The following is a 134,918-nucleotide window of genomic DNA, read 5'->3' as shown; positions in this document are numbered from 1 at the left end:
CACTCCTGGGTGCTTGCTTCCCTGTCTTGGACACAGCCATATTCCGTGGACTCCTGGGCAGTTTGGTGGCCCCATGGCTGGCCCCGGACAGAGGACCGGGAGCAGCAGTGAAGGACCCCCTTTCCAGCTGCCATAAGCCGGCCCCACGGTCCTGCGTGCATCCCCCGTGTCACCAGGACGTGGAGGAGCTCCGCCGGTTTGAGGGCTCCCGGTTATCACCGGACAAGCCCTAAGAGGGAACGGGCCCAGGAGAGGGGCCATCTCATCTGCAGGTGAGCGAGTGTGAGAGGAGAGGGCAAGGTCAGGAAACGAACAGAGGAGAAGGTGCCGCCTCTGCAGGGCCCCGAGCCCAGACGGCCAGCCCAGCGCTGTTTCCCAGGGGCCCAGGGAGTCGGGGTGAGGAGTTGGCAAGTCTGTGAGGAAGACAAGCAAACAGCAAGGGGCAGGGAGACGTCGGGGTTATCCCGGCACCCAGCGAGGGTGCGCTCACCTGCAGGCAGGGCACCGGGAGCTGGGCCCTTGCTTTGAGTTCCTCTGGGGGTAGCCTGGTAAGTTGTCTCTGCGGAAGAGCCCCCACACCAGACCAGCGTAGCTCCTGCCTGCAAGCCCCTTGATTTCCTGAGGTGCTCTGAGCACGCAGCGCCTTGTTCTTTTGATATCGGGTCTCTGTTTAGGGACAAACAGGCTCCTTCTTCCCTGCCTCTGAACTTCTCTATCCAGTTGAGCCACCGGACCAGTGGCCACGGCCGCTGACTGCCCAGCCTCCCACCAGCCCTGCGGCACGTTCTCCCGGCTCTACCACAGGCCAGCAGGGTGGCAGCGACGCCGAGCCTTGGCTTCCTCAGGCCTGCGACACGGACCACAGTGTGCCCTGCTCTCCGGGCTGACGCGAGGCTTGTGCGGGCCAGCACCTGCAAAGCCTTTCCAGCCCTTAGCCCAGGCCTGGCCCACTGGAGTCGCAGGGCATGTGTGAGCATGTGGCCTGTCTGATTTATCATTGAGTCTTGGATGGTGCCAAGCACTAGTGTCAGGCACCATGTGGGTGCTGCCCTCAGCGTGTCTCAGAGGAGCAGAAGGAGACAGGCCCAAAGAATCACCTACCGGGTGCTAAGTCTGTTGTTATTTATTATTGTTAGTCATTCAGTCATGTTCAACTCTTTGCAGTCCCCCGGACTGTAGCTCACCAGGTTCCTCTGTCTCTGGGATTCTCCAGGCAAGAATACTGGAGCAGGTAGCCATTCCCTTCTCCAGAGGATCTTCCCAATCCAGGGATCAAACTTGGGTCTCCTGCATTGCAGGCAGATTCTTTACCTTCTGAGTTAGAAGGTCACATTCAGAAACAGTACATTTTCCCCAGGGTGTTGGAAAGATTTCCCAGAGAAGGAGCATTTGGACTGGGTGCTGAAGGATAAGTAGGAGTTTGCCAGGCAGGACTGGTTTGAATCTACCGTGGCTGCTGAAGAGGGTTACCTTGTCCACCTCCTGGGTGGAATTCTGTCTGAGCTCCTCTAACCCGTGGGGATTTGTCTGGACTCCCCCGTCTCCCCTCCTCTCCTCCCTGCACACACTGGCACAAACACAGTCACACACACTCTGACACTCAGAGTCAAGAACTGATTTCAGTGCACTGTCCCCCACCCCCACCAGTGCGTGCAGGGAACTGCGGTAACAAGATGCTAATGAGCAAAGGTAAACCTCAATGAGAAGAACATTTTACAAAATCACAACACTGTGTGCTTCCAGGGCTCCCTCCCTGCAACCCAGAGAGCTGCTGAACCTCACGACAGTGCTGTGTGTGGGCGGAAAGCCCGCCAGCCCCACCTCCTGGGATGATGCAAGGGGTCTGTGAGGGGGCTGAGTGGGAGCACCCTCCCCAGGACCGGCTCCACAGTGCCCCTGTTCTGCCAGCTCATGCACCTGGTCTGATTTGGGGGTGTGAACCCCCACTCAAGGCCCTTCCTGGGCCACCATCACCCAGCATCACATCCAAGTGCCTTGGTGCCCAAGCCCACGGCACCAACTCTCCAGGCGCGCCCTCTCACCCGTGCCCGGTCGGTCCCCACCCTTCAAGCCTGGCCCTCCCACGGAGTTGCCCCTCCAAGCTGCCCAGCCCAGGGCTTGCCCTTTCACAGCGCTGGAGCCTGAGCTCCTGGCTACCGGTCCAGTGCTCGTCTCTCTCTCTCTCTCAGCTGCTGCCCAGGTCCCCAAGGCTGGGGTCTCTGCTGTCTGTCCCTTTCCCTGGGGTCCCCACGACTCCTCAAGCTCTAAAATTCTCTCTGTTAGCCCAGATCCCTGACTGTCCTTTCTCCCTCTCGTATACCTGCCCCCTGGCCAAGCTGTGGGCTCTGAAAACAGGTGGACAAGGGGGCTTGAGGGTATGGCTTCTCCCTGCAGCCAGCAGGCCCTGTGCACCTTTACCCTTGGGAGTGTCTGGCACGAGAACGGACGGCATCTCTGGCCCCTCAGAGGTGAAGGAGGCCGAGAGAAAGGGAATCCAGGCTGGACCACAGTGGGCTGCTTCCTCAGCCTGACTGCAGGGAGTGCCCAGGGCTATGAGGCGGTGGGATGAGGGTCTTGGAGCCCCGCAGGCAGTACAGGGTTACTGGGTGGCGTTACCCTGGTGTTGATGTGGAGCAGACCACCCAGGCATCTCCCTCGTTTCCATCAAGGGGGGTGGTTAGCAAGGCAGGCTTACCAGCTGAGTAAGGGTCCAGCATGGGGACACGCGCCCAGGCCTCTGCAGGGCCGGCCGGGCCCAGGAACGGTGGTCCCTGCGGTGAGATCAGGGAGGACCAAGGCCCAGCCCCAACATGACCCCCCGTGTCCCTGTGTCCTAAGCCACGACGGCCTTTCCACACATTCTCGCCTGGGGGCACCACCACCGTGGGGGGCAGAGCAGAGTCTCCCGGCTGGGGAGCACATCCACGTTGGCTTTCTGGTTTCGTGAGCCCCCCTCCCCCTGCCCCTGCCTGGGACTCCCTCACCAGTCCTCCAGGTGAGTTCCTAAGCCCCTCCTCCCTCCATGTCTTGACAGATCCAGGGAGGACTTGTCATCTGAGAGCAGTGGCTGCCTGGAGGTGAAGGGGGCGTGCCCTGATAAAGCACAATGGTGTGGCTCCCGCACTGCCCCGAGCCCCTCATATTTAGCACATTCCAGCCATTATCATGTCATTCATCCGTCCACCCTCTCAACTTTCCATCCATCTGCCCACGCACCTACCCATTTATCCTTTCATCCATCATCCGTCCATCCATCCACTCACCCAACAAATATTCACAAAGGGTCTTGACCCAAGCACAGGGGCAGCAGAGACTGAAGCCAGAGAATCCCCTGTCCCCTCCAGGAGTGGGCATCTGGAGAGGGGAGACAACCACATACAGCCTCCACCCGGGTTGTCACCCCTATTTCTCTGACGGGAAAGTTGAGATCCAGGGACTCCAGAAAAAGAAAACATCTTGTTTGCTTGGCACCATAACCAGAAAGCAAGAAGGGCGGTGCCAACATGCCCCAAGCAGAGGGGAGCTGGGGTCCGACCCAGGCCTGCCCCACCTCCCCAGAGCCTCGGCTCTCGGCCCCTTGGCCTTGGGTGCCCGCCGAGTGGGTGGGCAGCGCTGGCGGCGGGAGGCCTTGGGCATGCTGACTGTACTTGGCGATCACTGCAGTATTTATAGGGCTCGACAGGGATAAAAATAAAGTGAGGGGGCGCCGCGGGAGTCACCGCGGCACTGTGGGCTCTGCCTCTTCTGCCAGGAGTCCAGTCGGGCTGGGCACAGAGGGGAGGGGGCAGCAGCGTGTGGGCCCCGGATGGAGCGTGGACTTGCTGGCGGACGTCATGCAGCCGGTGTCCAGCTCAGAGTGGGATCCCCACAACCGCTGCCCCTCTGCTTCTCTTACCCAGGCCTCTCCGCGGCCAAGGATGGGATCCCTGGTCTGTCCAGCAAGGTGGGGCTCAGACCAGGTTCAGCGCTGCACCTGTGCCCCAAGGCTGGGTCTCCGCCTGGCCCAGAGGCAGGAGGTCCTCCCTGGGGCTGGAGCCCCGTGTGGAAGCGGTGCTCAGGTCCCGCCTGGGAACCTTGGGGCCTGGGAATGTGTCCTCATCCAGCATCCGGGTCTGGACCCGCTCCGGGTCACTCCCCCGTGAGTCCCCCACAGGCAGCAGGGCGGTTCTGTGTGGAGGAGGCACCTGCGGCCCAGCCCCGTCTAAGGCCCCCACCCCCGGCCCCCAGCCATGAAGCGTCCCCTCCAGCTCCATCCCACCATCTATTGTTTTAATTAATGTATTTATTTTAATTGGAAACTAACGACTTTACAATATTGAAGTGTTTTTTGCCATCCATTGACATGAATCAGCCATGGGTGTACATGTGTCCCCCATCCTGACCCCCCCTCCCACCTTCCTCCCTATCATCTACTTTTGCTTTGAGCTCTGCTGCTGAAATCCAACTCCATGAAGTCACCGCATTGGGAGGAGCCGGGGAGGAGCGGGGTCAGCGGTGAACAGGCCTGGCCCCTTCTCCGGGCCCTGGGGCTCGTGGTGGCTTCCGGGGTGGAGCCACCCCTTTCTCCTTCAGACCAGGCTCGAGCTCCCCAGCACTGCTGCCAGCCGCTGCCCGCCCACTCTGTGCCACCAGCCTGGCTGGCAGGAGCCTCCTTGTGTCCACCGCAGGGCAGCCCATTGCCCAGGCCTGATGGGTGGACGCAGCGGGGGCCGAGCCCTCACCCCAGGCTGGGGCAGCTCTGCAGGGCCGGCGGGCGCCCCTGGGACGCAGGCGCCCAGCACAGCCTCTCCCCCACCTGCCCGCTCGGGTCCACTCTCCACAGTGAACTGCCAGCAGGCCAGTCTCTCAGGACCCAGGCACGGGACCCGGGCTGTGGGCGGCCACCTCCCTGCCCCCACCCCGCAATGGGTCGGGGTCTCACTGGTGACAGCTCACCCGACTCCTGAGTCGCACAGGGCTGGGGGCAGCAGAGGAGGGAGATCCCGGGCAGAAGACTGTTTCTTCAACCAACAGCCCAGCGGCTTCAGCCAAACTCCTGTCCAGACCCCACGGGCCAGACGTGGCCAGCGTCCAGCCCCCGCCCGCTGAGGTGAAGTTGGGCTCACACCCCGAGGGGCGGCAGTCGTGGCAGTGACAGAGGGGGTCCCCGCAGCACCACCGTCCGCAGCGGCCGTGGCCTGCGCTCCACCACCCTCCCCGGTGGGAGCACGGCCACCTCCCAGCCCCCCGTCACTGCTGTGCATGGTGGCCACGTCCCCTCCGCAGGGCAGGCGTCAACACAGCCCCACGGTGGCCCCATCCGCCCTCACCGCTCCCCCACCCTGGGGAGGCCCACCAGCTCTCAGTCCTGAGAACGCCGTTCGCCTAACGGAGGCTGGCTCTTCCATCCGTTTAGTGACAGAAGAAGGTGAGAACTTTGGAACAAATGTGTCCGGGCAGCTTCCCTGGTGGTCCAGTGGTTAAGAATCTGCCTGCCAGTGCAGGGGACACAGGTTCGATCCCTGGTCCAGGAAGATCCCATGGGCCATGGGGCAACGAAGCCGATGTGCCACAGCTACTGAGCCCATGCTCTAGAGCCTGAGAGCTGCAACTACAGAGCGTGCACGCCAAGAGCCTGTGCCCCGCAGCAAGAGAAACCAGTGCTGTGAGGAAACTGTGAGCCTCAGTGAGGAGTGTATACCCCGCTCGCTGCAGCTAGAGAAAGCCCACGTGCAGCAACAAACACCAGCACAGCCAAAAATAAATAAGCCTCTAAAAAGCAGCCTAATGGCTCAGAGGACCAGCATCTCATAGGAAGATAAAGGCTTTTCTCGAGGGTTGAAGAGGGAAGGTTACTGTTAGGCAGTGTGGGGAGAGTCCACAGATCAAGAAGGTCAGAGGACAACGCTCCTGCCCACCTGCCCTTCCTGAATTCTGGGTGACTCAAGAGATGGGGAGCCGTGCTCGGCCGACTGGTCAGTGATGGCTTTGGACCTTGCCTGCCCCATCCCGTGGCCCGGTTAGCTTCACCCCGGCCTTCTCCCCGTGGGGTGATGCTTGGCTTGGCAGGTCAATCTAGACCCTCGCTTGTGTCCCAGATGGAGGGTCTGTGACGTCCCCATGCTGGAAACATAGATAATTAAATGGGGGGACCCATCCCTTCTTAACCTTCTCCCATTTGAAGATAGGTGGGTGCCACAGTGAGCTTCCCAGGTGGCGCCAGTGCAGGAGACATAAGAGACGTGGGTTCGATCCCTGGGTCAGGAAGATCCCCTGGAGATGGGCCTGGCAACTGACTCCAGTATTCTCGCCTGGAGAATCCTGTGGACAGAGGAGCCTGGCGAGCCACAGGGTCACAAAGGATCAGACACCACTGACGCGACGGAGCACACGAGCGCAGACGCCCTGGTGGTTGAGGCTGTAGGCAGGGGAGATTGGTGTCAAAGTCTCCAGGGTTTGGTTCTAGGTGGGACGGTGCGGGCACGCACATCCCCTCACTGAACGTGGCTGTCAAACCTGGACAGAGCCCATGGAGCAGCTGTGTGAGGACTCTGGCAAGTGAAGGCGAGCAGGAGCCTGGAAGAAAACTGGACTTTGAAGCACCCTCAACTCACTGGCAACTTCCCCGCTTTGTCCCTCATGTCCTGCCGCTTAGACTCAAGGCAGGCTGAGGTCTAGAATAGGCATCAGAACCACCAGATGAGCTCAGAGAAAATCCCTCCCGTTACGGCTCAAGGAAGAGGGTGGAGAGATGCCCAGCTTATTTTTCTGTTCTCTGTCATCCAACACCCAGCCCCCAGGCAGCCCTCAGAGTGGCCAGCTTGGCTTTGGTGACAGCAGTGGGCCCGCAGGTGTTCAGCGTACCAGTGGAGGAGAGATGTCCTCTCCAACTAGGAGCTGCATGCTCAAGAATGCCAGTTCTTTCTCACGTTTTTTTTTCTGTCACCCCCTCCTCACTCCGCTTGGTCCTGGGTATGGACACAGCCCAAGGAAGTACACAGTGGAGCATTCTGATGAAAACCTCTCCCTTTGGCCAAAGACCAAAGGAAGGCATCCCAGGAAATGAAGGGTGTGGGAAAGTGACCCTTACTTGTGTGTGATTGCCAAGGGTCAAACTAAGTGGGTGTGGATGATAAACGGTGTGCCAAAAATCTGAGAAATGAGCTACAGGGTAGACACTGCTCAAGCCCAGAACAACCACACAGGATGGATCTGAAGAGCAACAAAAGGCTCTAAACTCTGACCTGACGCAGGAATCCCAGCCCCTGAAGACTGGTCGGAGCCTGCAGCCTGAACGCGACTGGTTTGATTATCTGCTCCAGCCTAAGTATCTACATCTCCATGGGACTCAGACAACATCCAGAGCCTATAGAGTAGTATTCAAGATTTCTAGGATGCAATCCAAAACAAGTTGGCATACAAAAGAACAGGAAAATCACAACTTGTGTTTTGCATGGCACAAAACAATAAACAGGAGCCAACTTGAGATAACACAGATGTTAGGAAGATCAAACGAAAATTCAAAGGCAGTCATTATAAAAATGCTCCAGTAAGTATGGGCAAACACTCTTGAAATAAAAAATATAGAAACCTCAGCAAATAGAGACATGAAGAAACAAACGGAAACATGACAACTGAAAAATACATAAACAAGTAAAAAGTACCCAGGGGTGGAGTCCCATAGAAGAATGGCGATAACAGAAGAAATTACTAGTGAACATGAACACAGGTCAATTGAAAGTCTCTGCTACTAGCAGGAGGAGAGCTGAGATTAAGAGAAGAAAAACATAGCCTCTGGGACCAGAGGGGTACTATCAGAAGGTCTAATCTTCACAGACTTGGGATCTCAGAGGGAGACAAGAAAGTGAGATGCAGAAAAAATATTTGAAGAAAAAATGGCTGAAGATTAGTTAAAATACATAATCCTACAGGTTCAAGATCAGTGAACCAAAGAAACTCATTGTCAGATACGTCAAGATCAAACTGCTAAAAACTAAAGACAAAGAATTAACTCATGAAAGCAGAAAGAAAAGTAACGAATTATTTGTAAGGGGAAAATTATCCAAATGACTTTGGCTGTCTCATCAGCAACCATGGAGGCAGATAGAAGGAGCACACTTGTTTTCCAAGTGCGGTTCAGACTTCTATGTCCAGGAAAATACCTTTCAGGAATGAAGATAAAATGATGACATTCCCAGATGAAGGACCTCTCTCTTTGTGCCAATTTTGCAACTTCCTGTGACTCTATCGGGCTTCCCTGGTGGCTCAGTAGTAAAAAGAACCTGCCTGCAATGCAGGGGATGTGGGTTTGATCCCTGGATTGGGAAGATCCCCTGGGGGAGGGCATGGTAGCTCACTCCAGTACTCTTGCCTGGAAGAATCCCATGGACAGAGGAGCCTGGCGGGCTACAGTCCATGGGGTTGCAAAGAGTCAGACACAACCAATAACAACAAATGTCTGGGGCGAGGGCCTCAAAGCTGGGACAGCCGGGCCTCGGGGGCACTCGGTGGGACAGCAGCTCGCGGCCGGCCGTCACTGCCGTGACGCTGAGGCAGACCGCCCCCGGGCAGCGTAGCCCCGCCCTCCACACTCAGCTGTGGCTCCCCAGCTCCCCCGTTCTGCCTCCTCCCTCCGGGTGTCCCGTCTTCCCTGCCTTGGCACTCTGAGTGCAGCAGCGCCGGCCCCATTACAGTGGAAATAAGAGATGGAGGTGCACCTATAGGGCACCTACTGTGTACTGGTCCCTGCTGGGCGTTAACACGCCACACCCATGAGGGGGACACCTTCGCCCCTTCACGGATGAGGCATCTGAGGCCCAGCTGGAGGTGGCAGTGGGCATAGGAAGGGCTGGGATTTGAACCCAGGGCGGCCTGAAGCCAAGGGGCCCCCTCCCAACGCACAACTGGTCTTGCCTCTGCTTCTGCTTTGCCCGCGGTTGCTCTGCGCCCACTGTCCGCCACCACAGGGGAGGGGCGGGGGCAGCGGCGATGCTGGGCGGGCCTGGAGACCACACAGGGGCTACTGCGGGCTGAGGGTGACTGGGGCCGGGGCACCCACAGAACTCCGAGTGGGAGCCCGGCCCGGGCGCCTGGCTGCCAACGACTCTGCTCGCAGCCGTCAAACTGGGTTGTGCTAAAAACTGCCTCCCGCTGCAGGAGAGGACTTGTTAATTAATTAAATGACACTTTGGCTCCCTGCATGGCCAGTGAGTGAGAACGGCCCCCGTGGTTCGAGGATCTGGGGCGAGGCAGGAGGGCAGGAGGCGGGCGGCTCGGGTGGCGGGTCAGGCCGCCGGGGGCTCGCTGGGCAGAGGCCAGGCCCTTCTGCAGGCCTTGTGGCCACATGCAGCCCTTGGACGCCAGGCGGACACAGGCACGGGGCGGGGCAGGGCAGCGCCATCCTGCACACCATGCCCGCCCCCTCCTCCGAGGCAGGCCAGCCCGTCTCCTCATCTGGATGCTCCACCTCTGAGTGGCTGCTCCTGGTGGGTGGTCTGCCCCATGCCTGGCCATGGGGGTCTTTCCCGTCTTGGCCCACACTGCCTCTTCCCTGCCCAGAGTGGGCATATGTCTGACCATCTCTAGTGTTCCCGTCACCCTTGACCTGGATCTGAGGCTTATCCCCCCCACTTGGTCTGTGGATGACCAAGGTGGGGTCACCCCTGAGCCGAGGCTCCCACGGCGGGTACGGCTCTGCTTGCTGATGGGTGTCAAGTTCTGGCCGAGGGCTCAGCCCAGGCGTGAGGGCAGGCCCTGTCCCGGGATCACCTCAGCACTCCTGTAGCCACCGGGCCCAGGCCCTCATCACCCACTGCCCCTCCTTCCTGGGAACAGAGCCCTGGGTCTGCAGTGGGGTGAGTAGCTGCCAGAATAAAGACTTCACTGCGGGGCAGCCCAAGTCTACTTTCTGACCAACAGGATTCATAGGAAGTGATGTGAGCAACTTCTGGGAAGCACCCGTAAAGAGCAGAGCAGACCTCTTCTCTCCGCTTTGCCTTCCTGCTAGCCAGAAGACAGACGCAACAGCTGGAGCTCAAGCAGTCGCCTTGTACCATGAGGTACAAGATGTGTAACGAGGAAGACTGTGGGCTGCAGGTGAGGATACGGATGCTGATTCATCCTGCTCTGTGAAGGGGGCCATCATGAAGATAAAGTCAAGGCGTGAGGACAAGACAAAACAAGCAGAGTTGCAGAGAAGCAGAGCCAGAACCTTGATCACAGTTTGCCTGAAACCCATGTTGTCTCCATTTACAGGGGTCAATCCATTCCCTTTATGGTTTAAGCCAGCTGAGATGGATTTCTGTTACAGTCCACTGAACCCCAAAAGATACTGTGGAGGAGACCATTGCTGTGAGAGAGACGTGCGGCTCAGCTGTCCTGCATGCGCAGGGTCCTGGGGAGGGAAAAGAGCCTGGGGCACTCAGGGCAGGCTTCCTGGAGGAGGAGGAGCACTTCCAGGGAGCGGATAAGGGCACTCCTTGGTTGGCGAGGGCGTCGGGGCTGGGCATGGGGTGGGCAGCCCTTCAGACGGGGGCAGAACTGGTGTCTCCTGGTTGCCAAGCCCACGACGCTGCCAGTCTCCATTCTGCCCAATTTAAATTTCGCAGATAGCATCTCACACCTTCCCTGGAGCTGTGAAAAGCACAGCATGACCTTTATACAATCCAATCAGCTTTACTCCTCAGCCCTCCAGATTCTCCAGGGCAGACGGGCTTGCCACTCCTGCCTCCTCCGGCCACACGCACATGCCAGGCGGCACACACGCACATGACAAACCCATGTGCCTGTGCTCTCATATCCGTGAGGTCTGCACACACATCCTGTGTTTGCGTTTACGTTCACACACACAAGTGCCCTCATGTGTGACCTGTGTGTGCACGCCGGCACACCATACCCATGGCCATGCCCCCATGTTCATATTTGTGGGTGTACACACTGACACAGGTGTGGTGCATGTGTGCATGCACGGGCTCTTTGCACACACACACACACACACACCAGCATACACACATGCATCTCAGCGCCTGCGGGGGTCCCAGGAGCTCAGCACCTCCCCTCACTGCTGGCCAGGTGGGTCCAGACCCTGCTGGCTGTGCCAAGAGGTGGGGGTGCCACACTTTAGGGGGCCACGGTGGGGTGAAGGTGAGGAAACCGTCTCCTACCCTCAGATCGGCGCTTGGGCTCCAAGGGCAGGGAGAAGTCCTGGGTCTTTTCTCCTTGTATTGGTTGGGAAATAGCCTTTCCCACCTTCTCAGGGCCTGGAGAGCTGATGATCTTCACGCATCTAAATCTGGGGCCGGCAGGTCGCGGGCGCCGTGGGCACAAAGGAGGTCAGCCCAGGAGGGACAAGTTCCACAGCCCTGGCCCCATTTGTGACCCACATCGCCTGCCAGGGCACTCGGGGCATCGCCAGAGTGCACGCTGCGTGAGCTTCCGGGAGTGGGGGTGGGTGGGGTGTGCTGAGACCGGACTCCCTACACAAACACACACACATGCACACACACACACACCCCCTGGCCCAGTGTCCTTGTAGACACCCCCGGGCAGGCCCCCAGCCCCACTCCCTTCCTTCACCTGATCTGAGAAGCTGGGCTCCAGGCCCGTCCTGGGCAGGAGCCAGACCCCACAGCGCCTCATGGCGGCCCCGGGTGACCCCAGCACGGAACCTCCGCTTCATCTCCCACACCGCACTCTGACCACCAGGAGCACCAGCGCCCTGCCCCTCCTGCCCCACTGTTCTGTCCCACCCCCAGCTTTGGGGAAGACTGCAGAAATGGGAGGTCAAGGAATGCGGACGGCAGCGAAATGAAGTGACTGGCCCCAGGCCTCAGGAGTTCAAGGGGTCAAAGCCGGCGTTTGAGCCCGTCTGCCCACAGACACGCATGCACCTGGGACACCGCCCACCCGTGTCACCATGCACATCCCAGGACACCGGCGTCCCCGGCCCCGAGCCCACTGGTCCTCACCACCAGCCAGCTTCGCCGTCCGTCGCCTTGATGCTATGCCCTCCCCCTGGTAACTAGCGGACCACTCTGCCAGCCCAGCACCCGGCTGTCTGTGGGGTCACACGCCTCCCGGGACCGGAGCTCTCCCAGGGGCTCAGGTCCTCCAGCACATGGCCTCTGATCGGAGCCGTGGGGCCCTGCTCCGGCGGTACGTGCGCCTCGCCAGGACCTCTGGGGTCCCGCTCGTCCCGCCTGGTGCCCAGCCTCATTCAGGCCCCGCTGACCCAACCCAGGCCCGCTCAGCTGGCCGCCTGTCCCCTCTCCAGGCGAAGCAGTACCCAGCCCTCTTGGCTGGCTGATTGGGTTTGGGCTGCCTGTTTGTTTATTTCTTCCCTCTTTGCATCTCACTCCTTTTTCTCCCTCTGAATTGGCGCGGAGTGGGGAATTCACCCTGCCGGTTCCCAACCCAGCACACGCGCCTCTCTGCGGCCTTAATTATCTAATTTGTAATATTTCATCTCCCCTCCCTTTCATCTCCCTCCGAACACCCCGACCGGTTAAAATAAATATGTATTTTTAATTCTGAGGCGCCTCATTTAATCTGGCAGGCGACGTTCCGCCACTCGCTGGTATGCGTCTCCAGCTGAGTCACACTCCAGCCCCCCAGGCACAGCGGCCCCCCAACCTGTCCCCCAGGGGGCTGCAGGGAGAGAGGGCTCGGGGCCCTTGTGCCCAGGAGGCAGGCCCGAGATGGGCCGGCAGCGTGCTGGCCCCGGGTGGCCCTTCCCGGGGAGGCCACAGGACACCACGAGGAATCCCAAGGCGGCTCCTGGCCGTGAGCACGGGCCCCAGAAAGCCAGTCTGGGGCGTCCAGAGTCACTCCCCTGCCTCCTCCCGGGGCCTGGCCAGGTGCACGGGGAGGGCCTGCCCACCGGTGGGGAGAAGAGCCCCGGCCAGAAGCGGCTGTGCCTTCCCTTCCGTGGGCGTCTCCAGCTGCTCCACCCTTTCACTTGTCCTGCTCAGCAGGTGGACCTCACCTGAGGTGGCTGCTCTCAGACCACGTGGAGGTCACTGCCACCCCCCTCAAGACCCCCATCCCTGCCCCGGCCTGATCTGATGCTCTCCCCTCCCCACCCACCGAGCTCCATGCATCAAGCTTGACAGGGGAGGGGTGGCACCTGGCCTGCCTACAGCAAGGGTGCCCGGGAGGACAGGAAGCCAGAGCCCCAGCCCTGCACCCCCTGGCCAGGCCCGGCTCTGAAGGGGTTGGAGGGCTCATCCAGGGGCACCCAGAGCCCCTCTCTCCCAAAGGCCTGTTGGCACATGTTGCCTCTAAGCTGTTGGCTGAAGGTAATTTAATGTCCTTAAGTCAATGGACATCTTGGCTCCTAAGTGAAGTCTTCCTGGCTGGTTGGTTTGTTCGTTCACTCACTCACTCACTGGGTCATTGGTCCACAGGGATTCAGGAATGAGCTGTGTTGGAAGACGGGGTTCTGAACCAGCAAGGCTAGGAGCTCAGGGCTGAGGCAGTGGGTGTGAAACAAGCCCCCGCCCAGGTCTCTCTCAGCCCCGCAGCTGCTGCTCCCACCGGTGCTCCGAGCAGGAGCCAAATCCAGGTGACACTCAGACCCGGGCCCGGCCCCGCGCCCCCCACCTTCCTACCACTCCCAGGAGCCGGCGGGCAGCAGGTCTGAATCTCTCCAGGTCTACTCCACTGACCCGCTCCAGCTGACCTTTTCTTTGTCCCTTTCCACTCAGCTTCCAAGGCCAATGGGGTCACCTGAAGGACCGGGAAAGATGAATGTAAACCACAGGAGATGCCCATCTGTGCCCCCAGACAGGACCTGCTCCAAGGACAGGAGAGGGGACAGCCAGCTCCCCTCCAGGGCATGCGCCCCAGGGCACATCCATGCTGGACAGGTCAAGCTTCAAGTGCCCTTTGACCCAGACCTTGTCTTCCTGGATACACGTCCTGGAGAAAGCCTACCCCATGGCCCCCAGGGGTCACCAGCAGGACAGGCCTCACAGCTTGATGCGGAGAAAGCGGCCAAGCACTGCCGGAAGCCCATCCCCGTGGCCACATCTGGGCAAAGAGAAGCTCTGGGAATGCGGTTGGGACAGAGGACAGGTGAAAAGCCCGAGGCCTGGTCCAGGGTGGAGCACCTCACAGCTGGGAGGACGGGGAACCGTCACGTGTACTCACCCACAGACGGAGTCGAGCTGATCGCTGAAAGGAATTAGCCTGGGACACCGCCCACCCGTGTCACCATGCACATGACCGGCACAGCGTGGATCAGTGCATGTGGCCTGGAGACGTAAGGGAAGATGCAGAGGCGTGATTCAGTCCAACACGGGCAGAAGAGGGTCCTGTGTGCTAGGAGAGTCACAGAGAACTCACCCATGTTGGCGAGGTTTTCTCCCCCTAAAGCCAGAAAGATCTCAGGGAAAACACTGAGCTCTGCTGAAGCTGGGTCCTGGGCCGGGGTCCGCCATCCGTGTGGCCCCCATGCTTATCAGCATACTTACATAACATTACGTAAGATATATATGTTTTAAAAGAGAAACGGCATCTGTCCTCTGCAGCATGAAGATGTGGAATGCTGACGACTCAGCAACCCTGAAGGCTCAGGTGGGCGTAGCGTTCACCAAAGGGAGCAAGGGTGCAGGGGACCCATGGGGCGCCTTGACCATCAGGGGTGGCCACCTCAGAGTGGGGCTCCTCCTGGACCCCCTGCAAATGACTTGGCTGGCTGGTTCCCAAGGACACCATTGTACATCTGAGCCCCTCTTTAGCATTCAGGGAGCCTCCCCAACCTGCCCAGTGGCCGCGGGTCACCCTTTCTCTCTCCCTGAAGCACTGAGCCCACCAGCTCCCAGGGGCACTCAAGTTGGTTGATTCTCAAAGGCTCCTTTGCAGCCCCAGCTCCCTCCCTGGGAAAGTATGAGCCCAGCTGGTGACACCCGTCAGGAGGGGCAGTACCCTGTGCGGGGGGGTGGGGGGGGGTGTGCATTGAAGACTTCCACACCAGCAGACCCATTCTGTAAACCATCAGGATCACCACTGTCTTCACCACAGCATCACCACCACCACCATCTCCCCCACTGTCTCCACCACCACCACTGTCTCTACCATCACCATCACCATCATCACCACCACTATCATCACCACCACTAGCAGAACCATCACCACCACCATCTCCACCACTGTCTCCATCACCACCACCATCGTCTCTACCATCACCACCACCATGTCTATCATCATCACCACCACCATCGTCTCTACCATCACCACCACCATCTCCACCATCACCACCACCACCACCGTCTCTACCATCACCACCACCACCATCATCACCACCACTCTCTCCATCACCACCACCATCTCTACCACCACCACCACCATCTCCCCCACTGTCTCCATCACCACCACCATCGTCTCTACCATCAGCACCACCACCATCATCACCACCACTGTCTCCATCACCACCACCACCGTCTCTACCACCACCAGCACCACCACCATCTCCCCCACTGTCTCCATCACCACCACCATCGTCTCTAACACCACCACCACCACCACCATCATCACCACCACTGTCTCCATCACCACCACCACCATCTCTACCACCACCACCATCTCTACCATCTCCCCCACCACCACCATCTCCACCATGACCAGCAGAACCATCTCTGCCACTATCACCATGACAACCACCAGCACCATCTCCACCACCAGCACCATCTCCACCACCTCCACCACCAGCACCATCACTACCACCAGCACCATCTCCACCATCTCCACCACCAGCACCATCTCCACCATCTCCACCACCAGCATCATCTCCACCACCAGCACCATCACCATCATCTCCACCACCAGCACCATCACCACCATCTCCACCACCAGCACCATATCCACCATCTCCACCACCAGCACAATCTCCACCATCTCCACCACCAGCACCATCTCTGCCACCAGCACCATATCCACCATCTCCACCGCCAGCACCATCTCCACCATCTCCACCACCAGCACCATCTCCACCACCAGCACCATCTCCACCATCTCCACCACCAGCACAATCTCCACCACCAGCACAATCACCACCATCTCCACCACCAGCACAATCTCCACCACCAGCACCATCACCACCATCTCCACCACCAGCACCATCACCACCATCTCCACCACCAGCAAAATCTCCACCATCTCCACCACCAGCACCATCTCTGCCACCAGCACCATATCCACCATCTCCACCGCCAGCACCATCTCCACCACCAGCACCATCTCCACCACCAGCACCATCTCCACCATCTCCACCACCAGCACCATCTCCACCACCAGCACCATCACCACCATCTCCACCACCAGCACCATCTCCACCATCTCCACCACCAGCACCATCTCTGCCACCAGCATCATATCCACCATCTCCACCACCAGCACCATCTCCACCATCTCCACCACCAGCACCATCTCCACCGCCAGCACCATCACCACCATCTCCACCACCAGCACCATCACCACCATCTCCACCACCAGCACCATCTCCACCACCAGCACCATCACCACCATCTCCACCACCAGCACCATCTCTGCCACCAGCACCATCACCACCATCTCCACCACCAGCACCATCTCTGCCACCAGCACCATCTCCACCATCTCCACCATCAGCACCATCTCCACCACCAGCACCATCACCACCATCTCCACCACCAGAACCATCTCCACCAATTCCACCACCAGCACCATCTCTGCCACCAGCACCATATCCACCATCTCCACCGCCAGCACCATCTCCACCATCTCCACCACCAGCACCATCTCCACCACCAGCACCATCTCCACCATCTCCACCACCAGCACCATCTCCACCGCCAGCACCATCACCACCATCTCCACCACCAACACCATCTCCACCACCAGCACCATCACCACCATCTCCACCACCAGCACCATCTCTGCCACCAGCACCATATCCACCATCTCCACTGCCAGCACCATCTCCACCATCTCCACCACCAGCACCATCTCCACCACCTCCACCACCAGCACCATCTCCACCATCTCCACCGCCAACACCATCTCTGCCACCAGCACGATCTCCACCACCAGCACCATCTCCACCATCTCCACCATCTCCACCACCAGCACCATCTCCACCATCTCCACCGCCAGCACCATCTCCACCACCAGCACCATCTCCAACACCAGCACCATCTCTGCCACCACAACCATCTCCACCACCAGCACCATCTCTGCCACCAGCACCATCTCCACCACCAGCACCATCTCCACCACCTCCACCACCAGCACCATATCCACCATCAGCACCATCTCCACCATCTCCACCACCAGCACCATCTCCGCCACCAGCACCATCTCCACCGCCAGCACCATCTCCACCATCTCCACCACCAGCACCATCTCCACCACCAGCAGCATCACCACCATCTCCACCACCAGCACCATCTCCACCACCAGCACCATCACAACCATCTCCACCACCAGCACCATTTCCGCCACCAGCACCATCTGCACCGCCAGCACCATCTCCACCTTCTCACCACCAGCACCATCTCCACCACCAGCAGCATCACCACCATCTCCACCACCAGCACCATCACCACCATCTCCACCACCAGCACCATCTCCGCCACCAGCACCATCTTCACCGCCAGCACCATCTCCACCACCTCCACCACCAGCACCATATCCACCATCTCCACCGCCAGCACCATCAACACCATCTCCACCACCAGCACCATCTCCACCACCAGCACCATCACCACCATCTCCACCACCAGCAACATCTCCGCCACCAGCACCATCTCCACCGCCAGCACCATCTCCACCATCTCTACCACCAGCACCATCTCCACCACCAGCAGCATCACCACCATCTCCACCATCAGCACCATCTCCACCATCTCCACCGCCAGCACCATCTCTGCCACCAGCACCATCTCCACCACCAGCACCATCTCCACCATCTCCACCATCTCTGCCACCAGCACCATCTCCACCGCCAGCACCATCTCTGCCACCAGCACCATCTCTGCCACCAGCACCATCTCCACCACCAGCAGCATCTCCACCACCAGCACCATCTCCACCACCTCCACCACCAGCACCATATCCACCATCTCCACCGCCAGCACCATCACCACCATCTCCACCACCAGCACCATCTCCACCACCAGCACCATCACCACCATCTCCACCACCAGCACCATCTCCGCCACCAGCACCATCTCCACCGCCAGCACCATCTCCACCATCTCCACCACCAGCACCATCTCCACCACCAGCAGCATCACCACCATCTCCACCACCAGCACCATCTCCACCATCTCCACCGCCAGCACCATCTCTGCCACCAGCACCATCTCCACCACCAGCACCATCTCCACCATCTCCACCGCCAGCACCATCTCTGCCACCAGCACCATCTCCAGCACCAGCACCATCACCACCATCTCCACTACCAGCACCATCTCCACCATCTCCACCACCAGCACCATCACCACCATCTCCACCGCCAGCACCATCTCTGCCACCAGCACCATCTCCACCACCAGCACCATCTCCACCATCTCCACCGCCAGCACCATCTCTGCCACCAGCACCATCTCCAGCACCAGCACCATCACCACCATCTCCACCACCAGCACCATCTCCACCATCTCCACCACCAGCACCATCTCCACCATCTCCACCGCCAGCACCATCTCTGCCACCAGCACCATCTCCATCACCAGCACCATCTCCACCATCTCCACCACCAGCACCATCACCACCATCTCCACCGCCAGCACCATCTCTGCCACCAGCACCATCTCCACCACCAGCGCCATCTCCACCATCTCCACCACCAGCACCATCACAACCATCTCCACCGCCAGCACCATCTCCACCACCAGCACCATCACCACCATCTCCACCGCCAGCACCATCTCCACCATCTCCACCACCAGCACCATCTCCACCATCTCCACCGCCAGCACCATCTCCACCATCTCCACCACCAGCACCATCTCCACCATCTCCACCGCCAGCACCATCTCTGCCACCAGCACCATCTCCACCGCCAGCACCATCTCCACCACTTCCACCACCAGCACCATCTCCACCATCTCCACTGCCAGCACCATCTCCACCATCTCCACCACCAGCACCATCTCCACGATCTCCACCACCAGCACCATCTCCACCACCAGCACCATCTCCACCATCTCCACCGCCAGCACCATCTCCACCATCTCCACCACCAGCACCATCTCCACCATCTCCACCACCAGCACCATCTCCACCATCTCCACCACCAGCACCATCTCCACCATCTCCACCACCAGCACCATCTCCACCGCCAGCACCATCACCACCATCTCCAACACCAGCACCATCTCCACCACCAGCACCATCACCACCATCTCCACCACCAGCACCATCTCCACCGCCAGCACCATCTCCACCATCTCCACCACCAGCACCATCTCCACCACCAGGACCATCACCACCATCTCCACCACCAGCACCATCTCTGCCACCAGCACCATCTCCACCGCCAGCACCATCTCCACCACCAGCACCATCTCCACCACCTCCACCACCAGCACCATCTCCACCATCTCCGCCGCCAGCATCATCTCCACCATCTCCACCACCAGCACCATCTCCACCATCTCCACCACCAGCACCATCTCCACCACCAGCACCATCTCCACCATCTCCACCACCAGCACCATCTCCACCACCAGCACCATCACCACCATCTCCACCACCAGCACCATCTCTGCCACCAGCACCATCTCCACCACCAGCAGCATCCCCACCATCTCCACCACCAGCACCATCTCCACCACCAGCACCATCTCCACCATCTCCACCACCAGCACCATCTCTGCCACCAGCACCATCTCCACCACCAGCACCATCTCCACCATCTCCACCACCAGCACCATCTCCACCACCAGCACCATCTCCACCATCTCCACCGCCAGCACCATCTCCACCATCTCCACCACCAGCACCATCCCCACCACCAGCACCATCTCCACCATCTTCACCACCAGCACCATCTCCACCACCAGCACCATCTCCACCATCTCCACCGCCAGCACCATCTCCACCATCTCCACCGCCAGCACCATCTCCACCATCTCCACCACCATCACCATCTCCACCACCAGCACCATCTCCACCATCTCCACCACCAGCACCATCTCCACCACCAGCACCATCACCACCATCTCCACCACCAGCAACATATCCACCATCTCCACCACCAGCACCATCTCCACCGCCAGCACCATCTCCACCATCTTCACCACCAGCACCATCTCCACCACCAGCACCATCACCACCATCACCACCGCCAGCACCATCTCCACCATCTCCACCACCAGCACCATCTCCACCACCATCACAATCTCCACCATCTCCACCACCAGCACCATCTCTGCCACCAGCACCATCACCACCATCTCCACTGCCCGCACCATCTCCACCATGTCCACCACCAGCACCATCTCCACCGCCAGCACCATCTCCACCATCTCCACCACCAGCATCATCTCCACCACCAGCACCATCTCCACCATCTCCACCACCAGCACCATCTCCACCACCAGCACCAGCACCACCATCTCCACCACCAGCACCATATCCACCATCTCCACCACCAGCACCATCTCCACCACCATCACCATCTCCACCATCTCCACCACCAGCACCATCTCCACCACCAGCACCGTCTCCACCATCTCCACCACCAGCACCATCTCTGCCACCAGCACCATCTCCACCATCTCCACCGCCAGCACCATCTCCACCATCTCCACCACCAGCACCATCTCCACCACCAGCACCATCACCACCATCTCCACCACCAGCATCATCTCCACCGCCAGCACCATCTCCACCATCTCCACCACCAGCATCATCTCCACCACCAGCACCATCACCACCATCTCCACCACCAGCACCATCGCTGCCACCAGCACCATATCCACCATCTCCACTGCCAGCACCATCTCCACCATCTCCACCACCAGCACCATCTCCACCGCCAGCACCATCTCCACCATCTCCACCACCAGCACCATCTCCACCGCCAGCACCATCACCACCATCTCCACCACCAGCACCATCTCCACCACCAGCACCATCATCACCATCTCCACCACCAGCACCATCTCTGCCACCAGCACCATCTCCACCGCCAGCACCATCTCTACCATCTCCACCACCAGCACTATATCCACCGCCAACACCATCTCCACCACCAGCACCATCTCTACCACCAGCACCATCTCCACCATCTCCACCACCAGCACCATCACCACCATCTCCACCACCAGCACCATCTCCGCCACCAGCACCATCTCCACCATCTCCACCACCAGCACCATCTCCACCACCAGCACCATCTCCACCATCTCCACCACCAGCACCATCTCTACCACCAGCACCATCTCCACCATCTCCACCACCAGCACCATCTCTACCACCAGCACCATCATCACCATCTCCACCACCAGCACCATCTCCGCCACCAGCACCATCTCCACCATCTCCACCACCAGCACCATCTCCACCATCTCCACCACCAGCACCATCACCACCATCTCCACCGCCAGCACCATCTCTGCCACCAGCACCATCTCCACCACCAGCACCATCACCACCATCTCCACCGCCAGCACCATCTCTGCCACCAGCACCATCTCCAGCACCAGCACCATCACCACCATCTCCACCACCAGCACCATCTCCACCATCTCCACCACCAGCACCATCTCCACCATCTCCACCGCCAGCACCATCTGTGCCACCAGCACCATCTCCAGCACCAGCACCATCACCACCATCTCCACCACCAGCACCATCTCCACCATCTCCACCACCAGCACCATCTCCACCATCTCCACCGCCAGCACCATCTCTGCCACCAGCACCATCTCCATCACCAGCACCATCTCCACCATCTCCACCACCAGCACCATCACCACCATCTCCACCGCCAGCACCATCTCTGCCACCAGCACCATCTCCACCACCAGCGCCATCTCCACCATCTCCACCACCAGCACCATCACAACCATCTCCACCGCCAGCACCATCTCCACCACCAGCACCATCACCACCATCTCCACCGCCAGCACCATCTCCACCATCTCCACTACCAGCACCATCTCCACCATCTCCACCGCCAGCACCATCTCCACCATCTCCACCACCAGCACCATCTCCACCATCTCCACCGCCAGCACCATCTCTGCCACCAGCACCATCTCCACCGCCAGCACCATCTCCACCACTTCCACCACCAGCACCATCTCCACCATCTCCACCGCCAGCACCATCTCCACCATCTCCACCACCAGCACCATCTCCACGATCTCCACCACCAGCACCATCTCCACCATCTCCACCGCCAGCACCATCTCCACCATCTCCACCACCAGCACCATCTCCACCATCTCCACCACCAGCACCATCTCCACCATCTCCACCACCAGCACCATCTCCACCATCTCCACCACCAGCACCATCTCCACCGCCAGCACCATCACCACCATCTCCAACACCAGCACCATCTCCACCACCAGCACCATCACCACCATCTCCACCACCAGCACCATCTCCACCGCCAGCACCATCTCCACCATCTCCACCACCAGCACCATCTCCACCACCAGCACCATCACCACCATCTCCAACACCAGCACCATCTCCACCACCAGCACCATCACCACCATCTCCACCACCAGCACCATCTCCACCGCCAGCACCATCTCCACCATCTCCACCACCAGCACCATCTCCACCACCAGCACCATCACCACCATCTTCACCACCATCACCATCTCCACCACCAGCACTATCACCACCATCACCACCGCCAGCACCATCTCCACCATCTCCACCACCAGCACCATCTCCACCACCATCACCATCTCCACCATCTCCACCACCAGCACCATCTCCACCACCAGCACCATCATCACCATCTCCACCACCAGCACCATCTCTGCCACCAGCACCATATCCACCATCTCCACTGCCCGCACCATCTCCACCATCTCCACCACCAGCACCATCTCCACCGCCAGCACCATCTCCACCATCTCCACCACCAGCACCATCTCCACTGCCAGCATCGTCACCACCATCTCCAACACCAGCACCATCTCCACCACCAGCACCATCACCACCATCTCCACCACCAGCACCATCTCCACCACCAGCACCATCTCCACCATCTCCACTACCAGCACCATCTCCACCACCAGCACCATCACCACCATCTCCACCACCAGCACCATCTCCACCACCAGCACCATCTCCACCATCTCCACCACCAGCACCATCTCCACCGCCAGCACCGTCACCACCATCTCCACCACCAGCACCATCTCCACCACCAGCACCATCACCACCATCTCCACCACCAGCACCATCTCTACCACCAGCACCATTACCACCATCTCCACCACCAGCACCATCTCCACCACCAGCACCATCACCACCACCAGCACCATCACCACCATCTCCACCACCAGCACCATCTCCACCACCAGCACCATCTCCACCACCAGCACCATCACCACCATCTCCACCACCAGCACCATCTCCACCACCAGCACCATCTCCACCATCTCCACCACCAGCACCATCTCCACCACCAGCACCATCACCACCATCTCCACCACCAGCACCATATCCACCATCTCCACCACCAGCACCATCTCCACCGCCAGCACCATCTCCACCATCTCCACCACCAGCACCATCTCCACCACCAGCACCGTCTCCACCATCTCCACCACCAGCATCATCTCCACCACCAGCACCATCACCACCATCTCCACCACCAGCACCATCTCTGCCACCAGCACCATATCCACCATCTCCACTGCCAGCACCATCTCCACCATCTCCACCACCAGCACCATCTCCACCACAGGCACCATCTCCACCACCAGCACCATCACCACCATCTCCCCCACCAGCACCATCTCCACCACCAGCACCATCACCACCATCTCCACCACCAGCACCATCTCCACCACCAGCACCATCACCACCATCTCCACCACCAGCACCATCTCCACCACCAGCACCATCTCCACCATCTCCACCACCAGCACCATCTCCACCACCAGCACCATCACCACCATCTCCACCACCAGCATCATCTCCACCACCGGCACCATCTCCACCATCTCCACCACCAGCACCATCTCCACCACCAGCACCAGCACCACCATCTCCACCACCAGCACCATATCCACCATCTCCACCACCAGCACCATCTCCACCACCATCACCATCTCCACCATCTCCACCACCAGCACCATCTCCACCACCAGCACCGTCTCCACCATCTCCACCACCAGCACCATCTCTGCCACCAGCACCATCTCCACCATCTCCACCGCCAGCACCATCTCCACCATCTCCACCACCATCACCATCTCCACCACCAGCACCATCACCACCATCTCCACCACCAGCATCATCTCCACCGCCCGCACCATCTCCACCATCTCCACCACCAGCATCATCTCCACCACCAGCACCATCACCACCATCTCCACCACCAGCACCATCTCTGCCACCAGCACCATATCCACCATCTCCACTGCCAGCACCATCTCCACCATCTCCACCACCAGCACCATCTCCACCGCCAGTACCATCTCCACCATCTCCACCACCAGCACCATCTCCACCGCCAGCACCATCACCACCATCTCCACCACCAGCACCATCTCCACCACCAGCACCATCACCACCATCTCCACCACCAGCACCATCTCTGCCACCAGCACCATCTCCACCGCCAGCACCATCTCTACCATCTCCACCACCAGCACTATATCCACCGCCAGCACCATCTCCACCACCAGCACCATCTCTACCACCAGCACCATCTCCACCATCTCCACCACCAGCACCATCACCACCATCTCCACCACCAGCACCATCTCCGCCACCAGCACCATCTCCACCATCTCCACCACCAGCACCATCTCCACCACCAGCACCATCTCCACCATCTCCACCACCAGCACCATCTCTACCACCAGCACCATCTCCACCATCTCCCCCACCAGCACCATCTCTACCACCAGCACCATCATCACCATCTCCACCACCAGCACCATCTCCGCCACCAGCACCATCACCACCATCTCCACCACCAGCACCATCACCACCATCTCCACCACCAGCACCATCTCTGCCACCAGCACCATCTCCACCGCCAGCACCATCTCCATCACCAGCACCATCTCCACCACCTCTACCATAGCACCATCTCCACCATCTCCGCCGCCAGCATCATCTCCACCATCTCCACCACCAGCACCATCTCCACCATCTCCACCACCAGCACCATCTCCACCACCAGCACCATCTCTACCATATCCACCACCAGCACCATCTCCACCACCAGCACCATCACCACCATCTCCACCACCAGCACCATCTCTGCCACCAGCACCATCTCCACCACCAGCACCATCTCCACCATCTCCACCACCAGCACCATCTCCACCACCAGCACCATCACCACCATCTCCACCACCAGCACCATCTCCACCACCTCCACCTCCAGCACCATCTCCACCATCTCCACCGCCAGCACCATCTCCACCATCTCCACCACCAGCACCATCTCCACCATCTCCACCACCAGCACCATCTCCACCGCCAGCACCATCTCCACCATCTCCACCACCAGCACCATCTCCACCGCCAGCACCATCTCCACCACCAGCACCATCTCTACCACCAGCACCATCTCAACCATCTCCACCACCAGTACCATCACCACCATCTCCACCACCAGCACCATCTCCGCCACCAGCACCATCTCCACCATCTCCACCACCAGCACCATCTCCACCACCAGCACCATCTCTACCACCAGCACCATCTCCACCATCTCCACCACCAGCACCATCTCTACCACCAGCACCATCATCACCATCTCCACCACCAGCACCATCTCCGCCACCAGCACCATCACCACCATCTCCACCACCAGCACCATCTCCACCACAAACACCACCACTCCCCTCTTTTGCTAGGTTCTGGGTAGAGGACCATGCCAGTCAGGGCAGGCGGTTGAACAGCCAAGCCTGCTGAGCACTCAGCTGGGAAGAGTAGGGAGGAGGTGCAGGACTGAGATCCTTGCCATGGTCCTTGTGTGTCATGTGACTTTGCACAACTGACTTGCCATCTCTGAGCCTCAGTTTCTCCACCTGTAAGAATAGAATTATGCTCCCTGACCTGTCTATTTATCAGTGTTGTTTTGAGAGTGAAATAAATTGAACTATCTGAAGGTGTTCTGTAAATGTTAAAGTCCTGAGCAACTGTTATTCTTTCTTCTCAGCATATAAAGTCCATTTCCCTCTCTTGGCCCCCCTCCCAGCAACCACATACTTGCCCAGTCTTGGGAGTGCTGTGGTTCCAGGAACCAACTCCAGGAGCTGGAAGATGGATGCCACCTTTGACTGGAATGCAAACATGTGAGTGCACACGCACATCCCCCGAGATCCTCTGGGAGAGCCCTACCCAGCCCTGGCTGGGCTGCCCTGCCCTGGTCTGGTTCAGGACAGGCAGTGGGGGCACAGGGCTGGGGGGTCTGGGCAGAAGGAGAGGCTTGGAAACCTCTGCCCATGACAGAGAACCCAGCAGGTCAGTGTGCTCACCACATCTCTGCTCCACATGGTATCCACATGTCTTCCGGAGGTGCCAGCCTCCCTCTGTCATCTCAGATGTGGCATCCTTCCCACTCTAGGACCCGCTTCTCGCTCTTCCCTTCCGCCTTCCCAGCACTTTCCACAGGAGCTCTTGTGGGCCCTGGGCTCCAAGAGAGAGACCGACAAGAGCCCGTGCCCCCAGTCCCACCTCACAGTCCCAGGGAGCCGCCCGATGGACTGGGGGTCGGAGGCACTCCCTGAGAGACGCGGTGTGGAGCTGTGCATCTCCATCCTCCGCACGCCTGTCCGTCTGGCCATGCAGCACCCAGGCTGGAGTGTCCTGCGGAGCCCAGGCCAGGCCTCCATCCAGCGGCAGCTGGAGCTCGTGAGGCCACCTGGTGGAGCCACGGCGATGGGACTTCAGGGCCCTGGGGGGGGGACCCACGTGGAAACCTAGGTGGTGTCCACGTTCTCTGTGGGCACCAGGGCCTCCTTGGCCCTCAGAGGCCATGAGAGCTGCAGAGTGTGCCTGTCTCGGGGACCTGGGCAGGGTACTGGGACATGGGGGAGAACTCGGCCTGTGACCCAGAGGGGCAAGGGGGCTGATTCATCACCTATGCTGCTAGGAGCCCGCTGGGCACCACGTGTGGCAGGCGAGCGTGCAGAGCCGGCCCGACCACCTCAAGCCTTGGCTCTGTTGGCTCTGTGATCTCTACTATTGTCTGTATTGATTTTCACTGCACTGTTTATTCAACGCTTAATCTCCGTCCACTGAAAGCTCCCAGAGCAGCGCCGTGTCCGCCCTCCCGAGGGCTCGCTCAGCCCAGGGGGGGGGCCTGACAGAAGCTGGGCGCTGCTGGCGGGTCTGCTCTGAGATCCAGCACTGCAGGGCTGGGGCACACAGGTGCAGCCCGCAAGAGGGGTCCAAGAAAACCCGTCAAGTGGCTGCAGTGGATAGTCATCCTCAGGGGTGACCAGAGAGGGTCGGGGCTCAGTCAGGATGGTGAGGACTGGAAATGGCGCTTTGGAAGTGTCCAGGGTTTGAGCCAGGAGCTACACATAAGGATCCCGCCTTCCCTGTCTGCGCTGTCAATTTGAAGACCCTCCATCTCTTTGAAGAACAAGTCCATGACCCGAGGTCCCACCTGGTTAGAGGAAAGACTTTGGTGTCAATCCTGGCTGTGTGAGCTCAGGCCAGTCACACCCCTTCTCTGAGCCACAAGATTTCCTGCTTCCGAGCGGCACCACGCCTTGTAGCCCCTGGAGGTTGCAGAAGGAGACAAAGAGTGGAGTGGCCTTGGCCAGCATGGCTGCTGTGGACATGTGGGGAGCATGGCCACCAGGCTGCCCACTTGCCGGGTCTCGGAGACCCTGACGGCTCCCCAGTGGGCCCCAGCCCGGACCCTCGCAGCAGCAGCAGCCCCAATGCCCGTTATGGGCTGGAGCCTCCTCGCCTCTCCCTGACCTGCATTTCCTCGGCCCTGCCTCCCACGGGGGTGTTAGGAAAACCCGCCAATTGCACCCGGTTCTCACCCGAGAGTTGTGAGAACGAGTGGTTGAAAATAGCCTGAAACTACCCCGGCCTCCTCCTCCCCAGGGAGGGCAGGGCGGGCGAGGGGTGCCAGGGAGCAGGCAGGGCACTCCGGTTACATAAGCTCAGTGTCCCGGGCTCCCCAGGAGAAGGCCGAGGACTCAGCAGCATGGCCAGGAAACCAGCATCCAGAGCCCAGGCTGTGGGCCCCTCAGGCCTGCGGGCGGAAGCTGGCCGCACAGACTGAGGGCTGGGGCCTGAGGGCTGGGTAGAAAAACTCTTCAAGCACTTGGTCCCAAGTCCCCCAAACAGAAGACCCACTCCCCCCAAAAGTCTGCCTGGGTCCTGCCTGATGGGTTCAGCCGGCGCTTTCACCTCTCCGCACCTTCCCTGCAGAAGGGCGGTCCCGGCCCCGAGCTGGGCTCAGCAGAGTCCAAAGTGGGACTGGCTGCTCCCCGGCTCTGCCCCTGCCCATCTGCTCCCCACTCAGGAGGTGTGGCCCCCTCCTGGGTACCCACACCCCAGCACCACCTGGGCTTTGACACCAGCCAGGCAAGAAAGTGTCTTGCCTGGCTGAAAGCGCCCTGCCAGGGGGCCTCCAGCTTTCTAGCCTGGTGTCCCCCACCCCAATTGCCAAGTGGACCCCTCCATCTGAGATTTCCACATTGGGCATGCCTGGCATTAGGCAGAGGTGGGGAGCAGAGGTTGGATGGAGGGCCAGGGTCGAGGCTGCAGCAGGAGGGCTTGAGGTCAAGTGCGGGAGGAGCTTCCAAAGGGCGAGGGTTGTAACTGCTGGCGTCGCGGGCAGCTTTCCCCCCCACCTCCTGCCCTGCCAGCCCCAGGCCCAACACTCAGCCCAGGTGTGGGTGGTGGCCAGGGGCCCACGGGGCGGGGCCACACTAAGGGCGTGGCCACACTAAGGGTGTGCACAGTGGCCCATAGGACACTGGTTCCATGGCACCGAGGCAGGTGGCAGGAGCTGAAGGCCCTGAGGCCAGAGGGGGACGAAGCCGTGGGCAGCCTACCGCCATCTGCCACCATCACGCCTGCTGACCCTGAGGGGCTGGAGGCAGGGGTCCCACCCAGAGGCTGCGCTGAGTCAGTGCGGAGAAGCAGGTGGGAGGGGGCAGGAGCTGGGCCCTGGCCAGGAGGTTTGGCACCAGAGAGCAGGCAAACTGGGGCTCTGACGTGGAGCCCGCACCTCCATCGGATTTGGCCATCTGTGCCAGGCCCGCCTTGATTTACTCACTCGATCCTGACAAAGACCACACAGGGGGTGCCTTTATTGTCCCCAGCACACAGATAAAGCAGGCACAGAGGAGGCAAGTAGCCTGAGGTCACACAGCTAGAAGGTGGGGCCGTCAGGATACAAGCCAGCCCCGGTCTGGCTGCAGCCACTGCGTCGATCTGCCCTGAGGACTCCCCACTCTCACCTGGAGCCCAACGTGGGGAAGGGGCGGTGCCAGGTGGCTCACCAGCTCTGCAGTGGAGCCTATAGCCACAGCTCACGTGCTCATTGGAGTCCAGTTAATGACAAATCTCAGGTCCCCTCCAGCCCGGAGCCCTCCCCGGGAGGAGCCTCAGGACTCCCCTGAGGCAGGGACGACAGGCCACCATGCAATAGGGCAGTCACCAGCCACACGTGGTTATTTAAAGTGAAACTAGTGAAAAGTAAGTAAAATTAAAGCTTCAGTTCCTCGGGCACACGAGCCTCATTCCACGCTCAGCAGCCACACGTGGCCAGGGGCAGATGCTCTGGTCAGCCCGCACAGAATACGGCCATCACTCATCCTGTTGGCCAGCTCTGTAGGGCCATCTGGAAACCAGCCTTCTCTGCCCTTTGCGCCCACCCCCACCCTGGTGCCCCTGGCCCAGGAGTGAGCAGCCTGAGCAGGGTGGGTGTGGAAGTCGGTCCCCCGGGTCCTCTCACTGCTGGACTCCGGCTACTCACGCTGATTCTGGCCCTGAACTTGGTCTCCAGGACACAGATCCCAGCTGGGTGGCTGCTGTGTGTGCAGACCTGGCTGGGGCTGGGGCAGGATGATGGCCTGCGGAGGACTGTGGACGTCTCGGAATGGGAGCTGACTGCCCACCTGCCCAGGCCCACCTATGCTGGCCCCGCCACCCCGTCACCCAGCTCTGGGCTGGCCAGGGGTGCAGGAGGGTTGGTCACTGTCACTGGGCCCGGGGAGCACCTTGGCCTGTCTGCTTGCAGGTGGGCTGAGATGTCTGGGGTGTCTCGGGGGCCATGGCTGCCAAGGGGGAGATCACCGGAGGGTGATCCATGGCTCCATGGATCCAGGCTCCACGGAAGCCTGTGGCCAGCCAGAGGAGCTGGGAGCCCTGGCCTCGCTTCCTTCCTCCTCAGGCATCCCTCTTCTTTCCCATCTCCTCACAGTCACATAGCCTGGAGAGTCCAGGGCCGAGCGGGTGGGCAGCCAGAAGGTGGACCGGCCACAGGGCGGGGCCTCATTCTGCTGAGTGGCAGCGCAGGCCCTGCGTGTCCTGGCTGGGAGGCTGACGCTGGCATGTTGCATCCACAACTAATTACATGCATGTGAATCAGCTGATTACTCACTCTGCTCTCCCCCACCCCACACCTACCCTCTGGCTTACAAAGTCCACCAAGTGGCTGGACAGGGCCACGATGTCCCCAGGCTGGGACCCCTGCCCTGGCCCCTCCAGCCAGCCCCCAGGCGCCTCTGAAGGCCGGGGAAGGGGTGCCAGGTGCTGCAGGCCCTCGCTCTGCCTTGGTGCCAGGAGGCTGGGTGGGGAGACCAGGACTTAGGGGGCTCTGCTCTAGACCATCCCAGGTCTCCCTGTGACCACAGGTAAACCCTCATGTCTTCCCCAGAGAGGGGCCGGTCCTGTGTGAGAATGGCTGGAAACAGATATGACCCCGAGGTAGGCTTCCTGCTGCTCCACTGGGGGTCCTCCTAGCCCCCGCACACACAAAGTTTCTATTTCTCATTCCTCGGGGATGCCTTAGCGTGTACACTCAGGCTTGGGGATAAAGAGCTGAATGGGTAAAGTGCCATGAGGACAAGGCTCAGTAGGACCAGGCTGGGGCTTCAACATGTGACCGGGGTCAGGACCCAGAGTGTGACCAGGGTCAGGGCCCACAGCGGGACCGGGGTCAGGGCCCAGAGCGGGACCGGGGTCAGGGCCCAGAGAGGGACCGGGGTCAGGGCTCAGAGCGGGACTGGGGTCAGGGCTCAGAGCGTGTCCGGGGTCAGGGCTCAGAGCGTGACCGGGGTCAGGGCTCAGAGAGGGACCGGGGTCAGGACCCAGAGCGGGACCGGGGTCAGGGCTCAGGGCGGGACCGGGGTCAGGGCTCAGAGAGGGACCGGGGTCAGGACCCAGAGCGGGACCAGGGTCAGGGGTCGGAGCGTGACCAGGATCAGGGCTCAGAGTGGGACCGGGGTCAGGGCTCAGAGTGGGACCGGGATCAGGGCTTAGAGTGGGATCAGGGTCAGGGGTCGGAGTGGGACCGGGGTCAGGGCTCAGAGTGGGACTGGGGTCAGGACCCAGAGTGTGACCGGGGTCAGGGCTCAGAGTGCACCCGGGGTCAGGGCTTGGAGTGTGACCAGGGTCAGGGGTCACACTGGGACTGGGGTCAGGGGTCACACTGGGACCAGTTACAGGGCTCAGTGTTGCATAGGGTCAGTGGTCAGTGAGTCGATGGCTGTGGTCAGTGTGTGGTTTATGGCCATGAAATTTAATATGCTCCTTCTGGGGCTGAGTGAAGAGGTACCAGGACTTGGTGCCCGGCTAGATAAGGCTGACCTGGCATGGGTCCTTCAGTTTCAACCTCCTGTGCTGAGGCCACTTTGGACTACTACAGGCTGTGTCCCGCCCCCATGTGTGTGTGGCCATGGGGATTGTACACGCTTTGGTGGAGAATGCTGGCGGTCAACTGGGAGCAAATGTCAGGAACAGTGGCCCTTGGCTCAGAAGTGTAGAATCCTGAGATGTCTGGGCCGCAAGAAAACCCCACCCCCTTCTGTCAAGGTCTCCATGCACCCCCAGGGCTGCTGAAGCCGCAGAGGGCCGGTGCAACTCTGTTTCAGGACCTCAGCTGGGTGCAGGCCTGGGGAGTGGGTAGGATTCCCTGTGCCGCAATCCCAGGGCCCTGCTGACCCTGCTCCCTCCTTGAGGAGCAGGGGGCAGACGGCCTCTCTCCTCCAGGAGAGGAACTGTCTGGGGTCTGGTCAGGAACTGGGGTGAGGAGACCCTTTTCTAGAAAGGACCAAGAGTGGAGGGAGGCGAGGAGGGGCAGACAGGGCCCGCTGAGAAGTCCCGTCTCAGGGGACACCGCTTTGCACCAGGTGGCCTGAGTGGAGGGGACCCCAGCCTTGCCCTGGGAACCCCCGGCGGGAGTCCCAGAGCAGAGGAGCGCGGGATGGCTGCTACCCTCCGCCACGGGCGCGAGGAGGGCTGGTGGCAAAGCGGCAGCTGAAATCCTGACTCAGAGCTGCGGGCACCCTTGGCGCGGTCCATGGCCTAATAGCAAAGGCCCCCTGGTGGCCACGGGCTGCTAGTGCAGGAAGGAGAGCAAAGAAAAGGCTGAGGCCCTGAGGGCCTGGGTGGGGAGAGGTGGGAGCTACAGCCCCCAGGGGCACGGCCTCTGCCTCCTCCCTCAGTTCAAAGACTCTGGGGAGCAGGTCCTCTCCCCCGGATGGAGAGGGATACGTCTGCCCTGGGGGTGGACTGGGAAAGGGGCCTCCTCTGCCCTCCGATTGCCTTGGGGACCGTGTCTCCCTAGCTCTTCTGAGGAGCCATTCAGGATGCCCCCTATAGAGGCTCAGTCCACAGGCTGTCCTTTCCAGAGGGACTGGTCTGCACGGAGCTGCCCCTGATGAGGTGAGCCACGTGCTGTTGCCGGTGATAGTGCTGTAGAGGCCCTGCTTGGGGGTTACGGTGATGGCCATGGGGAGAACTGTGCGGGGCTGCATGCTAACGTTCAGGCTGAGAATGGTGACAGCGACTGTGAATTAATGGTTGATGGTGACAGTGATGACACCCTGATGGAGCCTTCTGGGAAGAAGCTAAAAAAAGCCGACAGTTGGACCAGATGTTGGGCTTGGGCCGCAAAGGCATTGGTGGCCTGCTAAGACAAGAAATGTGTATATGATTGCATATTCAGGAAGACTCAATGAGGATTTTGCATTCAGAGTGGACCTCAAGTTATGAAAAAGAAGCAAGGGGCTGGAAGGCATAAACGTCCTAGTAGAGAAGGACCCTGAAGTAATCTCCCTGAGGTCCTTTCTCCAAGATGCTGTGTTTCATTTTAGGGAGGCCCCCTATGGGTATCTGGCCAAAGGTCTCAAAAGAAGGGGGGACTATGGTCACTTTAAGATGAGAGATGAAGCAGCTAAAGGGGCGTCTCTCCCAGTTTATGGAAAAACAAAACCTGCATATGGGACTGGGATGTTCCCACTGTCACCAAGTCAAAGGAGGATGCATGGAGGATATGAATGCGGACGAAACCACTGAGGACAGCCCCTCAGGGTAAGCGGTGCTTCTAACCCTGGGGGCTCTTTTCTCAAGCCCCTCCCTCAGCACCTCTCAGAACAGAGCCCCCTGAGGAAAGACTGGACAAACCCAACCTGAGCCGTTCAAGCTGGGCCTTCCCATGTCCGCCAACCTCTGAGGCTCACTGATGTGGTCCAGGGTCTGTGCTTCGGCTTCTGTCTTCTGCCCTCACCCCCATCTCCCGTCCAACCCGCCCACCCTGCTTCTGCACCTAGCCACCCACCGTCCTTGCAACTGCACGGCCCAGCCATCTCTTCAGCCCTCCACTCAGGTGCCATCCACCCAGTTATGCCCCCACCTAGTCTGCCCATCTTCTTCCACCTGGTTCCTGCACCCATACACCCACCCTCCATCCCTCCATCCACCACGCCGCCCATCTCTCTAGGCATCTGTCCTTCCACCCATCCCCTCCCGCACCTCCTCGACCGAAGCCCACTTACCTCATCCGCCCTTCCACCCAGCCTGTCCTCTCTGGCACCTCTGCGCCCTGTCGGGGCACAACCCCGTACAACTTCCTTCCCTCCATCCATCTGCCCTGCCTGTCCATCCACCCACCCGTCCACTCGCCCAGTCGGCCCGCGGCAGCCACTCCTCGGTTCCCGGGAGAGGCAGAGAGCTGAGACCCAACTCCTGGTGTTGCTGCTGCACGGGGCTGGCGCCGGGCTTCCCCCGGTGCGCGCGTGTGCGCGTTTATCCTCCCCCCCCCCGCCCCGCCCCCCTCTCCCCTCCCCCACACCCCGCCCCCCGCTCGCGCTCCCCTCTCGTGTGTGATCTGGAAGCTCTAGAAAGCCTGATGTAATCCGTAATGCAGTCTCTGGCTCCCGATTCGGGATCCAGTTTCAGAGCGAGAGATTGGGGAGCGCCGGCAGCCCGGTGGGGGAAGGAGCCCGCCTCTCTCCTCCTCCTTCTCGCCGTCCTCGGCCTCCTCCTCCCCCTCCCCGCGCCGCCCCGCCCCCGGCTCGGCTCGGCTCGCCCCCCCCTCAGGAAGGGGAAAAAAGGCGAGAGGAGCGGGCCAGGAGAGAGGAGCCGAGCGGCGGCGGCGGCGGCCGGAGAGGGAGCGGCGGGCGCGGCGTTGGCGGCGGCCCCGGCGGAACGAGCGTGGAGTCGGCGAGCCGGGAGCACAGGCGGCCGCGCCGCGTACTGGCCGGGCCCGGGCCCGCGCGCCCCGCATCCTCCGCAGCCCGGGCATCCGGACCTCCCGGGCGTCCGGGGGGCGCCGGCAGGCGGGGGGAGGGGAGGGGACCTGCGCGCGCCGGCGAGTGCGCTTCCCGGGGGCGTCCCGGCTAGGCCTGGAGCGGGCCGGGGGCGGCGGCGGCAGGAGGAGCCCCCGCTCCGGTCGGGCGCCCGTCTTCGCCGCCGGCGACGCGGGGCGCTCCTGGGGATTTGCAACTCGCCCGATCAAGTCTTCGCCAGCGGGGCCGCTGCTGCCGGGGAAGGTAAGGAAGGCTCTGGCGGGGGGCTGGGGACTGGGGGCGCGGCGAGAGGGGGTGCAGCGAGGGTGGGAGGGGGTCGGGGTCGGGGCGGACGCCCGGACTTCCTAACTTCGCCGTTTGGGGCTTCGTAGCTCCGAGGTTGGCCCTCCGAGCTCGGACCCCCCCCCCCCGCCCCCGCCCCCTGCCTCCTCCGGCCGCGGCGACGGAATCTGGCAGGTCTCCGCGCGCCCGCACCGGGCGGGTTGAGGAGGGGGCGACCTGGACGTAGGAGAGGCTCCTCGGCGCTGCTCGGCTCCCCCGAGTCCACACACCCGCAGCCTGGCCGGGGTGGCAGGCCGGGCTGAGGAAGACAGCCCTCCCCGTCACATGCACAGAGCCAGGGCCGGCTGGGGAAGGCGTTCCCCTTATGTCCGCGACCCACACGGGCGCTGGCAGGGGTCTCGGGAACCCCAGAGGTGCCCCGCAGCCACACACTGACCCAGGTGGGTTCAGGAGAGACACCCCGGTGTGTCCCCCTTCCCCTCATCACACCTAGAGTCCCTAAACCCCTGTAGGGGCCCGAGATGTCCTCCCCACACGCCCAGGCTCTCCCTCACAGCCTCCGGTAGACGCGGCACCGGCGGTGGACACTCCCTGGAGGTGCTCTTTCCCCCAGATGGTCAGAGGGCTACCCTAGCACTGTCCGGCCCCCTACACACACACACAGACACACACACGAATGCCTTGATTCGTTCCATTCTGATCTTTTCCACTCGCTCGGACAGGCCGCGCGGATAAGCGGATCCGAACTTTGGGTCGGCCCTGCGCCCTCTCCGCGGGAAGCGGCGAGGCCGGGCGCCGGGCACTCCTCGGTCCCCATTCCCAGCGGGCCGAGGCCGCCGGCCTTCGTCGGCCGCCGCGCAGCTGCCTCGAGGAACTAGCCTGGCCCCCGCTCCCTCCCGGGCAGGTTGGGGCTCTGGGCCCGGCCGGCCGCCCTCTCCCGCTAGTCCCCGCGGCCCCCTGGGCAGGGCACAGCGCGCCTCGGGCCTGCTTCGGGAGGGCACGGCGGAGCTGAAAGTCGCCGCGAAGCTTGGTGGCCGGGAAGGCTTGTCAGAGGATGCGGCTCTGAGCCCGGGGACCGCTGCCGGGTGCGGCGGCTCCCGCTGGGTCACTTCCTAGGCAGCTCAGAGGGAGCGCCCGTTCCGGCACCCCGACCCTGGCCCGCTGGGCACCTTACCCTCCCCACTTTTATTTTCGCCTTCCAAGTTTCTTGGCGTTCAGGGAGCCAGGATGGAGCCGGACGAGTCCTAACCCACCCCTGCTTCAGCGCCCTTTCCCTCCGCGCGCTCCCGTCACGTCCCTTTCATTCCCCGGGGTCAGGGCCGAGAATTCCTTAGCAGCAACTCCCGAGGAGTTGAAATGTGTGCAGGTGTGTGGGTGGGCAGGGGGCGCGCAACCCCCGCCCTAGGCAGCCAATTGGCAAACGTATTGGGAAGGGGGCTGGGAGATCTGCGCTCCCAACCCACCCTAGGGACCTAAGGGGACCCCCAGCGCCTTCCCCCACAGACACAAACACACGCCCCCTCCGAGCAGCGGCCGCGCGGGCGGGGTTGGGGGCGAACGGGAGGCCGGGGTCTCTTTTCATATCCGGAGGTGGAATACCGTGTATTTGGGGTCTGAGGAGGCGGCCATGGCATCTCCTAGAGCCTGCAGCTTTCTATTCCTTGGCGACCCCCGCCGCCGCCGAGGCAGCAAGGGAGGTCGAGGGAGGGAGTCTCCCTCGCCCCCGCAGGCGGCCGCGAAACTCTGCGTCCGGACGCCCGGGTGCCGCCGGGTCCGGCTTTGAGGACCCCAGCAAGGTCAAGAAGACGAAGGAGGGGGTGGGGGCTCCCGGGCGCGCCCCCGCTCGCGCAGTGTCAGGGCCGCTCAAGGGGTGGGGGCCGCCAGCCGATCAGCCCGGACCGCCCGCCGCCGGCGCCGCGTCCCCGGAGGCGGACGTTGCGCGCGTTCCGGGATCCCGGAGCGCTCAGCCCCGCGCCCTTCCTCCCGGCTCGCTCGCTCTTGTTCGGCGCTGCTTTCAGACTTGTTGCGCCTGGATCTGGGGGGCGGGGGGCCGGCCTGGGAGTTCCGGAACCCGGGCAGCGGGAGGCCGAGAGCGAGGCCGGCGGGAATGCGCCAAGGCGGCGCGCGGCTCCGCCGGCGGGCGCGGCGCGGAGGCTCGAGCGCGGAGTTTGCCGCCTCCGATCCCGGGGAAGGGCGCTTGTCCCCGCCGCGCTCCCGCGCGGGGGCGGGAAAGGGGATTCGCCCCCCTCGGCATCACGTCGCTCTGCTCCAGACCCAGGGCCGGGAGGGGACGCAGCCAAGTTGGGGGGCCCTGCCTCGCCCGCAGGCTCCGGCCCCTCTCCGGCCTCGGTGGCCGCGTCCGTGAAATGGGGGCGAGGGGGAGGCTCTGGGGGCCCTTCCGGCCCAGGCCCTCGGCGCTCTCCCGGACATCCGATGCTCTGGGCCCGCAGCGTGCTGGGCCCGCAGCGTCCCGGCCGGCCGGGTCCGGAGGCAGCTGAGCGCCTGCGGACGCGCGGCCTCGGGGCCGGGCAGGAGGCGGCCTCGGCGGGTCCGGACGAGCCGCAGGGCGCGGGCAACCTCCCTCGGCATTCTCGCCCCCTGGCCGGCCCACCTGGCCCGGGCCCGCCTCCGGAGCGGGTCCTGGGGGCGAGTCCGCCCCCCGGGGACGCCTCCAGCTCCGGCCAGGGCGGCGGGCGCGAGGCTGCGGTGGTGGCGGCGGCGACGGAGGGCGGCGCGCTGCCCCTAGCGGCCGAGAGAGGGCGCCCGCGCCACCGGCCGCCTGCCCGCCCCTTCCGTCTTGTCCGCGGCCCGGGCGCCCGCCCCATTCCCGCAGCCCGGCCGCCCCCGCCTCTCGGCTGGCCGTAGGCTCCCTCGTCAGGGCCCGAGCGCAGTCAGCCGCCTCCCCGCACTCGCCGTGCCCGCGTGCCCGGTACACGGGCGTGAGGAGCGCGTTTGGGTACCTGTGTGCCACGCTTGCACGTGCGTGTCCGGCCGGCAGGTTGGCGGCTTGTGTGGGCAGGCACGCAGACTGCCACACGTGTGTGCGTGCGCGGAGCAGATCTGTGTCAATGCGCGCCCGGGATGGCAGGATTGACTCTAACCACGTTTTACTTCTGATGGGTCCTTTGGTGGTGTGCAAGCGGTGGCCCCCTCAAGCCCTAAACCCGGAGCGCTGGTTAGCTTCGTGCATCCCGGCTGACCCACTCTGTCTTACTGTCCTCTGGAACTCTCTGGCCCCCAGCCTGCGTGGCTGTGGCCGTGCTACCGGTCAGAGCTGCGATTTCTGGGTAGACACATGGCCCGCATACCCTTGTGTATAGCCTGCACACACGTAGTGAAAGTACAGGTGCCCACGTGGACACATGTGCACTGGGAGTGCAGCCTGAGCAAGGGAGATGGCGTGCCCCACCATGTGAAGGCGAGTGGGAATAAGGGAGGAAAGAGACCCTGCTCAGCTCAGCGAATGGGCTCTGGGGTAGAAGGAGGCCAGAGGTGGGGGTCTCCGAGAGACCTCTATGGGGAATGGCAGCTAAACCAGGAGAAGAGGGGTGGGAGTGGTGAGGATGGTCTTGCACGGAAGCAGCCATGCAAAGGCCCTGTGGCAGGTGTGAGGCGTAGGCAGCTCGTGTGCAGGAGCTGGAGAGGAGATGAACAGCAGGACCGGGGCTCCAGAGGGAAGGAGGCCAGAACCCAGAGCCCTGTAGGCCTTGGACTGTGTCTTGGGAGTCGTGGGGACTACGGCGGGGGGGGGGGGGGGGGGGGTGGTCCTAGACCGAGGTGGTGACCTGCCCCAATGGCCAAAGAGATGTTAGGTGCTCCTGGGGACAGCCCCCGCCCACAAGCACGCTGGACTCCAGGCTCCTCTTGTCATCCCGACACCACCCAAGACCCCCGTCAGAGTGTACCACAAACAGACCCACAACACAGCACAGAGTATGAGTGTGCACTGCCCTGGAAGCTGGGCCCCGTGGTGGATATTCATGTCTGGGGCTGTGGCATTGCTCCAAGGATACCGTGCAGAGGGTGCTGGGGGAACCCTTCTCCCCGCCCTTCGTTGTTGGGAAAGCAAGGCCCAAGAGGGGAAGAGCTTCCCGCTGATTCCCAGCCTGGCCCTCAGAGGCAGAGCACTGAGGCACGAGCCCTCCTCTGCAGGGCGAGACGCAGCGGGAGACCCAGGACCCTTGGCTGTGGCTGCACGTAAACCCCTGGGTTCGGACCCCTTTCTGCCTGAGCATCTGGAGCCTTCCCTGCACCCAGTGTCCCCCTGGCTCACAGAGTCGCGGGAACCAGGGCTCCTTCCTGCCTGCAGCCACCATCCCCTCCCCTTTTTCTTATTAATTCATTTCTACTTGGGCTTCCCAGGGGACACTAGTGGTAAAGAACCTGCCTGCCAGTTCAGGAGACATCAGAGATGTGGGTTCGATCCCTGGGTTGGGGAGATCCCCTGGAGGAGGTCATGGCAACCCACTCCAGTATTCTTATCTGGAGCATCCCCTGGATAGAGGAGCCTGGAGCACTGCTACCCATGAGGTTGCAGTGAGACACGACTGAGTGACTTTGTATGCACGCACCTGAAAGGTGACAAGCAATGGGAGCACCCCCAAAGGGCTAGAGCACAGAGGGAGTCTCCTTACCTTGACCCCAGGTCCTCCTGTTAACATGTCCCTGCCATCCTTCCAGAATGTTCTGTGCCTTTACAAGCATAATCGTGTGTGTCCTGTAAGTGCTTTAGACAAATGGAATCCGTCTGCATGCGGCAGGGGACCCTGGCTCACCCCTCGACCATCTCATCCTCAACCCTCACTCCCACTGTTGCCCCCACACCTCCCCCCGCTCATCTCCCCATCCCCCGCAGCACTCCCACCCTTGCCTCTGACTCTTCAGTGTGTCCCTGCCTGTGGGGTCTGTGGGCATCCTCCAGGGCTCACTTGGGGGGGCGGGTACGGACTGGTCCCTGCTGAGTGACTGGGTGGCTGCGGGACCAGAGAGGCCTCCAGGGCAGGCGGTTTCCAGGGCCTCAGAGGCTGCGATGGATGGTGAGATGAGGGCCAGGTGGCCCCCATCCCCCACGTGGTGGCTGGTTTTGGGGGTGCTGATTCTCAGCTGAGACACGGCTGAGGGGTCCCTGAGGTGGGAGGACAGGCGGAGGACCTGAGCAGCTGGCAGGCAGGGGCCTCGGAGCTCCATGCGTGGGCCAGATGGCCTGGCCAAGTCACTGGGGGGCAGGGGGTGATGGTGGGGGGCCCGCCCCCTGGAGCCTGTGTCCCTGGCCGGCGGAGCCTCCCTGCGGAGTTTAGACAGGCAGTGTAGGCGCTGCCCTGGGCAGTCAGAGCTGCCAGCCCTCTTGTCCAGGTGGATGCAAGTGAGGTCAGCACATAGATAGCGCTGTCCCTGCCCCCAGCCCAAGACCTGACCCTCCGGGTCCCACCAGTCCCTGTGTATCCCCTGCAAGGGCACGTGTCCCTCCGGCTCGGCCCAGCCCTGGTCTCCGGGTCAGCCTCCTCCCCGGGGCTCGCCCTGGGCCACAGGTTGGCCTGTTCTCTCTGCCCACCCAGCCCTAGCTCTCAGGGTGCAGCTGGTGGTGGCGCTGGGCCCGGCCCAGACTCTGTCACCCTCCCTCCCCTCAGCCCTCCTGGAGATGGGGGAGAAGGTGCCCGTGGGTGTCGGGAGCCTTGGTATCTCTGAACACCAAGTGCTCAGGGCCCTCTCGGGACGGGCTGTCCTGATGCAGCCGCTGGTGCCATTGGGTGGGTCAGGGGGCGTCGGGAGCCCAGAGACCTGGGCTCCCTGAAGCGTGTCCGGGCTAAGCACCCCTTCCACTGTTCTTGCCCCTCCCACCACCCCATGCTGTCGGGGACACCCTGACACCCCTGGGACACCCTCGGGACCTCCGCGTCATCAGCCCGGCCACAAGGGCCCTTCCTGACTGCCTCTTCTGATCTTGCCGCCATCCCCACCCCCTCCCTGTGTGACCTTGGACCGCTGACCTTGGATGAGCCCCTCTTGCTGGGAACCCCAGGAAGAGACCCTGGCGTGGGGCTTGGGCAGGGCATCACCCATGACCAGCAGCTGAGTGGGCGAGGACGCTGTGTCTCCCTCGGGGAGCACGGGCTTCCTCTCGGTGCCAAGCAGGGGGTCGCAGAGAGGAGAGGCAGGGGCGTAGGTTGCAGCCAGAATATCGGGAACCTCCCCTCCTCGGGAGAGCTCCCTGCCCCCGAGGGACGCCCAGCTGAAGGGGCTGACGCTCACTGTCCCCGCCCGGGACTCCGCAGAGTGTGTCTGTGCGACACAAGGGCACTGTGTGTGCATGCGTGTGTGTGCCCGGGTCGCAGGACGTGGTGGGAGCTCGCGAGGGCGCGTCTGTTCTCGGGAGGGCCGGCAGGCTCAGGTAACGCTTTCCAGGGCCGCCACCTTGCCCATGACCTGAAGGCCCGGTGTGTCTGCCCGGTGGGGGATGGGGGTGGGGCAGCGCTGCTCAGAGCTGGTGGGTGTGAGCACAGGTCCCGAGCGCCGGAGCGCGGGGTGTCTTCAAGGCCTGCAAGTGGCTTGGGGCAACAGGCACTTGGGAAAGAGAGGCATGATGAGGTTGCGGGTCTGAACGGGGCGGCCTGGAGCGGAGCCAGCCCAGGACAAGGCTTCTCTCTCCACCCCCAGCACTGGACCTTCCGGCCGGGCCGCCTTTCTCTTTCCTCCGGGGCGGCTCTGCCTGGCTTCTGGCCAGGTTCCCCTGGCGGCCCCGGTGCCCAGGCTGGCGGGCAGGGAAGGGAGCCTCGCCGCTGGCAGCCCAGACCCTCCCCGGCGCCCCCCACCCCTGGACCTGGGGACCCTCCCCCGTTCTGCTTCCCTTCTCTGCTGGGAGGACAACATGGCCGGGCCCCCTCGGGGCAGGCCTGGGATGCCCCACAAGTTGGTTGGCCCGGGGTGCTCAGGGACCTGGCTGGCCCCACGTGGGCTGGGGGTGGGGGCAGGTGGTGGTCGCGGGGCTGGGGGCCAGGCTCTCCTAGCAGACCACCCCTGGCTCTGCTCGTAAATGGAGGCCTGCCCGGGCTCCTGGCCCCTCCCTGTGGCCCCATGCCCCCGAGACGGCTCGGGCAGGCTGTCCGGGGTCAATGACTGGGGTCACCCAGCGGTGCTGCCTGTGCCTCTGGGAAACTAGCTGCCTGACCTGCCACAGCCCAGGAGGGACCTGTGGGGGCCCTGGGGGCCCCACGGGAGGGGGTGGGGTGGTCAGGCGCCCTTAGGTGGCCTCTCACAGTCCTGCCCACCGCCAGCCCGCGGACCGCCGTCCGTCCCGCGGATGCCCACCCGCCCCTCCCCCAGGGCAGCCTTCTCCCCAGGGCAGGACACAGGCGGGCACTGTTCAGGGGGCCGGCCGGGACAACAGAGCGCCTTTTGTGGCTGGTGTCTGGGGATGCCATTGGTGGCCTGGGGTGGGTGGGGAGGGGACGGCAGGGCCGGGTCGGGCCTGTGTGTTGGGCCGGGAGGGGAGCGGGGGGCCCAGGGATGGAGGTGCGGCTGGAGAATCCCGGATCCCGGCGGGCTGGCACAGAGCCGATGCCCCTGTGGGCAGGGAACCTGGGGCACCCCCAGCTTCTGATTGTGGGTGGGGGCTGGACAGACCACCTGGGCGCGGATGCATCTGAGACATGGTGGGAGGTGGGTGGGGCACCCCTCAGTGAATTGGTGACCCCCCAGCTGTGACGTGAGGCTGACACTGTTCCTGCCTCGCGGGGATCCCCTGAGACCCGAGACCCGGCCTGGGGTGCGGTCAGCCCTCTCTCATCACCGTGACTCCAGCTTCTCCTTCCTCATCTGGCATGGCTGGCTCTCTGGGATCCCCCATCCCTCACCAGAGGCTGCCCTACAGGCTCCGAGAGGCCATGCGGTAGGCTTGGGGCAGAGGCTGGCCAAAGTGCTGGGGCCCAGCGCTCGGCAGGCTTCCTGGCTGCAGGCAGGCTGGGGAGGCAGGGATCTGAGGGGGCTCCGGTGCCCATCGATCACTGGAACCCAGGACGGGCAGTGCACGCTGGACGCCGCAGTGACCCCGGTCGGGATATGTGAACCCACGGACCAGACAGAGGCCTGCAGCCTCAGGCAAACAGCCACCCGTGAGGACTTCTGAGAGGAGGGACTGGTGACCACGCTGGAGCCCGGCCTGGAGGCCAGGTGCCTCTTCCACCCTCACCTTTGGTCCGTGGGCTTGTGGAGTCTGACCCCCAGGGGAGGCCCGGTCTCTGGGTGTGGCTGAGGACAGGGAGCACGGGCCGGCTCAGATGAGCTACCGCGCAGTCACCTGCAGGGAGGGGTGTGGAGTCACCCTCCCTGGCCCAGCCTTCCTCCGAGGCCCTGCCCTGGGCTCCTCAGGGCTCCCCCTCTAGGCTGGCCCCTCCCCGGTCACTGACCCGCACATCCCATAACACACACTGAGCCCTCCTCCTGCCGTCAGCCTCGTGCAAGCGTGCTACAGGTGCCCACGTGTGCAGACGCCTTGCAGACACACGTGTGTGCACACAGAACACACACATGCACACACAGATACTCGCACGCATCTGTTTCCCCAGCTCAGCGAGGGTCCCCACCGCCCATCGCCCACTTGCTCAAGCTGGGGGTTTGGTCATCTCTGAGGCCCTGTCTGTCCTCTGACCACCCCCCGCCCATCTCTTCCCATCTCTCTGTGCCTGCACCCCCACCCCATCAGAGGAACCCCCCAGTGAAGATCAGGGGCTGCCCCCCGTTGATCCCAGGACCCTGCCTGGCATCGCCCCTTGGGGACACTACCCGAGAGTGCTGGGGGGTCAGGGGCTCCCTCGCGGGCCCCACCCCCTCTCAGCTGTGATATTCCAGCCTGGGATGGGTTTGACTGGTCGGCCTCCACCCTGACACTGGTGTGCCCTGGCCTGAGCGGCCTCTGAGCCGTTTATCCAAGGCCTTGTTAGATCATCTCAGGCAGGCAGTTAACAGGGGCCGGGGGACCCCCGCTGTTGGAAAGCACATGTGGGCCTGTCAGGGGTTGGGCAGAGGGTGGGGTCTGGGCAGGTAGGTGAGTGGCCGCTGGTGGGCTCAGGGGCCGTCCATGCTGGCGGCCTGGGCCTCCTGCCCAGCTCTGCCCCGAGTCCAGCCAAAAGAGGCCGGGCCAGGCCACTCTGAGGCTCGGGCTCAGAGCTGGGATCACCTTCTGGCCAGCAGAGCCATCCCCAAGGCCCAGGGCATGGAGCCCTCGAGTTCTGGAGGACGCCTGGCCCTCTGGTGGCGCCGGCAACCCCTGCTGTGGAATCCTGTGTGAAAACCCCACGGGGGGCTCTACCAGGCCATCTTCTAGCCCCCCAGGAGCCTCTTGAAGATTCACACTGGAGCCTCAGTCTTGGGGGCGCCCTGACCTGCCCCCTTTGGCACCTCCCACACCCCCAGGGTGCAGGCCAGAGGGCGCCCTCCTCCCCTGCCCGCCTGGCCCAGGGCCGCTCCCTCCTGTGGCCCCAGCACCTGCCCCACTTGCTTCCTGCCCCCGGGCCGGCTTCTCATGTTGCCACGCTTCTGGGGGGCAGTTCTGAATAGGGCCCTGCCCTGTTTGTGACCCTCACTGCTCCTCTTGCCCGCTGTACAGGGCACAGAGGTGGCCTCGCTCCCTGGACACGCTGACTGGAGCCGAGTGAGCCAGTCTGGATGAGGGCCGGCCGGCTCCCACGGGCCCCTGGACAGGCAGGGTTAGGGCGGTCTGCCTGAGCCGGGGCAGTGCCTGGCCTCTCAGGGGGCAGGGGCTTTGTCCCGCAGACCCGGGCCCAACCCTGGCTCAGGCATCCAGCACCCGCAGGCCCTCACCCAGGTGGCTCCTCTGTGGCCCCCACATGCCCCTCTGCACAGAGGTCCTCCAGGTTGTGGACACAGAGAGTCTGGCAGAGGAGGTCCTCCCTTGCATCCCGCCACGCGGGGCTAGGCTGACGCCCAGTACAGGCCTGTGAGGCCACGAGGAAGGGCAGGCAGCTGTGCCTGCCAGCCCCTCACCCCCAGAGCTGCAGGCCGAGCATCTGCTCCAGGCTGCATCCACTTTCCAGACGGGAGGGCTGGGAGTGGGCTACCAGGAGCAGGGATGGGGCAGGGGGAGGGAGGGCAGAGCCCAGGCAGGCCCCTCTGGGGACAGGCATGCGGTTTTGGGGTGGCCTCGACCCTGGGTCCAGGGGGATGGGACAGGCTGAGCTGGCTGTTGAGTGGTGGGATCCGGGAGCTGTTGGAGGAGGCACCAGACTATGATGATGGTCTCCGCGGGGCTCTGCTGACATCCACCAGGGACTCTCCCAGGCATCAGAGCGGGTCTGTCCCAGGGCTGGGACCCCAGCTGGGGGGCTGGCGGCCGCGTTAGTTCCCAGCCTAGGGCCAAGGGAGGGGGTGCTGCCGCTGGAGTGGGGGCCCAGGTGAGGTCTCAAATCCCACAGCCACCCTGCAGGCAACCTCCCCGCTCTGGGATTGGCCGTAGCACCCTGGCCCCAGCCTCAAGCCCCAAACATGGGCTACGGGGCTCTGCGGTGCTGCGCCCATGGCTGGCCCAGGATGGCCTGGAGGTGTGGCAGGACCAGCGGCTTCCTGGAGGCAGGGGCCAAGGGCAAGTTCTGCCCAGTTCTGCCCAGAGGGCCGGCACAAAGAGTTTGCAAGTTCCCTCCCCAGTGTTTGCCACTAAAGAGCCCCCAAGGGCCATCCCTGGTGATCTGGAGCCCCTCCCTTCCTTCCCCACTGAGGTCCCCTCCTGCCCCATCTCTGGGTAAATCCGCAGGTCCAGTGCTTCCTTTATGCTGGGAGAGTGAGGCTGCAGCCCCACGGTACAGATGGGGAAACTGAGGCCGGGAGGTTAGGGGCGTGGCTGCATCCACACAGCCTGAGGGGGCGGCCCACGCCCGGCCACCCTGCCCTGCCTGCACGGCCTGTAGGAAAGGGCACCAGGAGCGGACTGCAGAGCGGTGGCCGACCTTGTGCAGCCCGCCAGCTAGGCCCGGCAGCATGAAGCGGCACGTCCCTGTGCACAGGCGGCCGGTGTACGCGCACTCAGCAGAGTGGAGGGGCCGCCCTGGGCCAGGGGGCTTGAGGGTCTGCTGCGGCTCCTCCCGCGCCCACCCGCCCAGCTGCCATGGGGGGTGACCCCCAGCAGGGACTTTGGGGAGGTGAGGTTTGCAGGCAAAAGGAGCTTTCCAGGGTCCAGGTGCAGGCGGTCAGGAGGGGCGGTGCTGGCCTCTGAGCCCAGGCTCTGCTGCGTCCCCGCTGACCTGTGGTGTCCCGCCCCCACCCCCCAGCGGTAAGTGGGTGGCACACGGCCAGGCCCACTCCTCCACAGGGCAGGGGACCCCAGGGCCAGGAGTTTGGAGGCAGCCTGGGGGTTCAAGTGTGGGTACCCTTGCCCCCTCACTGTGACCCCATCTGAGCCTCGGTTTCCTCATGTGACATGGAGGAGGACAGCGCCCGCCTGACTGGGGGCAGGCAGGGGTCAGCATGGGCCAAGGCCTGGTCCCCGGGGGCTGCAGGTGACTCCAGGGAGCGGGAGAGGGCGGCTCCCTGGCAGGAACGCAGGCAGGAGGCTGGGCGGTATGTGCCAGGCACAGGGCGGGTGGATGACGGTCAAAGCTAGACCGGGTCGGACCCCACGCTCGTCCACCACAGAGCCAGTCACTCCTGCAGACGTGGGGACTCCGCACCCGCCCGGGCAAGGCTCAGAGAGACAGGGCTGCAGGAGGCTGGGGGCGACCTCTGTCCTCTGCCCTCCGCCCTGCTTCTCCTCTGGCTGGGTTGTTTGCAGATCCCTCCCTGAAAGGTGCGGGGGAGGGGTGTGGTCTGAGAGGCCCTGAGGCCCCCGTGGCTGTGATGGGGCCAGTGGGCAGGCCCGGAGCCCCCGGAGCCTCTCCAGGCTGCCCAGCCAGACGGGCACAGCCAAGGCCCCTGGGCCGGCGGTCCTGGCCGGGGCTGCCCGCCGCTGCCCACCCAGGCTTGCTTGGGGAGGAAGTGACCGCCCCTGGCTCTCTGCCCCTGCAGGTGGACACACGGCAGGTGGGCAGAGCAGGTGCCTGAGCGCCGGGCCAGGGCCCGCGCTGGAGGCTCGGAGCCCAGGGTTGGCACTGGCCTCAGTGTGCCCTCTCCAGGGGCTCAACCCTGCCCTCTGCTGTTTCTCTTCCAGCTGCTGCTTGAGGCCACAGGCGGGTGCCAGGCTGCTGGACCATAGGAGCCGCCACTGCTCCCCCGGTGCCCAGAAGCCGCCTCTGCCCCCCCGCCCAGAGCCCCGGCCCCCCAGCCCAGCCCAGCCCAGCCCCGCTCGCCGCTGGACCCTGGCATGTCCAGGCCTGGCCCGCGCCTGCCTGCCCAGCCCGCGGAACCCCAGTGGCCCCGCGAGCTAGGATGAGGGGCCAGGCCGCCGCCCCGGGTGCCCTCTGGATTCTTGGGTCACTGCTGCTGCTGCTGCTGGGGCGCCAGGCGGGCACGGCCGCAGGCACGGCCGCGGGGCCTGGGGCCGAGCCCTGCGCCACGCTGGTGCAGGGCAAGTTCTTCGGCTACTTCTCGGCGGCCGCGGTGTTCCCGGCCAACGCCTCGCGCTGCTCCTGGACCCTGCGCAACCCAGACCCGCGCCGCTATACGCTCTACATGAAGGTAGCCAAGGCGCCCACCTGCAGCGGCCCCGCCCGCGTCCGCACCTACCAGTTCGACTCCTTCCTGGAGTCCACACGCACCTACCTGGGTGTGGAGAGCTTCGACGAGGTGCTGCGGCTCTGCGACCCCTCAGCGCCCCTGGCCTTCCTGCAGGCCAGCAAGCAGTTTCTGCAGATGCAGCGCCTGCGGCCCCCCCAGGACAACACCCTGGGGCCCCGGGACGGGCCCTCCGGGCCCAGCGACGACTTCTCCGTGGAGTATTTGGTGGTGGGCAACCGCAACCCCAGCCGGGCTGCCTGCCAGATGCTATGCCGCTGGCTGGATGCCTGTCTGGCCGGCAGCCGCAGCTCACACCCGTGCGGCATCATGCAGACCCCCTGCGCCTGCCTGGGCGGGGACACCGGCGACCCTGCCTCCGGCTCCCTGGCCCCCCGTGGGGACGTCTGCCTGAGGGACGGCGTGGCTGGTGGCCCTGAGAACTGCCTCACCAGCCTGACCCAGGACCGGGGTGGGGCCGGCACTCCAGGTGAGTGAGCAGCAAGGCGTCCGCGCGTGAGACAGTGCAGGGGGCGGGGCCGTGGGGGGTGCTGCCAGTCACCTGGAAGTCAGGGGTCACTTGGTCCTGGGGGACAGTGTTTGGAATTCTGGGAGAGGTGCAGGTGAGCCCTGTGGGGGTCAGAGTCAGGGCAGGGCAGAGGTGAGGTGGGCATGTGCTCGACCAGTCCCACCTTCTTAGCAGCTCGGGGTCCTTGGTGAGACAGGCAGCAGCACAGGGCAGGGGTGGTACCATCAGGGGGCGGGATGCGGAGCGGAGCTCCACGGGGGCGGGGCAGGAGGCAGACCCTGCATACGCATGGAGGGTTGCCCCCCGTGGGACCCCAGGGCGAGGGTGACGGGACAGCTCGTCACCATCTGTGCCGGTGGAGACACCAGTGTGCCAGGCACTCGGGAGCCAGGCTGGGCTGGGCGTGCGTGCGGGTGGGTCCCCGTGGGGCCAGGTGGCATGGCCAGGGCTCTGGCCTCTCCCAAGCCAGTGAGACTGATGGACTCCTGAGAAAAATGTCTTTCAAGGTGTAAGAGCAGCTTAAACCCATGGGGGTTTCAAAGGGCACCCGCTTTCCTGGAACACGGCCCTATTCATGGCCCCTGGGCCGTGGAGCCCAGAGTAGAAACCTCCGTGAAGCAGGGCGCGTAGCTGGAGAGGAGGAGAAGGAGGGGGCAGGCAGAGCCCCCGGGGGTGGGGGCGCGGCGTCCAGGAAGCTGTCGGGAAAATCCCGCCTTCCATCAGTTGGGTCAGGGTCCCCAGCTTTGGGGTGCAGGGCTGATCTTCGGGCTGGATCTTCAGCGCTGTGACCTTGGCACGGGCAGCCCCCGCAGTGTGGTGGTGAGAGTGGTCCTCTGGGTGGGGAGGAGGAGAACGGAGCAGAGAGGGGGCGGCAGCTGGTTTGGGAGGCCGGTGGGTGCAGGAGGGCCAGGCGGGGTGGTGGCCTGGCCGCACGCATCGCTTAGCCGCTCCCCAGTGGTTACCTGCCCCCTGAACCTCAGTGTCCTCACCGGCAAGGTGTTGACTGCTTTGAGGGACTGTCCAGTCCCCTCAGGCCTGATGGCCCTGGAGCTTGGCCCACACTGGAGGCCACAGCACAAGAGCTGACCTCTGCCAGCATCCCGGGGCAGTGACCGTGCCAGGGAGATAACCTGGTCTATCTGGAGCCGCACAGAGCTTGCGGGACAAGGTCAAGGAGGCAGGGCTGCTGTGATGAGCAGCGAGCTTGCAGGGCTCAACGTTGGTGCTGGAGGGAGCAGGCCCAGGTGTGCATTTGGGTGCAAAGGTGGCCAGGTCCCCTGGACAGGGTTTGCCTCTTCTCTTGAGAACTGAAGGGCCATGGAGGCTTTAAGCAGAAGGGGCACAGGGCTGGGGCTGTCAGTGTGGCGACTGGCACAGAGCAAAAATCCGGGAGGGAGCTGATGCTGGCCTGGCCAGGAGGAAGGGGGAGCATCTGGGGGATGGGGTGTGCAGCTGATGGACTTGCTGATGCCAAGGATGTGGGCGTGGAGGAAGGAGATTGATCGCTGGACCATGCCCAGGTGTCTGGCCGGGCGTGAGGACCTCAGCTGAGGTGGGGAAGTGGCGGGGAGGAAGATCCGGAGTTCAGAGTGGGACCCGACTATGAGAGGCCCATAGGCCATCCAGCGGGAATGTCACTTGAGAGGGACCATGGGGTCAGGTTCAAGTTAATCCCAGCCTGCCCTGCACTTGCTGTGTCCCCAGGCCAATCCCCTCAGGCTCCGTGTCTTTAAAATGGAGAGAGTAAAACATCATCTTTCCTTGGTTGTCATGAAGAATGAGAACTGGGGTGAAAGTGTTTCTAAGCAAAAGCAACATCAGTGATGAAATGTCAATATCTATGTTTATTATTAGGTAGGGGATCTGGAGGGCTTGGCAGGCAGAGACAGATTAGAGGGGGAGGAGGGCTATGTGGGGACTCCTGACTCGAGCAGAGATTCTGAGAGGGAGGTGGGCAGGTGTGTGTGTGTGCACACACGTGTGTACTTGCTTGCACCCATACATGTGTGTACATGTGTGTAGTGTGTTATGTGAGCATATGTGCAGTGTTATGTAAGCATGTGTGTTCAGTGTGTTATGCAAACACACGTGTGTTCATGCATCCATGTGTACGTGTGTGTGTGCACGTGTGTAGGACGTGTACGTGTGTGCTCACACAGGCGCTTCCAGTGTGTGTGTGTGCACACATTCACACATGGACATGTGAGTGTTTGCATGTGTGCATGGCTGGCATGTATACGTGTGCATGCCGGTGTACAGAGCATCAGATATCTGTGGGCGTTGTGTTTGTGCTTGCGTGTGTGTGAGCATGTACACGTGTGCACTGGTATGTACTCGAATTCACTGCTTGTGTGTGTGTGTGTGTGTAGGCTGGCCCTGTGCAAGTGTTGACAAAACTCAAGTCAAGGCTCTGGGGCAGGGCTGGCTGCCCCATGGAAGACCGTTTGGAGGGCATGCGGGCTGGGGCTGCCACCGGGAAATGAGGAGCTCGACTCTGAGGGGCCGGGCGGCGGGAACAGGAGGTGGTCACCCCCACCCAGGGGCAGCACGGACCCCGTGCGCATGCCCTGGACTCAGAAGGCCCTGATGCTTCTGAGACCTTGGGAGTAAACGTGGGGTCAGCAGTGGCCGCAGCATCTTAACCAGCTCCCTCTTCCCAGACGCCCAGGTGGCTCCCAGCGAGAACCGCCTCCCGGCCCGGGGCCTCTGGCTGGGGTGCTCCCTGGCCTGGAACACTCTCCCCACGTGCCCCTCCCTCAGGGGCTGCCCAGATGGCACATGTCGGCAGCCCCAGGCCCACTGTCCCCTCACACTCTCTCCCTCTCTTCCAACACGGAATCGCCCGTGAACACCAGAGAATGTCCCGTGTCCTTACTCTGTCCCTGCCAGGATGCCCCCAGCACGGGGCAGGGGAGTTGGGCCTGCTCGCTGACGAAGCCCCGTGATGGCCCAGCCCCTGGCGGCAGCAGGCCTTGGATGAATGCGTGTTGAGTGGACGGAGGCACAGAGGTGTCCAGGCCACGGGTAGGCTCACACAGTTTGAAACGGGGAGACCCGGAGCAGAGTAGCTCTTGGCCACCTGGGGCTTCTCCCGCAAGAGCGCAGCTGAGAGGGTGTGTGTGTGTGTGTGTGTGTGTGTGTGTGTGTGTGTGTAGGGGTGAGCTGGCCCACGGACCAGAGAGATCTAGCAGTCATTCAGAAGACACACAGCTGAGCTGGACCCCGTATCGTGCTGCGGAGCCTGTGCCCCGGAGCCACGCCCCCACACCGAGCAGTGGAGGCTGGGTCAGGCGTGTCCTCTGTCCCGGCTCGAGGGGGCCATGCAACGCCCAGAGCGAGCAGGCGGCCCAGGCCAGCCTGTGGCCCACTTTCAGCCCTGCCCCCGCCCGGCCTGTCCAAACGCCGCATGGCCATGCCACGCGTCCAACTGGCCAGCCTTCCTTGGGCCAGAGCACCACTCCCTGCCCCCGGCCGGCCGCCCCTCTGCACAGCCCGCCTGCTCCCACCCCCTTCAGAGTCTCTGCGTTTTTCTGCCTCTGGTGAGATGGGGCCATTTCTCTCAAGGGTTGCTTTAAATATTCATGTTTTAATTAAAGAATTTTATTGCAGAAGCGACATGTAAGATAATGAAAAAGCGGCATCCTGGGGGCTGGGGGCCAGTGTGTGCGTGTGTGTGTGTGTGTGTGTCCCTGTGCATATGTGTGTGCCCCTGTGTGTTCATGACCCTGTATGTGCACATGTGTGCCTCCCCCAAGTGCCTGCATGGGTGGGGTGGGGCTGGGCTGGAGCCTGAGTGTGTGACATCCCCGGTGCGTGCAAGGCGGGGATGCTGGGCCTAGGGGCCATGACCTACCCTGGGCTGAGTGCCCCGGTGCCTCCAGGCCTGTCCACTCTCAGCTGGGGCGCCCCTGCCCTGACACCCCATGGGCTTTGAAGTAATTCCCACCGTAAATGCCGCACAGCTACCCTTTCTAGGGGCTGCAGTGTGTGGAGAGAGGCAGGGCTCTGATGGGAGGAGGTGCTCCAGGGGGAAGGGGGTGTCTCTGGAGTTTAGGGGTAATCAGGAATGTGTTGGGGGGACAGGGGGACAGGAGCAGGAAGGTTAGGCCTCCCTGCCAGGATGGTTTTCATCCCAGCCCGGTGAGGTGTTCTTTCGCTCAAGGGCCAACTTAGAAAACCTGGAAAACAAGGTTTCCGGCTCCAGGCAGACAACCTCCAGGCATTGTAGGCGGACGTAGGAGGACGTGACCCCGTGGAGACCAGAGGAGCACATAGGGGGCCGCCCAGAGCGGGGTGCCCACACCACCCTGCGGCTGTGGCCCTGCGGGGGTCTCGCTGCCCCCCAGAGCGGGGAAGGGCTGAGTTGTGTAGCCGAGGCTCCAGGAGGAGAAGAGACCTGCCCAGGTCATCCAGCATTGAAGCGCAAAGCCAGGCAGGACCCGGGCCTTCGCCAGGGCTTGTAACAGGCACCCTTAGGACAGGGGGTGCCTGCTGGACTAACCCTGCAGATGGGGTCCATCACTGACTTGCCGAGTCTCAGCTTCCTTCTGTAAAATGGGGACGGGACAGTACCTGCCTGTAGGGTCTGGAACCTCTGTCGTGCATGGAGGAACTCTCCTTGTCCTCCTCCTCTGTCAAGTGGCCTGTGGGCAGTGGCTGCGGTTCTCAGCCCCGTCCTGAGATCCCACAGCGCCTCCTGCAGCTGAGCGGCTTGCTGGCCTCTAGGGCCCTGACAGTGGAAGCCGCAGGCCTTAGTGAAGGATGCACCACGTCTGGACTGGTGGAGCCAGAGCGGGGCTGTGGTTTCGGTGGGGGCGGAGCTGTCCATCCCCTGGGGCCTTCATTTGCACATCCATGCAAGGGGCTCAGAGGAGGAACCTGCGTGCCGCAGGACAGGCCTTGACTCTGGGAGCTCGGTCCTCACAGGGGCTGGACTGCGCTGTGGTTGCGTAGGGACCCCAGCCTGACAGTCAGGGGCGGGGCGGGAACAGGCGGTGCTGCCTGACATGCTGGACTGGGGAGACCTCTGCTGGACGAGATGGGAAGTGCAGACTGCCTCCTCCAAAGGGGACCCGGGAGGCAGGGAGGCCCAGCAGGAAGACAGCCTCCCTGGGTGCCCCGCCCCAGCCCACTGGGGCGCAGGGACCCCGGGACCGGGGTGACCATAGCCTCCAGACTGGGGCGCCGGGGTGGGAAGGAGGCCTGGAGCCCCCTCGCCGTGTGTCCGCTCTCCTGGGTGGCCAAGGCTGCCTGGCGGCCATTAATTGGCTCTATTCATCCCTTAATGAGATGGAAATGAGGCTTCCAGACAGAGGGGGCATTGAGCCTGGGAAGAATGGCGGCTTCTTTCCGGGCCTGGAGGGGCAGCCCACCCCCCCAACCTTGCCCACTCTTCTGCTGCCCCCTCAAAGCCCACCCAGCCCAAGAGCCCCGTGGCCACCCAGGAAAGGGTGGCCTGAGCCCCTCCGTGCTCAGCCCTGCGGGCCCCAGGACACCTGCCTGGGTGATTCTCTGGTCTTGGATGCGCTTGCCTGACAAACATTTATCAGGTGTCAACCACGTGTGACGACACACGGTAAAAATGATAACAAAGACCGCAGCTGCCGTTAGCCGAGCGTGCATCAGCGGCCAGGCTTGGTATGCGACAGGGATCCTGTGTCGAGGATCAGAAGTCAGTCTGTGATGAGGATCAAGGCCGTGTGTGATCAGGACCGGGAATCAGCATATGAGCAGGGTCAGGGCTGGGCCCGGGGGGGCAGTCTGTCCTCTGAGCCAGTGGACCCCCTGCCTGTCCTCTCCTGATATGACCCTTCCCTCCTTCCCCTCCCCCCCGCCACGTCCCCGCCACCTGGGTCACCAAGGTAACCAGCCCTGAAATAGTGGGTGTTTTGGCAGCTGAGGCCTAACCTGAGTCTATCCTGAAAGACGGAGCTCTGCAGCAGTTGCCATGGGAACCAAGTGGCATCCTCCGATTAGCCTGGCTTGGACACCCTCTCTCTCCCGCCCACTGCCAGGTTCCACGTCACTCAGGCTTCCACACGGGGGCTGGGCTGGGGCAGGAGGGGGGACAGGAGGACGGGCCTGCTGTGTCTCTGCAGCCAGGCCGGCCCCCGACTCCAGCCTCCCTGTTCCTCCGTGTCAGTGTGACAGGCCAGGGGCTCAGCCAGTGAGACCGCTGGGACCTGGAGCCCCAGGTCGGCGAGCGGTGCTGGCAGCCTGCCTTGTCTGAGGGCCGCAGGGGCAGTGCTTGGAATCTGATTGGGGGTCTGGTCCCGGCTCCCCTTGTTATCAAATGGGGGTGGCTATGGGGCTCCTGGCGACCACCGGGCCTCGAGGGAAGGCGCCTGAAGTGGCGGCAGTGAGGGCCCCGTGTCTGGGCAGCCTCAGAGCCACTCACGGGCAGTGTGCACAAGGGGGCTGTCCTGCAGGCCCCCCACCCACTCCCCTGGGCCCTGGTCAGCTGCCGCACACCCTGAAGCCCTGGGACACAGGCATTTGCAGCTCAAAACCAAGTCATGTCTGTGTGGCAACCTCCATGCTTCCGGCTCCTACCCAGCCCTGAGACCCCGGGGCCACCTGCCTGGGGAGGCTCAGGCCTGCTTGCCTCCTCAACTCCAGGGCAGATCATCCTGTGGGGTGGGGTGGGGGGAGCCTCACCAGCTCCCGACTGTCTGGACCACCCCTCTCTGAGCCCTGGTTTCCTCTGCTCTAAGTGGGTCCACCCCTGGTTCCTGGGTGGACTGGGACTCGAGGTTCCTGAGGCATCCGGTGCTGAGCAGGGAGAGGGGACAGGAAGTGGGAAAGACAGGACTCTGCTGCCCAGGATGCCTCCTGAGGGCCGGCCCTGGGGGAGCACGGGCCTTGAAGGGTGGGGGGCCAGGTCCAACAACCTACTCAGCCCCTCCTGACTGGGGGAGCACAAGCGTTCCATCACTAGGGCAGGCTCAGTCTTCTCACCTGGACAACGGGGGCAGAGAGGCCCCGGTGGGAGCACAGGGCATCAAGCCCAGGCCCAGGAGGGGCTCGGAACCAGGGCCCTTGGCCCCCTGGAACCAGGCTTCCTGCAAAGCTCAGCCCGGCCTCTCCTCTGCAGCCCTGGCAAGGTCCTCCCCGGGCCCCTCTGCACTGCGTGTGCAGGAGGGGCACAGAAGGGCCCATGCCCACCACAGACCACGTGATTCAGATCCGAGCCGGCCCCTCCTGCCCCACCCACCTGCGTGTCCCAGCTGCAAGGCAGGTCTGAGAACAGGAGGCCTGACTTCTGTGTGCCCTTGAGGCCTCTCTGGGCTCCAGGGGAGGTGAGACGCTTGGGAGGGGGTGCTCTGTGAGGGCAGAGAAGGATCCTTGATGGCTTGGGGACCTGGAAGGTGAATGAACCTTGCCTTCTTGTGGGACTTGGGGCCCCCTTCCCTGCCTGCCATTCATTTGCTTCTGGCGCCCCCTGCTGGTCAGTTCCCAGCACAGGCACAGGACAGCTGACACCTTTCAAGTGGCCCTCCACAGAACCCAGCACCTGGACGCCCAACTTGCTGCACATCAAAGCAGGTTCTCTGGAGGAATTCCCTGGCGGGCCGGTGGTTAGGACTCGACGCTTTCACTGCTTCGGCTCGGGTTATATCCCTGGTCTGGGAACTAAGAGCCCACACACTGGGCAGTGTGCCAAAACACACACACACACACAAAGTGGGACTTTCTAGCATCGACAGACCCCACACCTGTGGTCTCCCCGTCTTTTCTTGCTGCTTGCCATCATAGGCCGCAGACTTGGGAAGAAGCGCCCTCATCCTCAGGTGGAGGATGTGAGGGCACGGTGGGGTGGACCTGACCATCCCAGGGCAGTGGGTGGTGGGGCCACCATGTGAGCCCCATCTTTCGGCTCCAGCACCCACCCTAGGGATCTGCACAGTCCACCTTCTCACCCCACGTGCTCCCCAGAGAAGCCAGGCTCTGAGAGGCCACAAGGACTCTCCTGCCGGGCCAGGCGTGACCTGCCCTTGGCCAGCCTGGCTCCCCTGCTCCCGCCCCAGGTGGGGCAGCGGCCCAGCTCCAGGGTGACTCCCAGTGCCAGGCCTTGGCAGTGCCTTCTCCTTGCCCCATTCCTGGGGGTTGTGTCAGGGGCTGCGTGCAGGGCACCCAGCCCACAGTAGGCACTTGGTGACCTGCACGTGCCCTTGCTGGGTCTGCCATGACCCTGCTGTGCTGGGAGCAAGGGGCCCTGGAGTTCCTGAGGACAAATGGGGTGGCGGCGCCAGAGTCCCTCAGGGCGGGAGCTGTCTGGCCTGTGGACTGAATGCCTGGATGAAGCAGCCCCTCCCTGAAGCCATCAGTGCAGCCCAGCTCTCGCCCAAGATGTTGGCCTCCTGCTCCTCACCCCTCAGTGGCTCCCCAGTGCTTGGAGGCTCTTACTGTCCTCGGTGGCACTGGGGCCACCAAGGGGCTCAGACCTTCAGGGACATGCAGTCATGATGCTTGAGGGGACAGGGCCGGGATGAAGATCCGTGAGAGGGCTGAAGGAGGGTGGCCAGAGGGACCTGGAGGCCAGTCTCTGCTGTGTCTAGGGGAGGGGAGGCCTGGCGGGGCCCAGAGTGTGAGACCTCACTAGGCCACCAGGTATGGGGCCTCTGGTGTCCCTGAGTGATGGGGTAATGAACACACAACACAGATCATGGGGGGAGGGTGAACAAGTCTAGACTGAGGACCATGGGGAGGGGATCTGCAGGGGCTGAGGCTCTGTGCCAAGTAGAAGCCTCCTCTGCCCCCACCCCCTCACTGGGCCCTTGGAATAAGGCAGCTGTTGGGGTGGCCGGGGTGCCTTTCATTCATTCATTCTTCAGACCTGCCTGGGGCTCCAGCTCTGGGTCCAGCCGCTACACTGGGGACCTAAATTCAGAGTCAGTGGAGACCCTGGCCTGGGAGCCTGTAAACAGAGCCAGAAAGCACTGAGACCCCAGAGGGAACTCGGGTCGCACCTCTGCCCCTCCCTGCCCTGCCGGCCGCCTATGCTTCGCACCCCATCGCTAACCTCATGCAGGCCCACTCTCGCCTCCTGGCTGACCCTCCAGGGCGCTGCGCTGGTTACGCCGCCCAGGCTTCTTCGCAGGGGCCGCTCTACCCCCAGACCCCTGCGAGACACCTGAGACACTGCTTGAAAGACATCGCAGCCTTTTGACCCCGGCCCTGACTCTGCCCTCTGGTTCCCACCAGGCGGCTGGAAGTTGTGGTCCCTATGGGGCGAGTGCACGCGGGACTGCGGCGGAGGTCTGCAGACGCGGACGCGCACCTGCCTGCCCGCGCCGGGTATCGAGGGCGGCGGCTGCGAAGGGGTGCTGGAGGAGGGCCGCCTGTGCAACCGCAAGGCCTGCGGCCGTGAGTGCGCGGACGGGTGGGACGGGCGGAGTCGCGGCGGGGGAGAAGGAGGGGCCCGGGTCGGGCCATGTGGGGAAAAGGGCGGGGGCTGGGTCTGGCCGGACCAGGGAAGGTGCTGGGGCCAGGCTAGGCCGGGCTCGGGCTGTGAGGGGCGGGACGTGGGGCGGGGCGGGGTCAGGGGGTGGGGCCTAGCCAAGGGAGGGGCCAACTCCTGGTCCAGGCCGGGTGGCATCAGAAGCAACGGCCTAGGAGGAGGGGCGGGACCGGGTGTTAGACTGGATGTGGCCGTCTTAGCACCTGCGGACTGGGAATTCTGGGGTGCACGCGGAAGGCTGTCAGTGAGGCTTTTCCCTCCACCCCGATCCCCAGCCCTTACCAGAGCTGCCTGTCCCAGCTGCATCTTGCCTCCAGGATGTATTTCTCTAATAAGGCTCTCTAATGACCTCATGCATATTTTAGCTGCTTCCATAAAGTTAAATCAAGTTATAATGAGACTGTCATTCTTCGGGTTGTTTCTTCCCCGATGAGTTTTCCTGGGGAGAGGAGCTCATCTCAGAAGCCTGGGGAGGGCCCTGTGGTGTCTGGGCTGGGCCGCGGGACGCAGGACTGCAGGCGGGATGCTAAGGAGGGGACAGCAGCAGCCATCTACACCTGGTGCCCTGCGAATGACGCTGCGGGCCCCGGGGGAAGAGAGGGAGGGGCGCAGGACAGGGGAGTCTGGACCAGACAGGGCTTGGCACCAGACCAGGGTGCCCTGGTCCCAGGTTTCTCAGCTGCCCAGTGGGACCAAGTGGCCCTGGTGCTGGCAAGCCTGGGCCCGACTGTGACTGAGGACTGAGTGGCAAAGGGTCAAGAGCGCCCCTCTAGAGCTGCAGGGCGGGAGCCACAGGCCAGGGCCTGGGTGCTTACCTGGACCCGCCCTGCAGCCGCTGGCCGCACCAACTCCAGGAGCCAGTCCCTGCGGTCCACAGATGCCCGGCGGCGTGAGGAGCTGGGGGACGACCTGCAGCAGTTTGGGTTCCCAGCCCCGCAGACAGGTGAGTGGCAGCGTCTGGGTGGGGCTGACAGCAAACGCACTAAAGCTGGGAATTGGGGAAAGTTGGTTCCAGGGTATCAGGTCTTTGGACAAACACTGTACGTTATTAATTGCTGCTGATTCCAAGTAATGACTGTAATAATTTCCCATAATTAGACTAACCTCTCAGGTGCCAGGCGCTGGTCTCCAGGCACACTGGATTTAGGAGAAATGGTGTGAGGCGAAGGGGCCTGTCGAGAAAAAAAAAAAAAGGAGGGGGAGCTCACGGGCCTTGCTGCGGCCACCTGGGGGTCTGACCGCAGCGCAGGTACGGGCGCAGCAGCAGGCCTGTGATGCTGTAGGTCTGGGCCCACAGGTGACCCCGCGGCCGAGGAGTGGTCCCCGTGGAGCGTGTGCTCCAGCACCTGCGGCGAGGGCTGGCAGACCCGCACGCGCTTCTGCGTTTCGTCCTCCTACAGCACGCAGTGCAGCGGGCCCCTGCGGGAGCAGCGGCTCTGCAACAACTCGGCCGTGTGTCCAGGTGGGCGGGGCGCCGGGTAGGGGCGTGGTGTCGGGGCGGGACGTCAGGGGTGGGGCGGGGCGTCCGGGCAGGGAAATGGTTTCGGGGTGGGGCGTCAGGGCCTGGGGCGAGGCGTCCAGGGCAGGTGACTCGGCCGCCGGCTGGGCCGGTCAGGGGTCGCAGAGCACTATGTTCCCTCCTTAGTGCATGGCGCCTGGGACGAGTGGTCGCCTTGGAGCCTATGCTCCAGCACCTGCGGTCGCGGCTTCCGGGACCGCACGCGCACCTGCAGGCCGCCCCAGTTTGGAGGCAACCCCTGTGAGGGCCCGGAAAAGCAAACCAAGTTCTGCAACATCGCTCTGTGCCCTGGTAGGTGAGAGGGAGGGCGCTGGGTGGGGTGAGACAGGGCAGAGGAGGGAAGGACCCAATGGGCCACCGGCCAGCCCCCGGAGCCCAACTTTGCCCAGTCAGACCCACCTGCTGGGGCCTCAGAGGTGAGGTTGGAACCCCAGGCTGTGATCAGGCTGTAGGCAAGAGAACCTGGGACGTTCTCACTGGTGCGCCAGGGGTGTTGGGGTGCTGGGGCCTCCTTGGGTGTCACCCATGCCTCAGACTTTGTGGGGTGCTCACACCTGTGCCCCAGGTGGGGTGTGGACCCTGGCTGTTCACGCTGGCTTCCTGTCCCCTTCTTCCCCTGGGCCGGGCAGTGGATGGAAACTGGAACGAGTGGTCCAGCTGGAGCACGTGCTCCGCCAGCTGCTCCCAGGGCCGGCAGCAGCGCACACGCGAGTGCAACGGGCCTTCGTATGGGGGTGCCGAGTGCCAGGGCCACTGGGTAGAGACGCGAGACTGCTTCCTGCAGCAGTGTCCAGGTCAGGCCATGCCCCGGGGCCTGTGGGTGGGGACCTGCGGTCCTGAGTCACTTGGCGGGCTGGGGGCTGCTGGCGGGCCCTGGAACGAGGCCCCAGGGATGTGGTGGCGGTGGAGGGATCCTGGGGGCCAGTGCACATGAGGCACTTTTCTCATCCTGTATCAAGCTGAGCTCTGCCTTCCCCTCCCTGGTGTCAACTTCCTTCCGCTCCCGGCTCCCCGCCCCTGCGTCCCTGTGGCTCCTGCACGCCCCTCGTCCCCATCCTCGTGCCTCCATGCGTGGCTGTGTCCTGCAGTGGATGGGAAGTGGCAGGCCTGGGCGTCGTGGGGCGGCTGCAGCGTCACATGCGGGGGTGGCACGCAGCGGAGGGAGCGCGCCTGCTTGGGGCCCTTCTTCGGGGGAGCGGCCTGCCAGGGCCCCCAGGATGAATACCGGCAGTGTGGCACCCAGCGGTGTCCCGGTGAGTGTCCCCACTCTGCCCCACAGCTGGACCCTGAGGAGGCGCAACCCGAGTGGTGGGGGAGGCCCTCGGGGCGCAGCTGGGGGACGACCGCCTTGTGAGGGTGGATGTCCCGTGGCGTCTGGGCCCTCCTGACCCTGCTGCCAGCTCTCTGACCCTCCCTGCGTTCCCCTCCCCCACTCATGTCTCTGGCCCTTGGCAGAGCCCCATGAGATCTGTGATGAGGACAATTTTGGAGCTGTGGTCTGGAAGGAGACCCCGGCTGGAGAGGTGGCTGCAGTCCGGTGTCCCCGCAACGCCACAGGTGAGGGCCAAGGGGGCAGGGGCTGGCAGGGGCACCTGTCCCTTCCTTGCGGGATGTTTGGGAGGCACCGAGATGCCCCTGGAGGCCCGCCCGAGAGCTGTCAGCACAGGGCACGTGGCCCAGACCCTGCCCAGGCAGCCCCGTGCACACCGAGGCCAGAGGGGTGCGGACGGGGACCCGGGGCCGCCGTGTCCTAAGTCACCGGAGCCAGTGCCGGCATGAAGCCTTTTGGTGCGATGTTTACACGTGGGAAACCAGAGGCACAGAGGCCACAGCCTTGCCCTGGGTCTGCATGGCCAGTCACGGGGAAGTCGGCTTTGGACACAGTGGTCTTGATCGCCATGCACCCCATGGAGCGATACGAGGTGTGGGAAGAGCAGGGTGGGCTCCCAAAAGGGGCTCTGCAGTGAAGGTTTGGTTTCCTTTGCCCTCTTGTCTGAGGAACATGTGTTGTTTTGTGCCCCTGTGTGCTGTGTGACATTCAGGAAGTACCTACCCTCTCTGAACTTCCATTTCTTTCTGTAAAATGAGCTTGCTCTGGGCTCCCCACCCCCCGATAAGGCTGGTGACCGTGGTGGAGGCTGTGTATTCCTAGCCGTGGCTGCAGCCCCCGTGCCCTGTTTTGTTTACAGGATAATACAGGGTCTGGGTAGCGTCTTGCAGGATAATACAGGGTCTGGGTAGCGTCTTGCAAATCTAGGGAAGTAAAGTGAAAACACAAGTCGCAGGATGGTGTCACTTCTGTAGCGTTTGTCTGCTTGTGTGACCCCCTCATTTTGATTCTGCACCATGCTGTGGACCAGGTGTCCCGTCCTGCCCCGTGGCTCCTGTTGGGTGGCAGTGTCCTGGCAGTTCCCTAGGGTCATCACAGCTATGCCTGGCTCCCTGGGAGTAAGGTCTGGGTCATAGTCTGTGCCTATGTTCAAGGCCGTCCACACCTGACTCCAGTCAGCCCCAAGGCTGCCCAGCATCTGCAGCACACCAGGGTCATCAGGGGCCCCCTGACCGCAGAGGTGGAGCGGGGCAGGGGTGGGCTGTTGGTTCTCCCCAGGGCTCTGGGTAGGAAGGGGCTCCAGGAGAAGCCCTGGGCTGAACTCTGAAGCCCGTCACTCAGCCCAGGGTTCAACCTCCACACAGGTAGGATGCCTGCAGGTTTGGCTCCTAACAGGCTCCAGTGCTTGGCTGGCAGTGTCTGCTCAGAAATGTTTTGAGTGAAAAACTGTCGATGGAGACCTGGCCCCCGTGCCAGCTCTGCTCCGGGAATGCGGCCATGAGCGAGTGTCTTCCAGGGCTGGGGGGTCCCATCAAGAGAGCTGGAGGCACTTGGGAGCTGTGGCTGGGTGGGTGGGACTCTTGCAGCAGACGTGGGCATCCTCCTGAGAAGTGGGAGATGGAGCCAACCACCCATCTCCACAGGCCTCATCCTGCGACGCTGTGAGCTGGATGAAGAGGGCATCGCCTACTGGGAGCCTCCCACCTATATCCGCTGTGTGTCCATTGACTACCGGAACATCCAGATGATGGTGAGGCTGGTCCCCGGCGTCTCCCACCCCACCCCGGCCATCACTCCAGGGCTCGCCTCTCCCCTCCATTCTCAGACATAACCCCGCATCCCCAGCGGTACACTCCGTGGACACGGGTCAGCATGGCTGGGGGCTGCAGAGCACCCTCTGGGCATGGGAGACCCTTGGTACCTGCAGAGTCATAGCACCCACACCCTGTCTGCCTAGACCCGGGAGCACCTGGCAAAGGCACAGCGCGGGCTGCCCGGTGAGGGGGTCTCCGAGGTCATCCAGACCCTGGTGGAGATCTCCCAGGACGGGACCAGCTACAGCGGGGACCTGCTGTCCACCATCGACGTCCTGAGGAACATGACAGAGATCTTCCGCCGGGCGTACTACAGCCCGACCCCTGGGGATGTGCAGGTGGGCGCCCAGGAGGGCATTCTCCACCCCAGCCTTAGACCGAGTCCCGACTTCAGACGGAACCCTGAGCCGGGTCCCGCACTGAGCCCTGACCTCGGTCACACTCTGACCCCTGGTCACACTGAGCCATGATTCTGGTACCTTATTCTCTGTTCTGGAGAAGGAAATGGCAGCTCACTCCAGTATTCTTGCCTGGGAAGTCCCGTGGACAGAGGAGCCTGGTGCGCTGCAGTCCCTGGGGTCTCGGAGACCGAGTGCACGTGCCCCTTCACTGGCCTTTCTTCCTCTTCCTTCCAGAACTTTGTCCAGATCATCAGCAACTTGCTGGCCGAGGAGAACCGGGACAAGTGGGAGGAGGCGCAGCTGGTACGCCTGCCCACCTGGGGGTGGCTGTGGGCATCTCTGTGACTCCCCATCCCCTAGGCCGGCTCAAGGTGGGGTCTTGGGTTCAAATCTCAGCTTGTCCTCTTCCAGGAAGTCACTTAGCCTTCTGAGCCTTGGCATCCCCGTCCGTCAGATGAAGGGCTCACGCTTGGGGCTCAGGGAGGGGTCTGAGAAAGCGTGTTGGCCATAGGGTGCAGGCCAGGATGTGGCAGTCCTTTCTCACCTGGAGAGAACGGTCCGCCTCCCCCCAACACTGACCGGGAACCTACTGCTACGCCTGTGCCCACGGGCTGCGGCGCCCAGAGACCCCTGCTCTCCTCCCACCTGGACACCTGGCCATGGGCCGGAGTGCCACAGCCCCTCTGGGCTCAGTGTTCTTATCCACAAATTGGTGGTGGACACTCAGGTCCCACTCCGCTTCCCAAGTCAGGTCCAGAGCCCTGCGGGGTAGGGAGTGACCGGCAGGACCTCGTCCAGGACGGAACAGATGAGGGAAGGAGGCGGGAAGAGGCAGAGGAGCAAGAGGCTGTGTCCCTGCTGGGGGGCAGGGGACTCGGGTGACACTCAGTTCTGGCGCATTCTTGGCTGGGCTGCCCCCCACAATCTTGAGGCTCCCTGACCCTGCCCCCATCCCGTCTGCAGATGGGCCCCAATGCCAAGGAGCTCTTCCGGCTAGTGGAGGACTTCGTGGACGTCATCGGCTTCCGCATGAAAGACTTGCGGGATGCATACCAGGTGACAGACAACCTGGGTAAGCCCAGCCCTCGCTCTCCCAGGCCTCATCTTGCACACCTGGACGGGACTTTCGAGCCTCAGTTTCTGGCGGGACCCCCGGGCCAGGTTCTAGGATGATCTATGAGTCCTCAGGTGCACAGACCTAAGTCTCCTGACAGTGGTTGGATGTGATGCTGGGAGGGGGTCAGCGTAGGGGCTCTCGGACCCAGACCAGGCCCTGGACATTTAGAGTCATGGGGTGCAACAGGAAGCCCCAGCCACAGCTTCTACCTCCCTGGGGTCGGGAGCCCACAGTGCCTTGTCCCCAGGACCCGCTGTGCCGGGACTGCGGAGATTTGAAGGGAAGGTTGCACTCTGCTCCCAGAAGTGCTTGTCAGAGGGGCTTGGCGACAACCAGCTCAGTAGCACTGACAGAATCTCAAATGGGGAGGCGGCAGTGCAGGCCTCGAGGGGCTGGAGGGAGCCATAGACGGGCCTGGACTTGGGGGGTTGCCGGTGGCTGTCGGCACAAGGACCTGCAGCAGTTGCATTCAACGATTACCACCACTTCCCCTTAAACAGTTCTCCAGGGCACCTTCCCAGATAACCTTCTCACAGTGGGGAGCTGGGTGGGGCCCGGGCCTGGCGGTGGTCCACACAGCACCGAGGAGGGCGATGGTCACCGCCTCTGTAGAGACTCCTGGGCCTCTGGGGACGTGTCCTCTGGGCCCACTGTGCTCGTTCGCACGCACCCGGGGACCTTCTCCGGGCAGGGATGAACTCCTGCTAAGCTAGAAGTTTCTAGAGCCCTGGTCCGGCCTTTTGCCTTCGAGCTCAGGACCCCAGAGCTGGGGAGACCCCTCAGGCCAGGGGAGTGGGAGCAGCGTCCTCCTGTAGGTGGGGAGAGCCCGGCCTGGAGGCAGGGTCAGCAGTGGCTCCAGGCTGCTGGGTCCCTTTCTCACTGGGCTGATGGGGCCCTTGTTCCGGGTGAGATGGGAGTGGCTGGAAAGCGGGCTCTTCTGTGGCCACATGTGACGGGTATGGCCCGGAGGCCACCTCAGCTCTCAGCCGCCTGCCCCCGGACCTTGCTGTAGAGGCTGGACCCCTGGCCACCCAGCACCACCCATAGCCCCTGGAGCGGGGCTTAGGCCGGGGCCAGGACCCCTGACCTTCCACCTCCAGGGAGCCTGTCCAGACCCAGTGGACATTCAGGGCCCACCCTTTGTCACCAAAGGAGGCCCTGGACTCCTCCCATCACCCCTCATTAGCCCTCCCACCCCCTGTACCCGCACACCCCCATTCTCCCGTACACCCCACTCATACACTAGCACCTATGCACCCTACACATACACACTCCATGCACCCACTGCACACCCTACGCCCCCATTCACCCGTCATATACTCACAGCCCTGTATCCTGTGCACCCAAATGCCCTACGCCCTGTGCACCCGTGTACCCCCTGCACACCCCTCGCATAGTGTGGCTGGGTGGCCCCACGAACACTGTGTCTGTTCTGAGCCAGGAGCAGCCCCGTGACAGTCCCGCCCAACTTCCGGTCCCAGGGCCAAAGCTCCTCACCCTGAAACCGCTCTGTCTCTGTCTCCCTTTGTCTGTTGCTGTCTCTCCCCTCCCCCCGGCCCCCACCCCGCACAGTCCTCAGCATCCACAAGCTCCCAGCCAGCGGAGCCACCGACATCAGCTTCCCCATGAAGGGCTGGCGGGCCACAGGCGACTGGGCCAAGGTGCCGGAGGACAGGGTCACTGTGTCCAAGAGCGTCTTCTCCACGGGGCTGGCAGGTGAGGGCCTCAGGGGGCTGGAGGGGCTCCCCAGCATCTAGAACTTCTCAGGCCCCCCAAGGAACTCCCCAGCCCCACTCCAGAAGCACTCCAGAAGTTCTGACGTGCTGTGTCAAGAGCTAGGGCGGTGTCCGTTTCTTCTACACAATCTCAGTGTTCCTGAGATTGCCCCCTCTTCCAGGAAGCCCTCTCTGCCCTCACTATGTTGGGAGGCCCCAGGAAACCTTGGCTGAATGGACCCCCTCATCACAGGGAGGGAGAGGGTCTTGCCTGGTGTCACACAGCAGGCGACTCCAGTTCCCAGGAAGAAAAACGGTGCCCTGCCTGCCCCTGGCTTTCAGGGGTTACTCACAGGGACCGAGGAAGTACCCCAGCTCCAGGGCAGTGCTGTGTCCATGGTGGGGTGACGGGGGTGCACACACTCCTCTTGCCCAGCAGGGCCTTGGCCTGGGGCTGGTGGGAGGAGGGCGACCACAGTGCTGTCTTCCAGAGGCTGATGACTCATCTGTGTTCGTGGTGGGCACTGTGCTTTACCGCAATCTGGGCAGCTTCCTGGCCCTGCAGAGGTGGGCATCAGGGCACAGGTGGGGGCCGGGGAGGCCGGGCCTGGGGGAGGTGGGGGCTGGGGAGGCCGGGGCTGGGGGCTGGGGGCCTGGGGAGGCTGGGTCTGGGGGTGGATGGCCTGGGGAGGTCAGCTCTGGGGGGTGGGGGCCTGGGGAGGCTGGGTCTGGGGGCTGGGGGCCTGGGGAGGCCGGGCCTGGGGGAGGTGGGGCCGGGGAGGCCGGGCCTGGAGGAGGTGGGGGCTGGGGAGGCCGGGTCTGGGGGGTGGGGGCCGGGGAGGCCGGGTCTGGGGGATGAGGGGCCTGGGGAGGCCGGGTCTGGGGGTGGAGGGCCAGAGAGGCCAGGCCTAGGGGAGGTGGGGCGAGGGGCTCCTGACCCCAGCATGGCCCACCGGCTGTCCCCCAGGAACACGACTGTCCTGAATTCCAAGGTCATCTCGGTGACCGTGAAGCCCCCGCCTCGCTCCCTGCTCACACCCTTGGAGATCGAGTTCGCCCACATGTATAATGTGAGTACCCTCCGTGTGTAGTCCGCGCACATGGACCCCTCCACCTGTCCCCATGTGCGCACACGTCCCTGCCTCTGGCCAGCGTTGAGAGATAGCTCAAGTGGCGGGCGGGAACGGTGGCTGGCAGAGCTTCGGGGACTTGCCCGGGGTCACAGGCAGGGACTGAAGGAGCCGAATGCAGCCTAACCCAGGTCCAAGGCCACTGCTCCCGGGCCCTGCCAGCCCGGCCGCTCCGTGGAGAGGACGGAACTATCTCTGCCATGTCCCCCCACCCCGCAGGCCCACCACGCACTCCTCCCCGGCCTCTCCGTTGGGCCTGAGATGCCCTCGGCCACCGAGAGTCTGCCCACACCCGCCCCGCTCCCCAGCCAGGACAGGCAGTGTCAGCCGGCTCTGGGCCATGCCCAGCCTCTCCCGCCTGGCCCCTCCCTCATCAGGCAGGAGCCCCCTGTCATCACCCCGCAGCCTGTGGGGCAGAGGTGCTTGCCGAGCCCTGTCTGTGCCCCTGACCTTCTGGTGGCCATTTCATATTAAGCGGAAGTGGTCGCTGCTGCCCAGCCCCACCCAGAGAGGGGACAGAAGCTGCCCGAGGCCGCGCAGCGGGCTGGGGGCTGAGCCGGCCCCTTCCCCGCTCTGGGCCTCAGTTTCTCCTCCGCAAACGCCGTCTCTGCGGGGCAGCAGAGGCAGGGCGCCAGGCGGGGTGATGGGACCCTGCGTGGACACTGCCTCGAGCGGGGCTTGAGGGCGGGCAGGTGGCCTGACTCCGCCGTCTCTCCCAGGGCACCACCAACCAGACCTGCATCCTGTGGGATGAGACGGACGCGTAAGTGTCTTGGCCGTGTGGCCTCCGGGGCGGGCTCCGTGGCCAGGAGGGAGGGGCCTGGGCTCCAGGTTTGGGGCCAGCTGCTGACCGTCCCCCGCACCTCCCGTCAGGCATGGTCTCTCCCTGCCTGGTCCAGCACTGATGGCGTGGGGAGCCCACCCAGCCAGTTTCCCACCGCTCCTAGGGAGGTCCATGGCTGCGGGTCCAGAGGGCTGCAGGGGTCCCCCAGGCCAGGTCAGGGGAAGGGGCATGAGCACAGAGCTGGGTGAGACCCAGGGTGACCGATGGGACGCAGAGGCCAGGACTCCTGGGGTCTCGGGCCCCGCTCCCTGCCTGGCACGTGGCACCAGCCTGTGTCAGGCCCTGCCGCTCCCGTTATGAGTGGGGGCCGGGCGCTGGGCTGGACTGGCCAGGCTGAGATTCAGGGTCATGGCACCTGCATGGGCGCCCAGAGCAGGGTTCCTCCCAGACACAGGGAGACAGAGGGAAAGGTGGATGGGGGCTCGTGTGGTCACAGGGAAGAGTTTGTGCAAAGGCCCTAAAGTGGGGGCGGCCCGCAGAGGCAAGGAGGGCCAGCGTTTGGGGAGACTGGGCAGGAGAGAGCTTGACGGCTGGAACCTGACGGCCCAGGCGGGCCGGGCGGGGGCTCGGCCTCCACTGGGGAGGGGGTGTCAGAGAGCGGCGCGTCACGGTCACCGCCTGCCTCCCTCAGCCCTGGCACTGCCAGTCCCCGGGGCCATGGGGAACGTCCCTCATGCCGTGGGGATGGAGGTGTGCCCTGCGAGGTCAGGGGAGGCTCCCAGAGTGGCCGACACGTGAAGGGCACGCGTCCTCCCGGCAGAGGCGGGGGGTGGGTCTCGGGCAGAAGCAGTTTGAGCAAAAGTGTGGGTGTTGGAAGGTACAGGAGGAATGTGAGGCATGGCCGGTGAGAGTGGGCAGCCGGAGGGGCAGGGGTGCGGAGTGGGAGGGAGGCTGCAAGGGGCAGCTTGTACAGGCTGTGGACCTGTGGAAGTTGTTGGGGAGGGATGTGATTACCATGCATCCATCAAAATCCTCCACCCACCCATCCTATCTATCCATCCATTTGTCCATCCATTCTCCCATCCATTTTTCCAATCTCCCATCCATCCATCCTCCACCCATCCATCTGTCCATCCACACTCCATCTATCCATCCATCCATCCTCCACCCACCCATCCTCCCATCCTCCCATCCACTCTTCCATCCACCCCATCCATCCATCTGCCCACCCACCCATGTACCCATCTACCCACCCTCCCTCCCGTCCTCCTATCCATCCTCCCATCCATCCACCCACCCACCCATCCTCCCATCCATCCTCCCACCCACTCTTCCATCCACCCCATCCATTTGTCTGCCCACCCACCCATGTACCCACCCACCCACCCATCCATCCCTCTTCAGTGGTTCCTGACCACTGACAGAGCATGCTCTATGAGGTCCTGGTGCTCAGCCTCCTCCTGTCCCCTGTGCGGAAGGACAGGAAAGTAGGAACATCCAGATCCCCGTGAAACTGTCCGGTCACGTCACGTGCCAAGAAGTAGAAGTAGTGGATCTGGTGGCCGGTGGGGTGAGGAGCCTGAGAGCAGGTTCACAGAAGCCTCTCTGGGGTGGTGTTTGAGAGAGGCCTGCTCAGCACTGCACGTGGGTATCTGGGGACAAGCATTTTGGCAGAAGGAACAGACAGTGTAAAGGCCCTGTGGTGAGAGAGTGCAGGCCCATGCGCGGACTCCACCGCCCTTGCCCGCTCGGGGTGTGAGGACAGCGTCGGGGAAGCGCTGAGGTGGACCCCGTAGCCCCAGGAAACCAGCCCGCTGGCTCTGGTTGCCAGAGACTGTTTTTCTCTGAATTTCGTAAGCGGCATAAACTTTGCACAAAATGCACTGACAGAAAAGGGTAAAAAAAGAAAAGGCAAGAACGAGGGCTCGCGTGCTCCCAGGCTGGCCCCTGTGGCCATCATATGGCTGCTGTCCACTCCGTCTGGCCCCTGACGTCAGCACGAGCCCCTCCCCACCGTCCAGAAACCCTCCCACTGGGCTGTTCAAAGGTGCCCCGGAGCCCCTGGGGTGCCTGGTTCACCTAGCGGCCCTGCCCTTGGATAGCTCTGCTCACATTTCTGATTGTTTTGTTGGCATGAAATCCCTGGACAACTTCCAGGCCTTGGTAGTAAATTGCTTTCCAGAAAGGTGGACCCATCTATCCCCTTTGCTCTCCGGGAGCAGCAGGTTGTGAGAGGCCTGGCCAGCCCAGTGAGTGCTGGGTTCACTGTCCCCGGGGCATGGTCGGGGCAGATCCTGCCCCCTGGGAGCGTCCCTGTGGCCGGAGTCTACCTGCTTGCATGTGGGAGCAGAGCGGGGATGGGGGTGCGGACAGCAGCCAGGCCCGTGGGACGCTCATGTCTGGCCATGGCCTCCACTGGCCCCTCCTTTCTCAGGTGTGGGGGCCTGCCCACACCCCAGGCCTCCCTTGCCCTCTCCTGGTCCCCCCTGGACAGATGGGACTATTAAGGCCTCTGTGCCTGGGCCCAGGGCCCTGTGGACAGGGGGGAGGTGCCAACAGCTGGGCCACATTGGAGGTGCCCCAGAAGACATGTGCCCACAAGCTCCCTGCTCAGTCCGGGGTGTCCCTGGGAGCCCTGCCTGTTACTTCCGGAGAAGCCGAGGCTCTGGAAGGTTGGTGCTTCAGCTCAGGGTAGGGACCGAAGCTTCTGCCCCAGAGCTGGACCGCCTTGGGCCCAGAAGTGACGGGGTGGGGGCCCGGGGCAGGAGGCAGGCAGCTGGCTCTCCCTGCCCAGGCTTTGTGCCGGAAGCACCTCCCTCCGTGGCCAGGTGAGGCCATCTCGCATGTAAAAGGGCTCAGAGGAGCCAACGGTTTCCCAGGTGACCCAAAACGGGGACCAGGGCTAGGGCCCCAGGTTGCTTCCACCGGTGTGCCCAGGGATCAGGTCTGTGCTGGCGTGGGTTTGTGTTTGTATGTGTTTGGATGAGAAAGAGTCTCATGTCTGCAGAATTGTGTGTATGTGGGTGGGGGGAAGGTGTCAGTGGGAACTGAGAGTCACTAGCGACCTTCAGCTGAGAAGCGGTGAGCTTCTGACCCGTGACTGAGTCTTGGCCCTCGTCACTGCAGGAGCCTAGACACCAAGCCGGACTGAGCCCTGGCCCTGGGCACACTCTGAGCCCTGACGCAGCATCTCACCCGGCGTCACTTGTGCGTGCTCACATGTAACATGTAACTGCACGTGTCCTGTGTGTGGAGGGCCGCCTCCTCTTGCAGACACACGCACCCATCAGGCGTGTGACACGCTCTTCTCGGAAAGTCTGAGTCAGGCTTCCACCCGCAGTGCAGACCCTCCACCTGCCTCGCCCCCAGTCACACACGCACTCTTGCACGCACAGGCTCAGCGTCTACACTTGGGACGACTGCTCAGAGAGGCTCAAGGCCGCCCCCCCACGCCCCCACACCCTTCTGCCAGCCTGGCCAGTGGCAGTGAAGGCCTGGGGGCAGGGCAGTTAGGGAGGGAAAGGGGGTCTTTTCAGAATTCTTAAATGTTTAGGTGGGAGGGGAGGGGGGTCCGGAAGGATGGGCTGGTGGGGGCGGGGTTGACGAAGGCCAGAAGCACCGCCCGGATTTCATGTCTGTGGTTCTGAAAGGACAGCTCCCTGTGTCTTTCTAAGAAGCTGCAAATGTTTTGCAGTTTCCTTTTTAAAAATAAACACCTGAGAGTCACACAGAGCAGAGAAGTCAGAGCGGGCAGGCCCTCAGAAGTCACCTGCTCCGGCCGCACTTGAAGATGGTGTGGCTGAGCCCCAGCGTGGGGACGTCAGGACAGGACAGGCCTGTCTCGGAAGGTGTTGTGCCCAGTACCAGGCCCACGTGGGCTCCAGGGCGGACAGCGTTTCATGCCCACCATGTCTCATGCTCCCGGGTCCACACTTGTGCCATCTGTAAAGGCTCTGAGAGGTCCTGCAGCGGGCTGCTATTGAGTCAGGTTGGGGGTTCCCCTAACTAGTGGGCTCTTGACACCCCTGCACTCCGGAACTTGAGCTGGGAGAGCAGACGCTGGGACAGGCTGGTGGAGGGCGGGCACTTCCCCAGTCTGGAGGGTCTTCTCCAAAGCCTGATCCCCTTCCAGGCACCTTCCAGTGTTCACTCGCGCAGCTTTCTCAGCCAGGCTGAGGATTGGGCCCAGAGCTCTGCTCGCCAGTCCGGGCTCTCTCCCCACCCTCTGCGGGTGCAGCTGTCCTGGGGGACACTCAGGACGCAGGCCCGGGCCCATCCCCGGGTCCTCACACAAGTGCGTGTCCTGATCCCTTTAAGAGCCTTGCCCCTCCCCCCCCCCCCCCCCCCAGTCCCTGGTTTCCTTGGAGAGGGCGGTGAGGGGCAGGCCGAGGGGGGCAAGCGGAAGGGAGACTTGGCAGGGTCCCCAGGTCGCTGTCAGCGGCCGGTTCCCAGCCCAATTTCTCCCACGCCGTCTGGTTCCTGATGGGGGCAGAGAAGGCAGGCGAGGGGGGCCGGTGGGGGAGGGGAGACAGCTGGACACAGAAGGCCTTTTGGTGGCCCTTCATGAGCGTGGGTGGGAGGTGGGGTCCTGCTCTGCGCCCCCATCTGGGTGGGGAGCTAGGGCAGGGGGAGGGGTGCAGTGCTGCTCTCAGCGGCGAGACCGCCCACCCCCAGCCCCTTCCCCAGCGCCCCTCCCTTCTCTGAGCCTCCCCTGGACTGTGTGCTTGCGGAGTGGGGGGCCTGGCAGAGTCCAGGCCTGCCCGTCTCGGCTGGGTTTGGGACCTGGAGGGGACAGACAGCAGTGAGTTCACGGCCCAGGGACAGCAGCTGCGCTCAGAACCTGGGGCAGTGAGTGCCCCCGCCCTGGCAGGCAGCCCAGCTCCCCAAGCCGCAGTCCTCCACCCCACGGGCCCCTCGCCACTCCTTGGCGCCAGCTGGAACGCCTGGCGCCTTTGTCCCTGGTCCCTGTGCCTCTTCTCCAGCCTCAAAGCCACCTGCTTCTGGAGGCCTCTCTTCCTATTCTCCTACACGCCCCCCAGGTCCCCTGCTTCCCAGCTCTGACTTGCCAAAATTCTGTGTATCTTCATGTGCCCCCCCATGAGAGTGTGAGCCTCCTGATCAGAGCGTGAGCCTCCCATCAGAGTGTGCAACCCCCCAGCAGAGTGTGAGCCCCCCATCAGTGTGCAACCCCCCAGCAGAGTGTGAGCCTCCTGATCAGAGTGTGAGCCCCAATCAGAGTGTGAGCCCCCAATTAGGGTGTGAGCCTCCCAGCAGGATGTGAGCTCCTCTAGCAGAGTGTGAGCCCCCCAGTAGAGTGTGAGCCCCCAGCAGAGTGTGAGCTCCCAGCAGAGTGAACCCCCATCAGAGTGTGTACCCCCCAGCAGAGTGTGAAACCCCTATCAGAGTGTGTACCCCCTAGCAGAGTATGAGCCCCAATCAGAGTGTGAGCCCCCTAGCAGAGTGTGAGCCCCCCAGCAGAGGGGGCTCCCCCTGCCCTGCCTCCCACACCTGCACTGATCTGGGGGTGAGGGATAAGGAAGAGCCTGGAGTTGCCCTCAGGGAGGGGGGGGGGCATCAGGGAGGTCAGTGCTGGGCCTTGAGTGCGTGGGGCAGTGCCCACAAGTGGGGAGGGCGCTCACCTCCTTCCTCCACTGAGATCTGGGGGTCCCTGCCCTGGGATGGGCCTGGAGGGTGTGAGCGGAGCCTCCTCCTCATGCCACGTGCTTCCCCACGCTTGGGGTGTGCAGTTACTAGTTTCCTGAGGCAGGAAAGTCTTAATCGAAACCCCAGCTCCGCAGGCTGCCCAGTGGCTTGCTGGTGGTATTGGCAGGGACTGACGTCCTCTTCTCTGCAGAGAACCAACTCAGGATGCAGATGGCAAGAGGTGGAGGAGACAGGAAAGCTTCCACATTAGCAGGGAGGCCGGCGTGAGCAGGGTGACCATTACCCTTTCCTGGCCTAGAGAGGACTTTGATGGAATGACCTTGAGGTTCACCTTGGAGGGTGGGGTGTGGTCAGCAGTGTGGAGGATCAGATGATGGTGATGGTGAGGTTGCCTGGGTTCAGCCCATCGTGATTGACAGGCGTGGTGGGCGGTGAGGCCTCCTGCAAGACGGTTTCTGCCTACACAGTGCCCTGGATGTGGAGGGTTGAGTGTTTGTGATGGCGGTGCCCAGCTAGTGTCAGTCCACAGACACAGTGCTGGTTCAGAGGTGATGGCAGTCACGGTGACACTGCTCACAGCGGAGGTGGCGCTGGTGAGCTCGGTGATCAGGTGACTGATAGGAGTGACCGCATTGGCAACGATGTGCCGTTGGTGGTGGTGGTGATAATGTTGGTGCACCGGTGGTGTTGCTGTGATGGCGTGACCAGCATGGTGGTGGTAACGGTCGTGTTGTTGTTGCCACTGCCAGTGTTGGTAACGGTGACAGTGTTGGCAGTGGAGGTGACAGCGAAGGGGGTAGTGATGACAATACTGCTGATAACATAATGGTGGTATTGGTGTTGCTGGTAGTGGTGATGGAGTGGAAATGGTGGTGGTATTGATGATGGTATTGGTGGTGGCAATGGTGATGCTTTTAATGACCCGGTTAACCACAATGGGGTGGTCACTCACCTAGAGCCAGACATCTGGAGTGTGAAGTCAGTTGGGCTGTAGGAAGCATCACTACGAAAAAGCTAGTGGAGATGATGGAATTCCTGATGAGCTATTTCAAATCTTAAAAGGTGATGCTGTGAAAGTGCTGCATTCGTTATGCCAGCAAATTTGGAAAACTCAGCAGTGGCCACAGGACTGGAAGACATCAGTTTTCATTCCAATCCCAAAGAAAAGCAATGCCAAAGAATGTTCAAATTACCCTATACAACTGCACTCATTTCACACGTCAGCAAGATTATGCTCAAAATCCTTCAAGTTAGGTTTCAAGAGTACATGGACCGAGAACTTCCAGATGTATAAGCTGAATTTACAAAAGGCAGAGGAACTGGAGATCAAATTGCCAACATACACTGAATCATAGAAAAAACAAAGGGAATTTTTAAAAAAATCTACTTCTGCTTCATTAACTACACTAAAGCCTTTGACTGTGTGGATCACAACAATGGAAAATTCTTAAATAGATGGGAATACAGACCACCTTACCTACCTCCTGAGAAACCTGTATGCAGGTCAAGAAGCAACAGTTAGAACTGGACATGCAACATCAACTGGTTCAAAATTGGGAAAGGAGTACGTCAAGACTGTATATTGTCACCCTGCTTATTTAACTTACATGCAGAATACATCATAAGAAATGCCAGGCTGGATGAATCACAAGCTGGAATCAAGATTGCTGAGCGATATATCAACAACCTCAGATATGCAGATGATACCACTTCAATGGCAGAAAGTGAAGAGAAACTATAGAGCCTCTTGATGAAGATGAAAGAGGACAGTGAAAAAGTTGGCTTAAAACTCAACATTTAGAAAACTAAGATCATGGCATCTGGTCCTGTCACTTCATGGCAAATAGATGGGGAAACAATGGAAATAGTGTCAGATTTCATTTTCTTGGGCTCCAAAATCAGTGCGGATGGTGACTGCAGCCAAGAAATTAAAAGACACTTGCTCCTTGGAAAAATAGCTATGACAAACCTAGACAGCATATTAAAAAGCAGAGACATCACTTTGCCAACAAAGGTCCATGGTCAAAGCTATGGTTTTTCCAGTAGTCATGTATGGATGTGAGAGTTGGGCCATAAAGAAGACTGAGTGCTGAAGAATTGATGCTTTCAAACTGTGGTGCTGGAGAAGACTCTTGAGAGTCCCTTGCACTGCAAGGAGATCAAACCAGTCCATCCTAAAGAAAATCAGTCTTGAATACTCATTGGAAGGACTGATGCTGCAGCTCCAATACTTTGGCCACCTGATGCGAAGAACTGACTCATTTGAAAAGACCCTGCTGCTGGGAAAGATTGAGGGCAAGAGGAGAAGGGGGCGACAGAGGATAAGTTGGTTGGATGGCATCACAAATTCGATGGACATGAGTTTGAGCAAGCTCCGGGAGATAGTGAAGGTCAGAAACGCCTTGAGTGCTGCAGTCCACGGGTCTCAAAGAGTTGGACATGACTGAGCAACTGAACAACAAATGGTGATGATGTAGTGGTAATGATGGTCCGATGATGTGATATGGTGATGTGATTGTGTCATTCTTGAAGCTGGTGGTGCTGTTAATAATGGAATGCTGGTGTTGATGTTGGTGGTGGTGACAGTGGCGGAGGTAACGATTGTGTTCTCGATGACGTTGGTGGTGATGTTACTGATGCTGGTGGTGGTTTCAGTGGGAGCCGTGAGGGTGGAGGTCGTGGTGACAGTTAGGGTGGTAGTGCTGTCAGCTCTTTGGGGGATTTGAAGCCCCTCCCGGGAACCAGGACCCGCCCGTGGCACAGTTTTCGAGGCCGACCGCAGCACACAGGGTCAGACACCAGCCCGGGGAGATGAGAGGACTGGGTGCACGGGCAGAGGAGAGGGTGTCCTAGAGGAGACGAAGCTGGGCTGGCTGAGGCTGGTGAGGTCTGGCGTCTCCTGGAGCTAAGGAAGTGGCCATTGGAGGTGCCTGTGCCCAGCACAGGGCCTGAGCAGGCCGGCGAGGGACTCGCATCCTGAAAGCGAGTGACCTACCAGCCTGGAGCATGAGAGTGGGGCGTCAAGGCATGGCCCCCCGGCTGGTGGGGGCAGGTGACAGGCCGGACAGAGCTGGGCCCGCGGTGCAGTGGGCGGAGGTCTGAGTGGACGGCCAAGGCTCTGGTAGGCTTCATGGACTCTGAGCCGGCAAGGGTCAGCAGGTGGGCTGAGGCCAGAGGACTTCCTGGCAGGGCTGGGGAGTTCCAGGCCCAGACTCACCAGGGGCCCTGGTGGCCTTGCCCAGGCAGGTGGGTCGGTCAGTGAAGAACCACCAGGTCCTAAGGACAGCCGGTTTCCCAGCCTGGGGCGGGCCTGGGGCTGGAGGCCCCGACTCAGAGGGAGCGGCACCAGCTGAGAGCCAGGAGATGGCTATCGCAGCTTTGTGGGGAACGCAAGGCGCCCCGGAGGCCCCGGTCACTACCTGGTGGATGCTGAGCAAGCCCGAGACCCTGTCAGTACTGCGAGAGCAGCCGTGGGCAGGGGTGCAGTCTGGACGGGCATGCTCTGCCCTGACACGTATCCGTCCCCTGGGGGTCCCCAGGCCCTGAACCCAGAAGGGATGGAGCTGACCTGGGCCTGCCCTGGGGGTTCTCAGTGGCCAGACGGGGAGACGGGGCCTGGGCATGGAACACATGTTGAGGAGGAACTCAGGTTGAGGAGGCTTCCTGGAGCCGGTAGTGCCTCAAGGGAGCCCTGAAGGGCGGGGCTGAGTCAGCCGGGGGACAGACGAGTGTGCGGTCAGAGGGACTGGCTGAGACGGAGACCTGGAGGCAGGAGAGGCGCCTGTGTTGGTTCCTCTGGGCTGGCACATGCAAGCGGGGCTGCCAGGGCTGGGGGTGGGAAGGGCTTGACGGTCACTATGAGTTCCAGCCGCTGGCTGAGGTAGGACCCAGAAAAGCAGCACCAGCGCAGCAGCAGGGTACGACCTGGTGAAGGAGCCAGGTGCAACACTTGGGAGCTCACTGCTTATCCCAGCAGGCTCCCTGGAGGAGGCGGCTCCTCACAAGCCTTGATCTGTGGATCAGAGGTCAATAGGGGGAGGTGGGAGGTAGGCACTCTGGATGTGTCCCGTACGATCCCGCAGGGGTTGTGCCTGGAACGGGTGGTCTGGGGAGCGTAAAGTCCAGGCTGAGGGACCCCTGCCTGCAGAGACACCTTGCCCACTCCCTGTTCTCTCACTGGGGTGATCTGTGCCCACTCTGGTTTCTTTCTGCTGTGTGGGAGGACACCTATGAGTCACTCACACTCCAGTGTGAGTTAGTCCATCAAACCCCAGGCCCCCTGAGGCACAGTCCCATAATAGCACCCGCTCCGTGGGCCGGCAGGAGGCATCCTGAAGACACCGAAGGCCCTGGCTCCATGGGTGGGCAGGCCGAGCTCTCCATGACTGTCCCCCATGTGCCAGGAGCACGCGGGGCCCCATGCTGGGCACGGTGTGCCTGTGGTCTCCCCGGACATCACATGGGGGGCGCTGGTGCCCACTTCACAGAGGAGGCACCGCAGCTCTGGGTGGCCGGGAGGGAATTTGCCCAAGAGGGGAACGGACCTTGGCCCCCAGTGCTCCTCGACTCCAGCTCCCGGTGCTACCCCCCTCCCTGCAGGGAGCTGGCCGGGGGGTGGGTACCACAGGCTGAGCCTCCTCCCATCCACACTGGGCCCCTGGGGAGGTCCCTGGCGGGGCTTCCTGAGCTGGGTGGGGCCCAGCTAACTCCCCAGGCTGCCTTCTCTGAGCCACCCCACCTGGGCGCCAGGATAAGGTGGGGCCCCTGCCCGGGTGCTGAGTGAGGTGGGGCTGCACCAGGCGGGGTTCACGGGGCAGTCCCTGGGGCTGTGGGCCCCTGAGTGAGGAGGGAGCTGGGGGAGGTCTTGAGCAGAGGACAGCGTGTCCTGGCACATTTCAAATGACAGTGGGGGACAGACAGGTGGCAGAGGGCAGGGCAGAGGCTGGGGGGGGGTGGGTCTTACTGGGTGGCGGCCGCAGGCTGGGGGGCAGCAGTGACTCTCGCACATCCGCAAGGCAGGCCAGACGCCCGTGGGTCTGCAGGTGTAAGCCACAGGGACGGAGGGCCTGGGGGTCACCTCCAGGCAGCAGGGCCTCGCTTGCCCACCCACAGCAAGTCTCGGCTGCGTGCTCTGCTCCCGCCAGGGTGTGAGCAGCAGGGAGAGCCAGCCGGGCCCCCCTCCTGCCCTCTCAGGGGAGGACGCAAGCAGGAGCATCGGCCCATCACACGCGGTGGGAAAACTGGGCAGGGCTGGAGGACCCTCCAGCCACCGATGGAGGTCACGGGTCAGGACAGCCCTGCTGTGAGAGCCGGGGCCTGGGCCTGTGGCTGCGGGCATGGCGGATGAGCCAGCCAAGCCAGGTACCGCTGACGGGCGTGCAGGCCGCAGACAGCCACTGGGGGACACGTTCTCAAGGACCACTTGGGGCGGGCAGGGGTGGGTGGGTGGGGAGGTGGGAACGGGAGGCCACCTGCCCAGGGAGCGAGGTTGGTGGTTGAGGCTGGCACAGGGGTGGGGGGAAGAGGTGGGGTGTATTCAGGACTGACCCCAAGGCCTCAGGGGCTAGGGGTAGCCAGGAGAAGCTCAGGTCTCAGCTCAGGGTCAGGACGCACAGCGGAGACTGTGTGTAGAGGTTGCTGGCTCAGTCTGAAGTAAAGGGAACGGGGATTGTCCCTTGGGTTTGGTGACACGGGGTCTCGCAGGACCAGGGTGGGAGGAGCCCGCGGTGAGAAACTGGTGGCCTGCAGAGGGGTGGGCAGTGCCAGACCTTTCCGAGGGCGCATGCGGGAGGGGGGGGCACAGCCCTGTCCTGGGGGCTGTGGTCCGATAGGGCAGGTGTTGCCGTGTCCTGGAGGCCCTGGTCTCACGGGGCAGAGACGGCCTCTCTCTGGGAGCTCTGCTCTGAGGGGCCCAGTGCCCCTTACACCCTCGCTTCCACTCGGGCCGGGAGGGGCCGCGGCTCCAGCTCCTTCTCTGGCTCAGGACCTGGGGGATGGGGTGGACCAGGTGTCCTTCACCCAGATTCCCTGGGCCTGGACCCAGGAAGGGGGGCATGGTTCTGTGACCTGGATATTCCCACGTTTCTGAAGCTCAGTGAAGAGGCGGCCAGTGGTCTCCAGTGCATGGAGCGGTCGGAGAGAGGGCGCGCAGGGAACGAGCTGCCTTGTTGCAGAGATGGTAACGGCATCACGGCAACAGGAGGGATTTCTGTTAGAGGCGGTGGGTGTCTGAGGATGTGTCCGAGAGGTTTTTGAAGGAGGAGGGCCAAGCGTGCCCGCGCTTTCCCAGGTCAGGGTGGGTGTGCCTGGGATGCTGGCGAGGCTCCCCCTGTCAGGGACGTCTGCCCACCCATCCTGCTCCCGCGGGTCCCCTGCTGTGCCCGGCCCAGCCCAGAGAGCTCAGCTGAGGGCCTCCACCGACCAGGCTCCGCCCTGGGGATGGGCCATACGCCATCCTTGAGGGCCCCTTTCAGATTCACCTCTCAGAGCCCAGCGGTTCAGATGCTGTAGGCCTTGTGGGGGGTACGGGCTGATCAGACAGATAAAAACCTGGAATCTGGGCCCTTCTGTCGTCATGCTGTGTGGCTTCTGGCAATCACCCCACTACTCTGAGCTGCGATCTCTGTATCTACACAGTTGAGCTGAGGATCACTGCAAAGATTGCATGACAAAATGCACATGAAGCTACTAATATTGAGGTGGGGCAGAGGCAAGGAGCGGGTCCCCGTCCCTGTGTCGTATGTCAGGAGCCCAGGCACATTCCCCCTGGCCCGCTGGAGTCCAGGGGGCCCTGGTGTGGGGAGGTGCCAGGGAGCCCGCCTACAGTCTTGCGGGGTCTGGGCAAGACGAACAGCCGCTCACCTCCCAGGCTGCCCACCCCAGCGGCCGGCTACCTGGGCTGGGGCAGACGCCTCCTCGTGCCCTCCGTGGTCTGAGGCTGAGCCCGTCGGCAGTGGGCAGTGCCCCTCGCCCTCCCCTCCTCTGGGAGGCTGATAAGCTAATTAGTGCCCATGGTAGGAGCCCTGTGGGGCCAGCCACCAGTCGGGGCTGGCCTTCTCCCAGGAGGTGGCCGGCAGCTGTCAGCCTGGCGCCCAGCAGACCCGCCAGCGCCGCCTGGGAACCTGCCAGGCTGCTGGCCCCAGCCAGCCCAGCTCCCCTCGCCTCAGGCCTGGGGTGCTGTCCTCTGCCGACCCTCCCAACATCCTTCAGTGGGCGGAAGAGCTGGGTTCAGGTCCCCCCTCCATTCAGAGGAGGAGGGCCAAGACAGCGTCCATGCCTGGGCGGTAGACATTAGAGCTCAGATTTGAACCCAGGACAGCCCAGCTGGCCACAGACTCCGGCTTTTAGGAGCAGGCACATGGCCGATATTGCGGACAAGCATGAGAGATGGAGGTACTGCCTCCAGGCTGGAACGGCCCCGGAAGGCCACCTCCCCCGAGCGCCTGGGGTCTCGGGACTTCTGGCCTCCACTGTCTTGGCCGTTTGGCATCTGGTTCAGGGCTTGCATTCGCCATCCCAGGTGTGGACAGGGTACTCCAGGGGTGGGAGGGACCGGGGGTAGCTGGGGCCCAGTACTCTGCACCCCTGTCCTGTGTGACGCTGGGGAATGAGGGAGATGGTGTGTGACTGGCCCAGGGCAGCTGAGTGAGGCCTCTATATCCCCTCACCGAGGGGGCGGGAGGACCAGGCTGGGCCTCCCAGGACTCTGCAGGGCCCCACGCTCCCTTTCCCCATCCTCCATCACCCAGGTCTTCTTTCTGGTCCTGTGGCTATCGAGGTCTTCTTTTCCAGAGAAGGAAGGGGAGAAGGGTCTCTAGCGAGGCCTTGATAGGTTGTGACTTCCACTTAGCTCAGCAGACGCTAGCGGGGTTCAGGTGGGCCAAGGCGGGCAGGCTCAGGCAGAGGCGTGGTCGGGAGCCAAAGAGGTGGAAGCTCCCAGGACCCTCCCGTGGCCGTCCTTATGGAGGGCCGCTAAGATGGAAGAGTTTTGGATCCCCCAAACTCTGGCCCCCAGGGCTCGGGCCCCAGTGCCCAAGAGAGGGACATCCCTTCCCCTCCCTGCATTTCAGAGATGAACAGACAGTGTGGGTGGGGAGGCATCTTCTGGGGCCACAGAACCCTGATGCACCCCTCGGAGCCAAGGTCTGGCCTCTGCCTAGTGGTCACCTTGGGCTGCCTCAGTTCTCCTCCTCTGTAAAATAGGGGCAGGTCCCTCCCCGTGGGGGAAGTGAAGAGAGAAGAGCAGATTCCAGGGCCTCCAACAGGCCCAGAGCGTGTCCCTCCTCCCCTGGGGCCTGACGCTCAGAAAGGAGATTGTGTAACATCTCAAATTCAGCACAAGCTGCTCTGGGTTCTGGGATGCCTGCGGCCGAGCCCCTATGCTTTCCTGAGCTCTCATGTAGGTGTTGGGGAGGAGGGCAGCTGGATGGGTGCCCAGTGTCATCCTCTGGACTGTCCCCTCCCCGTTTTAGAGACGCGCGAACTGAAGCTCCGGCTGGTACCTGACTTCCCAGGTGATGCAGCCAGGAGGTAGCCCAGGGTGGTGGCTTGCATCCAGGTGTTGAGCAGAGGCCCCCTTGGTGTGGGGCAGGGGTCATGGCTTCCCTGGAGGGGTGCAGGGCGGAGTCACTCACCCCATACCAAAGGGCTGGGATGGGGGAGGCAGGCTGAGGCCTTTGGAGGCTCCTTGCAGTTCCCAACTGCTGGGGCTGGGGCCAAGGGATCTAGGGCTGGCCATGGGTAGACCCTGGCCACAGAGACCTGGAATTTTCCCCCCAGGCAGACTCAGGGTCTGAGTTGTGAGCAGGAGAGAGTCTTTTTCAGCCCTAGGGGTAGAGGTCTCCTCCCAGCTGTGGTTCCTGAACCACCGTTTCGGTCTCGGCTCTTCAGGCAGCCTGGAGCCCCCTAGCCTGCAGGCCGAGGGCCCTGGGGCGGACCCTTCATGGGCACCTTCTGCGGGCGTGCCTGGCTGGATGCTGCCGAACAAGTGGGCCGGCCTGGGGATGGGGAACTTGGATCAACAGCGACTGGTTTGCAGAGTAGCTCAGTTCGGCGCACTGAGACCCTACCAAGTGCTGGTTTCAAGGGAACCCGCGCCACCCGCCACCCCTAACGGCAGACAGCAGGAGGGCCTTGGGTCAGACGCCAGGGGGCACGTTCTGGTCGAAGAGGCCCGGCCCCGGGAGGTGGCTGTGGGGGCGGGGCGGCCCCAAGGTCACCAGCTCGACACGAGGCCCGGGGGCGGGCGGCTCAGGGCGCCCCTCACCCTGCCCGGCCCGCGCGCGCACCGCAGGCCGCCGCGGCCCCCGGCTGGCGCCCCGCTCCACGTGCGCCCACGCGCCCCTCCCTGCCCGGCGCTGGGGCGGGGCGCTCTCCGGGCGCGGGGCCAGGGCTCGGCGCCCCGCCGGCCCCGCCGGCCCGCGCTCCCGCGAGTCGCTCTCCCGTGGCTCGGCGGCGGCGGCGGCGGCGGCCATGGGGCGCGGGGCTCCGGGGGCCGGCGGGGCGCGCGCGGCGGCGGGCGCAGGTGCGGGCGCGGGCCGGGGACGCGGGGCCGGGGCGCGGCCGGCCGCCGCTCACGCCGCCCCTGTCTCCCCTCCCCCCGTGTGTCCCGCCCCCCAGACCCTCCTCCCCCGCCCCCCCGCAGCTCGGGCCCTGGTCGTGGCGCGGCTGCCGCACGGTGCCCCTCGACGCCCTCCGGACGCGCTGCCTCTGTGACCGGCTCTCCACCTTCGCCATCTTAGCCCAGCTCAGCGCCGACGCGGTGAGACCCCGGCCGGGCGCTTGGCGGGCGGGTGGGGGCGCGCGGAGAAGGGGCTTCCGGGGAGGACGGTAGCCGCCAGGACCGGCGCCGGGAGGGGCGGCTGCACCCCGATGCCCCCCGTGGCCCGGCCAGAGAGGCTCGGGCCTCTGGAGAGGGCGGGTGGGGAGCCGAGTGGGTGGCGGTGTGGAGTTGGGGTCTGGCCCTGAAGGAGCCAGGCTGGGGCTCCTGGGAGGGACTGACGGGTGAGTGTTCCGCACTCTCCTTGGGGGCCGAGGGCCCTGGAGGGAGCCGGTGCTCAGGGGAGATGGGCAGCCCCAGCAGGGCGCTGGGGTTGCAGGAAGGCATGGCCTGGCAGGGACAGCCGGGTCAATGCTGTGCCTTGGTGAGGGTCCGTCCCCCAGCCGCTGGCAGGGTCCTGGCCCTCCCTGAAGAGGGAGGGGGAGGAGCTGCCACCCTCCTTGGAGGCGTTCCCCACCCACCCCAAATGGACCCTGGTCTTCGGAGGTGCCTTCGTCCCCAGGTAGGGGTCCTGGCTGGAGAGGGTGCTGGGCTTGGCCCAGGCCCGCAGCCCTCCCTGGGAAGGCCCCATCATCTCAGGGGCCTCCTTTTTGTTCCCATGATTCTTGTGGGGGCTGCCAGTTTCTATGGCGACGGCATCTGGGGCCAGCTCACTGGCTGGGGCCCTGGGTGCTGGGCCCAGCCAACCCGGGCTGGGGTGTGCTCTTGCCCAGGGCCAAGTTTCACTCACTGGACCCAGGAAAGCAGGGTCCCCAGCCAGGTCACTAGGCCCCCGGAGGAGGCAAGGGGTAGGGTCTTTGCTTGTTGAGCCCCAGGCCTGGCGTGGGAGGGTGCTCAGGCAGCAGATGTGGAGGACAGACAGGGAGGGGGACACCGATCTGGGGGTGTTTGGGGTAGCTGGCCCTCATTGGATGGGGGTGGCACCGCTCCCCCATCACAGAACCCTAGTTTCCATGTGGAGGATGGCTCCAGGCCTCTCTGAGAGCAGTCTGCCCCCTCCTTTGTTCTCTGGGATGTGGGGAGGGCGGGCGATGTCCACCAGGACCCCCTGGAGGGTAGGAGCTGGGTGAGACCTTAGAGGTCTTTGCCTATAACTCTTCCATCCACCAGCAGGGAAGTCACGCCGGGGGCAGGGGCTTGCTCAGGATCTTGGGGCGACGCTGCTGGACCCGGGTCTGTGCTCTTGGCCCAGATCCCGGAGTGCCGTCCCCCTCAGGCTGTCCCCGTGACAGAACTGTAGGTGTTGCTGGTTCTAGGGGCTTGGCCTTGAGGAGAGCAGCCAGGGCCTTGCTGGGGGCTTCCTGGAAGAGGTGACTTTTTGCACAGGGAAGCAGCCCCCTGCGCTGGGGCTCCCTTGGGTCCCCTTTGCAGCTTCAGCAGGCAGAGCAGGGCTGCCTCGGGAGCTGCTCTTCCTTGGGGGGTACGGGAGGCGCCGGGGGGCTCTGGAGCAAGGTGCAGCGCCCAGACCCCCTCTCCAAGTCCGAGGTCTGGCCCGCAGGAGGTCAGTGCTGCTCTAATCTTGAAACATGAGCTTGTCCCTCACATGTGGTGGCTGTAGACTGGCCCTCGGTCCCCCTGAGCCTCGGTTTCCTCTCCTGGAAAACAGAGGTGGCCTCTGCTGCTCAGGGTGACTGCAAGGGCTGCGCCGGTTGACAGGGACCTTCCTGGGCCAGGCCTGCAGCAGGGAAGGCCCCCGCATCCAGGAAGGGTGGTCTCCTGCCAAGCCCGGGGCACCCAGCAAGGAGAGCGTGTTAGGTGAGGGGCAGGTGGGAGGCTGACGCTGGTGGAGCTCAGGGGTGAGCCTGAGGCCCAGGGGGCCTTTCTAGGAAGATCTGGCCTGGCACTGGTGCTCCCGAGGGTGAGTGTGCCAGCGTGCTCATGCGAGCGCAGAGCTCTGGTCTGTGAAGAGGTCTAGGCTCTGCCTGGGTGGGGGAGAGCAGCTGCAGTCAGAGGGGCTTGCGGTGGCCTGGTCTGCATATAGGCGGAACACCCCGTCCCCACGTCCCAGAAGAGTCAGCTGAATCCCACGGTACGGGAGCTCTCAGCGGCCACAGAGCCATGCTTCGGCCATGGACTGCTGTGAGCCTCAGGGTCCTCCCGTCAGATGGCAGAGTAGCGGGCTGGGGCATGTGCTGCGGCCCCGGAGGCCTGGGCGTGGCTCAGAAGGGCGTCCCACCTCGTGCTCAGCTGCCATCAGAGCCTTCGCCACTCTCCTGTCTTTTCCCAGCTGGCTCCAGCCCCATTGAGGGTGACCCCAGAGGTGCCGATGGGGAAGGGCTGAGAGCAAGAGGGAGGCTGTTCTGGGCAGCCCACCCCTCTGCGTGCCCGAGGCTGAGCCCTCAGGGGGCGCGGCGTCTACTGGAGAGACAGCCCAGGCGGAGAGAGGGCCGCTCTGGTGGCTCCGCCCCAGCCTCCTTCCTTCCCGGGGGTGGCTCGGGACACGGGCACGAGAGGAGGCGTGCAGCAGGGCCCTGAGGGGTGAGCGGGAGTTCACAGCGGCTCGTGGGGGGAGCGACTGCGGCCTCTGGGAGGCTGAAAAAGGCAGAGATGAGCAGGAGGAAGGGGAGGGGGCTGGGTCTGGAGGGCCTGCCAGACAGGGGCAGGGGCTCCAGCAAGGAGCTTCATGCCGAGGTCAGTGGAGCTGGGTGGTGAGAGAGGGAGGTGAGGAGGGTTGCGGTCCTAGAGGGGTCCCACCGGCGTGAAGGCAGAACGACCCAGCTGGCAGGGGGTGGTGGCAGCGGGGAGCTGGGCTATGGGGGTGGGCGCCGCCTGCCTGCACCCACGGAGTGGAGGTTGTGCGCTGGGCATGGGGTCCGTCTGAGCCGACGGAGGCTGTGCTCCTGGGGTGCAGAGCGGAGTCCAGAGTAAGGGCCCCAGAGAGGATGGAAGAGAAGGGGTGCTGTGGTCACACCCCAGGAGCCAGGGAGGGCTTAGATCCTAGGGGGAAAGAGACGAGACCCTGGCGTCCCCGCACCCCCAGCCCTGCCTGCAGCTGAGTGTCAGGTCCTGGCTCTGTGGCCTGTTTCAGGCTGTGACCACGGGAAGGTTGAGTAACCACTCTGAGTTGCATCTGAGGGGGCGAGGCTGGGTGGGGACCTAACCTGGCGAGGTGCTGGCGGCGTCCACACGGCCTGGCGTGTGCTAAACGGTCTGCAGCGCCCAGCGGCTGGTGGCATCGCTTCTGGGATGTGCCCGGAGCTGTGCAGCCAGCCCCACCAGGGTCACGGCTCAGTGTGACCGGGACCAGGAGTCAGTCAGTGTTGGGGTCAGGGCTCGTCTGTGTGGGTGGCTGTGAGCCACGTGCGGCGCTGGAGCAGAGCTGGGGTAAGGACAGAGCCTAGGAAAGAAGGTCAGGGTGTGTAGGGTGTGTGATGGTTTGGGAGAAGACTGGAAGTAGGGAGGTGACCTGGTGGAAACTGACAGTGACCCTGTGGACCACAAAGGGGTAAAGGCCTGGGGGGGAGGGGCCGACACCCTGCAGAGACTCAAGGCGAGAGGATGGCAGAGAGATGAGGGGCCAGCTCAGAGTGATTGTCCAGTCCTCACTGCGAGGAGCGCAGAAAGTGTGAGTCGCTCAGTCGTGTCCTACTCTTTGCGACCCCATGGACTGTAGCCTGCCAGGCTCCTCTGTCCATGGGATTCTCCAGGCAAGATTGCTGGAGTAGATTGCCATTCCCTTCTCCAGGGGATCTTCCCATACAGGGATCGAACCCGGGTCTCCTGCACTGCAGGCAGATTCTTTACTGTCTGAGCCACTTGGGAGATGACAGCTCAGCTGAGAGAAGGGCTAACTGCGTGGAGGTCAGGGAAAGCCCTGGGGGACTGGCCTGTGCAAAGGCCCTGGGGCGGCGCGGAGCGTGGTGAGGGAGCCCGTCTCCAGCAGGAGGCTGGCCTGCTTCTGCCTGCTCTCCTCGTGGACTGGGGCCTGTCTCTCACGTTTAAGGTCTCCGGTCCAGCCCTCCCAGCAAGACCTTGAAGTCCCTGACACCCTGCCCACCACTCTGTCACCTGTGCTTTCCCCACACTGTTGAGAACCTGCGGGGTTGGGGCTGTCCGAAGTGACAGGCGAGCCAGGCAGAGAGGAGGAGGGCGCGGGCGGGCAGGTGGACAGCCGATGGGTGTGTGGCTGCCAGGCCTGACGAGGGCAGATGGAGGCAGATGGCCGTGGAGGTCGGGGCCGGAGCGGCCTAGGAGCGGGCCTGAGCCGCTTGCTCTGCAACCTGTGACTTATGTCGCTGACCAGGGCCCCGAGGTTGCCCAGCGAGTTTAGGGGTGCTGGCTAGAGCCCAGAGTCCCCCTTCCCCAGGGCCCTCCAGCTCCCTGTGTGGAAACGCAGGAGCTAGTTCCAGAGCCTCACCCGGGCCAGCCCCTGGGGACAGTGGATGGCCTGGCTGACCTTGAACGACTTTCTCAATTTTCCAGGAGCCTGCCTCCCCCGGCTCCCTTCATTCAGCCAGTCACATTGACCGCCTGTCTGTGCTGGGCCTGGTGGAGGGGGGCTCCCAGATGTGAGAACAGCAGGCTCGGGGGACAGACAGGTGCTTCCAGCAGTGGCCCGGGGTGGGGACGGGGGCCCTGGTGTGGGGAAGGGCCGTCCGGCTGTGGATGGAGCAGGCGGGAGCAGCTGCGCCCAGTGGGTGGGCCCTGGGGTGCCTGTGCAGCAGCCTCCAGACCTCGGACTCCCGAGGAGGGTGAAAGGTCCCATCTGGGGGCAGGAAGGGCGGCCGTGGCTTCAGGAGGCGAGCGGGAGGCTCGCTCTGCACGTGCGGGGTCAGCAGTGTGGCAGCCAGGTTAGACTTGGGCCGGGGCATGGAGGGGTCAGCTCTGCGGGGGGACCACCAGACACCCCTTGTCCCCTGGTCCCTCCCCCCGGCCCCTCCCTCCGGCTCCAGGACTCACCTCCTCCTTCCTCTGGGTGGGGGGTGGGTGGGAGGGGCTGCAGGGCCCCCGGGTTGTCTCTGGGTTCCAGACATAGACGGACTGAGATCTTTCCTCAGCAAGCACCCGCGGGCCACCCGCCTGGGGGTCATGCTCACATGGGGTGCACACAGGGAGGCGTGGGAAGGGCCTGGTTGGAGCTCAGGGCTGCCCCGGGCCCCTGGGATGGGACGAGCCAAGACCAGAGGGGCCTGAGACGCGTCTGGACATCTGGGCAGACGGAGCGGCGGGGCCAGGCTTAGAGTCTGGGGGTGAACTCGGGGCACCCAGCGTGGGAGGTCTCACGTGGAGGCGGCGGGGGCCTCTGGGGGCAGCTGCTGTTTGCAGAGGCCGGGGTGGAGGGCCGGGGTCTGTGGCGGGTGTTGAGGGCACCCCCCTCCCCCCCGAGCCGGGTCCCTGCCATTGGCCGGCGCTGCAGAGCCACGGGGTCAGGAACAGCTGCCCGAGGCAGGTGTGGACCTGCTGCCTCGGTGACCTCGCCTGTGACAGGGGTGGGGGTCCCTTCCCTGAAATGGGGGGGCGCTGTGGCCAGGCTTGCCACACAGTTATACCAGTGGGGGGTGCAGACAGAGACCCTGTCCTTGGCAGGAGATGAGACCCCCCCGGGGACTGCCCGGGGCTGGGGGCTGCTCGGGGTGCTGCGGGAGTGTGGCCAAGGACTGCTGGACATGGGGGCTCCGGGGGGTGCGGGGCGGGCAGGCTCCCCGGCGTCCCCCGCAGGTCTGCCCGCCCCCTCACTCTGTTGCGTCCCCCGGACCCACAGAACATGGAGAAGGTGGCAGCTCCGTCGGTGACGCTCATCGTGGGCTGCGGCGTGTCGTCCCTGACCCTGCTCATGCTCATCATCATCTACGTCTCTGTGTGGAGGTGACCGCGGGGGGTCCCCGGGAGGGGTGACTGCGGTCCCACGGGGGGGATGGGGGGACGGTCCCGCGGGGGGGATGGGGGGACAGGCAGTCCCCGGGAGGGGTGACTGCAGCTGCCTTGCTCGTCCTCCCATCGGTGGAGGTGGCACCCTCCGCGGGTAGGGGTGGAGCGGTGTGGACTGTCTCCAGGAAGGGATGACTGCACCCCGTGCCAGGGTGGTCCCCAGGAAGGGGTGACTGGGGCCGCCTTGCCGCTTCTCCCATCAGGGCGGCCGTGGGCTGGGAGCCCAGAGCCGTCTTTCCCTCTCACCTTCCCAGTTAGGACCATCCATCACCTCTGTCGTCACCCCCCAGTCTCCCCTCCTGCAGTCCCCTGGATGCTGGTAGACAGTGGGGGGTGCGGAGGCAGCCAGGGGGCTGGGCCTTCCTGCTCCTTCCCAGCCCCGTGCCCACTGGCCGCTCACAGAAGGCTCCCTGCTCCCTCCTGCCCTCTGAGTGGGACCTGCCCAGCTGAGCACCCTGTCCCGTGACTGCTGGGCCCCAAGACCCTGACTTCCTCATCTGTGGCCTGTCATCACCTGGATGAGCCAGGCCGCGCCCTGAGCCTGGGTGCACGTGTCTGGTGGGAACCTCTGCCGGCCCCCTGCCCCAGGCCGCACGGCCTCTCCACCACGGACCCCCGTGCCCGGGTGCTGTCTGACCGGTGTTGGTCCCTTGGTCCCTGGGGTGTGGGGGGCGACCCCATCCCTCTCTCACCAGCCCTGGGGTGGGGGTGTGTGTGCGCAGACTCCTTCCCAGCGGGCCCCGAGGGGCAGGGGTTGGGACTGCGGCTCACCGAGGGTCAAGCCAAGGTTGCCGCACCCACTGGGTCCAGCCCCATCTCCAGTGTGTCGGCTCCAAGGGCAGCATGACCGCAGCCGAGGCCCGCGAGGAGGGGTCGATGCAGCCACGGGGTGGGCGGGGAGGCCGTGCCTTCCTGCCGTGCCCCCGTCCTGCCGAGGGCAGAGGCACCAGTGACCCTGAAATACCCGGCGCCCCTCCCAGCAGCCCCTTCTCGGACGTCCGCCCTGACCCGCCGTGGGCCTGCTTGGCGCCCCGGCGGACCCTCCCCTGCAGCCCCTGTGGTTTGCAAAGTACCTCCTTCCGCGTGCGGGGTGGTCAGGACCCCGTGGCCCCTGCCGAGTCAGTGATGTGAGGAGCGGTGCCGATGCGGTGGAGGCCAGGGCCCCACAGGGAGGAGGCGGCCCGGCCTTCATGGCTGCGGCACCCGGCTCCTGTGGAGCTGAGACCCTGCTGGGCACCGAGCATGCCACCCGCCCTCGCCCTCAGGTACATCCGCTCGGAGCGCTCCGTCATCCTCATCAACTTCTGCTTGTCCATCATCTCCTCCAACGCGCTCATCCTCATTGGGCAGACCCAGACCCGCAACAAGGTGAGCGGCCTCCGTTGTGCCCGGGGATGGCCGTCGGCGGTGATAGGGAGGCTCCGTGGCAGGGCCCGGGCCCTGGGGTGCTTGAGGCAAGGGCAGAGCCCTTACTGTTCTGGCTACAGCAGCCCCGCGGCTCAGCCTGGAGGGGCTGTCCCCTGGCCAGGCGTGGGGACTGGGTGTCTGGAGTCTCCAGTGGGACTGGTGCTGTGAGATGACCCGCTCAAGCTCCAGCACGCTGGCCCAGCATCGGTCCCAGGCCCCCCGAGCCTGTCTGTGCCTTGTGTGGTCTCGGGGTCGCCAGCGGATGAGTAGGTGGGGTCCCGCGGCCTCTGAGGCGTCTGCGAGTGGGTGGGGAAGCCAGGGAGAAGCAGGGGTGTCTGTCCCTGGCAGCTTGGGAGTGGGGTCGGGCAAGCATGCCCCAGGGCCTCAGGGTGCACAGCCCGTCTCCGGCGGTGGGGCGGGTGAGCCCTGGGTGGCGTCCTGCCTGGGGCCTCGCCCAGGTCACGGCGTGGGCACGGGGCCAGGTGAGCAGCGCCTCCCCGCCTGCCTGCCCTTGCAGGTGGTGTGCACGCTGGTGGCCGCCTTCCTGCACTTTTTCTTCCTGTCGTCCTTCTGCTGGGTGCTGACCGAGGCCTGGCAGTCCTACATGGCCGTGACGGGCCGCCTGCGGAACCGCCTTGTCCGCAAGCGCTTCCTGTGCCTGGGCTGGGGTGAGCGCTGCAGGGCGGCGGGGTGCCCCCCGCCCGGCCCGCTCCTAGTCCCCCCCGCCCCCTCCGCCTCCACCTCCAGGGGGTCACCTGGCTCTACCTGAGTGCCAGGTGAGGAATAACCTGGGGGTGTGAGTCTGTCCCAGCCGATGTCCAGGATATACTTACGATGGGAAACGTTTCCTTCCTGAAGTCCTGAGGTGGCTGGGCCTCCTGTCTCATGTGCTGACCTGGCTGCCCTCGCCCCCGTCTGCGGGCTCTCGTCCTTGTCCACCTCGTGTACCCTCTCTCACGGGCTCAGTCTCACCCTCTGTTCAGGGGCTTCAGAGGTGCCTTGTCCCCTCCCTCCCCCACCTGCAGAGCTGGGCCTTAGACGGTGGGGGTCCCCCCGACACCTTTTCTTTCTGCTCCTCCCCTAGGGCTCCCTGCGCTGGTCGTGGCTATTTCCGTGGGATTTACCAAGGCCAGAGGGTACAGCACCATGAACTAGTGAGTTGGGGTGGGGTGGGACGTGGTGGAGGCCGCACGGCTCCCCCAGACCCTCCCGCCGCCCTGGAAGGTGAGGGCTGGCTGGGCACCCATCTCAGAGCCTGGCGAGAGCGGGGGCCCTGGGAGCTGGAGGCCAGGCCCAGGGTAGCCCCCTTCCCGCTGTCCACCAGCTCCTCCTGGTGGTGGGCAGCAGGCTCAAGAGAAACAGGCCCTGGGTGCTAGGAGCCCCCCTGTTCTCAGCTGCTTAGGCCCTCAGAGCTTCCATTTTCCCGTCTGCGTGACAAAGGACCCAGGTCTTCAGGAGTCTGTATGACCCCTGGGGCTTCCCTGGGGTTCAGATGGTAAAGAATCTGCCGGCAATGCAGGAGACCTGGGTTCGATCCCTGGGTTGGGAAGATCCCCTGGAAAAGGACATGGCAACCCATTCCAGTATTCTTGGAGAATCCCATGGACAGGGGAGCCTGGCGGGCTACAGTCCATGGTTCGCAAAGAGTCAGACACGACTGAGCGACTCTGCACGGCACATGGCCCCTGGGGGCGTGCGGGATGGAGCGCGGTGGGGCTGTCTCACAGATGAAGTCACTGAGGCCTTGAAGGCTCAGCCGGCCCAGGTCCAGGGGCCTTGAATGCCAAACCAGGACGCCGTGTGGCTTCCTGGGGTGTGGGGCGAAGAACTGAGGCCTGGGAGGCCGTGGCTGTGGTTGTGGGGAAGAAGAGAGCGGCGACAGGAGGAGGGGCCACACAGGCCCGGCTCCCTGGGGAGCCCAGGGGGCCGGGACGTGACCGGGCCCTGGGGCAGGCATGCCCTGCACTTGACGGAGGACCCTGGCGGGGGTGGGGGCTGTGAGTACCGGGAAGGACATGTGGACACTGACCCCACAGCTGGGAGGAAGGAACACCAGTCTACCCAACTTGGGGACAGATCAGGCGGGAGTGGGATGTTGCAGTGGGGTTCTGAAGGATGAAGATGAGTGGGTTTGGCAGATAGCACGGAAGCTCAGGGCAGATGAAACAGAAAGCACAGGAAGAAGAGCAGCCCTCCCTGGGCTCAGGGCTCCTGGGCGCCCCCCTGGCGGGTGTCCAGGAGACTTGGGGAAGTAAGTGTGGTGGTGAGGAGGGCCCAGGTCCTCCCGTGAGCAGGAGGCCCGATGCTGAGACCCCGGGGCCTGTCTGGGGTGAGCGGGCAGGAGGAACTCCAGGCCAGGGACCCAGCCCAACATTTTAGCATGATGCCAAGAGAGGGTCGGCACGTGAGGTTGGGGAGGCCCTGCAGGGCGAGGTGGGGAGCCCAGGCTTGGGGGAGAGTTGGGGGAGGGGGACCGTCAGAGCTTCCGGCACCCCCTGCTCTGGACCGATTCCACCTGTGAACTTCACCTGTCAGCCGCCTGGGGGCTCCCTCGAGTTGCGAAGCCAAAGAATTAATCACGCGCAGCGTCCTCGCTTCCTCCTGCCTCTTCTGGGCTCTGCACCTGCCCGCCTGGAAGCGGGTGGTGCCCAGCCTGTGCCTGGGTGGGGTCATGTCTGGCCACTAACCAGCCTGCCTCCCTCCCCAGCTGCTGGCTCTCCCTGGAGGGGGGACTGCTCTACGCCTTCGTGGGACCGGCCGCGGCCGTCGTGCTGGTACGGACCCCCGCCCCTCTGGCCCGGACTGAGCCCCTCGCCTCCCCCCAGGCCAGGCCTCCAGCTGGGTCTGCTTCCCCATCAGGGTCACCCTGGTCAGCAGGGGCCGGTGGGGCCCTCAGCCCAGCCGGGCTCATTTCCGTGGGTGCAGCTGGCCTGGCGGCTGTGCAGCGGCCCTGTGCCGGTCGGGAGGCCTGTGCGGGTTTGAGTGAGTGACCATGAGGGGACAGACAGACGGCCAGGCAAGCAGAGATGCGACCACGCCAGGGTTTTCTTTCTCTACTGGTCATTCACTGGAAGAAGGGAGCCCCTTCTTCTGCTGGACCCCTCACTGCCTGGCATTTCCTTTCTGTGGTTCCCTCCCATTTGGTGAGGATGGCAGTGCCCCGGGCATACAGGGTTACCATCCCCAGGTCACGGGTGAGCAGGGAGAGGCTGGAGATCTGAGCCCGTCTCGCCCTCGTCTCCCCCCTGCCCCCAGGAAAGGGCATCGCTCTGCAGGGTCCTGCTCACTGGGCTGGGCCTCACTGCCTTGTTGTCAGACCTGAGCCGGGCTGGGGGCGCAGACTGGACATGGCAGAGGAAAGTGAGGCCCAGGGCACCCAGGGGAGGCTGGGCCTGCAAGGGACGGGAGATGGGGGAGCCAGCGGGCAGGCGGAGTTGGTAGGCAGGATCCGTGGGCGGTCCCCAGGCCCCTGCCCCCAGCCCCAACCATCCTGCTCCTTTAGTCTGGAAGACTGGCAGGGAGTGGGACTGCATGCTCTGCATTTCAATGCCGCTTGTCAGTGGGCTGGGCCTAAGGGCCCAGGGAGGGGCAATGTCAGAGGCAGGAGTCCCCCGCGTCCCTTCCCACAGTGTGAGGAGGGCAGGCCTGGACCTGACCCGGTGTGCACTGCTGCCCGGAGCCCCTCCTGTAATGCTGGCTGGTTGTTCGGTTGCGCACACATGTCCGACTTTTTGTGACCCTCTATGGACCGTAGCACGCCAGGCTTCCCTGTCCTTCACCATCTCACAGAGTGTGCTCAAACTCACGTCCACTTATTGGTGATGCCACCCAACCATTTCATCCTTGGTCGTCCCCTTTTTCTCCTGCCTTCAACCTTTCCCAGCCTGAGGGTCTTTTCCACATGTAACACGGGCACGTGCAAGTAAAAGAGGACACAGCCTGCTGCAGGCAGGGTGGCGGCCACCGGTGTCCCCTCCCCTGCCCCAGCCGTGGCAGAAAACGAGGTCACCCGGGAAAGCCACTCTCACCCAGAGGACGGGAGGCAGGGACAGGCCTGCCGCTGTGTGTGCAGCCATGAGCTCTTGGAGTTGAGGGGGCCCCAGGGAGTTGGCCTTCTCAGACCTCCAGGCCCAGGGTCACGGGTCCAGGGACCCCCGGAGCCCCAGAGTCTCTGAGACACAGGAACCTGGCCAGGGGTCAAGCAGCCTCTGCAGAGTGGAAGCCTGAGGGCAGGGCATTCCGGCCAGAGGGAAGACCAGGGCCTGGTGGCTGGTGGGGACGCTGGGGACAGCCTGTCTCTGTCGCAGGCGGCCAAGTGAGCAGTAGCATGAGACTCGCCTCGGCTCCCAGGAGCACTTCCTGGGGCAGGTGCCCAGTGGTCACAGGTTCAGGGGAGACTTGTGGGGCCGTGGCCCTGAGTTAAGGTCTCTGAAGGGCTGCCTGGTTTGGAGAGCAGCGTGGCCCCAGGCAGAGCCAGGATGGGGTGTCCCGGGACGGCATCAGGTCAGGCTCTGGGTGAGCTCGTTTGTGGGATGCACACAAGTTGCTGGGACGCTAAGGACGGGGGCACAGGGTGAGCCTGGGCACGACTCAGCTGGACTGGTGGTCACCTGCGGGCCCTTCTGCGGTCTGCGCAGGACAAGTGCCCTGCGGGGCTGTTTGGCCAGCCTGCTCACATGCTTGACCACTCCGGGCAGTGGCCGATTTGCCCCAACCTCAGCCTGTCCTGTGGACTCCATCCCAGATGGAATCCTGGCTTCACAAACTGCTGTTGATCCCAGGAGAGGTGGCACTGGGCCTGGGGACCCATCACATGGGAGGTTTGAGAGTCTGGTGGGACCGTGTGGTGTGGAGAACCCCTGCTAGGGACTGGGGCTCCGGGAGGGGACGACAGGGCAAGGGGACCAGAGTTTGGGTGAGCTGGCAGCACCCCCCTCCCCGGGGCCTTTGCACCCTCCCTGGAGCTCCTTTCTTCACCCGCAGGGGGCTGTGCGAAGCCCCGTGCTGCCCTGGGATTGGGGGGCCGGCCCCAGTGCCCCTACGGGCACCCCCCCATACCTGCTTCCCCCCGTCCTGCAGGTGAACATGGTCATTGGGATCCTGGTGTTCAACAAGCTCGTGTCCAAGGACGGCATCACAGACAAGAAGCTGAAGGAGCGGGCAGGGTAGGACCGGGCAGCCGCACCGCGCCCCACTTGAGTCAGGACGACCCGAAGCCCCCGCCCCCCCCAAGCAGGTCGGGAAACGGAGGCACGGAGCCCCTGACAGAGCAGGGGCTTCACAAGTTCTCAGAGGCCGTGAAACTGACTGCTTCCCGAGACCCCGGGCCCGCAGGGTGGAGGGCGGCCCGCCTGGCCTCTCCCCGCCCCTCCGTGGTCGGCTGGCCCTGAACCAGCATGCGCCCCGTCTTTGTGGTGCCATCAGCACAGTGGGGTGCGGGGCCAGGCGGGATGCTCCTCCCGCCTGGGGAGCCAGCCCCGAGAGGCCAGCGCCTGGACAGGCCTGTGGCACTCAGGTGGGCGGTGCCCAGGGGCTGCAGTGCCCAGCCTGGGCAGAGGTGCGTGGAGGGGGGCGATGCTCCTCCAGCTGCAGGGGCGGGAGCCCCCGGGATCACAGACGGGCTGGTCCCGCTCCAGCGCCAAGTCCGCCTCAGCTCACCTCTGCCCTGCGCGGGTCTGTGGGGGATCCATGCCCTCCCCACCCCATGTGCCAGTCCTGCCCGGTCTCTGTCTGTCTCTCTCCCTTGCCTCGTCCTGCTCTTGCTTTCCCCATGAACGGAGCTTCAGGAGCCCTTCTCCGTGGGCCCCTGGCGGGCTCTGTGCTGGTTAGAAGCCTGCTCTGGGGCAGGCGTGTGACCCTGGAGGGCCCGCGGGGGCTGGGAGCCCGCCGGCCTGGCTGTGGGCCGGGGCCTGGACGGCCTGGGCATCTGCTGAGTCTGCAAAGTGGGGGTTGGCAGGCTTGTCCCAGAGCACAGCATCAGCCACGCGTGCTCCGGGAACGGCGGGTCAGGGCGGCAGCGAGGCTGGGCCCGTCCGCCCCATGGCGCTGTCTTATTTCCCTGCAGGGACTCTTGCGGCGGGGTCTGCAGTCCTGCTTCCTTCTCACAGGCAGACCAAGGCTGAGGTTGAGGGTGGGGGCAGAGGCGGGTGGAGCAGGGCTACAGTCGGGTCAGGCCGCCCGCCCCGTTGGGCCTTCCCTGGATGCAGCAGTGCTGGGGCTCGAAAGCCCCTGGGCTCGCCTGCAGGCCTGACCCCAGCACCCCGCACGCTCAGTGCTGGCTGGGGGGCCGCTGCCCAGGTCGCTCGCAGGTGCCCCCTGGGACCATCGGACGAATTCCTCCCTCTCTGGCTGGGGCAGCGCCTGGTCCTGTCGGATGTGGGGGACCCGAGGGCGGGGACTGTGGCTTCGTCCAGGTGTCCCACTTCTTGGTGTGAACGTGGGCAGCTCATGTCACGCTGTGCTGAATGTGGGTGCACACTGGCCTGGGCCGGCCCTGCCCTGCGGTCAGCCGCACCCAGCCTCAGAGCCCATACTCGGCTCTCCCTGCTGCCCAGCAGGTCCAGGGCCCCGGGTGCAAAGAGACCCGGGAACCCCTGGCCCCCCATCTTCACCCCTGCCCTGGAGCCTCGCCCCCAGACCCCATCCCCCCCCCAAGGAGGCTCGAGCTGGACACCTTCTGGTTAGTTTTGGGGCTACACCCCTCCTGCTCCCCCTGCCTGTTTCTGCGAGAACAGTTTTGCTCTCATTTCAGTCTGTTAGTTTCACTTGCAGTCAGCTGCCCCAGGCCCCCCTTGGGCGCCCCCCAAATGTGCCGAGTGTGCAGTCCTCTCTGAGGCCAACGCCACCTCCGAAGCCGCCAGTCACGCCATGTCAGGCCACCCCTCGCCCGCCGGCGGGCTCTGCGCCCCGCGGCCCCATCTCGTTCGTTTTACGCTTTCTGTGTCCTTCGTGTCGTCTCTGCTGTCCTCTCCGGGCCTCGGCAAACCCCCCCACCCCGGTCTCCTCACACTGCGGTCCCTGCCCAGCCTGTCTCCTCCCTTCCGTCCTCCAGGGCCTCACGGAACCAGCTGGGCCCGAGGGCCGGGAACCGGACCAGGCCTCTGGCTGTGAGAACACTGTCCACTGGCGGCCGTTGTCAGGATGTGGTCATGCTGGGGTCCCTGTGCTCCGTGCTAGCGTGGCGGAGTGTGGGAGGAGTCATGTGTCGGTCGGGAGTCGCAGTGTGAGAGGCCGCTGCACCTGTGGAAACCGGGTGTGTTGGGGCAGCCGGCCTGTTTGCTGACCCCAGCCGCCTCCAGGGGCCGCAAGCAGGGCAGGGGCAGTGCAGCCTGGGGGCTCAGATGACCCAGGAGCGTCTGACTGTCTGGTCCCCAGAGATAGGGGTCCCCGGGACCCTCCTGGGGGAGGGCCCACCTGGCCTCAGGATGCTCGGGGTGGAGACGCAGCTTCCTCTGGAGGAGGACAGGCTGCTCCTCTGTGCTGGGGTCCACAGCCCGGACACAGGGGCTCCGCTGGGCCCCTCCGTTGTTCCGCAGGCAGGCGGGCCTGTGGGGTGGCGGACAGCCTCACCTGTGCGGAGAGCCTGTCCCCGGACCCCTGGCGGGCGCGCTGGGCCGGTCGCACAGGAGGTCAGCGGCAGTGGGCCTGCCCCGCCCCATTCACGCCCAGACCCCACCCCAGGGCATCTGACTTTCCCACGGGGGAGCTGTGGACCTGCCCCTCCCCCGCCCAGCAGTCAGGCCTGGACCTGCACGACCCCCACCCTTGCTGCGAGGCGGAAACGCTTCAGAAGCTGCAGGGGATGGGCTGCAGGCGTCTGAGTAATTTACGGGTCCCCAGGCCCCGGCCATCTGCCAGCCGGCTGCAGCACCTGGCTGTCTATGCCAGGCCTCCGCCCGGGGGACGATGACTCACAGCAGGATGAGGCGTTTTGGTGGGGGAGGCCCAGCCTCTCTTGCTCGGAACATGACGGGGTGGCTGGGCCCGGGGGTCTGGCCCGAGAGGGCCTGCCGTGGAAGAGAGGAGGCAGACCGCAGGGCCCTGCCCACCCTGCGGGGGAGACAGGCCCAGGCCAGGACAGGGCCCCCATCGTGGACCAGGTGTGGGTACGGCAGACAGGCGTGGAGGGCACACAGCCTGCAGTGCAGGTCCCCAGCCCGGGGGTTCCACCTGGCCCCATTGTTCTCAGCGCCTCCCGTCTGGGGGGCCTGTGAGGCGGCGAGAGAGGCCAGGGTCTAGCTCTGGAGGCCCGCCGTGCCCAGGGGATGTGCTCCAGGGTGGGGGGCCGTCCCTGGGGTGGGGACCCGGGCCCTGGAGATGGCCAGGCAGGGCGGGGAAGGACGTGGAGGCCCAGGGAGGCAGGTGTGGCCACTATGCCCTGTCCGGGCCGATGAGGGCCGTCGTCCCACAGGGCTGGGCCCCTCACCGGTGGTCCATTGCAGGGGCGGCACGGCTTTGGTGGCGGATCTCACCGTGCTGTCTGGAGGCCCTGCCGGCTCGGGGCTTGGGGCCCTAAGCGGACCCCAGCCTTTCTCCCACCAGCTCCCCCCAGTGCCCGCCCCGTGGTCCTGCCCCACCTGCTCCTGGCTCCCCTTCTGACCAGGAGCCCCGTGAGGGAGGAGGGCCTGTGAGGCCCTGCTGCCCCCGCCCCTGGGGAAAGAGTCCCGCCAGAGCCCCTGCGGGCAGTCACTGGCCCAGGGGCAGAGCCTACCCTAGCTGCGGTCCTCAGGCCCAGCGGCCCTGAGAGTGGGAATAGTGGTGGGGACAGGGCTTCAGGCAGGTTTCCTAACACTGCACCCCAGGATCCCGCTGGCGCGCCTTCTGTCCCCACACAGCCTGTTGACAGTGTCCCCACTGTGGGGACAAGGAAACAGCCCAGAGTGACCTCCCGTGTAGCCCATGGTGGTGCAGAGGGTGATGGCTGCCTCGGAGGTGCTCCTGGAGGACTTCCTGGAGGAAGGGGTGAAGGCTTCGGAGCAGGGCAGCTGCTCCCCTGGGGAGGGCAGAGCAGGGCCCACCAAGAGGGGGACGCGCCTGTCGTCTCTGTTCTGTCTGTCTGTACTGTCCCTGCCCCATCCGGCCCTGTCTGTCTGTTGTCTGTCTTCTCTCCTCACAGTTCCGCTCCTTCCTTCTCGCTGAGGAGTCCTCTGGTCCCCCGCCCCCAACCCCGCTGACCCCAACCCTGTCTCTCTGTTCAGCGCTCAGAGGCCTGGCCAGATGCCTCTCCTGTGGCGTCCTCCTGCAGTCCTGGCCCTGGGCCTCTGGCTGGGGCTGGGGGCCCTGGGAGGAGACTCCTCCTACCCCAGCTCACCCCTCCCTGCAGCGTGCGTGTCTCCCTCCTGGGGCCTCCGGGACGGTCAGGCACCTGCGTCTTCCAGAGACCCCTCGCCCCAGCCCTCACTGCACCCAGCCGCGTGGGACCCCGTTCCAAGTCCCCAGCTGCCCGGCGAGCCTCCGGCTGGGGGTATTGCTGGCAAAGTCCACTCCCCAGGAGAGGAGGCAGCCGGGCTGGGTGTGGGGGGTGCCTTTCCGGTGGGGGGAGAGGGCGCAGCCGGGGCGCCGGCCCGGGAAGGGAGGTGGCCTGGCCCGCCCCAGGGCAGGCGTGTTGGCAGGCTCCGGGGCGGCCCTGACGCCCGCCGCGTCCGCAGGGCCTCGCTGTGGAGCTCCTGCGTGGTGCTGCCGCTGCTGGCGCTGACCTGGATGTCCGCCGTGCTCGCCGTCACCGACCGCAGGTCCGCCCTCTTCCAGATCCTCTTCGCTGTCTTCGACTCGCTGGAGGGCTTCGTCATCGTGATGGTGCACTGCATCCTGCGGAGAGAGGTGGGCCGGCGGGTAGGCAGGCGGGGGTGCCCGCCCTCCCCGGGCCTCGCGGCGGGGCCAGGGCCCGCACTGCCCTCCGTGCTGGGGATGAGTGGTCAGCCTCCCCGAGGCAGTGGGGAACCGCCTCCCCACAGCCGGAAGGTTCTGGAAGGAGGCGGGAAGTGGGGGAGGGGCAGCTCCCTGGGCCCTGACTCTTCCGAGAGGCTGAACTCGGGTCCAGCACTCAACCGGGATTCAGTCAACACGACAGCTTCCGCAGGAGGCGCTCTGGCTCCCTGTGCTGGCTCCGGCCGAGGCGGGGCTTGCACCCCGGCTGGTGGGGCCCAGAGGTGGGAGTGGCTCCCGGGGCAGCTGGGGCTCCCATCTGGCATTTTCTGGGCTCCTCCGGAAGGTCTAGGAGAAGGTTTTTACCGAGCTCTGGCCAGACCGTCTCCTGGCTGGTGGCACCGACGGAGGGGACGTGCCCCTATCCTGGGGGGCGGGAGTGTGACACACCAGCATCGGACGTCGCTGGACGAGAGCCCACCCCAGGGTCTCGCGGAGGCAGTGAGCGCGCGGGGCAGCCCAGGAGGCCAGGCCGGAGCGCCCCTCGGTGCTGGGACGTCCTGAGACCCCGGGGGCGATCCATCTTCTGCCTGCCGAGCCAGCGCGGCCCACCCAGCCTCGCTGCCTGGAGCTTCTTGTCTGGGCGAGGACGCCAGGTCCTGGCCTGGGGACCTGCAGAGCTGAAGATGGGGCCGCCCTGGCGGGGACAGCCAAGCCCACTCCCCACCCTGCTCACACCTGGGGGAGATGGGGATGCCCCTCTCCAGGGGCTCCTGCTGTCCGAGAGACAGCGGGGCAAAGCCCCGACGTTTCTGCCGTGGGAGCGGTGCCCCCACCACCTACAGACGTCCAGTCAGTCCCACGTGTCCGCTCTCTAGCCCTGAGGCCCCAGGGAGAGCCTCCCCCGGGACAGGCGGGGCCCACCTGCGCTGGAGCCAGAGACAGCCCAGGAGGAGGTGACCTTATGGACCCACGTTGACGCCCTGCAGAGAGAACCTCGCTCCCCCAGCCCAGCACCCGCTTGGGCCTGGCCCCCCGCACGCTCGCATTAGGGAGCCTCTGGACAGCCCCCAGAGTAGCTCGTGCCCACTCACCTTGGATGGACTGAGGCTGCAGTGGCCCGGGCTCGTGGCCCTCAGCCGCCTTGCCGTCTGCAAAGCAAGACGGGCAGCAACGACAGAGTGACGTCCTGAGTCAGGAAGAGAGCCTGTGAGCCTCAGAGATGTTGAGTAGAGGCGGAAGCACTCGAAAGATGGAGGAACAGAGGCTGTGTCCCCGAGGGGGCGGGGGCAGAAGTCAGACAAGGATTCAGGTGACGGCATCCCATGGAGGAGGGCGGACCCCGCCGAGGGCGGGCTCATGGGGGCTGTCATGGCCTCGGCTGTCTGGAGCTCTGGGCCGCCCCTTGGGACACTAGGCGGTGGGTTTGGAAGCCCCCATGCGCGCCTGCAGAGCTGGGCCGGAGGACCCATGGGCTGGCCTCCCCCACCCTCGGTGAGCTCCGGGGGCCCATGGAGGGGGGCCCAGCCGCCTGTGCCCACTCAGCTGTGCTGGGGAGGATGGGCCAGGAGGGGCACTCAGATGCCGGCCCCATGGGCACAGGATGTCCCGTCAGGGGCACAAGCAGGGTCCTCGCCAGCACCCCTGGAGTCTGGGTCGCGGAGTGAGGACACGAGATATGGGGGGCCGGTGGCCGTCCGTGCCAGGAGACAGCATGTCCTCCGTACCCCCGTGTCCGCCGTCTTCTGGGCCAGGCCTGCCCCGCTGGGCATGCAGCAGGGCCGAGCAGGTGTTTGCTGGCCAGTCGGCGAGTGTGAGACTGGGAGTGTGGCTCCCTGAGGCCAGCAAGACCCTGACCGGCCGGGTGGCAGTGTGCATTGGGCTTGCCCAGTCCTCACAGTAGCACAGGCTCAGTGGCCAGGGTCAGTGGGCACGGGTTCTTGGGTGTGTGCTGGGTCGGTGTCTGGGAGCCCTCCTCCCAGCTCTCCCCACCGTAACTCAGGACACCTCCTCCAGGCAGCCTTCCGCATGTAGCCCACCCCACTCTCTGTGCTTTAGCCTCCTGCACCTTTGTTTATTCCCTGCGCACCCCCCTTGTGGCCTCTGAAGTGTCAGCGCCCTGAGCACGGGCGCTCTGCTCACTGCCGTCCCCGCGCCTGGTGCAGCAGGCGGAGGTGGTGGCCGGGGCCACCAGTCTCGCAGACCAGCATCGTCCGTGGCTAACTGGGTCTCCTCCTCCTCCTCCTCTGGCTGCTTCCTCCTCCCCGGCTCCCTGCCGCCTGCTCCCCGGCCCCTCACTAGCAGCCACCCTCTCTCAACTGTCTGATGAGCCCAAGGCCGTGATGGCTCATCCCTTCCAAGGAGCGTGCTGTTCTTGGTGATAAGGGAGCGAGAGCCTGACCCCAGCTAGCCCCAGACATTCAGGGACGTGCCAGCCACAGTGACTCAGGACACATCTGGATACCAGCTGACTCAGGCCGGCTGTGGTGGGCTTTTACCCACAGATTCCAGGCAGGAGGGCTTGCAGCATGTTCTCAGGGACCCAGAGCTCCATGTTTTCTGAGTTTTCACCCCAAGACGGGGGTAGAGGAGATCTCAGCGGCCAGAGCAGAGGACAGGCCCTGGCCGGCTGCTGTTGAAGCTGCCCTGCGCGCCGTGCCCTGCTCTGGCCCACAGACGAGCGGGTGCCCCTGTGAGCGCCCCCACCCACCCCCGCCGTGGCTCGTGGGCCCATGTGGCCTGCGATAGGCCCGCCCCTCACCGAGATCCTGCCTGCTGGACTCGAGCTCGCCTTCCCGGCGTTGGGGGCATAACTGGCCATTAACTGCCTCTGCTCTCCATCCGCAGGTCCAGGACGCTGTGAAGTGCCGCGTGGTAGATCGCCAGGAGGAGGGCAACGGGGACTCGGGGGGCTCCTTCCAGAATGGCCACGCCCAGCTCATGGTAGGGCTCGGGGCCGGGACACAGGCAGCCCCTGCTCGGCCCCCCGCCGGCACCTGCGCTAGGCCCCAGCTGCCCGTTAGGAGGACCTCCGAGCCCAGTTTGAGGCTGGGGTCTCACGGAGGTGAAAGCCCCAGTCTGGGGGCATGGACCAGGTCAAGGGATGAGGGAGATGGGCGGGGCTGGTGTCCGCCCCGGGCTCATCCTCTGGGGCCAGCCATGCCCTTTGTCCGGACACCACGCTCTGGATGTCCGGCCATCCGCCGGACTGCTGCAGCCGTCCGTAGAGCTTCCACGCCTCCCGTTGCCCACCCACTCACCCCCCTCCCCCGCCCTGAGCTTGTGCGCAGTCACGTCCCCTAAGGACCTGACTCTGGTCCTCTTGTGTTACACACACTGTCCAGTCTCAGGCACCGCACACCCCTGCCTACTCCTGCTGCCCACTTTGCAGGTGTCACCTCCTCCAGGGAGCCTTCCCTGAGCCCCACCAAGCCGCCTGCTCAGACCCTGGTAGCGTCCTGGGTGAATTCTCCATGATGTCATTTGGTGCCTGCTGCCCACTGGGTACCCCCGGCAGGTGGGAAGTGCTCGTTCAGTCTTCGGGCTGCTGGCCACCTCGCAGGCAGGGCCTCGGCAGAAGCTCAGGGCTGGGCTCAGAGAGGCGTTTTCAAGGGTGAAGCACGGGCCCAGGGTGGGCGGAAGCCAGGTCCCGGATCCCCTGACACTTCTCCTGGCCTCTGACCTCTGGGCAGAGACTTTGTGATCTTTCTGACAACCTGGCCTCCACATTTGCCAGGAAGGAATTTCTAGGCTTGACTAAGGGCCCTGCCATCCCCCGGGGTCCCCAAGGCCTAGGAGAAGGCCACTGCCATGCTTGGGAGGCCTGAGCCAGGTTCCCCAACCAGAGGGCTCCCTGGGGGCGGGGCAGGGACCACCCACTTCGCCTTTCCCACCTCCTAGCCTGGGGGGGAACAGTGCGGGGGCAGTGCTGCTGCAGGGGCGGCAAGCCCGACCCTGGCATGAACCCCTGCGTCCCGACCCCACTGTGCCTGTCCTGGGTCGGCTGGCCTCCACTTTCTCGTCCCTAGGGCTGTGGTGGGGGCCATAGGGGTGATGCCCACCCCTCCCGACACACGAGTGGTGGGCAGCAGGGCCTCCGGTGTGGGGCCCTCCGTGTATCCCATCCCACTGGATGGACTGGAGGCCAAGGGTGTGAGCGAGCTGTTCCCAATCACAGACGCCTGGGAAGGGAGAGTGCTCACGTGTGCGGGTGCGTGCACCCACACAGACGCACGGGCATGCAGCCGCACACACGTGGGCCCGCAGGGGCACACAGGTTCACTCTGTGTCAGCGCATCAGCCCACGGGCACCCTGGAGCCTGTGGACACCCTTGGCCCTCCGGAGCTTGCACACACACTCTGAGGTGTGGCTGCAGCTCCGGGGCAGCCCTCCTTCCCAGCTTGCTGGCAGCGTGGCGCCGGGGCAGCAGCCCAGCCCTGCCTGCCCACCCTCACTCTGCCCATCTCTGTCTTGTAGACCGACTTTGAGAAGGACGTGGATCTGGCCTGTAGATCAGGTGAGCGCCTGACAGGTGAGAGCGACAGGTGGCCCCGGCCTGGGCCCTGTTTCTTCTTTTCTCCGTGCGTCTGTCCACTGTCTGTCCTCATCTCACGCCCACAACCACCTCCAGGCCCCCATCCCCCAGCCACGTCCCCGAGGCTGCCTGCAGGGTCAGAGAGCTGTCCTGGGGCTCAGGTCCGGCAGGGGAGGGGCATCCGTGCCCAGGGATCCCTCAGGACTGGAGAGCACCGTCTGGGGCTCCCCCGCCGCCAGCCTGGCCCACTCCGCGCCCTCAGCGTGCCCCCATCCTCAGCCCTCCGTCCCGCCTGTGAGCCCCAGGGTGGCCCACCCCCCTGCCCCCTCACAGGCCTGCCTTCTGTGTTGCCTTCATTCCCTCACTGTTAGTCCATCCACGGAGGCGGGGCTGGTCGAGCTTCCAGGTTGGGGGGGCGTCAGTGGGAGCAGTGAGCCTTAGGCAGGTGATGAGCTTGCAGGAAGCAAGTGCAAAAACAGAATCACTTGCCCAATGAAAGGAAGCTGTCCAGGTGTTGTCGTATTGTGAGCCCGGTGTCGGGGCCACCCAGGACCAGCTGGTTCTGTTCCCTCTGATCTATCAGACGTCTGGGAGCATCTTTTCTAGAGATGGCTGTGGGGAGGGGCGGGACCAGCCCTGGGTGGGCAGTGTCAGGTGCTGCCAGAAGGACATCGGGAAGGCTTCCTGGAGGAGGTGACCTCTGACTTGGTTCCTGCTCCATTTTCGTCTCATGCGCCAACCTCCCTGAGAGGTGACCCCAAGGCTTGGGGGCGTTTGGGGTCTTGGGCCTGGTCCTGCGTGGAGCTGGCCTCTGTGAGTGTCCAGTTTGTTTGTCATTAGTAACCTGGCCCAGCCTGGCCTGTCTCCTCGAGAGGAGCCAGTGGCCAGGGTACAGGGGCCCTCCCGGGCTGGCACAGGGCAGATGGGTGCCCCAGCGAGTGCCCGGGAGACCTGCAGGGAATCTGCTTGGGGGGGGCCCATGGGGCTAGACCCAGGCTCCAGGTGGACAGCGGAGGGTAGGGACACGCATGGGAGGGGCAGCGAGGGAGCCTTTCCCGACCATGAACCTGAGACAAGGGGCGGGGAGTGGGTTTGGCAGGGAAGTTGGTAGGTTGGTTGGAGGACCAGGGGCAGAGCAGCACTGCAGACTGGGTGTTAGTGTTGGCACTCGGGGGGTGGAGAAGAGAAGGGGCCTGGGACCCCCGGCTGTTGGGGAGGACGAGGAGGAGGACCAGGGTGGGCCAGTGCCCGCTGGTCTCAGAGGAGGCGGCTCAGAGGAGGAGGAAGCAGGAAGCAGCTGACACGCACTGGGCCAGGGTGGGACATGGGCGCCTGTCCACTGCCAGTGCCGGCGTCGGGGGGGGGGGGGGCGGGGCGCTGCCTCCAGAGCAGGTTCCCAAGGACTGGGCCTCCGTGGGCTGTGGGTGGGCGCTGCCCATCGCTTTGCGTTTTCCGTGGGCCGGTGGAGGCCGAGCTGACCGGCAGGGACCAGGCAGGTGGTGGGGATGCCGTGGCCCAGATCAGGTGGAGGTCAAGGCAGCCTGGTCCCGCAGCTGCAGAGCAGAGAGGCGGGGGGCTGTATGCCGCGCCGCCAGGCAGCATGGGCTGCCCCCACGTGCCCGCCAGCTGCTGTGGGTGGCGGTCGTCCGTGCTCTGCGGGGAGGTGCCCCTGCGTGCCAGCCCCCACTGAAGGCACACAGGAGTGCTAGCTGCCGCAGCAGCAAACACAGGGCCAGCGGTGCCCAGATGAGTCAGCAGCTGAGACCTGGAGGGCCTGGCGCCGCCCCCCTCGGCTGCCCTGACCCCCGTCTGTCCCCACAGTGCTGAACAAGGACAAGGACATCGCAGCTGAGACCCGGGGGGCCCGGCACCACCCCCCCTCGGCCACCCTGACCCCCTCGTCTGTCCCCACAGTGCTGAACAAGGACATCGCAGCCTGCCGCACGGCCACCATCACGGGCACGCTCAAACGGCCGTCACTGCCGGAGGAGGAGAAGCTGAAGCTGGCCCACGCCAAGGCGCCCTCCAACTTCAACAGCCTGCCGGCCAACGTGTCCAAGCTGCATCTGCACGGATCGCCCCGCTGCCCCGGTGGGCCCCTGCCCGACTTCCCCAACCACTCGCTAACTCTCAAGAAGGACAGGGCGCCCAAGTCGACGTTCGTCGGCGACGGGGACATCTTCAAGAAGCTGGACTCAGAGCTGAGCCGGGCCCAGGAGAAGGCCCTGGACACGAGCTACGTGATCCTACCCACGGCCACGGCCACGCTGCGGCCCAAGCCCCCAGAGGAGCCCAAGTACAGCATCCACATCGACCAGATGCCCCAGACCCGCCTCATCCATCTCAGCATGGCGCCCGACGCCGGGCTCCCGGCCCGCAGCCCGCCCTCCCGCCAGGGCCCCGGTGGCGGGCCCCCTGAGCCGCCCCCCAACCAGCCCCCACCACCCCCGCCCCCGCCACCCCCACCGCCCCAGCAGCCCCTGCCCCCTCCGCCCCCGCTGGAGCCAGCACCCCCCAGCCTGGGGGAGCCCGGGGAGCCCGCTGCCCACCAGGGGCCCAGCACGGGGCCCGGGACAAAGACAGAGAATGTCTCCACGCTGTCTGTGAGCTCCCTGGAGGTAAGGGGGACCAGGGAGCTGCTCCCAGGACAAGGGCAACCTAGCAGGCAAGGCACAGGCGTGTCGGCCCTGTGGGTTTAGGCGACGGCTCAGCTGGGGGTGCGGGGCATTCAGGTTGGGTAGCAGCCAGCCTCAGGGAGCCCAGGCCTGGGAAGTCGGGAGGCCAGCGTCTCCTCTGTGGGAATGAACCCTGTTGGCAGGATGGGAACCCGAGGCCTGGGCTGGGGTGACCTTGCCTCCCCCTTGCCTGCCTGGCGTGTATCAGGGCCCTGCCTCAGGGGGCAGCGTCTGCCTCCCTCCAGCCCTGCTCCCGGGACCTGCCGGCCCACACGGTCTTGTCTGTGCCAAAGACACGACTAGTCAGGTGGTCACCCTCGATGGTGGCCTCGCTGATCGCATAGGGCTCAGGAGCCCTCAGCCTGGACACTGAGTCCAGCCCCTTCCGTGGTTGAGCAGCACAACCCCCTTAGGCCAGCCTGAGGCCTGGAGTTGACCCCCAAGCCCTGCTCAGCCTGTAGGACAAGGGCCCAGGGTTGGGAGGGGAGCCAACTAGGCCCAGCACCCTCGGGGAGCCCCAGCCGCTGCTGTCTGGGCTCCCACCCCCTGGCCTGTGCTTTGGGTGATTCAGCCCCGGGGTTCCAGGTGTGTGGCCCCCAGAAGTGCTACGACCCTGTGTCGCAGTTTTCTTGTCCCTGGGAGTGTGTCCTGGGCTGCCTGAACTGGACACCCTTGCCCAGCCCTGGTCGCCAGGTGTCTCCAGGCAGAGGAGCCTCTAAGGGCCCGGGGTACTGAGAGCCATAGCTTCAGTGCAGTCGAAGATGTGTCCGCCAGGGCTTGGCTGAACAACGGTGGGCTGGGGCAGGGTAGCCCTGGCCTCCCTCAGCCTCTGGCAGGAGCTCGTGTCTAGGGGATCTGAGCGTATGCTTGCCAATGTGCACCAACCCCTTCTCCCCACAGCGGCGGAAATCGCGGTATGCGGAACTGGACTTTGAGGTGGGTCCTGGTGTACTCTCTCCCAATCACCTGGCCCAGGCCTTACAGCAGGCGGGGAGGGGCTGGGGAGCCCCTGCTCCGCACCCCCGCATCGGGAGCCCAGTCCCCAGAAGCCTGCCTGGGCGGGGCCAGGGCAGCCCCTTTCCTGGCTCAGGGCTCGCTGCCTCCCCTCCCCCTGCAGAAAATCATGCACACACGGAAGCGGCACCAGGACATGTTCCAGGACCTGAACCGGAAGTTACAGCACGCGGAGAAGGACAAGGACGCGTTGGGCCCAGACAGCAAGGTGTGGAGGAGGGGCCTGGGGCGGGGCTTTGGGGGCGGAGCCGAGAGTGGGGCGGGGGCGGGGCCGGGCGTGGACAGGGCTATGAGTCCTTAGGTAAGCGCTTATCTCCTTCCTCTGGTCCTACTTCATTTCATTCATTCATTCAAACTTTGCCCAGGACTGGCGTGGCCCAGCCCTTGCTAGACCCTGGAGGGACAGGGCGGGTGGACGGGTCTGTCCCAGGGCTGGCTGGAAGGGTAGGCAGCATGCCGGGCTGACCCTGTCCTGGGCGAGCCTGAGCAAGTCTTACCCCCAGCGCCAGGCAGCAGCCAAGCGAGGGGTGCTGAGCGGGCAGGGGCCTCTGGCTGTCCTTCCACGCCCTTTACTCCGTGGTGTGGGTTGCTGCCCTTGTGCGGTCCGGAAAGGCTCTGCTCCCAGGCTCCCCACTCTGTGCTTGGGTCTCCCTGCCTCCTGCACCTTCCTGCCCGGTCCCTTCCTGACGGCCTGCCTCCCCTTCTCCACGCCCCGTCTGCTCTGCGTCTCTCCGAATGGGCTCCCACCCATCCACTGCCCACCGGCCAGCAGCCAGAAAAGCAGCAGACACCCAACAAGCGGCCCTGGGAGAGCCTCCGGAAAGCGCACGGGCCGCCCGCCTGGGTGAAGAAGGAGCTCGAGCCGCTCCCGCCATCCCCGCTGGAGCTGCGGAGCGTGGAGTGGGAGAAATCGGGCGCCACCATCCCGCTGGTGGGCCAGGACATCATCGACCTCCAGACCGAGGTCTGAGCGGGCGGGCGGTGGCCACGCACCGGGCCACGGACGAGGGACGCTGCTCTGCCCGCTCCTGCCGCAGGACGGGCACAGACACGCTCGTGGGCAGCGGGCGAGGCCCGCGCCCCGGCCTCAGGGCGCTCGGACGGCAGCCAGGCAGAGGCCCGCAGTGCTGGGACCAGAGCCAGACGGGACAGGAGACGGCGGCCCCCGTGGGCACAGGGCTCCGGAGGCCGAAGGTGCCTCAGACTCTGCCCTCCTCGGGCCCAGCCCTGGCGGGCGGGCAGACAGCCGAGGACAACGGCCAGGCCGGGCGTGGCCAGCTTCCCCGGGGATGCCCGCCTGAGCTGCTGCAGCAGAGGACCAGCCTGCTTGGCCCGGCCGGCCTGGCACCGTTTTTTAGACACCCCCACCCCTCGGAAGCAGCCAGCCCTCCCCCCCAACTCCTTCCAGGGCCTGGGTGCCCCTCCCCAGACCCAGGCGGAGAGCACAGCCCTCTCCCCTACGCCACCCAGGGCCAGGAGCAGAAGCCCACTCCGGGAAGAAACAGGGGTGGGGAATCTATTTTTTCTCTCCTTTTCTTTTCTTCAATAAAAAGAATTAAAAACCCAAGTCCTGTCTGCGTGTCTCTTCTCTGTGCAGCACACAGCGGGGCCCTGGTGGGCTGGTGGTGGTCTCTGCCGACCTCGATGGCCCTCCATCTGGGCAGGGAGAGCTGGGGAGGCCTGGGGGCTCGCATCCACCTGCTTCTCAGCCTGAGCTCTGAAAGGCTGGTTGAGCGAGTGGACACTCTTGAGTCCTGCCTTTCTCCTGTGCTTCCAGCAGGGGGCAGCTTGAGCCTCCGCAGGGAGCTGGCAGGAGACCTGCGGGGCTGCAGTTGGAGGGGTGGCTGATCCACTCACCCTGGGCTGTGCGCCCCACCCCGTGGAGCCTCAGGGCCTCTACCAGCCAGGCAGACCCCCTGAGCCCTGAGAGGCAGCACGCAGAGGCCTGCCCACGGAGGAGACGTGCATTTGGGGGCCCCAGCACCCTGAGATTATGGACCACTAACGATGTCATCCAAGAGGAAAGCAATGTCAGAACCAGCTGAAAAGCTGTGGGTGCTGCCTGGCACAGGGTTCCCGTAGCAGACTTGCCCGTCCTCGCCCCAGCTTGTGGGCATCTCACCAGGCATGGGTCACCTGTGACCCCGCCCCCTCGCCCATAGTCTTCACCAGCAGGAGGATGGGGGAGGGGCTTGGTGAGGGCTGCCCACTGTGAGTGACCACAGTGACCAAGGATGGAGAGAGACTGGGGACCTTGCCTGGCTTGGAGGGGCTGAGTGACCACTGTGACCCTGTGTGAGTGGACAACAGTGAGGGAAGGAGGCGTGCAGCAGCCAAGAGGTGCCAAGGCCTCCAGCTTCGCACAGCAGGTACTTGGGAACCACTGTTTCCCCAGGGCACACAGCCCGAGTCCAATTCTGAACACTCCAGAAAGCCAAAATGTGGGGGGTGAGATTGGCCAGCAAGACATGACCCAAAATGAAGCTCATTATAGCTCATTTGAACCTCTAAATGCACACTTGCACATATGAGCGTGTTCCTTCTGGGGTGTTTGGTGGAACCTCACACGTGCACCGTACTGGCTCTAAATCCAGAGTCCCAAATTCCAAGCCCATCTGGCCGGGAAGATTCAGATGAGGACCATGGCCTGTGCTGCCTGCCTCATCTTCAGCTGTTACGGAAGGAAGCCAGACACCCGAGGACACCCCAGGAGCAGGGTGTCCAGGTGGAGGAAGTCCTGGGCCCCAGCAACACCCCTGGGGAAGGAAGCCCAGAGCGTGGGGCCAGGGTGTGCAAGTCTGCAGTTCTGCAGAGGGCTCACCAACAGCATCGTGGATCAGTTCCCTGATCTTCCCTGTCCTGTTTGTGCCCAGAACCACACGCAAAGGAAAGTCTGAAGGAAAAACACTAAAGACAAGGTGGAACCCAAGCCACCCACTCTGTGCACACAAGAGGAATAACTCAGATGGCGTGAGCCACCGGTGTCGGGGCTTTTGGTGTGGGACCAGGGTCAAGATTTAGTGTGAGGTCAGACTCGGGGCTCAGTGTGGAACGAAAGTCAGGGTCAGTATGTGACCAGGGCTCAGAGCAACCAGAATCTGGGTCAACCTGTGACCAGACTCCCCCAGTTTTCCCTCAATCCTAGCCCCACTTTCTAAGAAGGCCATGTCTTCCAAGAGAGGCCACACATTATCCTGCCTGGGCCCCATGCTCACAGCTCTTCAGTGCTCTTGACAGCCTGGAATGGTGACCAGGCACAGAAATTGCTCTCTGCTCTCTGGCTTTCCCTGCAAGAAGCCCGCCAGGGAGGGTTCCACAAGACTCACCAAAACCTGAGGGCCCTGCCTGAGTCTGCCGTCCATCACCTTGGGGTGAGCCCCATGCTGGGCAGCGTTTCAGGCCCAAGGGCGTGAGGTGCTCAGAGCTGGGGCAGGGACCGCCGCAGCCTTCGGCTTGCCCCTATATTCCTCCAGCTATTCAGACTGCCCCTGACGGGGACATCTGCACATGAGGACACTGACACTCAGGGGTGAAGAGACCCTGCCAGTCCCTCTGGGTGGTAAGGGTGAGGCTGCATCTAAGCCCCACTCTCCCGGCTCTAACTCCCGGATCCTTGCTCTCACGGGTGGGTTACCCAGGGGCAGCCATGTACCCTGTCATTCGCGAAGCCGAGAAGGTCTACTCTGCTGCCCTTCGTCTGCCTTCAGCAGCCCCACCGTGCCCAAGGGAGAGGGGTGGGGCTGGGCACGGTGGTGTTTACTACGATGGGCAGGGACGTGTGCAGCCCAGGGTGGTGGTGACAGTTTTGTGGATGGAGCCGGAGATGGAGGTAGTGAAGGTGATGATGGTGGAGTCGGAGATGGAGGCAGTGATGGTGATGATGGTGGAGCCGGAGATGGAGGTAGTGAAGGTGATGATGGTGGAGCCGGAGATGGAGGCAGTGAAGGTGATGATGGTGGAGCCGGAGACGGAGGCAGTGAAGGTGATGATGGTGGAGCCGGAGATGGAGGCAGTGAAGGTGATGATGGTGGAGCCGGAGACGGAGGCAGTGAAGGTGATGATGGTGGAGCCGGAGACGGAGGCAGTGAAGGTGATGATGGTGGAGCCGGAGATGGAGGTAGTGAAGGTGATGATGGTGGAGCTGGAGATGGAGGTAGTGAAGGTGATGATGGTGGAGCCGGAGATGGAGGTAGTGAAGGTGATGATGGTGGAGCCGGAGATGGAGGTAGTGACGGTGATGATGGTGGAGCCGGAGATGGAGGTAGTGAAGGTGATGATGGTGGAGCCGGAGATGGAGGTAGTGAAGGTGATGATGGTGGAGCCGGAGATGGAGGTAGTGAAGGTGATGATGGTGGAGCCGGAGATGGAGGTAGTGAAGGTGATGATGGTGGAGCCGGAGATGGAGGTAGTGAAGGTGATGATGGTGGAGCCGGAGATGGAGGTAGTGAAGGTGATGATGGTGGAGCCGGAGATGGAGGTAGTGACGGTGATGATGGTGGAGCTGGAGATGGAGGCAGTGAAGGTGATGATGGTGGAGCCGGAGATGGAGGTAGTGAAGGTGATGATGGTGGAGCCGGAGATGGAGGTAGTGAAGGTGATGATGGTGGAGCCGGAGATGGAGGTAGTGATGGTGATGATGGTGGAGCCGGAGATGGAGGCAGTGAAGGTGATGATGGTGGAGCCGGAGACGGAGGCAGTGAAGGTGATGATGGTGGAGCTGGAGATGGAGGCAGTGAAGGTGATGATGGTGGAGCCGGAGATGGAGGTAGTGATGGTGATGATGGTGGAGCTGGAGATGGAGGCAGTGAAGGTGATGATGGTGGAGCCGGAGATGGAGGCAGTGAAGGTGATGATGGTGGAGCTGGAGATGGAGGCAGTGAAGGTGATGATGGTGGAGCCGGAGATGGAGGCAGTGAAGGTGATGATGGTGGAGCCGGAGATGGAGGTAGTGATGGTGATGATGGTGGAGCTGGAGATGGAGGCAGTGAAGGTGATGATGGTGGAGCCGGAGATGGAGGCAGTGAAGGTGATGATGGTGGAGCTGGAGATGGAGGCAGTGAAGGTGATGATGGTGGAGCCGGAGATGGAGGCAGTGAAGGTGATGATGGTGGAGCCGGAGATGGAGGTAGTGACGGTGATGATGGTGGAGCCGGAGATGGAGGCAGTGAAGGTGATGATGGTGGAGCCGGAGATGGAGGTAGTGAAGGTGATGATGGTGGAGCCGGAGATGGAGGCAGTGAAGGTGATGATGGTGGAGCTGGAGATGGAGGCAGTGACGGTGATGATGGTGGAGCCGGAGATGGAGGCAGTGAAGGTGATGATGGTGGAGCCGGAGATGGAGGTAGTGAAGGTGATGATGGTGGAGCCGGAGATGGAGGTAGTGAAGGTGATGATGGTGGAGCCGGAGATGGAGGTAGTGAAGGTGATGATGGTGGAGCCGGAGATGGAGGTAGTGAAGGTGATGATGGTGGAGCCGGAGATGGAGGTATTGACGGTGATGATGGTGGAGCCGGAGATGGAGGTAGTGACGGTGATGATGGTGGAGCCGGAGATGGAGGTATTGACGGTGATGATGGTGGAGCCGGAGATGGAGGTAGTGAAGGTGATGATGGTGGAGCCAGAGATGGAGGTAGTGAAGGTGATGATGGTGGAGCCGGAGATGGAGGTAGTGAAGGTGATGATGGTGGAGCCGGAGATGGAGGTAGTGACGGTGATGATGGTGGAGCCGGAGATGGAGGCAGTGAAGGTGATGATGGTGGAGCCGGAGATGGAGGTAGTGACGGTGATGATGGTGGAGCTGGAGATGGAGGTAGTGAAGGTGATGATGGTGGAGCCGGAGATGGAGGTAGTGAAGGTGATGATGGTGGAGCTGGAGATGGAGGCAGTGAAGGTGATGATGGTGGAGCCGGAGATGGAGGTAGTGACGGTGATGATGGTGGAGCTGGAGATGGAGGCAGTGAAGGTGATGATGGTGGAGCCGGAGATGGAGGCAGTGACGGTGATGATGGTGGAGCCGGAGATGGAGGTAGTGAAGGTGATGATGGTGGAGCCGGAGATGGAGGTAGTGACGGTGATGATGGTGGAGCTGGAGATGGAGGTAGTGAAGGTGATGATGGTGGAGCCGGAGATGGAGGTAGTGACGGTGATGATGGTGGAGCTGGAGATGGAGGCAGTGAAGGTGATGATGGTGGAGCCGGAGATGGAGGTAGTGAAGGTGATGATGGTGGAGCTGGAGATGGAGGCAGTGAAGGTGATGATGGTGGAGCCGGAGATGGAGGTAGTGACGGTGATGATGGTGGAGCTGGAGATGGAGGCAGTGAAGGTGATGATGGTGGAGCCGGAGATGGAGGTAGTGACGGTGATGATGGTGGAGCCGGAGATGGAGGTATTGACGGTGATGATGGTGGAGCCGGAGATGGAGGCAGTGAAGGTGATGATGGTGGAGCCGGAGATGGAGGTAGTGAAGGTGATGATGGTGGAGCCGGAGATGGAGGCAGTGAAGGTGATGATGGTGGAGCCGGAGATGGAGGTAGTGACGGTGATGATGGTGGAGCCGGAGATGGAGGTAGTGAAGGTGATGATGGTGGAGCTGGAGATGGAGGTAGTGACGGTGATGATGGTGGAGCCGGAGATGGAGGTAGTGAAGGTGATGATGGTGGAGCTGGAGATGGAGGCAGCGACAGCGGTGGGAGTGATTTTGGTGCTGGTGATGCCTGAGATGGCAGTCACCATGATCTATGCTGCTGAAGGGGTTTCTGGGACTGAAAAGCAGAATCTCACCAGGTCACCTTGTCCCCCACACCCACAGACTGGGAGCATCTGGAGGGCAAGCGGGTTGACAGGTAGAAGGAGGGGTGCATAAGGACAGTGACTAGAGCCTCTGAGTCACTGGGGGTGGAGCCGTCAGGAGCCGACATTTCACCAACACCCACACTCCGGAGACGGGAGGCCTCCTCACCTGGCTTCCGTCTGCTCACTCCCTTTCCTGTCACCAGCGCCAACAGAGCAGGCGCATCCAACAAGGGCCCCCACCCTTCCCTGGGCTGTGCCTGCCTCCAGGCAGGTAGAGGCTTTTTCTAAGTCTTCCCACCTGCCTCTCCCCCTCCGAACTTCCTGGCCCCTGTCCAGCGCAGACACACTTGCTGTCAGAAGCCCTCCCGGTGGTCTAACCTCGGGCTGCAGTGGGAACGCTTCCTGCCCCCAGCAGCTGACCTGCTCAGTTCATGTCTCCCCCATCGCCGTCTGGACTGCTCATGACCACCAGGGGAGCATTCCTAGCCCCCGCCGGCCCCTCTGGGCCTCATTCAAGAGGAAGGATCGACCCCGCCACCCCCAGGCTTCCCTCGCAAATCGTGTGCTTCCTACTCCAGCGCTGGTTCCAGAACCTCCCACTGGCTCACAGTGTCCTTCCCAGCCCTGCCCCACCTGCTTGCGGGGACCTGTGTTGGGGAGGGGAGACCCGGAGAACCACCGCCTCCCTGAACCTTCTCCACGTGGATCCAGAGGTGACAGGGCAGCTGGGGTACCACTTGAGAAGCCCAGAAAGTGCCACCCACCCCTGTCTCAGCCATCCTGCCTCCCTGGGAGGTGACCAGGCCATCCACGCTTTCGAACAGAGGTAAAATCTGGGGGACCGGGCCTCCCGCTGAACTCCCCAGGCCCCATCAGGTATCTTGACTGAAGGCCTTATTCTGAGACAACCCCACCCCTAGGCCCTGGGGAGGGGACCAAAGGCTCTGCCTGGAGCCACCCCAGAACTCAAGAGTACAGTGCTCGTGGGGGTGGGTGGCACAAGGCCCCCGCCCATGTTCCGGTTCTGCCACCGGCTGCCTATAGCCCAGGAGGTCTCAGAGCCCCTGCCAGTGGGATTCCACAGTCCCCTCCCTGCAGCCCCTGGGGAGACGGTGGGCTGATTCTGGCCCCAGCGGGACCTCCTCTGGCATGTCCCCTCCCCTGCTGCCCACTAGCCACTGCAGCATCCCTGCCCCTGCCTGGGTCTGCTCAGAGAGGCCTGCACAGGGGCCCAAGGCAGTGAGAGCCCCCATGCGGGGCAAGCCGATGGTGGCCCCTGCTCCTGGCCCTGGGGCTCCTGGAGCAGGCGGCCTCGACCTCGGGCAGGCCCCTCCCCACTGGTCCTCGGTCTCCCCTGCAGCTCGGCTGAGACCCCCTTCCGGGGCTGGCGTTCTGGCTCGGCACTTCTCCAGGCCTAGGGAGCAGTGGGCTCCCCGACTTATTTTCTCAGGCCCTAAAAATAGCCAGGAGAGGAGGGGCGCCTCTGAATAACTCTGAGTGTGCCAGTCACGGCCCCACTTGGAGCGGAAGCGTCTCCAAATAAGGCCTTGGCAGAGGCGGAAGCAGCACCCGCAGGCTCTGCTCACGTCAGCGCCCAGCTGCGCGGCTCCCCAGCCTCCCCCCAGGACTGCCGGCCCCAGGACCGCCCCAGAGGGTGGTCGGGCCTGGGGCCGGGTGCGGGCCGGGGGCCTGGCAGTCCACTCAAGCTAGACGCCCGGAGCCTGCCAGGCTGGATGCAGCTGCCCAATGGAAGGCGCTGGCCCCAGAGTTTGGAAATACAGAGCCTGAGGCTCCTCGGTCTGGAAACCCGTGGTCACGCGTGGGGGATCAGCACAGTCCAGTCCAGGCCCCTCCCCAGGCCCAGGGGACGGGAGGGCAGGGCCTCTTCCTCCCCACGTCCCGCACCCCACGCCCAAGCCTGGCCTCCCAGCCGGCAGGCAGCCTGACTGGGGATGGGTGGGGGTGGGCTGGGGTGGGGGGTGGTAGTCGCCCCAGGAAGGCGGAGGAGGTGTTGCTGGGCTCAGATGGCTCCCTGGGAACACCATATGGACCCCACCCCAGAAAGGAGTTGGGAAGAGGCAGAAGGCGGCGTCCCCATGGGCTCCTTCCCCCTATGTCACTTGGAGATCCTTGGGGTGCAGATAGTAGGTGGGGGTGGCCTGGAGGTCGGGATGCCAGGACAGCTGGGCTGCCCGTGACCTCGGGGACCTGTCCACTCACTAGCTCTCTGTGTCTGCCAGCCCCGTGCCCTGCCTCGCTCCTGTGTCCTTCCAGACCCCCTCAGATCCTTTCCAGGCTCAGAGGCCCCCAGCCCCTAGCGGGGAAGCAACTGACAACCTCCACCCCAGTCCCCGCTAAAGGCCAGCTCCGGGCTGGAGGAGGGTGGGCAGGGGTGCAGGGCAGGGAAGGGGAGGGACAGGGTGGGGCTGGGTGCTGATTCTTAGGAGGAGAGGGTGGGACCCTGAGAGCCAGCGCGGGCAGCCAGAACAGGGACATGGTCCCCCCAGGGAGGGGCCAGGCTGAGCCTGCAGGGGGCGGGGTGGGTAGCTGGGCACCCAGGTGGGCCTTCTGAACACACGCTCAGAGGCTGCTGATGGGGTATCAGCCCTGGGGAGGACAGAGAGGCTCTTCTGCCCCAGTCTGGCTGGAGCTCCCCGTCCTCGCTCCTCCCCAGTCCTGAGTGCCCCCAGAGTCATCAGGCTTTGGCCTGGGGGGTCTGGTCCCCCGTAGAGTAGGGGCCACCCCGAGCCCCAGCAGGCACCTGGGGCCTGCTCTCCCAACAGCTGGGGTACTGAGAGAACCTGGGAGAGCAGGCCCACCAGAGCACACAGGGAGGTGGCACAGGCCACCTCTACCTGCTGCGGGTGTGCGCCAGGGAGAGGGGCAGCACAGTGAGCAGAGCGGGCAGGACAGGCCAAGGCGGGGGCAGGCTGCGCGCCGGAAGCCCAGGGCCGTGCCGGGCCGTCGAGGCCGAGGCAGGCTCTGCTCCAGTGTTCTCTGTGGCCCATCGACGCTGTCCCCACCGTGCGCCCCAGACCTGCAGGGACTGTCGCAGTGGGTGCAGGGCTCCCAGAGAAGGTGGCCCTCAGTGAGGACCTGAGCCTTTACATGACTCCCTGTCGGGACAGAGGGCATGACGGCAGGCATCCAGTGCTGTTACTCAAATCCCCCTTTGCAGAGGAGGAGACTGGCCTGCAGGGAGGCTGGGCAACTTGCCCGGAGTCGCAGGAACGAGTCAGGAACGAGTCAGTTGCCCCGCCCCGAGTCGGGGCAACTGTCAACGCTCGGGGCAACTGACAGCACAGCTGACAGTTGCTCGGGTCAACTGACAACACGGCGCTGGCCCCAGGCACAACGGGAATCTCGCCTGGACCCCGGCCTGGCCCTGACAGGGGCCTCAGGCAGGAGGGCGACCTCGCTTCTCCTCGCTCCTTCTCCAGCCAGGACCCTGACTCCCTCTCCACCTCCGTCTCCAGGACTCTGCCTCCCTGGCTCCCCTTAACTAGTCCTGCTCATCAGCATTTAATTATAGAACTAGTCAGGCTTTCTAGTTCTTCCTTAGTCACTTTTAGCACGCTGTATATTTTTAGAAATCCAACTATGTTTTCAAATGTATTAGAACTGAGTGGCTCATCTTGTTCTCACCTTTTTGGTTTCTGAGGAGTCTATGTGGGCCCCCGTTGTAGTCCCCAGTTGTTTGAGCTGTGCCTTCTCTCTCTCCTTTTGTGTTTCAGTTTATAAAGAACAGGCTCTGGGCTTTGTGTTTTAATCATATTTTTCGTAATTACCAACATCTTTGGACTTGTTTCCCCATCTTCTTTAGTGTTCTATATTTGTCCTGTTTTCACTGTACTTTAAAAAAAAAAAAACCCTCTTTCTTGATTTTTGGAGTGGTTACATTTAACACATTTATTTTTAGTCCACTTTTATCTTTTATTGGTTGGTAAACTATACAGATTCTGTTTCCTTTCAGCTTACCTTTGAGATGTTGAAATATAACCAGTTATTTGACTTAAGGACCAAAATTTATCAATATATTAACCCCCCTTTCATACAACACAAGAACCTTGGAAGACTTACTTTCTTGGGGCTTACATGGTAATAGTTTCTATTATTATTTTCATTCTGTATTTTTCTACTGCCTTTAATTAGATACTATTATCTTTTGGGGGCTTCCCTGATGGCTCAGCGGGTAAAGAATCCACCTGTAAAGCAGGAGACACAGGAGATGTGGGTTTGATCCCTGTGTCGGGGAGATCCCCTGGAAAAGGAAATGGCAACCCGCTACAGTATTCTTGCCTGGAAAACCCCATGGACAGAGGAGCCTGGCAGGCTACAGTCCATGGGGTCGCCAACAGTCGGACACAACTAAGCATGCAGGCACGGCATTATCTTTTTTAAAAACAGATAGCGTTTGATTATATTTACTTATGTGTGTAACAGTCTCTTGGCTCACCACTCCGATTCACGGGTGTGCATGGGGGTTTCTCCCACACCACCAGCAGGCCATGCTCTACGCATCAGCTGGCGGTCCTCCAGTTCAGCTCAGCTCTGACCCTCTCTCTGCGGCAGCGGCAGGTCCCACCGGTTAAGGCCTCAGGCCCACACGGCTACTCCCTCCACACATGCTTCAGACACCAGCCTCAGGTCCAGGTTGTCACCTGTGCTTCTGAGCAACAGCTGCGATTCAGGGCTCCCAGGTTCCCGCTTGGGTTTGGTGGATATGCCAGGGCTGCTCGCAGAACTCAGAGCAGCATTTTACTCGCTGCATCCCTGGTTATGATGGCAGGACAAGGCTTGGGAATAGCCCAATGGAGGATGCACAGAGAAAGCATGGGAAAAGGGCTGGAGCTTCCTCCGTCTCTCTTATCCATCATCACGTGTTCAACAGTGCGGACGTTCTCCAAATCCCTGCCTTTGGGCTTGCATGGAGGCTTCATCACAGAGAATGGACTGATTAAAGCCCTGGCCTTTGGCCGTAGACGCCACCTCCAGCCCCTCTCCCCTCCCCAGAGCCGGGGCTAGTTTCACAGTTCCCTCTGTCCCAAGGTTGATTCTTCTGGCAGCCAGCCCTCTCCTCTGGTGTGTCCAGAAACCACCTCTTTGACATGCAAACAGACTCTTTAAACCTCATCACTTATGACCTTGCAAGGGTTTGGGGCGCTCTGTACCAGAGAAGGGAAGACCAAGTATGTGTTTATTATTATAAATCACTCTGTCGCACCAGGGTATTTTAAGTTTCATTCCTCCTTCCTCCTAGAGTATGTTTTCCTAAGCCCCTCAATCTGTTGATGGTAAACCCTTCTTTCCACAGAGGATTAAGGTCTGGCACTTTATCACCACTGCCCACGCAAGTCCCACTCTGGCTTATTAACGTGTTTATTTATTCTTCTTTGTCCCCATAATCCTCCCACCAACCTATAAGCAACTACTCTAATTTAGTTAATGTGCCTTTTTTGTTTGTAAGTGCTCTTAGGGAGGAAAAAAATAAGTGTTTTCTAAAAGCTTTTTATTCTGAAATAAGCTTACAGAAGAATTGCTGAGATAGTGTAGAGGTTCCTTACACCCTTCGCAAGCTTCCTGTAATGTGAACATCTTCTATAACCACGGTATAAAAGGGTACATATTTTAAATTTATTTAAATTATATTGCTATATATCTCAATTTTGTTTTTCACTTTTTTCCACTAAGCATTTTTTTTTCTCAAAGATCCATCTGGGTTGCTATGTGTGCATCTGATCTGCTATTTCGCTTTTTTTTTCTTGACATGGTTTCTTTTAATAAAAAATACTGCCGAACGTGTACCACAGATTATATGATGCTATACATAACAACATTTTCTGTGCGTAAAAACTGTGATGTGCATTCTTGAATTTTATATTTTTATTCAACTTTATGAGATACAAAGTATATATAATAAGTATCACCCATTTTAAGCATTTGATGAGTTTCAACAACATATGACTCTCACTGCCAAGTAGGACTGGGGTGAGGTCTGGACTGAGACTCTCACAACCGTCACACAAGAAGAACACGGAAGTGTTGATTTTCTTATTGCTGAGTTTCAGTTCCTCGTATGTTTTAGATATCCTTTATCAGATACATGTTTTGCCAGTATTTTCTTCCAGTCTCTGACTGGTCTCTTCGATCTTTCAACAGTATCTTTTGCAGAACAAGATTTTTTAATTAAAAAAAATTTTTTTAATTAAATTTTAAAACTAAAAAAATTAGCATCATTTTTTCCTCCATGGACTGTTCTTTTGTGTTCTATCTAAAAACTCATTGTCACGTCCAAGGGAGCTGGATGTGGTCCGTGTGTCCACGTCTCAAACGTCCCACCATCACAAGCACTGCTCTGCACTTTCGGACTTGTACAAGGATCCCTTTGCTTTGTAAATGCGGGAGTGGAATGGCTGGGTTATCAGATATATGTATTCTAGTCATCCAAGGGTCAGACTGCTCTCCACTTGTTCACACCAGTGACTTTGAGAGGCAGCCATACGTTAAAAAGCACAGTTATTGTAACTTATCCAAGATCTGGTTGTATTTTGGTGGGAGGTGTCTTCAGAGCATCTAGTCTGTGAGCCATGGAGGCTGGACTCTCTCCCTTTATCTTCTGTCCCACCTGCCGACCCTGAGGTGACCCTGCGAAGACCTGCATCCTTCTGCCTTCCTTACCCCCAACCTTGGGAGCACTCCACACTGCCCACCACTCCCCCTTCTCTCTGAAGATACACTCTGCCCTTGGCTCCTGTGGCTCCACGCCACTCGCCCCGCCAACTGCTGACGCTCAGGTTCCTCGCTGGGCACAGCCAGAGGCTCCCACCTAGGCCCTGGCAGGAGGGAAGACCTCGCAGGGGAAGACGTGAAGTCTGGGCTGGGAAGGATGGCCGCCCTGGGCAGGGCTGGGCAGGGCCCCTAGGCTCCGCAGAGGCAGGGGGAAGATCTCGACCGAAAGGCAGTGGAAGGTGGGGACCAAATCGCCGAGGGTCCCGGGGCCACGCTTCAGACTTAAACAGGATCCTGAGGGCAGGATGGGCAGGGGTGGGATGCTCATTTAGCAGGGGGTCGGCACAGGAAGGTGGGGAGCTCAGGGCCTGGACCAGGGTGAGGCATGTGGAAGATTTGAGCAGTTGGGAGGAAGCATTATGGGATCTTGAAAGGCTGGGGAGGAGTGAGGAGGGGGTGCCAAGGCAACCCCTGAGGCACCAGGCCCAGTGCCCTCGGGGAGTGCCTGGCTCTCGCAGCCAAAGGAGATGCCCAGCCGAGATGCTGAGGACCCTGTGTTGCCGGCCCTTTGGGTCCAGGGCCAGTCAGCATTTGGGTCTGATGGGGAGGCTGCCGGGCCCTGGCTGAAGAGGGGGCATCAGGAGGGCTCGAGGTAGGAAGAACCCAGGGAGGCCAGAAGAAACTCCTCATATTTAATACAGAACCAAAAAACACAACACAACACAACAAAACCAACTGCAAGGATCGGCAGCCCCAGGCTGACTCAGAAGATCATGACGTACTGCGACAGCTCTGCGACGTCTTTGGAGAAGTGCTCGCAGAACCTGCGGCTCATGGAGTCCGGGTCCTGCCTGAGCGTCTCGAAGTCTGCAGCAGAGACCCAAAGGTCCTCCAGCCGCGGCACAGCTGGCCGCGGTGCGGAGGGCAGGCACAGAGGGAGGGGACAGGACGCGCCCTGAGGATCTGGTCTGTGAAGACACTGCCCTTCTGGGGGCTCCATCAGAGCGGTACGGGGTGTCACAGCCTGTCCCCAGGGCCGACGTAGGGTGTGGCCTACGTAGGCGGGGTGGGTAGGTCATGGCCTGTCCTGGGATCAGTTCTCAAGGGGAAGATGACAGCCCGCCCTGGGGAGGGGCTGAGGCCACTCAAGCATCAGGGCAGTTCCCATGCGGCTCAGGGTGGCCCTGTGCTTACATTTCTTGAGAGTCTTCACGTCGTCCTTCTTCAGGTAGAAGCAGAGATTGCTGAAGTAGTCCTGCAGGATGCCCCCTGCAGGGGGGAGGGTGGGGGCCGCTGAGGGAGGCAGGCAAGGACAAGGGGCAGGTGCCCAGCTGGCGGACCCAGTGGACCTCAGGGCCCCGGACTGCGGCTTCACCTGGATCGGGCAATGGCCACACCTACCGATGAACTTCATGGCTGTGAGCTTCAGGTGCCTGTTGGGGCTGTCCAGGTACACCAGCGCCTGCATCAGAAACTGGTGGTAGCTGTTGAAGTTGCTCTCCACCTGGGGTGGTGGGGAAGGAGACGGGTGAGCAATGGGCAGTGGCCCTCATGCTTCCTGGCCCTGCCTTCCAAGCCTGAAAGGGTGAGGGCCGTGACTCCGGGCTGGGTCCAGGGCTGATCCAGGGCTGGTCCAGGGCAGGCAATCTGGACCCCTGGCAGGGCTGCAGCTCTGCAGGACCCGCCCTTCTCATGCCCATCTCCGGTGGGATCTCGCCTCCTGGTCACCCCTTCCGCATACAGTCCAGATGTCTCCCAGGAATGGCCTCTGCCCCTTCTGGGAACACTTTGGGCCATCAGAGTCCACAGGGTGTGGGCAGGTCTGCGGGTCTGCGGGTCTCCTGTGTTCAGAGGCGCATGCACGGGGATCCAGTGTCCTGTTGTTCCTCCAGGCCTTGGACCGAGGCCTTGTCTGCGCCTGTAGCCTACAGCTGCCACGGCTGGGCGGGCAGGGCCAGCCGGGGCAGGGATCGTCTTGGGCCCAGAACACGGAGCTGTGGAGCTGCAGCGTCTCTTGCTCTCCCCAGCCTGTCCACGTCCACCTCCGCACACATCTCCTCCACGCCAGGTGGGGGTCTGGTCCACTGCCGGTGCTGGGACCTACAGGACCTGCCCGACGTCAGCACTGGGATGTCAGGGGTGGCCGTGTCCCCCGGGGCCTCTCCGCAGCATTGTGGGGCTGCTGCTGGCCCGGCCCCATGGTCCAGACCCGTGACAGGGTGTGGTCTCCTGGTGGCCCACCCTGGAGGCCCTGAGTGCCATGGCAGAGAGGCAACAGCATCCTCCCAGGGGCTGAAGTCTCCAACCCAACATGGAGCCGGCATTTAATAAACACCCACCCACAGGACTGAGGCAGGGACACCTGAGGGAGCGCTGGCATCTGCCCTGCCCACTTGGGAACCCCTCGAGGGACCCTGTTGGCACCCAGCCCGTCTCCACCTCCCTTGCCTCCTTGCCCCTCCCCTGGGGGAGCCCAGTATCTCACCATGTAGATAAAGATGTCATTCTCAGCGCCTGGGCCATGACCCCAAGCCAACTTCCTGAATAGCTCCTTCCGGAACTCCCACTTCAGCAGGATGGCGCAGCGCAGGAAGGTTAACTTTGCCTTCTGTGGGTGCCCAGAGACACGTTACCACCCCCACATTGCACCCTCCTGGGCCCAGCAAGCACCCCCTCCCAGCTGTACCTCAGGGGAGCTGCACCATGGCATGAAGTGGGGCCCCCGCAGCAGAGTTTTCACTCCCCGAGACCCGCAGGTGTCCTGCTGTCATTCACAGGAGGATTCCAGCGGTGCCTTGGCCACCCAGGCCTCCTTCCCAACCCTGAGTGCATCTCCCAGTTCAGGGGCTAGGCACCCAAGGAAAGAGTGTTGGCTTTTTGCTCACCAGCCCCCACCAGCCATGGACCCTGGTCTCACGACTCCTTTAGAGAGTCCCTGTGTCCCTGTGTCCCCGGGATGCGCACAATTGTGTCACCAAGATCCATGTGTTGAAGTCTTAAACCCCAGGACTTTAGGGTATGAATGTATTTAGAGAAAAGGTCCTTAGGGAGGTGACTGAGTTAAAGCGAGGTCTGACAGCGGCCTTGATCCAGTATGACTGGTACTCTGGTAAGGAGAAGGGTTGGGACACAGGCGCCCTGCGTGAGGACACAGGGAGAGGGTGACCATCCACACACCATGGAGAGCGGCCTCGGGCTGCTGGCCCTTCCAGGGCCCGGGCCAGGGTCTCAGCGACAATGTCTGGGCGGTTTACAACCACAACCCAAGCTGAAGACGACAGGCACGCCAGACCACTCACCGTGACCACCTCAGGGCAGGAGTCGGCCAGGTGGAAGAGCAGGGGCACCAGGGCCTGGAAGGCGTGGCTCTTGAGCGCCTGCCGGAACTTCTTGCCACCACTGTAGATGACATCTCCGTAGAGGAAGATGGCTCCGCCGCGCACGCCCTCCTGCTCCTGCCAGAGACGGGCAGGTCTTCCCCTCAGCCAGGCAATCTGCTGGTGCCCAAGGCCCCACTGCAGCCCAGCCCCACCAGGCCACTCACCCTGCCTGCTGCCACCCGCCTCTCACCTTCCGTTCCAGCCCAGCGACGGCAGTGGCCAGCGGGTGCCATCACACCCGCTCTCTTGGGCACACGGCGAGCCGACCCCCTCCCTCCACTGCCTGGCCCTGCTGCCCAGGGCCAGGCACAGGTCACAGCAGCTGGCTGCCCTCTCTCCTGGCTGCCCGCTCCTGCCGCCCCCTCCCACAGCTGCCGCCTTCTCCTGGGTGGGCCTCTTACCCCGGTGTTTCTCCTGTGCTGTTTCTCTGGGAGCCTCAGGCTGCCAGCAACCACACCTCCAACTCCCAGGGAGACAGGACGGGGGTTAGAGCACAGACCCCGGAGCTGGCTCTGTCACCGGCTAGCTCTGTGACCCTGAGCAAGGCTTCTTCAGTGCAGGACTCCGTTTTCCCTTTTATGCCCAGGGGCTGACAATAGCGTCTCTGTCCTTGGGCCACACTGAGTGCTCAACCCCACTGTCCTCCTCTGCGCCCCAGCTCCTCCAGCCTCAAGGATCACCTTGGGACAGCAGCCCCAGAGCTCTCCTAGACACTGCATGAACGGCGGCATCGTCGGCCTGCCCCTCGCCCCCGACTGGCTTCAGCCCCCTTTCCTCACCTCGAGAGTGGAAGCCACCGGGCCTCACCCCTCATCCCCTGGCCTCCCCATCCCCAGTGTGCCCGCACCCCTGAGGTCCTTCTGGTGGCCCAGCGGCCCTGCCTCAGTTCAAGCCTCACCACTCTTAAGCCTCTCATTCATTCAGAACCCCTGAAACCATCTACCCTGCCCCCACTCATTCTCCACGTGTGAACCTAGCTGGGCTCTGCCCTCTGCTCCCAGCCCACCGCCACTTCTGGGTGAGGAATGCGGATGACTATCTCTGAGGCAGCCTCAAGGCCTCACAGAACCCTCCTGCCCTGGGCCAGGTTCCCGCTGGGCTCTCCACCTGTGGCAGTATCCACAACGCCAGGAGAAGCAGCCTCGGCGGCTCTGACTGGAGGGGGTTAACCTCTCTGGCTGCTCTGATTGGCAGAAGTTAGCCGCCCTGGCTGCTCTGACTGGCAGAAGTTAGCCGCCCTGGCGGCTCTGATTGGCAGGGGTGGGGGTGGGCGTGGGGTGTGGCAGCTCTGGCTGTTCTGATTGGCAGGGGTGGGGGTGGGCGTGGGGTGTGGCGGCTCTGGCTGTTCTGATTGGCAGGGGTGGGGGTGGGCGTGGGGTGTGGCAGCTCTGGCTGTTCTGATTGGCAGGGGTGGGGGTGGGCGTGGGGTGTGGCAGCTCTGGCTGTTCTGATTGGCAGGGGTGGGGGTGGGCGTGGGGTGTGGCGGCTCTGGCTGTTCTGATTGGCAGGGGTGGGGGTGGGCGTGGGGTGTGGCGGCTCTGGCTGTTCTGATTGGCAGGGGTGGGGGTGGGCGTGGGGTGTGGCAGCTCTGGCTGTTCTGATTGGCAGGGGTGGGGGTGGGCAGGGGGTGTGGCGGCTCTGGCTGTTCTGATTGGCAGGCTTGGGCACTGGGTTCCTCACGGCTTCAAACAGCGGCAGCAGGCGCTGAGCCATCTTGACGCTGACGGCGCCGACGCCCTGGGCGCCCAGGTGGTGGAGGACGTCACCCAGGACCTCCATCAGGCCCAGCAGGTCCTGGGGCTGGGCTTTCAGGAAGCTGTCCAGCAGCCCGGTCAGCTGGTTCCGGAGGAGGACCACCTGCCGGGGGACACGGGTGGCCTCCATGATGCCCTTCCCCGCCTCTCCACTGGCGCCACTTCCCCGGGCTGAGTCCCCCACTGAGGCCACCTCTCCTCCGCACTCCTGGACCCCCTTTGCGCCCAGCGGAGTCCCGGCCCCAGCCCCGAGCCGGGGTCTTGGAGGAGGACGTGTGCCCAGAGGCCCACGGGGCAGGAGCGGGAAGGGCGTCCCCATCGAGGCAGGTGCGAGCTCTCGGTGTCCAGGTGGAGTATGGACGGACGACCTGGCAGGAGTGCCTCCGGTTAGGGATGTCTACCTGGAGGGGAGGCCGGGGTCGCGGACTTCAAAGTCGCTGAGCCCCTTCCGGTCCAGAACGTCTAGGACCCGCGGCGCTGCGCAGTGCAGCAGGGTGTCCCCAGCCCTCCCCATCTGCCCTGCCCCGGCCTGCTGCGCCTTGCTCATCCACCCCTTCTGATGTGACCTGCCACGGAGGCTCTTTTCTACCACGCCTTCCTCCTCCCTGAAGCCTCCTCCCTGCTGCCTTCTCACCTTCTGCGGTTGCATGAGGCTACTGCTGAGGCCCTTTAGGCTCATGGCCCTCACCAGCGGCTTGGGGTTGTTGAGGCCCAGGTTCAGGACGCTGTCTATGGTTCTCCGAGACATGTACTGGGTGAGCTCTTGGCCACTGAGAAACTAGGTAGGGGTGGCACAGTCAGGCCACCAGTTACTTATGGCTGCCAGGGGAAACGGGCCCGTAAACTGGCATGAGATAGCGGGGTTAGAGGCAAGGAAGTGTTTCCAGGCAGCAAGTAGATCTGACATGGAAGGTGGAAGTTATGGGGCCTGTATTTCAGGGGTAGGGATGGAAGTCCACTCTCTGTCCTGAGGGCCAGAGGGCACTGGTGAGGGGCAGAGGTGAGGTGTGGCCGGAAGGGGCTGACCTCTGTGAGGATGAGGATGGCAACGATGTTGTCCCGTTCTTCAGGGCTCTTCAGGAAGATGACTGCCTGCCCCAAGACTGCTTTGACCTCACAGTCGTAAAGGGCCATTGCCCTGTTAGATGGAGGAGGTAGACAAGGGAGCATGAAGTCTCCCTCCTTGGCCAAGGGGACCCCTCTACCCCAACAGATCTTCCTCACTCAGGGAGATGACTCAGTCTGGAGTGCAGGGTCCCAGTAAGGAGTTTGGGGGCGTGGGGAAGGGGGGATCCATCAGGGGTGCAGTCTGGGGCAGGCCCCTCCCAGGCTTGGAGCTTACCTGGCCAGGAGGGTCACCCCTTCGGTGTAGGTTTCCAGGTGCTCAAAGAGCTCCCAGCCCCTCAGCAGCTTGAGGTGAGCAAACACCTCCCAGTAATTGGTGGTCCAGAAGAGACCCTTTAGGGCCTCCAGGCATGTCCTAGGGGCAAGAAGGGTCTTGAGAGGGGGTGAATGAGGGCAAGGGCCCACTTCTCCAGCATAACCTGCGCTCCCCCAATTGGGTGGGGTAAGCGGCCTCCTTCCACGCGTCCCTCCTGCAGGAATCGCCCTGCTGGTCGCTGTCTGAGCCCCCTGCTACCCTCCCTGGACCCCCAGGGGGGACCAGAGCTTGTCCTTTTTGGGTGGGTCCCCAGCACTTAGCCCAGGTCCTTTTGCCCACCAGGGCTTCTAGGGGTGAGTGGAAGGAGCCAGAAAGAAGGTATGGGTTGGGGTCCTGAGAGGGGGCTGGGCCCGGATGCGGAGTCTCGCATCTCACCTGCAGGGGCTGAGGGCCTTGTCCTCCAAGGCCTCCTCCTGGTAGTCGGACATGCCCTCCACCATATCCAGCTCAAACAGGTAGTGGAGCTGGGTGAGAAGGCCCAGGAGGATCCCTGCGAAGGCCCAGCGCACCGTGGCCTTGTACTCATCCATGTAGAGCAGTTCGTAAATGGTGCCCAGGGCCTGCAGCAGCACAGGCACTGCCCTAGGTCCCTGAGGATGGTCTGGTGCCAGGCTTGAGCTGGCCCCACCCTGGGACTCAGCATCCAGGGAGTCCCTCTGCCAGACCACCCTGGCCTCCCCGGGGTCACCGGATGTCAGACTCCACTGCAGGGGGTGGGGTGCAGGGGAAGGGCTCACCAGCAGGGAAACAAGCTCGGCCTGCACAGGGGCCTTGATGAGCTCCCGGGATGGCCGCAGCCTCAGCTTCACGTAGAGCAGCGTGACAACCTTGCGGGCCAGCCGGCTGTTGGTGGCCAGGGCCTTCCACAGGGGCGTGACCTGCCTGGGGAGGCGGGGATCAGTCCCGCCAGCTGGCTGGCCGCTCTGGGCAAGGGGCCACCGGGACACAACCCCAGGGCAGCAGGGCAGTGGAGGTAGCCAGGCCCTGCCGGATCAGGGAAGCCCCCAGTCTGGGGGGTCCAGCGGCTATCTTCCGGTGACCCATGGCTGGGGTGGGGGGGACGCCTGCTTGAAGTTCTGTCTGGGCTGGCTCTCCCCAGTATTCACACTCAAGCCTGCCTCATATCCCATCACCCAGGATGTGAGCAAACCTTGTCCTTCTCCTGCCTGTCCCCTCACTCGTAAAGTGAGGCTCGTACCCAGCAGGGTGCACCCCTCAGCAGCCTGGGGGACAGGTGAGCCCTGAGTGAGTGTCAGGGGGCACAGCTGACCCCACAGCAGGCTGCTGCTCCCCGAGGTGCTTCAGGAGGCACTGTGACTGTCAGCACCCCTGGACCTCAGAGTTCACACACCACTCAAGTCAGGTTAGAATTCCACTGCGGACTCAGTTACCCTGGGGCTGGCCGGAGGCTGTGTTTCTAACATGATGCTATGGCCCTCAGGGTATTGGCTCCTGGAAACCCCGCATTAGCCCAGGGAGCAGCTGGGACACGGTGTGCTCAGGGCCGCGCAGCGGCAGGAGCTGCTGGGGGCTCATTAGTGCTGTCTCGTTCCCCAGGTGACCTCCCCGCCCTCTGCAGGTTGGTTCCTGGGACCTCTCGGAGCCTGAAGGGAGGCATCCATGCCAAGGGGTCCCTCTTGGGACACTATGCCTTAGCCCCTCAGTGTGGCGCATCTTCAGAGACCCCTGGTCGGCCTGGCTCTGGAGTTTAGGCAGTGGTGGGGGAGGGTCGGGCTGAAGTGCGTGGGCAGTTCTGCCTTCCCAGGAACCGAGTCTGTTCGGGAAGTATCTGTGGACTGGAGGGCGGGCCGTGGAGATGGACGGGTGTTCACCTTTGGGCCGTGGGCACAAGTAACCTACCTGTCTGAGGGAGGGCACAGGGACAGAATCACTTCGACGGTCTGCTGCGTGTGCTGCATGCCCAGCACCGTCACGGCCTTCATCATGGTCTGCAGGATGCTCGTCAAAATGATGCAGGGCAGCTGCTGAAACAGCTCCTGCAGGGTCTCGGCCACCTGTGCGGGGAGGCCGGGCCACGAGATCCTTGGAGCAGCCCCCATGCCGGGTTTCCTCCAGGAGGGCGTCCCTGCCGGCAGCCAGTGAGGTGTCTGGACCTGTGCGGGCCCCAAGGGGGCTGCCCCCAACTGTGCTGAGCCCGCCATTGCTGCAGGCTCTGCGAAAATGGGCATCAGCTCAAGGGGCCAGTGGGCCTGGCCGTCGCTGCGGAAGGTCACTTTCCGAGTGGGCTGTGGACTAGGTTGGCCAAGCCAGACCAGGGCAGTTAAAATCTTGGTGGGAGTGGGGCCCCTTTCTCTCTTTCTTGCTGGACGAGGCTGTGACAGAGGCAGGGTGCTCCTCTGATGGCCTGTGGCAGGGGCCTGGGACCTTGAGGAGTCCAGCCAGATGGGGACACCTGGGCCTGGCTAAAACTCAGCCCTGCCGACCAGAGCCGATGGCCAAGAGCAGCCTCAGGACTTCCCGCCTCCAGGGCTCAGGGGGCCTCGGTGAAGAGGCCCGGTGTGCGCACGGCCCCCGCTGGCAGCCCACCTGCTCTGGCTTGATGCTGCGGTCCTCCATGATGGTCAGGAGCAGCTCCGAGGCCAGGTGGCAGCTGAGGCCGTCGTGGCTGCACAGCCCTTGCAGGAGCGTGAGCACAAGCTGCGTGTGCTGCGCCACCGTCAGATACTCGTCCAAGGTCTGCCGCAGAGGGGCCGGGCTCAGGGCCGAGGGCGTCCTCCCCCGGCAGCCGCTGCCCAGGCCATCCCCCGTGTGGGCTTGGAGACAAAGCTGGGGTGCACTCTTACCCAGGGACAGAGTGAGCGCCAGCTGCACAGGCTGCAGAGACCCTTGGAGGGCTCCAGCTGAACCCCTACCCCCAGCAGGCTGTCGGTGCTGGCCCGGCTGGCCGCCACAGGCCATGGACCCCTGCCCAGTGGCCAGAAATGTGGCCGCTGCAGCCTCACAGCTGCCCCTTCTCTGGAAACTTGCTCTGCAGAGGCAGAGAGCGAGCAGCCATGCTCCACCCCTAGCTGGGATAGACAGGGTGGGGCCGGCTCTGGTGCCTCCCCCGGCCTGGCTCAGCCCTCGCCCCTCCTTGGTCAAGGGCACTGCCCTGGCCCCGCCTCTGGGGAACCCGCTAGAGGGATGGGCTTCTCAGCTGTGAGCCCCCAGGGAGGGTCTCCAGGGACATCCGTGCTCCTGTCCCAGCCTGTGCTGAGAGCGGCTAGGATCCAGGCTCAGTGATCCTCCCTTGGAAGGTGGGGAAACGGGCACAGAAAGTTTGACAGACCCACCAGGGTACTCAGCCAGTTAGGCGCAGAGCCTGGACCCAAACCCAAGCCCTAGAATCCCAGTCCAACTCGAAGGGAGAGCTGAGCCTGAGGACATGATCTGGGTGGGGGTAGGGGGGTGCAGAGGGGGCGAGAGAAGGGAGACCAGCCATCCTGCTTGCCCTAACTGGGGACAGGGGGTGCTAAGGTCAGCTGTCACCCTAGTGGAGGACCACAGGGGGCCAGAAGGAGAGGATGCTGGGAAGAGAGGTTCTGAAAATGTCTGTGAGACCACAGATTCTGCGTCTCCTAAAGGACCCATTACGGTTGGGTGAGCGGGGCGGGGGCGGAGTTCTAAGGGGAAGACAGGGTGCTTCCCTGGAAAGAGCTCTGGGGACCGGGCGCTTGCTAACCTGACCCTGCACAGACTGCAGAGGTCCTCCATTGGCCCTATCTGTGAAATGGGCAGGCCGACCCTGTGCTCTTGGGCAGTGTGGGGCTCTGCAGGAGCCCCAGGCCAGCTGCCAGCAGCCTCCACCCTTCCCAGCCCTCACCTTCACCAAACTGCAGAACAGCTCAGAGTCTTTGTGAGCCTGTGCTTCAGAGTTCTTCATCTTATTCAGATGCATGAACTCTGACGTGCTCCCTGCAGAGGGACGCTGGGTCAGGAGGCCTGCCACCTGCAGCCTGGGAGACGACACCCTCCCCGCATGCCACCAGGGAGGCCTCCCCCCGCCCCACAGCTCACCCTTCTGCTGGATCAGAAGCTGCAGGAGGAGGTAGACGCACTGGTGGGAGTGGCTCTGGGTGAGCTGGTCCTGGTCCCGCCACAGCAGCAGCAGCAGGCCCACCTGGCGGCCCAGCCCCGAGGGCATGGCCTCCTCCTGGAGGAGGAGAGCAGTGAGCGCGGGCCTCCACCGTCCCTCCCTGCCCTGCAGCTCTCAGCTGGTTCCTGTGCTCCGAGTCTCGCGGGTCGGGTGCTGGCGCCACATCTGCAGAGGGGCCCTCGTTCACCCTCAGGACCCCCATTTCCTCCTTGCTTCTGACCGGAAGTTAGCGGACTTCCTGTCCTTCCTTCCCCGTGTGCATGTGTGCACGCCTGTGTGTGTGCACTCTTTCCTTCTGGCTGCTTTGGGGTATTTTTCTGTTTCCTCTTGTATCTCAGCAGCTTCGGGGCCTTGGCTGAGGGTGGAGTGACGGCACCAGGGCCCGTCCTGTTCCCTCCAGGTCTTTGTGTCTTGTTTCCCCCACCGCTGGTCCTGGGGCTGAGAGCTTTCAGCTAAGCGCCCCTCTAGCTGGTCCTTGTATCGGCTGCCCGGTCCTCAAACACTGCCCTCTCTGTCGGGCCTTGCCTGAGGGCTCCAGGTAGCCCCCCAGCTCCCCCCTCTTTCCTTCCAGTCTTGCTCACTGGGAGCCTTTTCATCCAGGTCGTTCCTGTTCTATTTGAACCGCAACCTCCACCCCAGGACTGGGCTCCTGGTGGGATGGTGTCTAGTCCCCAGTGCCCGCCAACCACCCCTGTGCTCAGCGGACAGGGACTGCGGGAGGCGAGAGGAAGCAGGGTAGGGGCCTGGCAGGGCACTCACGGTGAGCTTCACGTAGTCCGCCACGTACTTTAGGAGCAGAAAGACAGACTGCACCACCCGCTTGCGCTCGTAGCTTTTGCTCGACTTCAGCCAGGGCTCCGCGTGCTGGGGTGGAGGCCAGAGCCAGGGACCTCAGCCCACAGGCCCGCCCTCCTGGGGCGCGGCTGGGAAGGTGGGGGAGGTAGGGGCGGCTCACGGCCCACAGGGCATATTACCCTTTCCTGCCTGTCCAGTAGCCCGGCACCCTAGGGTGAAGCACATGGGGCCACGAGGCTGTCCCTCGGGGCTCCCGGGGCTCTGGGGGTGAGTGATGTCCCCCCGGGCCCTGGGCTGGGCAGGGGGAGCAGAGGGAGGCTGGTGTTTGAGGGACGGCCTCTCCAGGCTGGGGGAGAGCCCTCAGGGGCTGATCCTCCCTGCCCTGGGGCTCCCGGAGGTAAGGGCAGCGGGCCTCCCTGCTCCTTGCAGGATCCGCACTGTTCTGAGGGAAGAGGCGAACACCCCTAGCACTTGGGTACATGTGCGGGGCACACTGGCTGACCTGCCCTCCTGGCCCTCCTTCACCTGCGGGATGCTCCCTGGCGGGGCCCCGGGGTGGGATGGGCACTGGGAGCCCTCACCTGCAGGAGGAAGCAGATTTCATCCATGCTCTCGTTCTCAGAGATGAAGGCCTGGAGGAGCAGGTCAAGTGCTTGCATGGACTTCTGGTACAGCCCCTAGTGGCCAGAGGGTAGCTGGTCAGCCTAGCTGCCACCAGGCACCTTGGGGGTGAGCACAGACAGAATGCCCCCACAGATGCCAACTCTTCATGTTACAGCCTCTGGGGGTATCAGATCTGCCTCCAAGACCCCAGGAGGAAACAGGGCTCCACGAGCCATGGGTGCTACCAGGGGGCGGGCAGCACCCCACTCTGGCTCCTTAGACAGCTCCCTGTGGTCCTCCCACCTCCCGGATTTGGTCTCCAAGGCCTGCCTCCTCCGTTTGCTCAAACCCGCGTCCTGGTGTGAGTCCTGCTGTCTCTCCTCTTCCCTTCTTGCTTCTCCTGGGGAACATTTTTTGGCTCATGTTCCCGGATATGTGAACTTAGACACAAAGCCATATGCAGACCTGCCCCAGTACTCGTGTGGTGGCGAACCACAGACCTGCCGGCACTTGGCACTAGGAGCCCCTGGGTGATTGTTGAATGAGTAAGTGATTGCATCACTGTGGTCCATGCCACGAGATTACACCAAGTGGTGGGAATGACTGAGGCGAGAGCTCAATAAAGCCTGGTTGAAATGAGGGAAACACGGCTGTTCCTCTGCGTAGTAATGCTGCAATCTGCCACCTGGGACCAAAGATTTCTCAGGATCAAAGGAGACAGTCTATGCTGTAATGCAAATAGGAACCAGAAATACAGTTGGCACCCTTGTAATGACAGCTCACTAGCCATGCATCCATTGTCTTCTTCAGTGGGCGCGTACTGAGCGTGTACCACACCCCCTGCAGGAGACAACGGGAGAAAGCAGGCCTGGTTCCTGATC

General features: G+C 63.2%; 3 protein-coding genes across 3 annotated transcripts; 2 read left to right on the top strand and 1 right to left on the bottom strand.

Moving 5' to 3' along the window:
• Positions 1-14,508: 14,508 nt before the first annotated feature.
• LOC133042892 (basic proline-rich protein-like) lies at positions 14,509-28,219 on the top strand. Its single transcript, XM_061123908.1, has 5 exons — positions 14,509-14,584; positions 21,186-23,027; positions 24,063-24,412; positions 26,782-27,033; positions 27,992-28,219. Exons 1-5 carry the CDS (start codon positions 14,509-14,511, stop codon positions 28,217-28,219), a joined length of 2,748 nt encoding a protein of 915 aa, XP_060979891.1.
• An 8,823-nt stretch (positions 28,220-37,042) lies between these two features.
• LOC133042891 (collagen alpha-2(I) chain-like) lies at positions 37,043-43,775 on the bottom strand. The gene is made up of 10 exons (XM_061123907.1): positions 43,769-43,775; positions 43,375-43,482; positions 43,055-43,145; positions 42,455-42,654; positions 41,613-41,724; positions 41,177-41,397; positions 40,118-40,348; positions 38,404-38,472; positions 37,973-38,312; positions 37,043-37,931 (listed from the first exon to the last, which is right to left on the bottom strand). Exons 1-10 carry the CDS (start codon positions 43,773-43,775, stop codon positions 37,043-37,045), a joined length of 2,268 nt encoding a protein of 755 aa, XP_060979890.1.
• Positions 43,776-47,558: 3,783 nt separating this feature from the next.
• Positions 47,559-109,953, top strand: ADGRB1 (adhesion G protein-coupled receptor B1). Its single transcript, XM_061123094.1, has 30 exons — positions 47,559-48,333; positions 57,577-57,738; positions 58,665-58,775; positions 59,130-59,294; positions 59,478-59,642; positions 59,981-60,145; positions 60,440-60,604; positions 60,807-60,908; positions 62,325-62,431; positions 62,639-62,833; positions 63,131-63,199; positions 63,860-63,968; positions 65,586-65,729; positions 66,220-66,295; positions 66,696-66,798; positions 67,578-67,621; positions 82,925-83,066; positions 88,786-88,889; positions 90,218-90,320; positions 90,877-91,027; positions 91,444-91,513; positions 93,067-93,133; positions 95,439-95,524; positions 100,007-100,178; positions 103,071-103,166; positions 104,701-104,740; positions 106,673-107,376; positions 108,334-108,369; positions 108,551-108,655; positions 109,220-109,953. The coding sequence occupies exons 1-30, from the start codon at positions 47,559-47,561 to the stop codon at positions 109,415-109,417; spliced, it is 4,731 nt and encodes a 1,576-aa protein (XP_060979077.1). The 3' UTR covers positions 109,418-109,953.
• Positions 109,954-134,918: the final 24,965 nt, after the last annotated feature.

This window comes from Dama dama, chromosome 21, assembly GCF_033118175.1.
Source record: "Dama dama isolate Ldn47 chromosome 21, ASM3311817v1, whole genome shotgun sequence".
Classification (NCBI taxonomy): Eukaryota; Metazoa; Chordata; class Mammalia; order Artiodactyla; family Cervidae; genus Dama; species Dama dama.
This window is presented reverse-complemented; position numbering and strand designations above follow the sequence as displayed.

What these genes read in the sequence shown, in the direction of transcription:
- LOC133042891 (XM_061123907.1), bottom strand. An exon ending in CAGACACACCGGGCCTTCAG is followed by an intron (nt 41,398 to 41,612) that starts GTCATGGGCAAG and finishes CCTCGGGGGCAG; the next exon opens with GGAGCTCTCCCGAGGAGGGG. An exon ending in GGACAAGACGGAAGGGGCGG is followed by an intron (nt 37,932 to 37,972) that starts GCAGGCGGCCGG and finishes CTCGGCCGCTAG; the next exon opens with GGGCAGCGCGCCGCCCTCCG.
- LOC133042892 (XM_061123908.1), top strand. Translation starts at nt 14,509, where the DNA reads ATGAAGATGTGGAATGCTGACGACTCAGCAACCCTGAAGGCTCAGGTG. An exon ending in CATCTCCACCACCATCACCA is followed by an intron (nt 24,413 to 26,781) that starts TCTCCACCACCA and finishes CCGCCTTCCCAG; the next exon opens with CACTTTCCACAGGAGCTCTT. An exon ending in TCCAGCGGCAGCTGGAGCTC is followed by an intron (nt 27,034 to 27,991) that starts GTGAGGCCACCT and finishes CATGGCCACCAG; the next exon opens with GCTGCCCACTTGCCGGGTCT.
- ADGRB1 (XM_061123094.1), top strand. Translation starts at nt 47,559, where the DNA reads ATGAGGGGCCAGGCCGCCGCCCCGGGTGCCCTCTGGATTCTTGGGTCA. An exon ending in CTTCCTGTGCCTGGGCTGGG is followed by an intron (nt 91,028 to 91,443) that starts GTGAGCGCTGCA and finishes CTCCTCCCCTAG; the next exon opens with GGCTCCCTGCGCTGGTCGTG. An exon ending in GGGTACAGCACCATGAACTA is followed by an intron (nt 91,514 to 93,066) that starts GTGAGTTGGGGT and finishes CTCCCTCCCCAG; the next exon opens with CTGCTGGCTCTCCCTGGAGG.